The sequence below is a fragment of the Euprymna scolopes genome, chromosome 38, assembly GCF_053919585.1.
Source record: "Euprymna scolopes isolate OS-2025 chromosome 38, ASM5391958v1, whole genome shotgun sequence".
Classification (NCBI taxonomy): Eukaryota; Metazoa; Mollusca; class Cephalopoda; order Sepiida; family Sepiolidae; genus Euprymna; species Euprymna scolopes.
The window spans coordinates 90,424,878-90,569,056 of record NC_136519.1 but is presented as its reverse complement, the minus strand read 5'-3'; the positions used below and the strand labels follow the sequence as shown (position 1 = coordinate 90,569,056).

Here is a 144,179-nt window from a genome sequence, read left to right as displayed (position 1 = left end):
ATTTTTTAATAACATGGCCTTATGGCCACTTGCCAAATTTAGCCTTGTAAGATTCAGTTACATAAAGCCTTGGAAAAAGGCTTCCAGACATTATCTCATATTTGGAAAAAAAAGGTGATTTTAAAGGAGGTGGTTTTCCACACTAAACTGGCTTTGTGCCTAATCTTGCCGCTGTAGGAGATTCTAAACAAATCAAGTCTCTCGGTGTAGTGGCCAAGTGTATTACTCGGTGTCCAAAATGAAATCTGTACACTCATTTGCACGCATATCACTTGTGTAAACACTATCTTGAATGAAAATAATTATATTTTGAAAGCTACTGAATTATATTTTGGAAGCTACTGCAATCCCTAAAAAAAGCAGTATTTTTCCTCTAGAAGCCAGTCAAAAACCACTAACAAGCGTATTTGGTGACCCTTTGTTGAGCTTCAGGCACTCGCTTAAAAAGTATCAAACACACATGCACACACACACAATTCTCAAATTTCTTTATCGTCGCCTCCTCATCTAAAAGAATCACTAAAAGTCCTAACCTTACTCACAGAACTTACTTTCTAATATAAAACTGTTGTAAAAAGATGCATTTTTTCAGGTTCAATTACAACCCGTATGCCCTTAATGTTGTAAAGAGTTGTCTCACATCTGTCATATATTCATCAAACATACACCAGGTTGTCGTCAATGTATGATATGTCTCTTCCACATTAACTGTATCCAGTGCCTCAGCTACACATCCCAAGAATATGTGCCCTGCTGAGGTGAGGCTAAATGCAAGACGAGGGTATTGAAAACATTGATCGCCCAAAATGAAAGCTGTTTTATGTCTTTCGCATTTTGCTATTTCAGTTTTCCCACCATCTGCCAAATTGAAAATGCCTTAAAGAAATTTCAGAAGAGCAATAATGCATTTCTGGATATCCCTATTCACAAAAACTTTAAAAAATATAGAGATGTTGATGAACGAGTAAAAAGAATCATAATGGACGTTGAATCATTAAACGCTATTAATTTCCTGAAGAATGTTGCAAATAACTATGAAATAATTTACCTTAATAATGTTAAAAATCAATATTTCATTTACTGAATTAATTTGTAAAATATAAACAAAACGTTGACTATTACGACAAAGCACTGATTTTACATGAAATCGTCTTTGCCACCAAATTGGTCACATGCCGACTAGACTATGCCAGATCGGCAATTTGAAATGTAGCATCACTGAAAGTTTGTTGTTTTTAAGCTTAACAGAAATAACAAACAAAACTCAGAAAGTTACGTGTTCCAGGGTCACCAAATATATAAATGTGACAACAAGATGGAATGAGGTTGCGTGTTCATATCATGTTGGGTTTGCCAAAATATAGACATGAAAGAATGACGAAACGGAATGGTTGCATGTTTATATCACTTCGGGGTCACCATTTTAGTTAATAATGAAGACAATGAAAGGAAGTCTCATTTTAACATTTAATAAACTTTATTTGTCATTTTTCGTTAGTAGCGTTAGTAGAAGAGTACATGATAGAGACGGGTTAGTAGGCTGAAGTGTTCTTGTGTAGAGATAGAATGAATATCATCCTGGCTGGTTGAAGGAGAGAATAGTTCAGTCCACATGTGTTTATAGCTAGCAGTTGTCTCCAGGTGGAGGCCGTCGGCGTGAAGGTAGTTAAAAGAGAAAGAAAGGGCAAAGTCTTCAGTGTGTTGATGTGTTGTTGTGCGTGAGTGTGAGTTGTATGTTCTGTAGCATGACAAAGAATGTTCGTTTGGGTACAGCATGTGGAAATAAGTGGTAGTTAGAAGAAAGCAATAGCTAGCTTGTAGTACTCACGTTCTGCCGGGGACCAAAGCCCCCCCCCAGTGATGTTTGCTATTGGGCAGAGCAGCGAGAAAGAGGATTAATGATTACAGATTTTGCCTTTTATATGCTCTGTCACGTGATAGAGAGCTGGCTTGTTATTGGACAAGCCAGGGAGAAAATGGATTTCAAATCTCAAAGTTGTAAGAAGTAGTTCCTGCCTGTGATGTAGTGGGTGTCGGCTGCTACAAAGACGTCACAACACTAAGTGTAATGGCAGATTTATTAACCGGCTATCTTACAATTAGAAATATGTAGCAGCCGAAACTTGCTACAATCACAGGCAGGAGCTAATTCTCGCGGCTCGAGATTTGAAATATATTTTCCCCCTGGCTTATCCAATCACAAGCCAGCTGTCAATCACTTGACCAAGTATATAAAAGGCGAAATCTGAAACTCTTCTGGTCTTCCCTGGCTTCACCTGGCAGCAGATATTAGCTTGGAGCTTTGGCCGCAGGTTGAATGTGAGTACAAGCTAACATGGCTCTCCTCAAACTCACATTTGTTTCCATGTGTGCTACCGAAACAAACATGTTACAGAACTGCTCTCATCGATACACTGACACACACACCTACTACAACACTTAAATACACCGAAAACTTTGCTCTTTCTTTCTCCTTTAACAGGCCTCATTCGTCCCGATGACTACTAGCTATAAACACATGTAAACGGAACTATTCTCTCCTCAACAAGGGGGCAATATATTAAATCTATCTTTACACAAGAACACTTCCACTTACTAACCTGTTTCTCTCTTGTGCACGCTACTAAAGAAGATGACGAATAAAGTTGTTTATTAAATATTCAAATGAGACTTCCTTTCATTGTCTTCATTATTAACTAAGATAGGGACCCTGTCGTGATAAGAACACACAACCTTAGTCCATTTTGTCTTCATTATTAAATAAAAGTCTTCCTGTTTTTATAGGACAGTTATGTAGAAAGAGAGAGGGCTAGGTAGGGCAGTGGTGGAGATTTGGTTGTATTTCACATCACCCAAGCCAAAACAGCGATGCCAAATTTGCGAGGCCAATACGTTTTATTCCCCAAAAACTGGTGATCGCCTCTCTAAATGTTACATGGGTCAGAAAAGCGTAATCAAAACTTCTCCATTCAATTATATAAATTATATTTCATTATAAACTGTTAATAAGATTAAATGTTCATTGGTTTTATATTAAAAATTAAGTTCGGTTTGTATTTTAGTCATTGAGTTGTTGTAAATGAGCAGACAACAATGAAGGCATTCAAGAATGTGCATGTGTGTGTGTGCACGCGCACGCACGTGTGTGTGTGTGTGTGTGTGTGTGTGTGAGAGAGAGAGAGAAAGAGGAGACATTCTTTGTAAGGTTAAGTATACTTGCGTTGACATGGCAGCAAGCTCGATAAAGAGGCACCGAGACTGCTAGTCTATGAATTTTGACTCAGCTGGTTTATTGAAAAAAAATCTGGCTTTTTAAGGGATCGAAATAGCTCCCAGACAGACCATTTTAGAGAAATTCAAAAATGCTCTGATAGGTTCAAAATATAATTATTTGTTTTTATTCAACATAGTGTATGCACAAATGATGTGCTTGCAAAAGAGATTATGCATTTCAGTTTGGATGCCGAGGTGTAAACTTGGCCACTACACCTAAAGACTTGATTTGTTTAGAGTCCCCTACAGAGATATGATTAGGTACAAGGCCAGTTAAAAGTGGAGAAACCACCCCCTTTAAAATCACCTTTTTTTTTCAAATTTGAGCTAATGCCTGAGAGTATAGTTTCCTCAGACTGAACAGATACCACAATTAACAGATTTAAAAATAATACTACCTAGTTGTCTGCTTTAAGTTAATATCAATGTAATAAAGACAAAACCTGTCATCTATTTTGGTACTGTGGCATAATTTGATCTGGATTCTCGGGAATTTCCATCAAACATGGGTCGGGCGAGACCGCTAACCATCAGTTTCAGCCAAGCGTTGTTCAAAAATATTGAAACGCTAAATCGACTTTTTATTTATTTATTTATTTTATTTTTTTTTTACAAAGGCATCACCACATTATCAAGGCCCAGAGGCCACTCAAGGATAAGGGTTAAAGAGTGTACAGTAGAAATTGTTCAATATAGTAATCATTAGTAATGAAAATTTGGTAAATTTAATAACTTATATGGAACGGCTCATCAAGAACTTATTTACTTAAGACTTGAACACAACCATATTGTAGTCAGCCGGAAAGCAGGAAAACGGAAGACAATTCCACAGGCGTGCAGTTAAGAAAGAAGCTTTGTTCATGGAATCTACGTTTAGGTTTAGGCACAGATAAAGAGTGGGGGAAATTATTGATAGTGTTTACAGCTAGACGAGTGTTTCTTGTGAAAGTTTGGCGAGGGGGGACCATAGATTAAAGCTCAGTTGAACACTTTCCATGAAAATAACGATACATCAGAGACAAACTCGCAACATCTCTTCTGTGAGATAGAGGTTGCAAGGAGGAGAAAAGGACATCTCCTACGAGGCTACGAAGTCTATTTTGAACTCTATCAAGGCAGGACAAGTCCTTTCTAGCAGCTCCTGCCCAGATGTGGCAACAGTATTCCATCCTTGGACGTACCTGGCTCTTATATAGGTAGAGAATAGCATCAGCAGTGAGATATCTACTGGATCGATAGAAAGATCCCACCATTTTTCCAGCGGCCTTGGCAACAGATTTGATATACGTGTTCCATTTAAGATCAGGAGTAATGGTCAAGCCCAGAAGCTTGTCAAAACTTGAGGCCTCCTGAAGACAAGAGCCATTCATTTCAATTGATGCCAGATGTGAATTAGAATGTTGATGATTTATTTATTTATTTTTTTATTTTATGCAATGTTTTTAGTATTTTTTTAGTGATAATAGAGGAGTGGGTTTTTTTCTGATTATTTATTTTTTTTGTAGTTCATTGGCTGGGCGATTGATTAGCCAATGAAAAAAGCGCTATTGAAATGGAAGCAGACGAATTTCGAATTGTAACATTTGTAAACACAAATGCTTACTAAAAAAAAAGATTGTGTGTTAAGGATGGTTTGTCCTGGAGATGCACAAATGGACAGCGCAGACAATGGATTTCCTAGCGCAGGGGATCGTTTTTTGCGCACACCAAGTTGAAGATTCCAACAATAGTAAAAATTATTTATTTATGGGTGTTTAAAATGGCTACCCTTAAAAATATACGAAGACACTTACACATTTCCTCTACCCCATGTCCTCGCTCTTTTCCGTCAATGGCCGTTCAACAGTGGACCGAAATAAAAGATTGCTAAGGAAATATCCTCATCTCGAAAAAGTTCTTCTGCCGGCAATGAATAGCCATAAAAAAAGAAATAAATTAAATAAAAATATTAAGTTTTCTTGAAAAAAAATATAAATTTTTTCCTGTACTTTCATCTAACAATTTATGCTTTTCGTAAACATATTCTGGCAGATTTTCCGTTTAGTTGTACAAATAGCCTCAAATCCTGTTATCAAAAAAAAAGGGGCACGTTGAGTCGACACCAATGTAAATATGTTTATTTATATTTTCTATGATTATTGAAAATGTAATCATGTGATTAATATTTAATTAAAATTAACAACGTTGTTAAACAAATAAAAAAGAGAAATAATGCAAGATGAAGTTTTAAACAGAGTAAATGTGTTTTATTTTATAATTTAAAAATAAAAACATTGAACAATATAAATAAAATATTAGTTTTGTTCATGAAAAGAAATAATGAAAGATGAAGTTAAATATTGAATTCTTGTGGAGATACATCATCATCATATGCTTCTGAGAACAATATAAAATGTAAAATCAAACCAAAATCTTATTTGCATTGTTCAATGTTTTAAATTTTAAATTATAAAATAAAATTTTTTAATCTATATATATAAAAGCGAAAATGTATGTATGTATGTATGTTCGCTTTTTGTGTATGTCTGCAAAAGGCTTCTTTTGTCGGCTTTCTCGCTCGACTCGCTTCTTCTTAAAACTTTTTATATCACGTCTAAATGATGATGTCTACGACTTAAGAACGGGGGTCACATGTGTATTTAATTTGCCCGACTTTCATGCACTATTTTTCCAGATATTTCGATCGCCACATGTTTCTTTTGTGTTTCAGTATAAAACAAGCAAAAACTGGCTTGCAGCCGCGTCATGTTTCAAGGTCAAACATCACTCGACTTAAGTTTCTTGCACCTGTCAATTTCATTTTATAAACGTTAAATTAAGATGCTTTCTATTCCTTTTCTCTCATGTCCGAGATGGTTAGGTCCCAGAGTGTTTTTCCATTTCCATTTCGTTTCCACCTCCACGTCAAAGGTTTGGGGTTCAAGCCTACTTTCCTACTAAAACTTTTTTTCTTTTACACCTCCAAACACCCGGCCATTGTTTTTTTTAAACAGGCTTGATTTGATCACCACTCCAACACCCACACCCACAAACATCCGAGAACCATGCCGGGTACCCCCCCCCGCTAGTCTATATATATATAAAAGCGAAAATGTGTGTGTGTTTGTATGTCTCGCAAAAACTTTCGACACAGGCCACGTATTTTCGACAAATAGGTATCATTTTCAAGCGCGAACCTTCGCCCGACAAATATCGAAAAATTGACCCAAAACATTAATTCCTTCATCCTAAACTAGCATTTTGTACAGGGAGGGAGTAGCAAAAACCGTCCTCTCATGACAAGATGACTTCTACGCATGCGCAAATCACGTCAGAACATAATTTAGTTTAAATATTAAAAAAAGCCGACCCAATTTTGTCAACATTCTCTTAGCTCACTTGATTAGAAGTCGGCGTCATTATCTACAGGTTGTAAGTTCAAATTGTGGTGTGAGATGTCTTTTTTCTTTTTTTTTTCGATTTTTACAGTTTTAATATTGAAACAGAGTTATTTAGGCCATTTTTCACGTTCTATGTTTATTTTTTTTTATTTTTCAGATCTTTTAAAGAAGTTTTAACGTTCGTTTTTCTGTTTTTTTTTCCATCACATTCACGTTTTCTTTTTTTGTTTTTTGAATTTTCAGAAATTTTAACATCGTTCGTTTGCCTTACGTTAGTTTTTTTTTTCGATTTTTTAAGTTTTAACATTTTTTATATATAATATTTAAACAGGTGATTACGTCGCTTATTCTTTTGTTTTGATTTACCCCCCCCCTCCCAAGCACATACACTTCTAAACACCCGTGCAACGCCGGGTACCCCCGCTAGGTATTAAATTTTTTTTTAATTTTTTTTTTTATTTTATTACATTTTCACCCCAAACAAGGCAAATTGCCACTTTGGTGTAGGGGGCTACAATCAGGGGCAACAACTACTGGGGTACTATGTAGGGATTTGGGCAGCAAGGTGTCGGTTTACTTTACACTTGAACTTCTGCACGTCAGTACAGTTGGGGAAGCAGGGACCTGGAATGGAATTCCAGAGTCTTGCGGTTCTGGGGAAGAAACTATTGGAGTAAAAAGATCTGTTACATCTAGGGATCTCTACAGTGTGGGGGTGGGATTTAGTAGCCTGTCGGGTTTGTCGAGGGTGCTCGCGTCGTGGGGGCACAAGTGATTGCAGTTCGTCAGAGCATTCACCACTAAAATACTTGTAGAAAAGGCAGAGGGATGCAACATTTCGTCGATGGGACAGAGGCTGAAGCTTAGATGCCAGTTCAGGGCCTATCAGGTTTGCGACTCTCTTTTGAACCTTGTCAAGGAGCGAGAGACTAGTAGCAGATGCACCAGCCCAGATGTGGCAGCAATACTCCATACATGGGCGAATGGTGGCCTTATAGAGGTACAGGATACTTTCGGGTGTTAGTAGTTTTCTAGCACGGTAGAGAGAGCCTACCTTTCTTGCAGCGGCCCTGGCAATGCCTTCAATGTAATTGTTCCAACTCATGTTTCCTGTGAACGTTAGGCCAAGGAGTTTGAAAGATGGACTCTCAGATAAAGAGTCGTTGGCCATTGCTATGGGTGGTAGAGAGGGTTTCTTGTAATTATTGAATGAAACTAGTTTAGTCTTGGCAGCATTGAACGCGACCAACCACTTTTGTCCCCATTCCACTACAGATTGGAGGTCTTCCTCTAGTGTTTCTGCCATTTCTTTAGATATGTGTTCATTCGTCTTCCTGTCGTGTCTGCCATAGAGTGTAGTGTCATCAGCATATATACCCATCTCAGAGGCAATGTTGTCGGGGAGGTCATTTATGAATATCAGGAACAATAGAGGTCCAAGGATAGAACCCTAGGGCACTCCCGCATTTATATCATATTGTTTAGATGTGCGACCGTCGAGGACAACCTGGATTTTTCTCTTATCTAAGAAGGATTTAATTATGTTAAGTATTCTACCAGTGATACCGTATGATCTGATTTTACTGAGGAGACCCTCATGCCATACCCTGTCAAAAGCCTTAGATATATCTAGAGCTACCGCTCTGCCTTCCCCCGCTTTGTCCAGTGAATGGTATATACGTTCAGAGATCACAGTGAGGATGTCTGCTGTGGAACGGGCTTGTCTAAATCCATATTGTTTGTCAGTCAGTAGTTTAGCATCTGTAAGATGATGGACTAGAGCATGGTTAATTATGGTCTAAATATTTTGGCAAAAAGTGGGAGGAGGCTAATGGGGCGATAATTTGATGGGTCTGTCCTTTCGCCAGAATTCTTGAATACTGGTACAACAGAAGCAGTTTTCCAACAGCCCGGAAAGCAAGCTTCATTAAGACATTTGTTGTAGAGTTTGGAGAGAACTGGAGCTACTTCGGCTGAGCACTTTTTTAATAGCACAGCTGGGATAAGATCGGGTCCACATGCTTTTGAGGTGTCAAGGTTTTTTATGATAGCATGCACCTGAGCAGGGGTGGTTTTCAGATCGTCTAGTGTGGCGTCTGTCCGCATAGGAAAGTCAGGTAGGGGGTGGTTGGAAGGGTCCAGTGTGGAGTTTGAGGCAAACCGACTGGCAAGCATGTTAGCCTTGTCGGTTTAAAACTTCATTTTTCATTTCTTTTTTTTTAATTTGTTAAACGATGTATTATTTGTATTGTTTAATGTTTTAAATGTTTAATTATACAATGAAAATCTTAAATTATGAAATAAAACACATTTAATCCCATTATTATTTGTTAAATAATGCGGTTAATCTAAAACAAATTATACACAAACAAACTTCTGGATATGTACCGGTGACGACCCAATGTGTCCCTTTTTTTGATAACAGGCTTGGAGGCTATTTGTACAACTAAACGACAAATCTGCCCATATTTTTGTGTATTTTCTTTAAAACAAATATATATATATATATATATGCAAATTCTTTTAACTTTCTATATATATATATATATATATATATATATATATATTACATTTCTGTGGAACCCCCCCCCCAAAAAAAAAAAAAAACTGGACTAAACAAAATGTCTTGAGGAACAAAAAAACCTTGTACTTACACCTAACAATTAACGGTTGGAAAAAAGTAAAACTTTCATCTTTTGAAGCAAAGAATTTTTGTTAATGAATATTGTCATGAAGTACATAGCTGCGGCTACAATGAAGTACATAACTACTACTACAACCTCCTGTGAAAACGCGACTAGCTTTGCAGGCCACCATTATTGAGGAAATAAAGCTGCGGCATATTCTTAACTCAATATCGGTTTTGTGTTCTCTCTGCTTCTCGTTACTTAACATGGTATCAGTGGAATTTCTCTCTTCAGTATAACCTATATACACTCAGTGAACACTTCCAACACATGTTCGGCAAAAACCAATGCAGTATAATACTCTAAACTCTAGTCTTACGTTCACCCTAATCTCCGTACTGAAGAGACATTTATTGGACCACGTGGATTTAAACAAGCACAGAATTTTGACAAAACCTATCGATCAATAAACATGGCGTATGCAATTCCACCAGCAAAAAGGGAAATGGATGGCGATTTGCAAGAAAACTTGACGCTTTTTAAACTAACATGAGAGAACTGCACAGCCACAATGGAAATTGGGGAAAAAGCAGCAAACGTACTAATTGGCAAGGAATGTCTGCAAATATACGAAAAAACTAGCCAGAACGACATGCTGGTGAACTTGTTTCAGTAGTGCATTAATTTGCATGCCGTATGCTCCTGGGTCATCGCTCCTAATTTCCTTTCTGTAAGTAGTTAGGAGGCCGATGTTGGGGTGACGGCCTGAGATTGTGTAATGTGAAGAAACGCTCATGGCTTTGTTGGACCTGGCGTTCATAGACGAAATGACGGATTGAAGGATGTCCGTCCATTCGCAGTGCTTGTCCTCAAATAACATGTAGAGGGCGTTTTTCATTGTTCGGTGCTGTCTTTCTATGTTCCCCAGGCATTGTGGGCGCCATGGGCAATTGAGCCCCTGAGTGATGGACATCTGTTCACAGAATTGTTGGTAGACTTCTCCAGTGAAGTGCGTGCTGCGGTCGGACGAAACTATGTGCGGTATCTCTCTGCGCGGCAGGAAAAATTGATATAATCCATGGGCAGCATCAATAGCGCGGTCTCTTGCGCATGGTATGGACACGAAGTACTGGCTGAAGCTGTCCAATATTGTGAGTATGTAGCACTTTCCCTTAGAGTTGGGAATTGAGACAAAGTCTATGAAGACTAGGTCAAATGGTCTTTTGCCACGTTTACAGTGGCCCATGTGCCAGCGAGTACGTCTACGATAGTTTCCCTTGCACTTTGCACATATCATGTAAGAGTCAGCATAGGCTTGAACGTCACTATTTTTGGACTCCCACCAATAACTAGAAAGGAGTTCCTCCATCCAAGTTATTCCTGAGTGGTTGCTGGTGTCGTGTGCCTGGTATAAATATTTGGCTCGGTGCTTGTAAGGTACGACCAGCCTTGAGGAATGCTTTTAGTCCCGATTTCTTTGGCAGGGATGATGGCGTTGGTGTGGTAAGCAAAGAATGCATCACTGATACATTTCTGTGTGTGAACGTTCTGCGGTGAGTGGTGTTGGGAATGAGTTGTAGGCTGTTGATGTCACCAATGCACAATGATGAGATAAAAATGCGAAGGTTGGAGTCGTTTAACATGAACGTTTTCCCTGCCGGGTTGAGGTTGCTCAGAACCTTGGTTTTCTTCTTTCCGCAACCTCTGCAGAGCATATCATCCCATATGTTGGACTTGCCCTCCACATACTCTAAGACGAACTTATAACACGATATCTCCTCCTGCCATCTGCGTATTTTTGCATTATTAAATTCCATTAGTCCAGGTATGTGAATGATCTGTGGTTTGTGAAAACGATGAAGGTGCGGCTGCATAAAAAATAGTTAAATTTCAGTATCGCCCACTTCATGGCATATGCTTCACATTCTGTTGTGGACCAATTCTATTCGGTGGGGCTGAACGTATGAGACGCGACTGTGACAATGTTCTTCCTTCCGTTGTCGTTCTCCTGCATTAAAATTGCCCCACATGCAACTTCGCTGGCATCTGTAGTCAGTGTGAATGGTTTGGAGAAGTCAGAAAACGAGATGACCGGCGGAGAGGACAACTGGTCCTTGATTCTTCTAAAAGCCCTGTCAGCATTCTCTGTCCAGTGGAATGACCTGGCTTTGTTGAGTTCGTGTATGGGGGCCATGAGCTTCAAGAACATGCTCGATTTAACTTGTTCATGTAGGTGTGTCTCGAGAAATTGTCTAATCCATACCAGACGGCCGATGAGGCTTTGGAGTTCTTTTCTCGTAGTTGGAGGCTTCATTTCTCTAATGACCTGAACGTATCCTGGGTCAGATTTGAACCCCTCACTGGTTATCATACAGCCAAGAAATTTAGCCTCAGGTGTAAGGAATGAGCATTTCTCTGGGTTAAGCTTGAATCCAAACTTCCGGAGGGCGGTGAATATCTGTTCGAGCGCGAGGATGTAGTCGTCGAATGTCTTGGCGTGTACCAGGTTGTCGTCAATATATAACGAGATGTTGTTGCACGACGAGACTGTATCCAAGGCCTCTGCTACACAACGAGAAAAGATTTGTCCAGCTGAGGTAAGGCCAAATGCTAGGCGTGTGTATTGGTAGCAGCGGTCTTTCCAGGTGACCACTGTTTTATGCCTGTCCTGCTCGTCAATTTCGATCTGCCAGTATCCGCTGTGTAAATCAAGGGAGGCAAAATATCTGTTGCCTTTGCCGATTTTGTTAAATAGTTGATCGATCCTGGGTATTGGGTAGGGGTCCAGGTCGACTAGCACCTTGTTTAGTGTCCTCTAGACGTTGGCGACAAGGCAAATTAACCCATTCTTCTTGCGGATGGCAAATACTGGGCTGTTGAAGCTCTTGAGGTCACTGCAGGTTTCTATGACGCCCTCGTCGGCCATGCGACTGATCTCGGAGTCAACCTCCGCTTCCAGGGCTTGAGCGATTGGGTGCTGTTTTAGCTGCGTGACTGGCCGTTGGTCGGTATTCAGACAGGTTGAATGAATGTGCCCTTGTCATTTGTTTCATTGCCAATGATATCAGCATACCGGATCAATAGGCTAACAGTGGCATCTAACTTATCACAGTTTGGATGGTCTGGCAGCGAAAGACCTGTGTTGACTTAGCCATAAGGGCAAGTTGTGACAAAAAGGTCTAGTAGGCTTGCATACTGGCCGTCATTGTCGGGCACACGGGTGGGTTCCTGAACAATCTGAGTGAGGTCATAGGCAATGGAGAAATCATGACAGAACCTCCCCTCATCATCGGTCTTGTTTGAGTGGGTCAACCATTCAACGTTGTGAACATTGAAGTCTCCACATACGTGAATATTAGCTGAAGGATAAGCAGATAGGACTTGGTCAATTTTCTCAGATATGCTTTTAATGATAGTAACTCCGGTGTTGTGGGGGCAATAGAGAGTAAATATAAATGCAGTAGTGTGAGCTAAAGCAACCCGGAAGTCTTGCCATCATATTCACCACAGAACGTTTTGAACAATACATTCTCGGTAAAGAGAAAATCAAAGTATTCTTCGACCATAAACAATACTCGCAAAACCTATTCATGTGAACCTAAAGAGACTCCAGCAGATGCAGCTAAGGCTTCAAAAATACTCCTTAGACGTGAAATACAAGTCAGGACCCCAAATGTACATTAACGATATCCTGTCTCATGCGTCACTACCTACTCCTGAAGCCACAACAGAAGATAACTGCACCATATTCCAACTGGAAACTGCAAGAACAGGAACTCACAAGAGATTTGGAAAAAACATCAATATGGAAGACAGCCTCTTTGTTACAGACCACTGGCTCTTACAGATGTGAGAAGAGATCAGTCATGACAGAACACTACAGACACTAATAAAGATTACAAAAAAGGGCTAGCCTGAGGACAAAAAGGACAGCCTACTAAACATTAGAGAATACTGGCCATATCACAATGAACTGTGTTCTGAAAATGGTCTGGCATACTGAGGCACATGGCTTACCATTCCAACCAAACTCAGACCTGAGATGATCACCAGAGCACACAGATCTCACCTGGGCATTCAGTATACACTGAACACAGCCTGTGACATAATGTTCTGGCCATGAATGCATGCAGAGATCACTGAGGCAGTCCAAACGTGTGAAACTTGTCAACTGACCCAACCTCAACAACAGCGACAACCTCTGATGACCCACCCAATACCAGTACACCCTTGGCAATGTGTGGCCAGTGACTGCTTTGAATCTGACGGCAAATACTTTGTGGTATTGGTTGACATATAATTGGATTTTGTGGATGTCGGTGTGCTCCCAGACCTAAGTGGAACTGCCCTCGTCAATGTGCTCAAATCCATCTTCGCTGCACATGGCGCCCTAGCAGCAATGATAATTGACAACGCGACCAACTACATGAGCAGAGACTTCCATAGATTTCTGGAATGATTGGGCATTGAACATATAACTTCCAATCCTCACCACCATCAATCGATCGGACAGGCCGAAGCGGCAGTAAAATTGATGAAAGGCATGATAAAGAAATCAACAAAGGAAGGCACAGACACGTGGAAAGCCATACTGGTATGTACAGCTCACCAGCACAAAGATTCTTTTCCAGGCGCTCTCGCTCCATGCTACCCTGCAAAACCACAGATTACACACCACAAGTGCAAACAGAGGTACAAGATAGCCTCATAAAAGACATGACAAACGGCAAAAACATATTATGACCGTCATACCAAGCCACTACCCAATCTCACCATAGGACAGCCTGTAAGGGTGAAATGCCACCCACAAAGCCCTAACAGCAATTGGAAATCAGGCACAGTCATTAGTAAAGTAGCACCACGCAGTTATGGGGTCGAAGAAAACGGATGATGTTATAGAAGAAACAGAATCCACATCCGTCAACCAACCACTCTCCCAACTGGTGTGCACTCCATACCACAAAATGCCTCCACACCACAACCACCTGAGACAAAGAGCTCTCAGGCAAACCCAAGGCCGTAACGAACGATCCCCAACACATGAGAAACAACTTTGTAGGTCTAACCAGGTGATCAAACACCCTGCACGATTGAGAGACTACACACACCCACACACACACATCGACTATAACACACCACACACATCTGGTTCAGTCAAACCAAGAACCAATTGGGAAAAAAGGGGGATGTTATGCAGTACGTAGCTTACTGCTTCTCGCTACTTAACAAATATTTTGCAAAAAAAAAAAAATAAATAAATAATAAAATAAAATAAAATAAAAAATTTAAATAAATAAAAATATTTTGGTACTCATGCAGCGAGTGATCCGTGCTGAAATAATAACGTTATTATTTAAAAAGCCATTCTTAACATGGGGAGGGGAAGGTGTTTTGTACCTATTCTGTACTTTAATTGAATAAAAAAAACTTATCATAAAACTTTAATTAAACGTGGAAATACGATTTTTAAAAATAGCGCGGATGGATCACTCTCTGCATTAGCACCAATATTTTCAGTCCTTTAAAGGTAGGTTTTTGTTATTTTTAATTATTTTCATTCGTATTTTTTTTATTTTACTTTTTTCGGTTTATTTTTAGATTAGTCTGCGTCTGCTACAAAGATACTTACCGGTTTAAACCGATGATTTCCGGTTTCACTCAATCCATGCTTGACGGAAATTCCCGAGAATCCGGGTCAAATTATGTAAGAGTACCACTTTTTCCCCCCATGTTAAAATGTTGAGACAAATAAAATAATACTAATTTTAAACGTGATATTCACCAAATATATCTGCTCTATTTCAAAATAATTTCTTTTTTAATTTTCTTCTTCAATTTATTTCTGCGAACTTGTTCTTCAATTCGCCATCTTTAATTTCAGTTTGCAGAGTCATTTCACAGTTGAAAAAAATCGTGTCCTTTATAAAACAAAAAGTAAGTATTACTACATGAATTTTGTGTTTTTTTTTTTCCTTTTCTTTGTGCATTTGCAGAATACGTTAAAAATGTAACGGAGATAATTACATTTACTAAACGAATAATAATAATAATAAGGTCCAGATCCGCTACAACAGAATACCGACCACTCTAATTTTTTTTTTTTTTTTTTTTTTTAGGTAATTGAGGTCGCTGACAACGAATCTGATAGTCAAACTTTGGGGCAAATTTATCGTTTGCATGGTATTAACCCCTGAACCCACGAACTACTTTCCATCATTTTGCAGCTCCGTTTATGCTACGCGCGTGCGTTGCAGCATGAACGACGGCTTGCTTCTCACTTGGCGTACAAATCAAAAAATTACGGACTGACATTTTTTTAATGACTTACAGTTAAAGAAAAGTACAACAAATTGGGGGACCTTTTTTTTTTTTTTGTCTCACATAGTTTTTAATGCGGTTTACAAAAACATAAGCACCAAACATCTTTATGTTTTTCATTCTTTTTTTTGCGGGAGGGGGATTCAATTATAGAACTTATGTGGCTTAATAGGTGTGCTTCTGCAGTTTGGTTAACCGTTTTTCCGTAAGTAACGCACCGACATTTACCAATTAGAACACCATTTAACATTTTTTGAAGATTTTACTGTTTACATTGGGAGCGTGAGCGGGCCCCCCCCCGCTTTACTTTTTGAAAATTATAGGGGGGGGGGAAACAGATAAATTAACCCCCTCTCTCCCCAAAAGTGCTATAATGTATTTTTGAAAATTAGAAAATAAAAAAAATCCCCCCAACGTAGTTTACTTGGTGAAGCCGTTGTTTATGCTGCAGCGTGCATGCGCGTAGCGTAAAAGGGAACTGCAAAATGGTGGAAAGTAGTTTGTGGGTTCAGGAGTTAATATCATGCAAACGGTAAATTTGCCCCAAGTTTGACTATCAGATTCGTTGTCAGTGATCTCAGTTACCTATAGAAAAAAACAAATTAGAGTGGTCATTGTTCTGTTGTAGCGGATCTGGATATTTACCAATAATAATAATAATGATGAAAATATTGAAAAGTTGAAAACATACACAACTGATTTTTCGCAGATTTGCCGTAATCACTAAAAGGAACACGGTCGACACTGGTATCTAGCAGGAGGTTTTTTGTTTTTTTTACATGTTTGACAAAATTTAAATAGGTAAAATATAATCACATAATCATTTAATAATACATACGGACAAAAAAAAAAACGCTTTGGATAATTACAGATTTCAAGGTAGTTTTACTAAAATAGCCATATTTTTCAAACCAAAGCACTTCAAGTCTTCAAATTACTACTGTTTTGTTCGGAAATGAATATACTTTCAAATGAATTAATAAATATGAATGTACATTATATATTTTAAGAGTTTTAAGCAAATAAAGTGATAAAAATGTGAACGTCATAAAATGACGTTTTCGGTAAGGTTTTATAATGACCCTCCCTGTTTTCTAAAGGCCCGTACCTTGATTGTATGAAAAATTTCGTTATGAAATTTGGAAACCAATCAGAAGAGGTATTAATCTTAATACTGTCAAGTGTCCGAAATATTTTTTGACCATTTCTTTTTTTTGTTGTGTTAAAAATAAGATTTTAATATAACGAGTATCAAACATTTTGAAAAAAAATTTCATCGGACACCCGCTAGTAAATAAATCATTCTTTTTACTATCTTTATCAATTAAAAGTATTTATGTTGAGTAGGACCACGGTAAATTATAATAATTTAAAAGGACCTACCCGAAAAAAATTTTTATTTTTCGAGTTTGGTCAAATTAAGTTAGTATTAGTAGCAGCAGCACTAGTATTAGTCATAGCACAGTATAAACAACACACGTTCTTTTTTCTTTAATTTTTATTCACGAACGAATTAAGAAAAACATGAAAATATGAATATAAATGTTCTGATGTTTAATTTGAGCTATTTTGTTATCAGAATAACATTAGTTTAGAACTATTCGGTTTTCAGAATGTATAATAACAATCCCAACCAATTCGGCATTATGAATCCATTATGATTTCTCTCATTTCTGGTCAACTTTAAAAACATGGTTAAAAAAATAAAATAATCTTTTGTAGATATATAGCTTGCATGCACTTTTATTCATTGCATTAGTTTTGAACAGCGAATTAAAACAATGTTTTACTGCGAACAGCCACAAAAGTTTTGTTTTTTTCAAAATCAAAAGATGTATGAAAATCTCGTTTGCATAGATTTGAAAGAGGTGTCAAAAAGCAAGTATATAACAAATAAATGTTATCAAACGAAAGATAAGTTACTTTTCTACCTAACTGGATATGTTTTTTGTGTTTATATTTAATGTAACATGTTTATTCAGCTTGAAAAACATAGTGTTTACCGATGTATTCAAAAATTTAAAATGGCGGCCGACTCACTCTTTGAGGCAGTAAGTTTGGGAAAATGAGTTATAAATAAAAAAAAACAGACAAAATACTGTTAGAAACTTAATATATGTTACCGTGGCATAGGCGGATATATATTCGGCGGGTTTTTAACAGTATTTTGTCTAGTTTTTTTATTTTTACTCATTTTCTGAAACTTACCATGTGAAAGAGATAGTTGGCCGCCATTTTTAACTTTCCAATACATCGGTAAGCACTGTATGTTTTCCGAGCTAAAGAAACATGTTACATTAAATAAAAACATGCTTTGCATAACATTTATTTATTATAATTTTATTTTTTATTTTTTGGACAACTTTTCGTACCTCTATGGTAAGTAATGCAAATGCACAAATAGTGTTGACTGTTGAGCATTTGCTGAGAACAAGACAGATTTCAGTTAGTTGACACTTAAATATTTGAAGTCTTGATAATGACTTAAAAATAAATAGTAAAACAAAATACTGTTAGCAACCCACCTACTAAAGTTATATGTGGCAAGTCTCCTCCTAAAACACTCTTTAACCCTAACAATAACACTAAGTTCGAGTGGCCCCACCCCCCACAAAATACCTCTGTAAGCCACATACAAGCGTCTAAAACAAACAAACAAAAAATAGATCCTTCCTTAAAGAAAAATACACATAAAACATAAATGGTTTACTGTCCTAAAGTGTTGGAAATGGTAAATTATTTTATATTAAATTTTTGTGAAACAACCCCCCCCTCTAATATTGTTTTTGTTTCTGTCAAGTCTTCAGTATGTTCACACATAATTTTCCTTAGTCCTATAATTAATTCAAAGTCCGAATGGCAACCCTCCCCATATTCTTATTGCATAGAAACCCTCTTAAAACCATACATCAGAGATGCCCCATGGCAAAATATCTTTACTCTTCCAGCGGAACAGTGTGCAAATGAGACAACTGAATGGTTCAAAACTGCTATTGAAGCACATGTTCCCGCACGGAAATACTATAGCAAGCCCCACTCTCCCCAATGGTTTACTTCTGCTTGTGCAGCTGCCATTTGTCAAAGGCAGCATGCGTTCCGCAGATTCAACCGACATAAGTCCAGCTCAAATAAACAGAAGTTTATAGAAGCTAGAAATAATTGTAAGAGAGTGATAGACACAGCTAAGACAGATTACTCTGAAACCACCAGAAAGCGCATCGAAGCACAGAAATTAGGAACCCGGGATTTTTGGAAAATCTACAACAGCGTAGTTAATAATGGACAGTCAATTATTCCCCCACTAACAAACAATCATGAGTTTGCTTGCACGGCAACTGACAAGGCTAATCTGCTTTCCAGTCGGTTTGCCTCAAACTCCACACTGAACTCGGTACACCACTCACTCCCTGATTTTCCTCTGCGAACAGACGCCACACTTTTTGAAAATCACCCCTTCTCAGGTACATGCTATTATAAAAAACCTAGACACCTCAAAAGCATGTGGACCAGATCTCATCCCGGCTGTGCTATTAAAAAAATGCTCTGCCGAGGTTGCTCCAGTTCTGTCCAAACTTTACAATAAATGCCTTAATGAATCTTGTTTTCCTGACTGCTGGAAAACCGCCTCCGTGGTACCAGTCTTCAAGAATTCTGGTGAAAGAACTGACCCACTAAATTATCGCCCCATTAGCCTCCTCCCGCTTTTCGCCAAAATATTTGAGTCCTTAGTTAATCAAGCCCTAGTCCAGCACCTAACAGCTGCTAAACTCCTGACTGACAAACAATATGGATTCAGGCAAGCCCGTTCAACAGCAGATATCTTAACTGTAGTTTCTGAACGTATATACCGTTCATTGGATAAAACAGGGGAGGGTAGAGCGGTGGCCCTTGATATATCTAAGGCTTTTGACAGGGTATGGCACGATGGTCTTCTAAGGAAAATTAGATCATATGGAATCACTGGAAGAATTCATAATGTAATTAAATCCTTAAGTAATAGAAAAATCAAAGTTGTCCTCGACGGACATACATCCAAACAATATGACATAAATGTGGGAGTACCTCAGGGGTCTATCCTTGGACCTCTATTATTTCCTGATATTCATAAACGACCTCCCTGATATTGTTTCGGAGATGGGTATATTTGCCGATGACACCACTCTCTATAACAGATATGAGGGGAAAACAAATGAACACATATCCAAGGAAATGGCAGAAACACTAGAGGATAACCTCCAATCCGTAGTGGAATGGGGACAAAAATGGTTGGTCACATTCAATGCTGCTAAGACTAAGCTTGTTTCCTTCAATAACTACAAGAAACCTTCTCTACCACCAATAGCAATGGCCAAGAACACATTGCCTGAAAGTACTTCTTTTAGACTCCTCGGCCTAACGTTTACAGGGAATATGAACTGGAATAGATACATTGAGAGCATTGCCAAGGCTGCTGCAAGGAAGGTTGGCTCCCTCTACCGTGCTAGAAAACTACTTACGCCTGCCAGTATCCTATACCTCTATAAGGCAACCATTCGCCCATGTATGGAGTACTGTTGTCACATCTGGGCTGGTGCATCTGCTGCTTGTCTCTCGCTTCTGGACAGGGTTCAAAAAAGAGTCGCCAACCTGATAGGTCCTGAACTGTCATCTAGGCTTCAACCTCTGTCCCATCAACGAGATGTTGCATCCCTCTGCCTGTTCTACAAATACTTTAATGGTGAATGCTCTGACGAACTGCAAACACTTGTACCTCCCCGACGTAACTACCCCCGACAAACCTGACAAGCTACTAAGTCTCATCCCTTTACAGTAGAGATCCCTAGGTGCAAGAAAGCCTTTTACTCCAATAGTTTCTTCCCCAGAACTGCGGGTTTTTGGAACTCCCTTCCGGGATTCTGCTTTCCCAACTGCAATGATATGCAGAAGTTCAAGTGTAAGTTAACAAACATCTTTCTACTCTTCTCCCTTCATAATGACCCCACTAATTAATTCCCTAATAGTAGCCCCCTGCTTCAAAGTGGCACTGTGCCTTGTTTGAGGTGAAAATTGAATAAAAAAACAAAAAAAAAACATAATCGTCTTAAAAAAATAAAACAAAAAGCATACAGGATTTATCTCCTATAAAAAAAACCCCAGTTAATTGCCCTAAAATGCTAGAATGACCTGTAATGGAGAATTATTTTACATTAAATTCTAAAATAATTTGTTTATCTTTCATTAAAGTTTTTCATGGCAAGGTAGAATCACATTTTGGGGGGGGGGTCAGAAGGGGTTGGGTGGGGTTAAACAGACGGTGTTAATCTACAATAATACCAAAGAAATATTGCAATATATTCATTTTTAAATGGTCCTATATTTAGATTTAAGTTTTTTGTACATAAAGCACATTACAATTCAACTTTGAGTTCTCCAACTTCTTTTCTGTTTATGGATACATGGCATTTTTAAGGAATTGCAGCATATTTATGCACATTTACTGCAGATTATTTGGAAACCATGAACTTTTGGATATTTTCAGTCGCATATTCTGCTTTCTTGTACAAAAATACACTTATATGGTAAATTTCATTGCTTAGTCTTGTGTTTTAACAAAGATATGACATTTTTACTGAAAAAGTAGTGTAAAAAATATGACGAAACGCATATGGTCTTAAAGAGGAGAAAATATCCAAACGTGTGAGGCATAAAAATAGTCATAACTTCCTTAATTTTAATCAGATTTTTTAAATTTAAAAAGATTTTTTCTTAGCTCATCAAGCTCTTTCTATGTATACCAATATTGAAATATTTTAAGCTATTTCAATTTTTTCATGTGCATTGCTAAATTATTGAAAATGTAATCATCGTTATTAAAATTTAATTTAAATAAACCACAATGTTTAACAAATTTAAAAAATAATGTAAGATGAAGTTTAAAAATGATTAAATACATTTTATTTTATAATTTAACATTAAAAACATTAACTAATAAAAATGAAATTTTGGGTACTTATGCATTTTTTTTTACTGTGCTGACTGAAATAATAATGTTATTATTTTGAAAGCCATTCTTAACATGGGGATGATGTTTTGTAACTATTCTGTGCTTACACCTTACAGTTAAAAAAAAAGAAAAGATATTGTGAAACTTTAATTTAACCTGAAGAAATTGTGTAAAAATAGCGTGGTATCGAAAACGCATAAGCACCAAATTTTGGTTAAATTTTAGAGTAGATATTGTTCTCGGATGTATACGTGGCAGATGGTACCATGCTATTTTTATAGGCTTTTTCTTTCAGTTTAAATTCAAGTTTCATGATATCTTTTTATTTTTTTTTAATTGTAAGGTGGAAGCACAGAATAGTTATAAAATACCCTACTCTCCTCATTAAGAATGGTTTTCAAAACAATAACTTCATTATTTCTGCAAGGCACCAAAATACATAAGTACCCAACATTTCGTTTTTATTGGTCAATGTTTTTAATTTTAAATAAAATAAAACACATTTAATCATTTTAAAACTCTATCTTGCATTATATTTTTTTAATTTGTTAAACAATGTGGTTAATTTAAATTAAATTTTAATCACATGATCATATTTTCAATAATTATGTGCTTATATTTTACCCATTTAAAGTTTGTAAAACATGTAAACAAACTTTTGCTCGATACTGGTGTCGACCTTTAAGAGTCCCTTTTAGTGATTACCTGGTTTGAGGATATTTATACAACTAAATGGCCAATCTGCCTAATTTTTTTCTTTTAAGATTTTTAATTGTTGTGCGTGTGTGTGTGTGTGTGTGAGAGAGAGAGAGAGAGACACTTTGTAAGTGTAAGTATACTTGAGTTGACATGCCAGCAGGCTCAAAGCTCAATAAAGCAGTGCTGCAGCCGCTAGTCTGTGAATTACAACTCAACTGGTTAATTGAAGAAAAATCTGGCTATGTAAGGGATCAAAATAACTCCCAGACAGACCATTTTAGAGAAATTCAGAAAATTCTTTGATAGATTCAAAATATAATTATTAATTAGCACGTGTGCATAATTCAACAGGTCGGTCCTGGAATGAAATGAATGAAGAAGAAAGAAATAAAAATGGCTGCCTTATCTCTTTATATGCCTGCAATGTGACCACCCGATATGCAAATGAGATGCTCCTGGTTGGAGATAAAGAGGGTTGATTTTTTGGAGGGACGTTCATTTTTGAAGTTAGATTTCGAAGAAATAAGTTGAATTAGCAGAAGTCCGTTGGGATTTGAGAGAAGGTGTGTTACGTATACAGAAGTTTGGAAGTTTGGACAAAAGAGTTAACCTTATTCAAGAAATTATTGGTGTGACGGGCAGAAGAAATAACACTCAAGTTATTGAATTATAATACTAAATTCTACAAAATTAACTCATTACATTTAAAAAATTAATTCGTCTGGCCACTATTATGTTTGTTTTTAAATATTCTTATTCAGTCAACGTCACAAGAATCTGTCGCAACCAACAAGAAACGAGCACAATTGCTGTCTATGGAAGATGAACTTCTTGTGTGTCTGTCAATAACAAAGCCCAATCTTAAAGAGTTGTGCAAGAAACATCTAGCTCAAATTTTCCATTGAGTTTTTGATAAGAAATAATGTAATCTATTCAAATATGTACAAGTTGTTTTCAGTTCATGTACAACAAATATGTACAATTCTTTGAACATAAGTATTTTTATTTCATTTTATTTTTCAATGCTGCTTTTTTACATAAGAGAACTAAATTATTACATAGGAGTTCCATGCACCAGTTGGATGTTTCCACTGGTTTTCACTCCAACAAAAAAGGTCTGGTTTAAATTTTAAATTAGCTAAAACAAAAAAGCGATTAGAAAAAAACGATAATAAAATAACTGAAAAAAAGTAAAATATTTATCTAGGTATTTTTTCTGCCTATGTTTCAAAATAATCTTGTCAAAATTTGAAAAACGTTAAGCAGTGATTGGGAGTTATCTCTTCTGGCGCTTCCTCCTCATATGCAAAATCTTATTATAAATTTTCCTAAATCTGTCTGTGGATGTGTGTGTGTGTGTGTAAGACACGGTTTATCTCAGCCTGCAGGCAAACCACCCAGGCAAGTAAGGAACCGAAATGAAGCTTATGACCCAGCAGATGTTTTAGTGATATTTATATCTATGTTTGGTGTATGGAAATGCAAAAAAAAATAACGATTTACTAAACAACGTTTTATTTACTGGATACTTTTTCAGTATTCATCGGAAGTTCTTATCTCCCTGATAGTCCAGTCAATCTAGCTCCTTTAGTAAGTTCGATTTACTATGCATGTGTTTATGACACAATTTATCTCAGCATACTGGCAACCCACCCTGGCAAGTAAGGTACTGAAATGAAGCTTATGACCCAGCAGATGTTTTAGTGATATTTATGTCCATGTTTGGTGTATGGAAATAAAAAAAAAAAAATGCAAAAAATAATAACGACTTACTAAACAATATTTTATTTACTGGATATTTTTCCAGTACAAGGACTTAAGTTTGCCCAGCTGGGCAAGCTTGGCTTCTTGTAAACAAAATGGCCGCAACACGATCGATTTTATTGAAGTTTGATTTTCCTCTGTAAAAAAAATCTACTTGATCAAATAAAGTGATTTTTTGTCTGAAAACTTTATTACATACCGAGTATGAACAATATTTTCATTTTTTAATGTCTTAATGAAACTAAATGAGTACCATAAATTTCAAAGAAGAATCTAATAATTTTATGTACATTTTCTGCACTCCAAATTCTCTTCATTATTATGAGTATTTGCTTAGTAAATGTAATTTACTACATTGCATTTTTAATCATTTATACAAAAGTGCCTTTTGTATTTAATTATTTTTTAAGCATCCAAAATGCTCTTAATTATTATAAGTATTCTTTTTTTTACTAAAGAGCCACCATTTAAAAAGGGGTGGATTCCATTCAAGGATAAGTTTAAGTAGTGTATGATATTCAATGGGACAATATTGTAGTAATCATTAGTAGTGTCAATTTGGTAAATTGAATTACTTAAGGGGACAGCTCACTAAGAAGTTTTTTGTTGGACTTGTGGTGGATGTGATTTGGTATGATAACCGATTAATAATGGGGATCTATCAATTTTTAAGACCGTGATTGCAGGTGCAGGAATCTCTGGAAGTCAAAATTAGTTGAAGGCGGTTACAGATAAATTAAATGAAATCTCTGATTTACAAAAGGTTTCCACCAAATCACATCCTCACATACATAAAAAATAAAACGTGAATAACTCCAGAAAATAATGACACTTGACAAAGAAGTTGAGATTGGTGTATTGATATAAAATAACAATATTTATTTATATGCTAAAAAAAATGTTAATTCAATCATTTTAACATTAGTTTTTTTTTATCAAGTGTGGATCTGTTATGTATAAAATTGGGCTTCTAAAGCATAGGGTTATCTGCCAAAAAAAGCAAACCTTTAACTAATATCAGCATAGTCGAATTCGATGGCATTGTGTCGTTTTCTATTTTTGGTGCGCAAGTGGTCTGGTCCCCCACTCACCCAGTAATTCCTTGATCCCAGTTCATATACAGCAGGAGTTATGATTTATTGAATTTTTGCATCATTATTTATTCAGTAATTCTTATTTGAAATGTGTCTGAGTAGTCATCAGTTTCCAGATTCCTGTGTTGATTTGAAGACAAATAGTATGCCGGCTGCAAATCTGCGATTGTATTTCAACTAAGGGTCACCAATTGTGGTGGATGTGGTTTGGTCGGATAACCAATTCATAATCGGGATCTATCAATTTTTAAGACAGGTTGCAGTTTCATGAATCTTTAGAAGTTGAAAGTAGTAGAATATCCAAAAGACTGTTAAATCACATCCTCACATAAAAATACAACGGGAATTACTCTGGAAAATAATGACACTTGACAAAAAAGATGAGAGCGCTGTATTGATATAAAATAACATTAATTTACGTGTTAGAAAATTATTAATTCACATCGTTCCAACGGTATTTTTTTCTTGTAATGCGTGTTCATTATGCAAGCTTAGCTAAATGTATATCTCGTAAATGTGTCATGAAGTTTAAGATTACTGATTTTTATGAACAAAATGTCACAATAGATTTGAATGTGAGTATTTTCTAAGGGGAAAAACAGTCATTAAACCATACAATCAGAATGTGTGTGCCTGCGTGTGTGTCCATCACATAAGAAAACAGTAGTCCAATAAAACATAAAACTGTGAAGAATTTAAGGTTCATGTGCTTGGTGTGCAAATTCAAGACGGAGTTTTAACGCCTTCCAAGGTCGGAGTTATATTTAGATCCAGTCTCTTGGAAGATAAAAGAAGAAACTGGAACAAAACTAAACTGATTAGATTTGCACAGGCAAATCTTTATATATGAGTGTTCTCGGACATTCCAGCATATTTGCTGTATCACTGTGCATGGAACACAACATAGTTCCTTTATACCATGTGTGCAGAGGGTTAAATTACAATATTGTTTGCTTGCACATTCTCATTTACATAGATGTTGAAATGGTGATTGTTATGGAATGTTCCTGCTGAAGATTTGTTTCTAGCTGTGTGTAGATATTACTACAGATTTGAGACGACCATATTGTAGTTAGCTGGAAAGCAGTTTAAGGGAGGAGAGTTCCACAGGCAGAAGCTTTGTTTATGGAATCCACTTTAGGTTAAGGCACAGACAAATAGTGGAGGAAATTATTGGTAGTGGTTTCAGCTAGAAAAAAGAGATTCAACATGAATAAAATATTTTAACTAACTTCCGGTCATAACTGTGAATCTAATAATTTCTGTATGTTTTTAGTGTCCCAAATTCTCTTCATTATTATGCGTATTTGCTTATCTTCATTGCATTTTTAAATATTCATGTAAATATTCATGCCTTTTATTTTCAGTTATTTTTTTAGTCCACCTGTTTTTTATAAATTTTGTTATTCCAGATTCAATATCTTACGAGTCTGTTTTAATAATTTCTACTTTCTGACGGTTTTCTGTTAAATTCAGATCGTTTTCTAATTTTGTTAGAACACACCTTCCCATTTAAGCATCTCGATTTGATGTCAGTCCTTACACAAATACTAAACATATAAAATTGTCGGTACTGAGGTCTGATAGTTTAAATCAATGGCAATTTTTATTTACCCCTAGCCGCATATGTTACAAAGTCATCATTGTCGTTTTTTACTAGATTCGCGAATTTTGGGCTGAACAGTTCAGTAAGAGGCCCCAATATATCAGTGAAAGATAGCTTCAATGTGGCACAAAATTGTACTGAAAGAAAAAAAACCATGAATATCCGTATCTCTTATTTTCATACCAACTGCTGTTACTTTAACTGTAGTGAATGAAGAGAGAAAAGACCAAAAAAATTGTTTCTCACCTTTTGCAAGATATGGGATTTAATAGTGATGCCATGCTATACCAAAAGTATATGAAAGATGCTAGATGTTGTTTCCTTTTGATATTTTATCTCCTGTTGGAATCTGCAAAGATGATATGATTAAAAATGCAAAAGTTGTGTTGTAACAGTTATAAATAAAACACATGACTACCTTTATACATCTTTTAAAATGACATTCTCTATGGATGTTGGTAGTTTGTCTTTAGATTCTCTGGTCACTGTAAAACTGGAGTAATATTTTAATTTTTACATGGAGGTCATGACTTATCAAGGTTCAGAGGCCACTCAAGGATAAGGGTTATTGTGTATACAGTAATCAATGAGATAGTATTGTAGTAATCATTAGTATTGAAGATTTGATAGTGTCTTACTTGAGAGGGCAGTTTGTCAGGAATTTGTTTATGTTTGACTTGAAGACATCCAAGTTGTAGTCAGGTGGGAAACAGGCAAAAGGAAGAGTGTTCCACAGTTGTGCACTTCTGAGAAAGAAACTCTGCTCATGGAATCTACGTTTGGATTTAGGCAGAAATAAAGAGTGGGGAAAATAATTGACAGTAGTTTCAGCCAGACGGATGTTTTTTGTGAAAGATTAGTGAGGGGGGACCAGAGATTGAAGCTCAGATGAGCACTTGCCATGGAAATACTGATAAAACAAAGACGGGCTCACAACTTCTCTTCTGTGGGAGAGAGGCTCCAGTAAAGAATAAAGGGCATCCCCCACTAAGCTACGAAGTCTATTTTGTACTTTGTCAAGGCAGGATAGGCTGTTTTTAGCAGCTCCTGCCCAGATGTGGCAACAGTACTCCATCCTTGGACATACTTGGCTTTTATACAGATAGAGAATTGCATCAGTAGTGAGATATCTTCTGGAGCGGTAGAAGGATCCCACCATTTTCCCAGCATCCTTGGCAACAGACCTGTTGTACGTGTTCCATTTCAGATCAGGAGTAAAGGTCAAACTCAGAAGCTTGTCAAAACATGGAGCCTCCTCAAGACGAGAGCCATCCATTTCAATTGATGCCAGATGGGGATCAGAGCATTGATGATGTAAAGATAGAAGCTTGGTTTTGGATGCATTAAAAGTGACCAGCCATCTCTTCCCCCACTGTACCATGCGCTCAAGATCAGAGGAGAGAGAATTAAAGAGAACTTTGTCATTTACGGCCTTTGAAGTGTTGCCATAGATGGTGGTGTCATCAGCATAGATGTCAACGAATGATTAAAGTATGTGTTTAGGGAGATCATTAATGTAGATCAGGAAGAGAGTTGGGCCCAGGATGGATCCCTGAGAGACTCCAGCATTAATACTATGGGCTTCTGATTTCTACCCATAAACCACTACTCTTGTGAACCTATCAGATAGAAATGATTGAAAAAACATTTCCAGTGATACCGTAGCTGGAAATCTTGTGAAGTAGACCCTTATACCATACCTTATTGAAGGCCTTCGATATGTCAAGAGCAATTGCCCTAAAAAGGGAGCCTTTGTCAAGAGATTCACTAATCCTATGAGATATAACCGTTAGCACATCTGCTGTAGATCTTGCGGAGCGGAAACCATATTGCATGTCACTAAGAAGGTTGTTTCTGCGGAGGTGGTTGACTACTTCTTTAATATGGATTCCAACAACTTACTCATGGAACACAGGAGACTTATTGGTCTTTACTGAGAGGGAGATGACTTTTCCCCTTAATTCTTAAATACAGGGCATACTGATGAGATTTTCCAGGGTGTTGGGAAGCAATACTCCTTAAGACAATGCTGAAACAGTTTTGTCAGTATGGGGGCAAGTTCTGATTGAAGCTTTTACAACACTGTAATTTGAATGCCATCAGGGCCAGTTGCCTTACTGGAATCAATCTTCTTGATTAGCTTGGCGACCTCACGCACAGATATTTGTATGTTGCCTAGCGTGTTGTTTGTTATAGGAGGAAATACAGGGAGTTGATGACCTTTATTGCATATGGTAGAATTAGTTGCAAAGTTCTTGGCAAATAGTTTGGCCTTATCTGATGCTGACGAGATGACCTCAGGTCCATTCAGGTCCATTGATGATGGGTGGGATAGAATGCATGCTTCTGTTCAGGATCCTGTTTGCTATTTGGCAAAACTGGTGAGAACCAAGCTGCTGCTTAGCTACTTTGGATTTAAAGGACTGAGCATATAGCTCTCTTGCATTTTTTATTACTCTTTTACAGTGGTTGCTGGAAGTCCTGAAAGCAGCTTTAGTCTCCGTGCATCTATTACGTTGGTAGCGATGGAAAAAGTGATTTCTGTGCACGATGGCAGCAGCACATTCTGGGGAGAACCATGGCTGGCTGTTAGGTTTTTGTTGGAATTTTTAGGTGGTATGAATCGGTCTATGCCTACAATTAACCATTCGGTCAGGTCTGATACTATAGAGGACACCTCCTTTTTAAAGATGGAATGCAGAGGTAGATCAGATATGAATGTATGGAAGCTATCACAGTCAGCCATAGAGTATTGATATATAATATGGTGGAGAGGTACATCTCAAGACTTATTACATTTCATTTTTATCTTAACTGCTACAATGGAGTGGTCAGGGGATCTCAAAGGATATAGGACAGAACATGAACATAGCTCAGGGGAAGTTGTGAGGAAAAGGTCTAGAAGGCTTGCATACTGACCAGTAGTATTGTGCATATGGGTGAGTTTGTGAACTTATGGGACATGTGATGAATATCATTTGACAAATCAATCTGACCAGGAGGGAATTATAATGGCTCTCTACAATCAAGACTTCATGATTAATTCTTTTAAGAAGATGAGATGCCTCAGCAGTGACAACAAATTCAGATTCTGCCACACAGAATACAGTGTGTAAGCCAGCTGACATCCAGGTTTTAAATTCTACTAATAGATAACTAATATAAATTTAGTTGTTTTATTTATCATTAGTTGTGTTCGTTTATTCATTCAATTTATTCATCATTGTTTTCACTCACATTTTTGTTAATTCATTTTCAATCATATTTTATTCATTTTTTCAAGTAATTCATTGTTAACTTGTTTTCATTCATTTTTAGCTAATTCATTTTCATTAAGTTTTCATTCACATTTTCAATTTATTCACCAAGTTGTTTTCAATCATTTTTTAATTTATTAATGTTTCAATTTGTAATTCATTTTTCAATTTATTTATCATTAACTTGTTTTCATTGATTTTTACTTATTTTAAATCATTTTGCAATGTATTCATTGTTAACTTGTTTTCTTTCATTTTTTGTTTATTTATTTGCAATCATTTTTCTTTTTAATTTTCAAATTATTCATCTTTTAGTTGTTTTAATACACTTATTATTTATTCATTTTTCAATTTCAGTTTTTTTTATTAATTCACTATTAACTTGTTTTCATTTATTTTCTGTTTAATCATTTTTTAATCATTTTTTTAATTTAATCATCATTAAGTTGTTTCATTCATTTTTTGTTTATTCATTTTCAATGAATTTTCATTCATTTTTTTCAATAATTATTATGTTGTTTTCAATCAGTTTTCCTTCTATTTTTCCATCGCCTTTTTATTTATATTTATTCATTGTTAATCATAATTTATTTACTTTATTTTTAGTTTGACATTTTTTATTTATATAATCTTTTTTGTACACTTCTCTTATATTGCGTTGTTTTGGAGTAATGAAAATAGTAATATTGTATTACTGCTTTTAGTAATATATATTATGGCAGCAGTAAATAGTATAGTTGTGTTTATATAAAGCTGCTCTCGTGATGACAAATTTATAGGTTTTCATACATGTAAAAAAATATTTTCTTTGTCCCACATTCATGAAAATAATAATATAATATTCATATAGTTAAGTAGTATCTTTTGTCAAATATGTTCCACCCAATTGACAGAGAAGGTATATTTAAATTTCACATTTCACGGAATAAAAAGATTACAGTAATTCTTTATGACGTTTTATACTTTAAAAGTATTGGCTCTGTCTGGGAGTAAAAAAAAAAACATTAAGTTGAATCCAATAACAATATAAGCGTTGTTCAAGAGTTATAAAAGTAATACAATATTGCCACTGTTAAATATCCAATACATGAGATTAAGCTGGTATTTAAAAACTGCATAGTTTTTATAATATTGTATATAAGTAAAATGTATTTTTCGATGTTGAGGAGCCATAATTATAATAGAATATTACTTCTGATTGGTGCTATAGTGTAAAATGTCCATAATAAGCTGGGGTACATCATTATGGATTTACAAAAGTCATTTGTTCTATTTAGCATTGTATCTGATCAGAAATTTTATGATCTCAGGCTTACTTTGCTTTAGTGATAAATATAGATATATTAACACTCTTTGTAATATGGTCTTTGTCAATATTATACAACTCTCTTCATAAGAGTTTTTTTTTGTATTGTACAAAAGAGGAGAAAATGAATAAGATTTTCAGTTGTGTTTTCAGGGATTAATAATCATTATCAACATTATTGATAGTGTGATTTTAATAATACGTTTGTCAGCATGGCAAAGAACAACTTATTACAGTAGTATATTTGATAAGTGGGGTTTGGAGTAACTGTAACTTATACCAACATCGTCTTTTATTTTAACAATGGCAGTTTTGTGAAGCTATCCTTACTAAGAGTAACATATACACAGGTCAGATATGTAAGTCTAGCCAAATTTAAGCCAATCTTGCAAACAAAGGTGATAATTATAACTCTTTTTAAATGTAATAAACCATGTGTATTTTTATAAGTTATCAATAAACTTATTTCTCTTATATTACCCTACCAGGGGTACCTGGCATTGCCCAGGTGTGGTATAGTAAGGTAAATGAGCAACTCAGCACTAAAAAGTTTCAATCGAGTACTCATGCAAGCACAAAGAAAAAAAAATTAAGTAACCCACTAAAAAAATTAAAATAGCAGCAAAAACCCGTGTGAGCATAAAAAATTAGTTGCAGTAGCTAGCTTGAACCTGTAATGCTAAGAAAAAAAGAGGTGAAATAAGACATTAGCTATCGCTTCCACAGCAACTTGGAAAAATGGCTCAGTTGTTGAGCACATGATTTGTTTTGGGCCAAATTTTGCATATTTGTCATCAGAGTGACTGATCATTTTAATGATACCAATGTCCTCAGTGTTTGTTCAAAGTTTTCGTGAGACATACAAAATAATACATTCACACAATTACACATTTGAAATTTATATTAAATATTAAACAGTTATAACATTTTTATACTTATTTAGAATTTTAATGGTAAATATTGAAAAATGAAAATTCATTTTGTTAACAGACCAGTATTACGTAATTTACATTATACTTCAATTGTGCCACATAAAATGTATCTCTTGAAAATTATTTTCTATTTGCAGAATCTAAATTAACGAAAATAAATCTAAAAGAAAAAAAATTCATCTGTAATTAAGAAGGTCTGAAACTATATTGAAAGTTCTTCTGAAGTCTTATGAAACATTCGAACATATACGTAACACAGAGAAAATTCCTGTGCAGTCGCTGGCTATTATATAAATGGATAAAAAAGTCCATTGTTGTGAAGTATGTGGCTCTTCTTTTAAATTTAAGACATTTTTATTGCAGCATATACGAAAGCATACAGGAGAAAAACCATACTTTTGTGAAGTATGTGGTTCTTCGTTCAGACTAAAGTCACATTTGTTACTGCATATGCGAACACATACGGGAGAAAAACCATTTTCTTGTGAAGTATGTGGCTCATCTTTTGCCCAGAAATCAAATTTATTGCAGCATAGGAGGACACATACGGGAGAAAAATCATTGTCTTGTGAAGTCTGTGAGTCCTCTTTCAGATCAAAGTCAAACTTGGCAAATCATATGCGAACACATACGGGAGAAAAACCACACACTTGCGAATTATGTGGTTTGTCTTTTACAATTGTGTCAAACATGTCACGGCATATGCAAATACATACGGGAGTAAAACCACATTCTTGTGAAGTATGTGGTTTTTCTTGTGTACGAAAATATGATTTGAGGATTCATATGCGAACACATACAGGAGACAAACCATATGCTTGTAAAGTATGTGGTTCATCTTTTGCACTTAAGTCAACTTTGTCAGTGCATATGCGAACACATACAGGAGAAAAACCATTTTCATGTGAAGTATGTAATTTTTCATTTATAAATAAATCAAATTTATTGCAGCATATGCGAACACACACGGGAGAAAAACCATACTCCTGTAAAGTTTGTATGTCCTCTTTTACATGGAAAAAAACTTTGTTACAGCATATGCGAACCCATACTTAAGGGAACAGCGAGGATACTAAAAAGAGCTCTCTGTTTTTGTGATGAAAAGCGGGGCAATGTTGGCAGCTGGTTTGGCTGCCCAATACCCAGCATTACAATCTTTAAAGGAAGAAAAATAAAAACAAATATATGAATTGTAAAAATATTCAAGTAATCAAAAATCATATCTGCTAAACATATTTGTATACAGTTCTCTGCAAGATATATCCACTATACCGATTGTTATAGGGGTATTTGGCATGAAAAAACATTTTAAACAATACTTTGACACAATCACTGAAAATCCCAGCTGTAGCAAAGTCAAGTTAGCAGCCATAAAAAGAGAAGCGATTGCATTTAAAAAGGCCCTTGTATATGAATATGTAATTTTATGTATTCCAGGAAAACCAGGTGACAAGAGCTCTCAGTTTAAGTCAATAAAAGTCAGTGAATGTTGGCAGTTATTGTGGCTGCTCCATACCCAGCTATTACCTAGAAAAAATTATACAAAAATAAAGAGAAAACCATTTTTTTTGAAAGAGAACACAGCATTATTGCAGCATATGCGAATACATACAAGAGACACAATGCCCCAATAGATACAGACCAATATGCTCTTTATCAACAACCTACAATCTTTTCACTAGACTGGTAATCAACGATATATATGACCACCTATCTTCTGGAACCTACCTTTGTTGTATTGTCGTATCATAAAGGATTGAGTGTTTGATTATCTTATCAATATTTATGTCATTGTGTGTGTGACATGCATTTTGAACATACTTTTGCCATTTTGTTGGTCTATCTTGAACATCTCGTCTGGGAGGGAGACTGGTACCTATTTTTGGGGATGAAGATTTATTTCACTCCAAGACAAGAAATTTGTTCTATAGTTTTTTATTCACCTTCCAGATCGATCGCAGAAGAATGGAAAGGGAATTTAGCCTGTGTGGTTTCTTCTTTTAGGTCTCATTTCTACCACGTTAGCGTTCATACCCCCCACCCCCAGTGAAGGGGAGGAGACAATGGTAAAGCCGTCCGCTCTCTTCCAAGTCCCAACCAAATCCCCCCAATTCAGCTAACCTGATCACGTGACTCACACACAATCTAATCAGCTGATCTTGACTTCTGGTCTACGTGTCTAACTATATTATTTAAGCACCTCCCTCTCTCTCTTGGTCCATTCTCTAACATTCCATCAATCCTTATTTTCAAAAAATGTATGCATTTTAAAATTCTAGTACATTTTTTCTATATCTACACAACCCTTGGCTAAGAAAGATCAGGATAAAAAAAACATTTAGTCAGCCCTTTCCAACTGACTTCACAATTATTATTATTTATTTTATTTTGTTTATTTTTTTATTATTAGATCAGACCCTCTCTGATCCTCTTGGCATTTACTTTTTGGGTGTTGGGTATTCCTCCCCTGATCCACGTCAGCTGCTTTATCCAGCCACCCTTATGCCATAAACTAGAGGTCTCACTTTACCTCTTTCGAAATTGACGACTCTTTTCGTCCCAAAAGTACCCTGATCGTTTCTTTTGCCTGGTTGTTCTACTAATTATAGCTATCTTATCGTTTTGGGACTTACACAAAGCTCATTTACTTAAATCTTTGTGGTTGGCTTCTAAAGTTTAAGCTATACCTTTTTATCACACTGATTCACTTGGATTTCCTTGCTTTGACTCTTGGAACTTGATGAAGATCTAGAAAACATCAGCCTTAACTAACTAACACCTTTTGCGCCACAATATCTATTTGCACACTAAATTCTATCTAATGGCCCGATTTTTGTGATTTTTCTTTTCTCTCACCAGAGCTTCCAAGATCCAGCAGATATATCCCACATTCATACGTCTCTAAAAACAAATACAAGGTTATATCTTCTTGCGTACCTATGGTATATTTTGCTTTTTTCTCACCTCATTAAGCTATATGTGATTTGCCTACGGTATTATCTATAATAGGTCCCTGGTACCCTTAAGGATTCTCGTATCCTCTCCAATGCCTGTCTAATTAATTAAGCCAAGTTTTATCTCCTGCTTAGGATCGTCACGTGCGACCAGCTTTTTTTAAGCACTTAATTACCACAGGTTCCTATCTGTATTTTTCAAATTAGGGGCACTTCTAGTGCTTATCATCTCCCTACCAAGTTACTCTTCTTGGGAAAAATTTGATGGGAATCATAAAAAAAAACAAAAAAACAATTGTCAAAAAAAATATATATCTTTCTTTCGGCTTATCATATCTGAAAAAACTTCTCAAAAATACCCATTTACGTAATTGCTATTTTGGTCCCATCTCTAAAATTCTAATTTATTTTAAGCCAACCATATCCAGTATCATCTTATTTTTTCCTGAATCATTTCTTCTAATGTATATACCCAATAATGACTACGCATCCACAGAAAAATCCCACGAAAGAAAAAAACTGACACAAAAAAAAATTCTGTAACCATTTCGAAAATTAGAATACATATCAACTGAACCTTTGACTCTTCAAAACTTAAGAACTAGTTGACCCTTATTCAACCCAGTAGTGTGTCTTTTTTTCTTACACTGCTTAAGTCTTATTTCTTTCTCTTCCACATTTTTTATTATTATTACTATCATTATTACTTAATTAACAGTATGTAGTTACTTTTTATATTTTTCATTATTTCAATAAACCCACAAGGCAAAGATTCACTCCTCCATTCTGCAGAAAAAAAATACATGTTAGAACAAGAAAATCTTGCACAATACTGATTCGAGAAACATCAATCATATAAAACATAAAAATAAATTCTTATAAGCATTCAAAAAGTCTCATCTCACCAATAATAAAGCTCCAAATAACAAAACAGTTTTGTGGGAACCCATTTTTGTCCACATCATCAATTCTGAGGTTGGCTATATCACCTTTACCACCTCACAGAATATAAAAAAGATTTAAAAAATCAGTCGTTTACAAAAAAAAATCCATATCACCTTTACCACCTCACGGAATATAAAAAAAAATAAAAAAAGAAAAATAAAAAAAAATTACAGAAACGACTCACTTATAAACTTCAAGACAATCCTTCACAAAACAAAAGTTCAAATCGATGGAAACTAAAATTTTCCTCGTCATCAACACCACAGGGTTTTTTTAAAGAAAAAAAATCACATTTTACTAAAAAAACATACATTTTAACATTTCATTAAACAGTTTACATACAATGAATAACATTTTTCCACACCAGAAAAAAAATTCTTACAAACAAAACCGTACAATTAGAGAAAAAAATTCACATTAGCAGAAAATGTCCCTTGCTTCTTAAAAAAAAATACACATTGTTTTTTCTAAAAGTATGAAATGCTTTTACAATTTAACCATTGCAATATTTTAACTGTATATAATTGTTTAACCTATAAATTCATAACAAATATTTGATTGATGTGTTTCTCTGGTAATTGTGACAAGTCATTTCATTCACACTCTGTAACTAAAGTTTATATTTCTTTTCTATTTCTTTTTTCTTTCTGTTTTACACATTGACTGCATATTCAAAATCAACAATTTATTATCAGTATGTCGATTGATATATCTTACTTTTTCAATTTCCTCTGTTTATTTTTCTACACCGTAGCATAACATTTTTTTTCTTTCTGTGTTTTCATATTTAAAATCAACAATTCATTATCTGTATGATGATCGAGCTATCTGTTTTTTTCTTATTTCTCTTAATTTAGCATATAATATAACTATACATAATTTTAATGTGTCTTTTTTCCATTGCGTCTCTATATTTTTTAAAACCATGTTTTTTTTTAATGAACCCTACGTTGTTTATTTTCCTTTAATTTTCTTTATCTTTTCATTTTTTATGTGTAGTGTACAATATATAATATTTTTATGGTAACCACCAGGTTCGAGTTTTTTTTTCACACCCTTGTCTGAGTGTTTTGGTTCAAGAATGGTACCAAATGAGTGTTTGTTTTATTGTCATATCATAAAGGATTGTTATGTTGTCGTATCATAAAGGATTGAATGTTTGATTATCTTATCAGTGTTTTTGTCATTGTGTGTGACATGCATTTTGAACATACTTCTGCCATTTTGTTGGTCCATCTGGAACATCTCGTCTGGGAGGGAGACTGGTACCTGTTTTTGGGGACGAAGATTTATTTCACTCCAAGACAAGAAATTTGTTCTATAGTTTTTTATTCACCTTCCAGATCGATTGCAGAAGAATGGAAAGGGAATTTGGCCTGTGTGGTTTCTTCTTCTAGGTCTTATTTCTACCACGTCAGCGTTTGGCCCCCCCCCCCAGTGAAGGGGAAGAGACAACAGCAAAGCCGTTCGCTCTCTTCCAAGTCCCAACCAAATCCCCCCGATTCAGCTAACCTGATCACGTGACTCACATGCAATCCAATCAGCTGATCTTGACTTCCGGTCTACATGTCCAACTATATGATTTAAGCACCTCCCTCTCTCTCTCTCTCTTGGTTCATTCTCTAACATCTTGAAAAAAAGCAGACAGTGTGCAAGAAAAAATTCCTCGGTACCAAAGACCAGCTATTGATCAACAAGACAGGCAAAGAAACCTGAGCATGGCATGGATCGATTACCAGAAGGCATTTAATTGTGTCACATTCATGGGTACTTTGGTGGCTTAAGTTATACAAGATCCACCGGATAATTAAGCAAACACTGGCAGATCACCTCCAGATGTGGAAAACCACCATAACATTAGGTCACAATGGAAAAAAGACCATCATCCCTGAAGTAAAGATCAAGATGGGAATATTCCAAGGTGACAACTTGTATTCTTTATTCTTTTGTATGGCAATAGACCCTCTCAGCAAGCTCCTAAATAACAATTCAAGCACCTACAATTTGATTCAAGGAATCCATCGAAATCCAAGCAAGACAGTAAACAATCTGCTCTTCATGGATGATCTTAAGCTGTATGCCAGCTCTGACACCAATCTGTACCAGCTCTTGCAGGTAGTACATACCTTCTCCAATGACATCGGAATGAAGTTTGGCCTGGATAAATGTGCCAAGTGTACACTCATAGCTGGGAAGAAGACTCACATAGAAAAAATTCAGCTAAATGGAGACATCAACATCAGAGATCTTGCAAATCACAAACCTTATAAGTACCTTGGCATTGAAGAAAAATGCAACATGCCAAAATGAGGGAGAAGATTGGCAAAGAGTATTTATGCTATGTGAAGATCTGCAAAACACAGCTTACAAATAAGAATAAAATAACTGCCATCAACCAGCTTGCCCTGCCAGTAAAAAATATACATTTGGTATCATTGATTGGCCACAAAATACATCAACTGGCTAGATGTAAAAACACTAAAGCTACTAATGCTTCATAAAATAATATATAGAAATCAGTGTCTACCAAGACTGTATTTGCCCAGAGAAGAATGACTTGACCTCTCAGAGATAAACTACTTTCATAGTGCAACAATAGTAAGCATAGGCCAGTATCTGAGACACTCCCAGAACCACACCCTGTCAATAGTATATGAACATCAAGAGACTAGATCCAGCAGAACAACATCAGTCACCCAGCTTGCCAAACATTTTGGTCAGAGCTGTTTCACAGACGAGGCTGAAATACTAAACAAGACTACCATAGAGATAGAAAAAAAGAGCCGGCACAAATATACCAAGATCTTCCAAAGGAGGAACCTTTAAGAGTGGGACCAACACCAGCATGCAGCATACTTTCTAGCAGAACTCTCCCAGGAATACATAGACAAAGAAGATTCCTTGGACTCGCTCAAAAGAGGAGCCCTCCACCATGATCGGGAAAGTGTAAAATGGCTGTTCAGGATCAGGGATTGATGACCAATGCATTCAAAAAGATAGCAGGTCTCAGTAATGACAATAAATTCAGATTCTGCCACACAGAATTGGAAAGTGTGAGTCATCTAGTATAAAGCTGCAAGGTTCTTTTGGGAAATAGCTACTACACAGCGAGACATAATGGAGTATATAAGTACCTCCACAATACTTTTCAGTAGTAAAAAGTACATAAATTTATTTTTCCTTTTTATGACAATTGTAAAAAGTAAAAAAATATTTGTTCAGGAATATTACGAATACTCCTAAAGTCAGTATTAATGAAATCAATATAACTCAAAGAAAATTAACTTTGTGAACTAAGGATATTATTAAATTAAGGCTTGTTTATTTTATATTTTAACACAAAATATGTCTTTATTATTTTAGATTACATTTTTAGCGTAATTTGTATATGAAAGAATCTAATATTTTCCTTACCTGAATGAACATATAATCTCATGTGTAACATAATTTTTATATAATCTTGAAAAATAGAAATAATGAAAAAATTTTAAAGCATGAACACAGAAAAATAATTAAATTAAAAAATAGCTAAAGCTCTACGGATGCACGTCTGGGTATAAAAAGAAAACCAGTCAGCTTTGCACAACTACCTCCGATCAACCATCTGGCGTCATTTTCAAATAGCTTCTGACTTCCGTAGAACTCATGCTAGACGAATTTTATGTTTGGAGTGTGCTAAGCTAGAATCTCTTGTTTTTCAGGGCTAATTATGCTATTTTTCATACAAACATGGTGTGTTTTTTATTTAATTCAATATTTTGGAACATTACTAATTATCTTTAAAATAGTCCAATAAAACAAATATTTATCCTAAAAAATATTTTCACAATAAATTAATTTAATTTCAACACTTAACTGTCAATTTCCGAATGTCACTGTGAAAGTATTTTTCATTATAACATTTTTCCACCTATAAAATATTTTTTCCTTGTAGAAATAAACTATAGGCTTTTAATCATTCAAATACAATCAAAAAGTAATCATAAACCTACAAAAATATGAAAAACTAGCTTTTTATACTATGTCCGCTTATCAGTTTACTGCCATTAATGCACGTATCTACTATTTTTTTCTTTTGCCAAAACCAAAAAATAAAATGCCCCAAACATATAGTGAAAAAAGTTTTTATTTATTTAAATGAATTTCTTTTACATTATGTTTCTTAAAGGCTGCTTCTACATACAATCTCGAAATAAATTGGGAAAAGTCAAAGTTTTCACTTTGTTTTATTAATGTACATGGATATAAAATTTGTAATGAAACTCTTTTTTGTTATATTCCATTTTCACCTCAAACAAGGCACAGTGCCACTTTGATGTAGTGAGCTACTATTGGAGACATAAGTTGCAGAGATATTATGAAGAGAGATGATCAACAAGATGTCTGTTCACATTACATTTCAACTTCAGCATGTCAGTAGTTAGGAATGCAGGAACCCGGAAGGAAATTCTAGTGTAGCAGTTCTAGGAAAGAAAGTATTAGAGTAGAAGACTTTCTCTTCTGTGTAGGGATGGGATTTAGCTGCTTATCAAATTTGTCAGGAGTATTTACAAGTGCTTGTAGTTCGCTAAAGCATTTACTATTAAAATACTTGTAGAACACTCAGAGGGATGCAACATTTCGTAGATGGGACAAATGGTTAAGCTTAGATGACAGTTCAGGACCTATGAGCTTGACGACTTTCTTTTGAACCTTTTCTAGGAGAGAGAGATTAGCCAGCCCAAATGTGACAACAATACTCCATACATGGGCGAAAAATGGCCTTAGAGATGTACAGGATAATTTCAGGCATAAGTAGCTTTCTTCCATGGTCGAGAGAGCCCACCTTTTTTGCAGTTACCTTGGTAATGCTCTCAATGTATCTAATCCAGTTCACGTTCCCTGTAAATGTTAGGCCGAGAAGTTTTAAAGAAGTACATTCAGGTAATGTCTTTGGTCATTGCTATTGCTTGTAGAGAAGGTTTCGTGTAATTATAAAAGGAAATAATCTTAGTCTTGGTAGCATTGAATGTGACCATCCATTTATGTCCCCATTCCCCTACAGATTGGAGGTCATCCTCTAGTATTTCTGCAATTTCCTTAGATATGTGTTCATTTTCCCCTCGTTTCTGTTATAAAATGTGGTGTCATCAGTAAATATACCCATCTCCGAAACAATTTTATCAGGGAGGTCATTTATGAATATGAGGAATAATAAAGATCCGAGGATAGATCCCTGAAGTATTCCCATGTTTATATCATTGTTTTGATGTACGACCATTGAGTAGAACCTGGGGTCTTCTCTTATTTAAGGAGAATTTAATTATGTTAAGTATTTGTCCAATAATATCATATCTGATTTTCCTGAGAAAACCAATACCTTGTCAAAAACCTTAGATATATCTAGGGCTACTGCTCTACTCTCCACTGCTTTGTCCAGTGAATGGTATATACGTTTATAGATTATACTTAGGATATCTGTTGTTGAATGGGCTTGCCTAAACCCATATTATTGGTCACTCTGAAATTTAGCAGCTGTAACGTGATGGACTAGAGCTTGCTTATTTATGGATCAAATATTTTGGCAAAAGGTGGGAGGAGGCTAATGTGGTGGTAATTTAATGGGTCAGTTCTTTCGCCAGATTTCTTGAAAACTGGTACTGCATAAGCAGTTTTTCAGCAATCAGGAAAGCAAGATTCGTGAAGGCATTTGTTGTAAAGTTTGAAGAGAACTAGAAAAAAATCAGCAGAGCATTTTTTAATAGCACAGCCATAATGAGATCAGATCCACATGCTTTTGAAGTGTCATGGTTTTTTATTATATCATGCACCTGAGAAGTGGTGATTTTGTGATCATATATTGTGATGTGTGTCCACAAAGAAAAGTCAGGGAGGAAGTGGTTTACTGGGTCCAATGTTGAGTTTAAGGAAAACCGATTGGCAAGCATAATAGCCTTCTCGGATTCCATGAAAACAAACTCATGATACTGCTATTTCTTCCTTGGAGAAACTACAATCAATTCATAATTCTTTAATACATCCTGAAGTACCACGCTTTTGGCATTTTATAAAAATATGCCATATTCACTCAATGAAGTCTGGCACGTGACTTCTGAATGTCCTACTGTGCAAAAATAAAACCGCAATTCCTTAATTTCCCTAATCATATTCTTATCCGTTCTACTACCGCGTTTAACGTTTTTCTGTTGATTACAAAGGACCTCTTCCGGTATCCTTGTCAGATTGCTGTTGCATACTGTTGTCAACAAATATAGTTGATTTCCTTTCGCTTTCCATTATGGTAATTATTCTTCTCAAACTGTGATACAGTGCCCGAAGACTATTTTCTCTATCCTTGGACTTCTCTCATTTATCTATTCCACAATCTCAGTATCCTGGTCTGAGACTTCTGACTCTTCCAGTGGTGAACTGCCTCTGTCAGTTTAGAACTTGTAAACTACTCCAGCGGTATTATTTAGAAATAATAATCTCTGTTTCAAGTGGGTATAATGTAATAAATTTCTTATAACTTTCTCTTGCCTGATTATGCCCTTTACTTTTTCCTTATTTTCTTATTTAAATACTTTCTTTTTTTATTTTATTAACATGGATTTCTGGCCACTTTCTGCATTTATCGTTGTAAAATTCAGTTCAATAATGCTTTGGAAAAAGGTATTTCTGCTGGCACCTTCATTACATTTCATTACAGTACGACATGCTTCCAGACATTAGCTCATATTTGAAAAAAAGTGATTTAAATAGAGCAGGGTCCCACGCTAAACTTGCTTTGTGCTTAATCTTCTCACTGTGGAGGACTAAACAAATCAAGTCTTTAGGCGTAGTAAACAAGTTTACAACTCGGCATCCAAAATGATATCTGTACACTCGTTTGCGCACATATCATCTGTGCATACACTGTCTTGAATAAAATCAAATAATTATATTATGAACCTCGAAATGGTCTGTCTGGGAGCTACTCCAATCCCTTAAAAAGCAGGATTTTTCTTCAATAAACCAGTAAAGTTGAAATCCACAAACTAGCATACTCGACATCCCTCTGTTGAGCTTTGAGCACTCACATTTACAAAGCGTCACACACACACACACACATGCACGCACACAAACACACACAATTCTTGAATTTCTTAATTATTGCCTGCCATCTAAAAGAACTTAATTACTAAAATCGTTCTAACCTTACTCACTGAACTTACTTTCTAATATAAAACTGTTACAAAGATGCATTTCAGTTTCAACCCGCACGCCCTAAATGCTGTAAAGAGCTGTCTCATTGCTGTTATATATTCATAGAACATACACAAGGTTGTCGTCAATGTATGATATGTCTTCTTTCACGTTAACTGTGTCCAATGCCTCAGCTACTCATCGCTAGAATATGTGCCCTGCTGAGGTGAGGCCAACTGCAAGATGAGGATATTAAAAACATTGATCACCCTAAATGAAGGTGTTTTATGTCTTTTGCAGTTTTCTATTTTATTTTTCCAATATGCACTCTTTAATTCGTAACTGGCAAAATATTTATTAGCTTGTATTTTCGGAAAAAGATGGTCCATCCTCATTATTGAGGAGGGATCTAGGTCTTTTAAATCTGTATTCAGTATATGTTTTAAGGCCGCCACCACTCTGACCATGTTTTCGTTTCCTTACTACAAAGACAAGCTTGTTGAAACTCTATACCATTCGTTGGATTTAAGCATTGATGTCTACTTCCATAGCTTGTGCTATTGGGTATCCCACTGATCTGATGAATATGCCCTTTTCAGATAACTCTGTGCCTATGATATCCTGGTAGTCTATTAGCAAGTTTCAAACTCGGTCCAATTAATCCCTATTCGAGTGATGTGGCCACTGTACATTCATGTGCTCATGTAGCCATTCTAATTTCTAAGGTAAAGAATCAATATTTTTTACACTGATTACAGAGCTTATAGCAAAATGCTGATGAGGTATCTCTTTTGCCTTGTGCCTATTTACAATGCCTCCCCACTGGACAGAGACTCCAAGGTCGTTTTTTAATGTGGAGAAAAGGAACAAAAATAAAAATTGTCCCAGTCGTGAAGGATTTCTCCTCCGCTAACAGAGAACAAGAAATTAAAGTGTAGCATCTGAAGAACAGATACTACACTTTGATCTTGACCCAGCATAGCCTTGTAAGTAACCTCTCCTCCATCTGTTATGCGAGTGAATGTTATACTACTGTTCACATTGTCGATGCTGTTTTCCTTCACGGTTTTGTGGCTTTAAATACCCTGTCCAAGTAACAAGGGAATATTGTCTTAGACGATGAGAACTCTTATTCCCTTGGAACTCAGAGATCTGATCTCACCTACTGTAATGTCGCATAAAATTTCTGCGCTAGCATGTGTACTTCCCTATATACTTGCTATGTCCATGGATGTTGCGCTCATGTGTCTCCTTACGTCTCCTGGGATAAGGTGACTGGGTATAATCATAACAAATCACCCAGTGTCAATCAGAGCTATTGTTAAAATAGAAGTGTAAGCCATGTTTAGTTTCAGAACAGTTTCCAATGGTTCGTTGTTCTACACAAGTCCTGGGAGGTGACTGGTTCGCAGTATACAGTTCTTGAGTTGGAATCCACAGAACAAAAGATTCTACCTGTGTTAACACGAAGAAAACATGCGAAATTCCTACAGAAAAGGTTTAATTTTTATGGAGCAATTCTGGTTTCTGATTAGTTGGTAGCAGAATGTGAATTAATTCGATTCGTCAGTTCCTAGCAGCATCGTGTATAAATAGAATCTCCCGACTGTGAGGGATCATACCCCATTATACTGCAAAAATATTGTAACATCTCCCCTATCTTTTATAATGAGGGGTCCCTTTGATTCATTCTGTTCAAAAATAAATATATATATTATACATAACACAATTAGAAATCATTTATAAATAGAATCTCCTGACTGTGCGGGATCATACCCCATTACACAATAATAACGTTGTAACAGTATGTCCCTTAATATCAACGGTTATCCTTGTGAATGGAGAGTGTGGTCATCTTTCATGCTGAATATTGTGTATGTGATGATCTTTATACATCATAAGCGTGGATCATAGCATCACTTTTCGTCCATGTCATGGCTAAAATCCTCCTCTTCAGAATGGAGGCATGTGGCTTCCTGCTGATACTTTCTTACTTATGCAGTGTTGGCCTGAGCTGTTTATAGCGATCTACTCCTATTTGTTGGACTGGTCATTTTTCTTGGTTGTGTTGTATTGCCTGTTTGGGATATATTCTCGCTGATGTCCACCTCTCTCCAGCGGGTATTCTTGTCTTTTAACAGACTTAAATAACCTTCTCCAGGTTTCGGCTATCTTGGGTTTAGGCCTAACATATTCATTATTGGGCGTTTTGGATTATGTAGCCTTTGTGAGACGTACGCTACTGGTTTTGATATTGGAGACGAGTTCACTTAAATGCCTCTTCTATGTACTTTTGTGCATCATATGCAATGCTTCTGGTTTTATAGTGTCTATCCATAGTTTTTACTATGCGCGAGATAATGTGCCAACATTTAAGCTTTTTCACTCATCAGACGGCACCTATTAAGGAAAAGACTTCAAAATCAGTTAGCCTTTCACCTTACGCTGTAGGTCTCATTCAAAGCTCAAATGTTGAAAATTGGATATGTGGCTACCATGCGCAGATAATAGATCGTAACTGCCGGCAGCTATCGTTCTAAGAAGTGAATCTGTTACCATGACTATAAAATGAACGTCTTGTTTCAAAAGGAAAGGGAAAGCCCTCTTTGTATTTCCTCAGATTATTGTTCACATTTTATTTTATTTTTCCTTCTTCATTGGAACTGTGGTTATAGATGAGTTTGAACAATTTGTGTGTTTGAATTGAATGGTTATGTGATCGACCTATTTCTGTGGGATCAGTATAAAGATGAGAAGACTGTAAAGAAGTCCCGAGTTTTTAATTGTACATGGCCAGCAGGCGAATTATGGTGTTGTGGTGTATCTGCAAACAAAATGAAGGGCTTACTGTTGCTCCATGTGAAAGAAAAGAGACAAAATAGCCGATTCATTTATGCACTTGGAGTGCATGATGGGAAAGGCATTTCTCTTTTGTGAAGTAAGGCATAAAAGAGAGTGAGCAGGTAATTTAAGGCAGATTGGAGAAAGGAGAGATGTGTGCCTTTGCGTTGGGTGAGCACTTTTAACCCTAACCCTACTCTTCCATAGAGCACGATCCTTATTTTTGTGATTATTGTTAATAAGTAATGAGAGAATTTCACTCATGGTGTTTCATGTATTTTGCTTGAAATTCGTTGCTTCCCTTCAATCGTCATTTAATCTCTTATTGTCTGTGTCTGTTTTCTTTCGTTATGCAATTTTCACGGTGTAATAATGATGCTAAGCTGTAAAATAAAAATTCATTAAAGCATTTGTATGAAAGCCTTAAGCCTTGTCATTCCAACGACCGGGTGCAGTTATAGGCATTCAACCACTGTTTTTCCACTTTCAGGAATTCTGCCTCCAATTTAGAATAAGACTCTCCCTCTGGTCGCACATAAATTGTATATGCCTTGTTCAAATCTGTTATGAATTTATTTACGTCAGCACCAGGCTGGAATGAACGAATTCTTTGCATAGCGTCACGTAAAGATTGTTGCTTTATGAGCAAGCCATAGTCTGCTAAAGTGTTCAGCAGCAGTATTGACGGAGTTGCTGATTTCATGGCTATTAGCAAATTGTATAGATCATCTGTCAGTTCCCACATTATGGCTTCTGACGTCTGTGCCGGCTCTTGTTTGAGCCTGAACATTGTGGCCATTTGGCTCTTAATAAGGCTCAATATATATCCTTCTCTAAGTCTAGAGTAATCCATTCCATTACTGATGTAATTGTACCTATTTACTATGCCTCCCCACGGGACAGAGTTAGACACCAGGGTCGTTTTTTAACGTGGAGAAAAGGTACAAAAATAAAAATTGTCTCAGTCGTGAAGGATTTCTCCTCCACTGAAAGAGAACAAGAAATGGAAGTGCAACATCTGAAGAACAGATACTACACTTTGATCTTGTTTATATATTTTATTGAGAAAGAAAAAATTGAACATAAAAAACGTACAAAAAATTCAATTCAACAAAATTAGGCACAAGGCCCTACAAGAAATTGGGAGGGGGAGGGTACAGGGTCTTTTTGACTATGTAACAGATGAGACTTTGAAGTCTTACTCTTGACTGGCAACATTTACCAAAATACCTCAATCACTCTGTGGATCCTAATCTAACTAATAACCCCAGCGTTCAATGTAAAATTTAACTATGTACAATTTGTATATTCATTTCTGTATGTTGTGTGTGCATTTTTTTTTTTTTTTTTTTTTTTTTGTGTGTGTATGTGTGAGAAAATAAAGTTCGATTTCATTAGAAAGAGTTCTTGAATTAATTGGCATAAAATGTTCGTGGAGTGGGAAAAAACTAATGAAAATGTTCATTTCAAAAATAAGGAAAAAACTACTAATGTGTTGTTAGTAAGACCCCCCTGTACTATTCTATGTGGCTAGATCCCCCACTGTTTTCCGGGGAACCGAAAACAAGCAGAGCATCCCTAATGGGGTTTGGGGAAGTCGCCTTAATGGAGGTGGGAGAAAATAAAGCAACGGATGAAGGGGGTAGGAAGGTGACCTCTGAGTAGGGGGATGACCGGGGGCATCAGAAAATAAAGATGAGGAGCAGGGGGGTTGGGCAGACTCAGAGGTTCTCTAATACCAAAAAATAAAATCAGGAACAGGATCTCATTTGTACCACCAGTCAAGAGTTACTTTACTGAACTTATAATGCTAACCTAGGCGGGATGGGTTCCGTAGGACCCAGCACCGCCCATGCCATGCCTAAGGAGGGAAAACGTATTGAAACTTGGCTCCTCGACGGATGCACAAACTAGTGCTGTGCACCCACCTCTTGTCAAATTCCACTCTAGGCAACCTCTTCCAATCGCATCTGATCTTTACTTTAAGCAAATGTTTAAAGTAAACGATCAGATCCCGATCAGGAACAGATGTCCCTTCGTGGACCAACTTGAGGCACGCGATCCAAATGGTCATGCGCGCTACTGCTAGGATCGCCAGGAAAACCAAACTTTCCTCCCTGGGGAACGGCGGCTCCATGTTGTACACAAAAGTTCCTACGTCGAGATCGAGCAGACACTCGGCATCGATGCGAGCTGTTACCCCCTCGACGTACCTTAATAGGGGCTGTATCCGGCTGCAACTAAAAAACGCGTGCTCGATTGTTTCGGGCTCGCGTTCGTCACAGCACGGACAGAAGTGACTGGTATGTTCTTTATACCGGAAAAGTACGTCGAAGAGGGGCAGCACATTTCGGACCAGTCGCCAAGTCAGGGAGAATTCCGAGTTATTCAGAACCTCCCGTCCCGGCGCCCAACACCATTGAGAACGGACAACCTCCATCGACCATCCCATCCGCCTACAAAGTGGATCCTTCGCGGTCCCCTCCACTAAATCCCGATACAGTTTCTTCCTTGGCTGATCGAGGACATTGGTCCCCGGCAAAGCTCTAAGAGCGGTTCGGCATTCGGAGAAGAACTTGGACTCCCCCTTCGGTCTACGACGACCTTCTACCGAAGGGTTGGGTTTGAGATTGGGAAACGAGTTCTCAACCACAGGGACCCAAGGAGCGTCTCCTTCAAGTGAACGACTCAGGAAAGCCAATCTCTCGGCGTTTCTATGACACAAGAGACTGGGCTGACCCAGGCCTCCCTCGCTCGGATTTTGAACACAGACCTCTCTGCAGACATAATGCTTACCCTCGTTCCACAAAAGTGAATCGAGGCGCCCTTGTAAGCGGGTTAGTCGTTCTGCAGGGAGAGGAAGTACAGACAAACGGTAAAGGATGAGCGGAAAGACGTATGTAGCACACGCCTCCGCCCGACCCTTCAAGGACAATTTCCTTCCAATCCAAGTCTTTACTGACGATTTGACCTTAGACTGTACTTCCGACCAATTCTTTTCCAGCTGAAGTCCCGGTCCAAACCAGACACCGAGAATGCGGACCGGTCCATCGGTCTAGCTGAAAATACCTGGAAGCGAGTTTACCCCGGTCCAGGCCCCCAACCGCAGGCCAACAGACTTGCTACGGTTGAAGATGGCCCCTGTTACTTCTTCGTATCGAGCGAGCGCCTCGACCACCGCTTGAACGTCCGTGAGGCAAGACACGAACACGGTGACGTCATCGGCGAACGCGGAAACCCTGGCTTGTGTGCCTCCAGGGAGAGCTATTCCGCGCAGGACTGGTGTAGCCGCCTCGTCCCTTAACTTGCGAAGGAGGGGTTCCAACGCCAGGACATACAACAGAGGCGACAGCGGACAACCCTGTCGCACCGACCGAGAGACAGCGAATGACTCCGACAGCTTACCGTTGATCTGCACCGCTACCGTCGGCCTGTCATACAGAACAAAGATCCACTTGCGGAAGTCCGGATTAAATCCGGCGGCCTCTAGCACAGATCCTAGGAACCGATGGTCGACCCTATCGAATGCCTTGGACTGATCCAAACTGATCAGCGCGGCTTCGGCGTCGTCTTCTGTCCCCTCTATGATCGAGCGTATCAAGTGCAAATTGTCTTGAATCGATCTCCCCTTCACAGCATAAGTCTGGTCCGGTTCGATCAAGTCAGTGATGACAACCTGCAAGCGATTCGCAAGAATCTTTGCCAAAATCTTTAACTCTGTGTTTAGCAGAGTCAAGGGCCTAAAATCATCAAAGTTTTCCCTCCCACCATGCCGTTGACCTTTCCTCAGCAATGTGATCACACCCTTGGTCACCTGTCCAGGGATGGAACCCTGGGCAAACCAATGGTTGAACATATCCTTCAGAATAGGGACCAACATGGGTGACAGCCTCAAGTAAAACTCGTAGGGTAAACCATCAAGCCCCGGGGATTTGTTATAGCCGACCTGCTTCAACGCAGTAATGACCTCATGTTCAGTAATAAGACCATCACAGCTAGCCGCCCGAGCCGCCGTGAGGCGGGGCGAGTCAGCCAAATAGCTGCCAAACTCATCAACCCTGAGTCCGGGTAGTTGGGTGAAGCGCACCGATAGATGCTCCCGAAACCCCTCGCAGATCTCCCGAGTCGATACTAAGGGGTGTCCTTCCAGGTTATGTACTTTACGAATGTACCCATCCGAACCGCGCCTTAAAGCAGCCTTACGCTCAACAGCGTCAACATTCACAGCCTCGTTAGAAACTTTGTTTAACCTAGCCCTAACTACTTGACCTTCATACCGCTCGCTAGCCAAGCGGTTGAGATCTTGTTTAGCTAGTGCTAACTCTAGGGGGTCCCCCCACTCCACCGCCCGGGTCAGCTTATCCTCTAAACGCTTCTTTGCCTTAGCATTATCTATCGCGAGGCGTTGGCTATACTGGACAGAGAAGCGCCTAATTTTGGCCTTGAGACTAACCCACCACTTACTCCCTGTAACCGCCCCCACTAAAGCCCGCTGAATTAGCTCAGTGACCTTCAACCGGTAGTCCTCCAGCTCCAACAAGGTGCTGTTGAACTTCCAGTATCCGGCAAGTTTAGGCCTAGCACTTAAGTTCAAACGGGCCATAACAAGTTTATGGTCCGAGTGTCCTAACAAGTGGAACGTGGGGCAAGATAGGAAGTCTACATCGCCTCTTCTAACTAACATCCGATCCAAGTAAGTGCTTGGATGGGAAGGCACTACAGGATGCCACGTCCACATCTCCCGCCCCGGATGATCCAGACGAAATCTGTCGACGAGATCGCACGAGGCCATCAGGTCAGACAGACTGCTGTCACACCACACCGACCCGCTAGTCCCCCCGACCTTATCTATTTTGGGATCAAGGATTGCATTCCAATCCCCCATTAAAACTAACCGTTCCGGATCCACTAAGAAGCCCTCCAACCGTCGAAAAAAGGTTGCCCTCTCTACAGCAGCATTGGGAGCATAAACAGCAACAATCCGAAAAACACTACAATTAACCGCAACATCAACAACAAGCGCCCGCCCGTCCTCGCCTGCGTGAACAACATTCACCGACGCTGACAGGGTGCGACTCACTAGCAAGGAGATTCCACGACTATAGGTATTGCCATATGCTGAGTAGACATCGTAATCGTTTACCAGCACCTGACAATCCGCGTCACAAACAAAGTGGGTCTCCTGGATAGCGGCAATATCTACCTTGAGGGACACCAAGTCTCTCACAACGCGCGTGGCCTTGCTTCGACACCTGATGCCCCTCACATTCAATGTAGCCAAGTTCAAAGACATGATCACTTACCTCAAGCACTGTCACAGACGGGTCTGAAATCCTGGGCAGTGAGGACATGGCAGGCCTGGCCAAGGCTGCCGGTAAGTAAATCCGATGAAGGTGATCCATCCTTGGCCACGCCCCCCACGTCCAGGGGGAAGGTTAGTTTGAGTGCCCTGTATAGCGATGGGTGTACATACATGGGGATTCTACCCTCACATTTAAAGAAAATGTTGGTCAGTGAAGGATGGTCCCTATCCACCAGCTGCTGGCCTGGGATCGCATTCTTCGCTGCCTTAATCATTGCCCACATTCCTCCAGTCCTACCGTCCTTGTTGACCCTAACGAAAGTGGTCAACAAGGGAGCGTCCTTGAATTTAGTGGGGTCTGTTACTAGGTCTCCACCGACTTTTTCAAAGTTTTTGAGTTTATTGTACCGGACCTTCTGTTGTCCTTTAAGGTCCGGAGTCGGTTGGAGAGGGTCTGTTTCACAAATCCTGCTTCCTGGCAGGAAGGGGAGCTTTTTGGTCCGTTCAGTGCGGACTTTGGGAGTGGGGGAGGGGACCTCTTTTGGTTGATGGGGAGGCTGAGCGCTTGGGGAGGGGGTAGCCTGCTCGTTTTCTTCTTTTTGGCTCCTGTCACGGGATGAGGGGCGGGAAGAGTTTCTTGGGGCCTTTATAGGAGAGGGGGAAGGTTGTTCGGGTTGCTGGGGTGTTGGGATCACAGGGGGCTCATCCTGTGTTGTTGTTGCGAGGGAGTCCTTCTCAGTCTCAGTGGGGGTAGGAGGGTTTGCGCGTGTCTTGCGGCTTTTCCTCCTCCTGGCCCTCCTGATCTCTGTTGCACTCAGGGCCATAGAGACTGTTGTTGTCTCTTCCTCTGCCTCTGACGCGGCCTCCTCCTCAGATTCTGGTAGTTTCCTCTTGTTTGAGGAGGAGGGTGTCTGTGTGTCCATTTTCTCCGTCTCGCTCTTCAGTTGTTCTTGGTCTTGGGTGACTGTCTGCAAGGATGGCTGTTTGTTGATCTTGCCTTTCTTTACGACCGTCACCCAGCCTGTCGGTGCCTCTGGAGGATTTGCGGCCGGCGCGGGAGCAGCGGCTTGATTTGTTGTCACGCTTGTTCCCGCCGCTTTTGTGGGCTTCTTCCCTCCATTCCTCTTTGGACAGTCCTTCGCCATATGCCCTTGTTGTGTGCACAGCCATCAATGAGGCCTCCTCCCTTCCACTATAAGGGAGAGTGTCCACTCTCTGAACTTGAGTGTGGCTGGGATGGCGTAGAATCCAGCCTTGTCCAGGACCATCTATACTTTGTAGTCCCCGGTCATGATGTTTCTTAATCCGCGGACCGGGGTGACTTCCTCTACGTCTCCATACTGGCTTAGGATAGCCCCCAGTTGTTTGGCCTCCATATAGCAGGGGACGTTTAGAGCAGAAACATTTGCTCTCCTCTTGTTCATATAGATGGGTTGGAGCTTTATGTTCCTGCTCTGATGGCAGGTCCTGGACAGCCTGACTGCGTCTTCGGAGGTGGGGAGCAGAACATCCCACTGTGCGTAACTCCTTCTACAGATGTAGTTGGCGGGAATGTTCTGCTCCAGCAACACGTTCATCATGGTGTCCTTGTTGACGCCCGTCAGACCCCTTGTCTTGGTGTCTGAAGTTATCAGCGAGAGCACTCTTTTCTCCAGAACTTCCACTTGACCCGGGAGGGGTTGGATGTTGTTCCCCTGGGTATACTCCTTGTAAGTGGAGTCGAAGAGTGCTCTGTAGTCTTCGGGCGTCAACTTCCCTTGCTGCTCTTTGGAGCCCCATGCCGGTCCTCCATCCTGGTGGGTGTCAGCTGGACTCGGGTTGGGGGGCGTAGCTGGTGTTGTGGGGCTCTCTCTTGTTATGGGCATTTTTGGTTTCGGAACTGGGCCGTTACCAGGCAAAGTAGGCCATTGTGTCTTTGGCGTTGTTTCGTCCTGGCTTGGTTGGCTTTCCGGGCCGCTCCCCTTTCTTATTTTCTTCCTTTGCTGGGTGGCTGTCCCCTTAGGGGATGGAGGTGTCTCCCCTTCTGGTGCCGTGTTCCCAGCTGGAGCCTTGGTGGGTACTGTCAAGGGTGTCTCTCGTTCCAGCTTGCTTTTGTTACCACTGGCCGGAGAGTCACCCCTTTTCCGTATTTGGTCCTCTTGGGGAGTGTTGGGGGGCCAATCACTGTCTTCCCCGCCGAATAGTGAGCAGATGGAGGCTATTACATCTTCATCCAGCACCTCGGTTTGGTCCGCGGTGCTGTTTTCCTCCTTGTCTGTTGGGGAGTCGCCCTTTGATGGGTTCCCCGGTCTTCCTCCCTTGGTTCTGCCGTCCTGGGGTGCAGCTGGTTGGCTGGGTTCTGCACTTTCCCCAGCTAGTGACTTAACGGCAGCTTTTTCCGCTGGGTTGCCCTCGTGGGGAGTGGTTGCCGGTGCTTTTCGGGGGGTCGCCGCGGGCTGCGGCCCTACCCTCCCGCTTTCTTCCAAGGTCGCCGCGCGCCGGGGCCCTACCTTGTTTCCTGGCGCCGTCTCGCCGGGAGATGCATCAGCTCCCTCACATAGGGAGTCGTTCGCAGTTGAGATGCTGCGCATTTGGGGTGACGTACCCCTCCTGCCTGGCATCGTGGCGGTTGCACTGGCCGCTGGCGCGGACCAAAGTGTAGTGGGGGAAAAGAAAACCCAGGGGAATGGAGGGGGAGGAGCGGACTTTGAAGAAATTAGAGTTTTTGACTTCCCCTCACGGGGATGTCGGGTTAGCAGCTCAGATCCCCCCGCGAGGGGGGAGAGCAGAGAAGAAAGACGCAGTGGGTGCTAGCGGGTCAGAGTGCCGCGTCGCAATTAAGAGAGAGAGGGGATAGGCATCCCTGCCCACAGAGGGGAGCAGAAACGAAGCACCCGCCCTACCCCACGTCACCCTACCCACTAACTTACCCCAACGGAAGCGAGAAAGAGAACCCTGTCTGCTCGATCCACTGGGAGAGCAGCGAAGATAGACAAAGTTTGGGCCTGGCAGGTCAGAGTGCTGCTCAGGCAATTAAGTGTGGAGAAATTAGACCATCCCAGTCTCGAGAAGTGAGACCGAAACGAAGAAAAAACAACATGCAAAAACAACAAATGAAAAAAAAAAAAAAAAAGGTCTCAACTACCAGCGATAGTGGTGTTGGTCCCGAGATTCCAGTCTCCCAAAAGAGGGGATCGGTTTCCGGGTCCAAGCTCCCACAAATGTGGAGTCGGTCCTCTAGGTCCTGACTCCCCAAAGGAGGGGGTCGGTCCTTGCTAACAAAAGTTAGTAAGAAAAAACACCTTAACCTAGCCCGAAAGCCCGGTGGTGGGTCAAGTTTAGTAACTGAGGGAACAGATACTACACTTTGATCCTGACCAAAAGGCCAATCAAGTGTCGTAGTTATTGATTTATTTTATTTTATTTTAATCGTCGGTTGACGAAGCTTAGCAAACATGCGTATCTGATTGTGTATGAAATCCTTCGCAACTGAGGCAATTATTGATATTTTATTTTTAGTTTTATTTATTTATTTATTTAATTTTTTGCTGTCCAATGTCTTAACCTTTTTTAAAAATTGTTTATATATATATATATATTTTTTATGAAAGCACAAAGAATAAAATATTAATGAGGGAAGCGTTTTCCTTCTTATTGCTAATGTTATTAAAACTGGAACGTAGCTTACGTAATTTTCAGTTAAGGGTGGCTCGTTTTTGACACATATAGTTGGGTTGAATTTATAAAGGAAAAAAAAGAACTCCCCATTTGAGGCTTCAGTTTCTGCAATTCGTTTTTCACCGAAAGAAATAACTTTTAATTAATTTTGCCCTTCCTACGAATTTATTATTATTCTAATCGATACAAATCGCTCTCCCAACAGCACGTTTCTGCCCTTTTCTTTTTCAATCGACCACACCTGGCCTCTCGCCACCGATGTCACACCGCACAATCTGAACATCAACAATACGAAATTCTTTTCAAGAGAAGATGTTCACGACTCTTTTCTTTTCCCAGCTTTTATATCCTCCTATCTAGAAAAAACAGGAAGAGACAGGGGAAAAAAAGTAGCTTCTTCCATTAGACCCTGCCTTTCAAAGATGCCTTTCGTGTATATAAATGAGCTAGCCATCCTTTTCTTCTTCTTTTCTAGGCACCGCCAAAAATGGCCGAAAAATCAAGTTGTTGTTGTTTTTTAAAACGAAATTACATTTATTAAAATCCATTATTTCTGAGTAACTTTTTTTTTTCCAGAAAGATAAAACCCTGAATTTTATCATATAGAAAACAGAATAATGTAAAACTTTTTCTACTATTTTTAATTAAATTTTAAATGTTAAATTTTCCCAAAAAGTTAACAATTGACATTTTTTGTCTTGCACAAAAAACGTACATAAATATTTTTTTAAAAAGGTTTTTTAAATAATTAATTTATTTATTTGTTGTCTAACTAAGATTTAGGATGATTTTCTATGAGAATATGCAAAAATATTATAATATAAGTACCTGGATTTCAAATAATTCCACTTATTCATATAGGCAACCAGTTACTTTGCGTCGATCTAGAGTCTAGATCGACACTGTTTACGTTTGTATTCGATAAAAAGCAAACTATGGAAGACCAAACAGGGCAAAAAAACTTATTTTTCAGTAACGAAAATTTCAATGTATTATTAACGCTGAGGCTGGCCAGTACCAGATGGGTGACCATTTGTATGAGTTTGGTTTTTAATGTGTATGTGTGTGGAATCCAGGCTCCACAAAATGGGGGAGGGGCAATTAAAAGCAGAATAAAAAAAAAAATTATTTCAGCACGTTTGGTCCACCGTAGTCGAAAGGCGGCAAACGTTTTCAAACGGGATCGAAAAAATGATGCCATTTTTAACACAAAAGGAACAATATTTATCGATTTTTTTTTTGTATCGATTCTTCAAAGCATGCCCTGTTTAATAATGGTCATGCATTATTCGGCTCGCTAAAAAAAAAAATCGTTAATTTATTTATCAAAGATTTTAAAATGGCTTTTTTCGTATAAATATTCAAAAAAATTTTTTTTGTTTTGCTTAACTTAAATTAATTATTTTACTTAACATATTCACCGAATTTCACACTTCAAAACTCAAAAGCGGGATAATTAAACACAATCGAAGTTCTGATATTCAGACGTCAAAATAAGGTATGCAAACAATTTTTTTTAAGTCTATATTTCTGTCCCTTACAACAACACAATATGTTGTTGTTCAGTTTCAGATGATTATTTTAAGCATATTTGTACCACCTCAAAACAAGGGGTGGGGTTGTAAGTAAAATAAAATATATATATAAATATCGTTTATGAAAAATAAGTAGACTGTTATAAAGTTCATTCTTCTCTTAATAATCGCTGAAAATTTCGTATTGATCGGATAATTATCTGATTTTTGGTAGATTTTTAAAAAGACGGTCCGTCAAAAAGTACTTACCTGCCCGCCCCCAGTTTTGGCGGTGCCTATTCTTTTCCAAAGAGCGATGCAGATACGCCCAGTACGTTTTCTTTGTTTTCTAACCATATACCCCACACGCCCCCCCCCTGATCTTCGAGATCAATAAGACACTTCATAATCCTTTATCCAAGCAGGCCTCCTCCTCTCACGTTGAGGCCTCTGGGGGACAACTTTTTGGGGGTTGACGTTTTTAGATTCACTACAAACATTCTCGTCCAGTTGTAAAGAACCATAATGTGGGGCTAAGTCGAATTGGGGTGCATCGTTAGCTTCTTGGTGGATCTCGACTTCCTCCTCTTCACTGCCATCAATGCTCACCGGCAGGGTTACATGACGCAGGTCTAGGATATGCCGGGGAACACCATTAACCATCACGTTGTTCTTCGACTGCATTCCTGTTACGACCCCTGTCCCCCAGCGAGTGGTACATTTTGCATTGGGGGGGGCTTCACCTGTCATAATATAGGCTAATAGACTATTAGTCGCCTAGAGTTATGCCCCTTGGCCCGTGACGTATGAATCTCGTCCGCCATTGTTTCGCAGTGCAACGTTTACTACTAGACAATAAAGAACGCATTTTACACCACCTTCGAGTCTGTTTATCAATGCTTCCAAAGTATGTATTATCACGACATGGTGTCTGAAGTGGGATCCTCTAAAGAATCAAAGGAATAGTAACAATATTACTCTAAAAAAAAACAAAAAAAAAAAAACAACGAACATTTTCGGGATCTAAAAAAAAATTAATACAAAAACGCACGTGGTGTCGGTATTTTTCTCGCAATCGACGATGAATACATATTCGCAACTACCACCTCCAACAATCGATTGGAACACTTCAAATTTGGCCAAATCAATGGACCGATTTATCAGGCAAGTTCATTTATATTTCGACGGCCCAATGAAAGACGTAGATTCAGACACAAAGTTAAATTACTTGCTAATATGGTCTGGTATCGAGGGTCAGGAAATAAGTGACACTTTTCCCTTTCGACAGGGAGAAGAAAGGAAATTGGATAAATATATCCAATTTTTTAAGGAATATGCGAATCCGCGATCGAACTTTCGTGTAGCTAGACACAACCTACTAAAATGTAAACAAAACGCGGATGAATCGGCACACGCATTTCTAAGTCGGCTGCGTCAGTCAGCCAAACAGTGTGAATACGGTCGGACGGTGGAAGAGACCATTGTGTTGGACCTATTCATATTCGGTATTTATTTACAGTCTGCACAAAAGTCCCTAATAAGAGAAGGAAGCGATCTCACGATCGAGAAAGCACTCGGAATCGTCGAGACAGAAGAAGCCACGTGTAAACAAATGGAAGCATTACGTACAACAGCAGTAGAAGACAGCTCTACACTCGCAGTTAGAGCCAGACAGCCCAGTGGACCTACCACATGTGGTAATTGTGGCACAAAACACCATCAATATAAATGCCCAGCTAAAGGCAAATACTGCCTAAAATGCAATAAAAAGGGACACTTTGCTAAAGTTTGCCACTCTAAAATGGGAGACGAGGGGCACACACGCAGACAGTCATTCCAGCCACAGAGGAAATATAATAAGAATAAAATCCACATGGCAGCAGCACATATGGGTAGCAACGACGACAGTTCCACAGAGGAGCTGTACTTTCACACAGTAAAGGAATTACCATTAGCAACCACAGAAGCTTTCACAAAACTGAAGATAGGCAACAGCAAAGCCCAAATAGAGGTTGACGCGAAAATCGACACAGGTGCAATGAGCAAACTGTTACCTAAACAGGTATTCAAGGAACTGAAAGGAGTACCACTGGAAAAATCAGCTATAAGGCTAATTGCGTTTGGAGGCTCAACGATAGACCAAGAAGGGACCTGTCGTTTAGGGGTCAGATCCCGCGACAAGTTCGTTAAAGCGACCTTTCACGTGGTGAAATCAGGAGACCCTATACTAATAGGACTCCAAACATCAAGAGAATTAGGGCTAGTCACCCTTAACTTGGCTATAAAAACGGACACAACTCATGTGACGGACAAAGCATCCCGGCCTACTCCCCCGCACGACATGAAACCGGTCCCCGTGCAGGAACCATGTACGATGGGAAACCTTGGAGAAAGGAGGAAAATCATTGAGGAATTTCCAGACGTATTCGACTCCATTGGTTGTCTGCCAGGTGAACACACCATCCATTTAAACCCCGAAGTACCACCAGTTGTCCACCCACCACGTCGAGTCCCAATATCCCTAAAAGGAAAGTTGAAATTGGAGTTGGACTCCTTAGAGGCCCAGGGAATAATTTCCCCTGTAAAGGACCCAACGCCCTGGGTAAACTCATTCGTCTGTACCACTAAAAGGAACGGATCGGTCAGGCTATGCCTCGACCCCCAAGACTTAAATAAAGCAGTGCACAGACCACACTATGCGACTCCGACATTCGAAGACATCACTGCGGAACTAGACAACGCTAGATGGTTCACAAAAGTCGATATCAAGTCCGGCTACTGGCATTTGAAACTGGACGAAAAGTCGAGACGTCTCACAACATTCATTACCCCACATGGCAGATACATGTACAACAGGTACCCCATGGGAGTCAAATCTGCCCAAGATGAGTTCCAAAGAGCCATGCAGGAAAACTTCGGAGACCTCGAAAATGTCCTATCCATATGCGACGACATAGTAGTGTACGGATTCGAGGAAGACGGCAGTGACCATGACAAGGCACTGAGGCAGCTAATGTTTAGAGCAAGGGAAAGAAACTGCAGGTTTAATTCAGAGAAATTTGTGGTGAAAACCTCCGAAATCCTTTTCTACGGCCACATAATCTCAAGAGACGGTGTCAAGCCAGATCCCCGGAAAATAGAGGCGATCACACAGATGCAACCCCCCGAGGATGCAAAGCAGCTCACCAGCTTCCTAGGCCTGGTGAACTACTTGAACAAATTCTCTCCACGACTCGCGACACTGACAAAACCCCTACGTGAGTTAACATTGAAGAAGAATGACTTCACATGGTCTTCACAGGAGCAACAGGCATTCGAAGAAATCAAAAAAGAGATCGGAAATCATACGACACTCCGATACTTCGACCCTAAAGAACCAATAGTGCTACAGGTAGATGCGTCTTCAATGGGTATAGGCGCGGCTCTGCTACAAAACGACAGACCAGTAGCATTCGCGAGCAAGGCACTTTCCGGACCAGAAACACGCTACTCAAACATAGAGAGGGAGATGTTGGCTATCGTCTTTGGCCTGGAGAAATTTCACAGTTACGTTTGGGGCCACAAAACGACAATTCATACGGATCACAAGCCATTGGAGTCGATAGCATTGAAAAATCTAGCACAAGCACCCCCAAGACTGGCTAGAATGTTATTGAAGGTCGAGGGATATGATTTTACTGTAAAATATACCCCAGGAAAAACAGTTCCAATTGCAGACTGCTTGTCACGAGTAGCACCCAGACCCAGTGGGCACATTGAAGGGATCGATCTCAACGTCCATAGCATGATCTCATACCTCAACTTTGCGCCGACGAGAGTTGAAGATATAAGAGTGGAAACATCCCAGGATCCACTCCTAAAGCAACTTGTAAGCATGGTATTGACCGGCTGGCCTTCCAACCGGGCTGACTGCCCAGGAATTCTCCTGCCATTCTGGAATTTCAGAGATGAGATTGGGGTCCAGGATGGAATTCTACTCAAGAGCCAGAGAATCATTATCCCAGCCTCGTTGCAAAGAGGCATACTGGAAGAGCTGCATGCTTCACACCAAGGAGTAGAGAGAACGAGGTTACGAGCACGTTCAGCGGTGTACTGGATAGGGTTAAATAAGGACATAGAAGATATAGTCCGAGAGTGCCACACATGCCAGAAATACCAAGCCAGTATCCCGCCCGAATCAATACTCCAGCACGAAACCCCTACGTACCCCTGGCAGTACGTCAGCACAGACTTGTTCACATTGGCAGGGAAAGAATATCTGCTTGTGGCAGCCGAAACCCCTTCGTACGACGCCTTCCGTCCGCCTCATCAATATCCGTTATTAGAAGTATTAAGACGATATTTGAGGAACAAGGAGTGCCGGAAATCTTGTACTCGGACAATGGTCCACAATTTACAAGTAAAGATTTCAAGGATTTCGCCAGGACGTACAGCTTCCAACACAGGACATCGTCCCCACATTACCCCAAGTCTAACGGATTCGCCGAAAGAATGGTGGGAACATGCAAGAAAATTTTGACGAAGGCAGGGGAAACTGGTCAAGACAGCTACCTAGCAATGATGGCTTACAGAGCCACGCCACTGTCATCAGACATTAAGTCCCCGGCAGAGTTACTCAACGGACGAAAAATACGGACACCCCTAGTATCCAAGCAACAACTTGGCGATGAGCAGACTAGGACAGCCATACAGAAACAGAAAGATCATTCTAAGGTCTGCTATGACAGGAAACATAACAGACACCACTCCCACCTACATGCAGGACAGAATGTCTATGTCCAGCAGGAAAAAGCAAAGATATGAGAGCCTGGAAAAATTCAGCGCTCCAGCGTGACACCCAGATCCTACATAGTTGAATCTAAGAACGGTAACACCTATAGAAGGAACAGGCAGTTCCTCAGACCAGCTGGGAGGAGATCAACAACCGCAAATAGATCCAACCAACCTCGCCCCAGCGACTCTCCACCGGATCCCACCCAGAAGGAAGGTCCCCCCCCTAAACAAATCGAACAGCCGACCACCGAACAACACTCCAGCGGCACGCCTCACACCCGAACTGAGAAACTCACCCCCGAATTAAGAAGATCTCAGAGACGAGTGAATGCTCCTCAGAAACTGAACTTATAGGTTACACTATCCTAAAAAAAAGAGACAATACCATTACCCTAGAACAATGGAGACAAGCTAAATAATATATTAGAGACTATGTTATCCCTTAATCAGATAAAGGCTAAATATCGCCCTTGGACTATATACATATATATGGAAGGGAAGGGATGTCATAATATAGGCTAATAGACTATTAGTCGCCTAGAGTTATGCCCCTTGGCCCATGACGTATGAATCTCGTCCGCCATTGTTTCGCAGTGCAACGTTTACTACTAGACAATAAAGAACGCATTTTACACCACCTTCGAGTCTGTTTATCAATGCTTCCAAAGTATGTATTATCACGACATGGTGTCTGAAGTGGGATCCCCCACTTTAATGGTAGCTTCTTCACCCTCAATTCCTACCGTTTTGTTGCACGGATGCCGCCACTTATATGTGAAGATGGCTCTATGAGGCACAGTTGTCTCATCTTGTCTGGTTTTCGGTTAGATGTTGTACCAAAACACTGCTTCCATAGGTGAAATGTTGCTTTTTTCCGCAGCAGCCTTAATGGTGTCATGATTGCTCTCCACTATCCCATTGCCACTCAGCCAATATGCTACCCTAAAAAATTGCCTCACTCCCCACCTATCACACACCTCTTTAAAGGCTTCTGATCGGAAAACGGGGCCATTGTCCATTAACAGTTCCTCAACCAGCCCTCTCTCTAAAAAATATTTCTTCGATGACTCCTCTGATCGCCCATGCAGCTTCTGCCCTGATCTCTCTCCATATGGCAAACTTCCCTGGTCCAAAGTTGACCATCGACAGATACAGCTTATGGCGATAATGGGTCAGATCAATGGCTAATCGCTTCCAGTCCTCTGCAATGTGTAACTCTCCTGCTTCGTGTCTGGATGGTGGTCGAGGGTCTATTGATTGGCACTCCTGACAGTGCGTCGCTACCTTCCTGGTGGTTTCCGGATAACCCTTTCTTGCCAGGAATAACGTCTGTTCTTGACCAAAGTGGTGCATTTCATGTAACTTTTTAACTTCCTTTCCTGCACAGCATACTGAGGAAACCTCCTTTCTCTCTTGCAGCCAGACCTTATTTACCCATGTCATCGAATCCGCCTTGTTCTTTTCTGATGGGACCCGCATTACAGATACCTTCAACTAGAATTCCGCTATCAAATGTGCAAGTGCTCTAAGCCTGCGCTTGATCGGTATTTCTGCAGCACCTCTGGTCCTAACTCTCTTATCGCCAGTCACTGCCCACCTGATCCATGAAACTACCATTGCCGAATCGGATTTGATTTCAATCGGTTTCAATCCACACTTTCAGGCCAAATTGATTCCTTTCATAGCGGCCTCCAGTTCATCTACATTGATATGGGAATAGTCGTTTTTCTTTCTTAGTCACGCCGCATCTTCCACAGTTACACCTCCCATCTCTAATACAACACCCAATGCCAGACTGCTGGCATCACACCAAAACAACCCGTATCTCCGCCACTGACATACCATTCCCTCTTTACTGGGTGTTATTTCGTCACTCTCATGATGATTTCTTGTAGCATGTTCGTGACCTCGTTTGTCACACAGCTCTCCCAGACATCAGTGCCCGTTTGTCATTTAATAAAGCTGCACGCTATCCTGAGCCAGCCGACGATTGGATAGTGTCCTGCCATTCCTACTGGCCCCCTCTCAATATAACGCCCCAAGTTGGTTGATCGCACTTACACCTAAAACCACATCAATATCACCAACCAGACGATCCAACACCAAAGCTCGTAGTCCAATAGGGACACCTTGCACCAGTATTTTCACTGTTGTCTCTCCTAGTCATTTCACCTCCCTGCCATCTACAGTCTTAATACTCTTGGCTCCGCTCCATGATTTAGTGACATTCTTCGTTATCAATGCCCCCTCTCAATGTAGCGCCCCCAGTTGGTTGATCGCATTTACACCTAAAACCACATCAACATCACCAACCAGACGATCCAACACCAAAGCTCATAGTCCAATAGGCGCACCTTGCACCAGTACTTTCACTGTTGTCTCTCCTAGGCATTTCACCTCCCTGCCATCCATGGTTTAGCGACATTCTTTGTTACCAATGCTGTGGTGCAGCCTGAGTCAACAAGGGCCATGGCTATCTTCCCATTGACTACTACCGGTAACTGTGGCAACATTTCGTTGTGTGCCATTTCCACATAGAAGGGGGAATCACTGGCGCAATGGCTCTCCGTCACTCGTTTTCCTGGTCCCATGTAGCAACGCAATAGCGGCTGATGTGTCCACTCGTCCACATTGGTAGCAGTTGACCCCCCCCCCAGTCTCGGCTCTTTGCAGTCCTTGAGCAGGTGAGGACCCTGGCACCGGAAGCACTTGATGACAGGTTTCTCCTCCTGTCCCCTCACTGCCTGTCTCTCGTCATTCAAGTGGGGCCTCATGCACTTATTTCCACTCTCAGCTGCAGCCACAATTGGGCCCTTGACATTCTTGACTAGGACTCTGGCGTGAACCAAGAGATCGTCCACTTCCATCGTATTGATCTCAGTGATTCTCTGCATGCTCACGGAAATTTCTTCTGGGAAGCTGTTCACTAGGAATAGCTTTACCGTCATCTCCAGGCTCCTCCCCACGTAACCAGCCAATCCTGCCAGTCTCTCAGCAAAAGCCAATTTCAGTCTTTGCTCCACTGAGGCAAGGTCTCCCTTATCTTCATCGCGCATCTGCTGGTAAATAGTGAGGGCTTCGCTCTCTAAGTAGAGCAGTAGTTGGCTGACCACGTCTTCGAGTTTTTGCAACTTGCCACCATCTTTAATTTTTCCAGCCATTTAATTAGGTCACCCTCCCCAGTGAAGGGTCTCAACATCTGAGTTGAGAGTCTCCAGTCAGCCATGTTAACCTGCTTGACACGCCGAAATAGCTGTGGTGTTTCTCACTGAGAACGCAAACGCCGAGTTTGTTTTAAGACTTTATTGAGCTGAGAGCCGACCGCAAGTATCTACATGCTGTCTCCTTTTTTGCACCGCCCGTTTGCCGGTGTTCCCCCTGTTAGTGTCCCCTGTGTACCTACGTACATTACATCTCCCCAACAAAAAAGAAAGGTCCATTTATCATGGAAAAAGGTCAGGATAGACTGCCCTTGTGACCCTTTTGTGGTCGAGTATTATTCTGCCTCAACATGTGACCATTTAAATCCCCCCTTTTTTTTAAGTTAAGAAAAAATAAAAGGTAATTGTTCAATCTTTAGTCAATCCAGACTAAAACGATTCGGTGGTCTTATTGTACGGCCCGATCGTCGTGGCAGGGCTAGTGGGGTATGCTCACTCACTTCTCTATCTGGCTGCTCATAATCGGGCGAATTCTCATGTGTCAATGGAGTCTGTGGATGTGTGTTATTTTCTGTTGCCATATCTGGAGGCATGTTTAGTTCCGTGAAAATGCGTTCTGGATTGTTTTCACTTGGGGATTGAGGTGCTGGCTCGGTGATACAACGGCGAGACCTGATGGGATCCTGACGACGACGAACCAACCGGTCATCCTGCAATCTGATTAGAAGGAGATACTCTTTCCAGAATGTGACCAGCCAACCACATGGATCCGGAACCAAAGTTCTGTGCAAATACTGCTTGGTCTTCATCAAATGAACGCATCTGGGCAGATTTGTCATGGTGAAACTTTTGACATTCTTGGTTGTTATATACAACACTTGAGGTGGCGGGCTTCACACGATCCAGATTGGTGCGCAATCTTCGCTTCATCAACAACTCTGCCGGGGTAGATCCCGTTGTTGTGTGAGGCGTTGTCCAGTATGTCAGCAGAAAACGGGATATCTTTGTTTCCAAAGTTCCTCCCGACATTTTTTAATACCGTTTTTAACCAGCCCAACTGAGCGTTCGGCTAGACCATTTGATGCCTGATGATGTGGACTGACAAATTTGTGTCTGATACCATTCCGTTTCATGAACTCTGCAAATTCTGAACTGGTGAAGCATGGGCCATTATCACTGACAACCATGTGCGGGAGACCATGAGTAGCAAAACAGCGCCTCAACCTTTCAATTGTAGTGGCTGAAGTAGCTGCACTTGTGGTATAGACATCAACCCATTTTGAGTGTGCATCCGTAATGACAAGCTGGTATTGGCCATTGTAATTGGCATAATCAATGTGAACCCGCTGCCAAGGTTCAGCTGGTCATTCCCAGGGGTGTAGTGGTGCCTTAGCAGGTAGGCTTCTGGAGCACTGACAAGGGTAACAGTTGTTCACCTTTTTTTCGACGTCAGCATCTATCCCAGGCCACCATACATAGGTCCGGGCAAGGGCCTTCATCTTGACTATGCCAGGGTGGCATTGGTAAAGCTCGTCCAACACTCTCTGCCTGAGATGGTGGGGAATTACCACTCGTGAACCCCACAGCAGGCACCCCCTTTCAACACTTAGTTCGTTTTTACGAGCGTGAAATGGTAAATACGGAGCATTATGTGGGAGATTGCACCCTCCATGTTGTGTGGCTTGAACAACCTTAGAGAGGATGGGATCTTTGCGTGTATGAGCACAAATGTCAGTCGAGTCAACGGTGAATTGTCCAGGTGATCCATGAGATGTATAATGCAGCCTGGTGTTGGGACATCTAACACTTCATGCAGGGGGAGACGACTCATTGCGTCGGCAGTGACGATGTGTGAACCAGGCCTATATTCTATCGTGTAATCGTAAGCACTCATCAACAGTGACCAACGTATTATTCTTGGTGTCAGGGTGTCCAATGTTGGCTTTGTTGGGCTAAAGAGGCTGATAAGTTGCTTATGATCCGTAATGATACGGAATGCACGTCCAAATAAGTAGTGATGAAACAATCAGTAGACATAATCCCCAACAAACTAACCCAGTAACACTAACAACGCGGGGTCGCAGAAATACCTGGATTAGAACCTAGGCGCGGAGAAAACCCTCTCAGGGCTGACGGACCCAGTAGATCTTCCCAGATCATCCGTCTAGGAGAAGGAAAACTCTGAAACTAAACCAAAGGGGAGAGAGGCCTCTTCAGTCTTGGATGACAACCTTCCTAGAGCTGGTGACTCAAACAAATTCACCGGTTTGCAAACCTAAATTGCTTAAGGAGTAGATAGGCTCTGTCTATCGCCCGGCTTCCATACTCCTTCTTTGCCTATTAGACAAGCGCAGAGACACTATCTCAGTGATTCGACAGAAACACCCAGCGGTAGATCTTGTTTCCTGGCTAGGGCAATGAACGCCGTTCTTCCCCATTCCCAGCATGCCCCACCCCTAAAACTGAACATTTGGGAGTGCTTGAGTATAAGATATGCCTGAGCAGTTAGATTGGGTTGACCTTCTCCTAAAGGGTTGAGGGTACCGGATTGACAGTTCCTGGCTGCTGTTCCCGACTGGTAGTACAGGAGCCCTAACTCTTTGGTAGCGCTTAGAGCGGCTGCTCCATCAACAGTTGAATAATATCGGGTTGTTTGCAGTGCCATGACGCGCATGGAAAGGGACCCTGCACTCATCCCCGGTGGGCTTTCCTGAGGCCACAATCCTAATTGGAGAAAGGTCAGCTGATGGTCTACTTGTGATGCATGTCTGAAGCTCCGCATAACCTCTTGCTTAGCTCCCCCTTACCGAAACTCTTAAAAAAAAATATGACGACAGTACAATCTAAAAATAAGCTTAAACCAGGATTAGGGACAAACAAATTCAACTTGCCTCCTCCCTTGAGGCTCTCATTCACAAATATCCGTGGGCTTAGAACTAACTTAGCTGATGTTGAAGCATTTCTCTTAACAAATACCCCGGATATCTTAGCACTAAGTGAGACTAACCTACACTCCTCCATTCCCTCTAACCACTTTAACATGCCTGGATATCTCCCACTCTGCCGTAAGGACTCTGACAGACATATGCACGGACTTGGAGTTTACATTCGTAATACCCTTCCCTTGACTAGAGAAACAAACCTAGAAACAGATGATCAAGCCTTTATGTGCTTTAGACTAAACGTGCAACACAGTATTAGCTACTATTATTTTCTCTACCGCTCTCCCTCGACTCAGGACTGCTCCATAATAAACAAAGTATCTGACAGCATAGACACGGCACTGTCCCTCGACACTAGCGCACAAATACATGTGTTTGGTGACTTTAATGTCCACCACAAAAACTGGCTTGGATTCTCTGCTCACACAGATGCAGCGGGCAGCACAACCCATAGCTTCGCTATATCTCACTCCCTATCACAAATTGTTACGTTTCCAACCCGTTTCCCTGACCAGGAAGAACAACACGCATCACTTCTAGATCTGTTTTTGACCACAGTTCCCGATGACTGCATAGCGAAGGCCCACAGCCCACTCGGGAACGCTGATCATGCAGTGATAATGGTTGAAATCGCCCTAAACTCTAGACCCAAAACTGAAGAGCCAGTGCTCAAAACAACGAGATATTATAATAAGGCTGACTGGGAAGCCATCAGGGAACTAATTAGAGATGCTCCATGGAAAAATATTTTCTCTCTCCCTGCTGAACAGTGTGCAAACGAGACCACTGACTGGTTCAAAACTGCAATCGAAGCGCATGTTCCCATGCGGAAATTTTATAGTAAGCCCCACTCTCCCCAATGGTTTACGTCGACTTGTGCAACTGCCATTACTCAAAAGCAGCATGCATACCGTAGGTTTAACCGACATAAGTCCAGTTCAAACAGACTGAAGTATATAGAAGCTAGAAATAACGTTAAGAAAGAAATAGCGACAGCTAAGAGAGAATTTACGGAAACCACTAAAAAGCGCATCGAAGCACAAAAACTAGGAACTCGAGACTTCTGGAAAATCTACAACAGTGTAGTAAATAATGGGCAATCGACAATTCCCCCACTAACCAACAATCACGAGGTTGTCTCCTCAGCAACCGACAAGGCTAACATGCTTGCCAGTCGGTTTGCCTCAAACTCCACACTGGACCCTTCCAACCACCCCCTACCTGACTTTCCTATGCGGACAGACGCCACACTAGACGATCTGAAAACCACCCCTGCTCAGGTGCATGCTATCATAAAAAACCTTGACACCTCAAAAGCATGTGGACCCGATCTTATCCCAGCTGTGCTATTAAAAAAGTGCTCAGCCGAAGTAGCTCCAGTTCTCTCCAAACTCTACAACAAATGTCTTAATGAAGCTTGCTTTCCGGGCTGTTGGAAAACTGCTTCTGTTGTACCAGTATTCAAGAATTCTGGTGAAAGGACAGACCCATCAAATTATCGCCCCATTAGCCTCCTTCCACTTTTTGCCAAAATATTTGAGACCATAATTAACCACGCTCTAATCCATCATCTTACAGATGCTAAACTACTGACTGACAAACAATATGGATTTAGACAAGCCCGTTCCACAGCAGACATCCTCACCGTGATCTCTGAACGTATATACCAATCACTGGACAAAGCGGGGGAAGGCAGAGCGGTAGCTCTAGATATATCTAAGGCTTTTGACAGGGTATGGCATGAGGGTCTCCTCAGTAAAATCAGATCATACGGTATCACTGGTAGAATACTTAACATAATTAAATCCTTCTTAGATAAGAGAAAAATCCAGGTAGTCCTCGACGGTCGCACATCTAAACAATATGATATAAATGCGGGAGTGCCCCAGGGTTCTATCCTTGGACCTCTATTGTTCCTGATATTCATAAATGACCTCCCCGACAACATTGCCTCTGAGATGGGTATATATGCTGATGACACTACACTCTATGGCAGACACGACAGGAAGACGAATGAACACATTTCTAAAGAAATGGCAGAAACACTAGAGGAAGACCTCCAATCTGTAGTGGAATGGGGACAAAAGTGGTTGGTCGCGTTCAATGCTGCCAAGACTAAACTAGTTTCATTCAATAATTACAAGAAACCCTCTCTACCACCAATAGCAATGGCCAACGACTCTTTATCTGAGAGTCCATCTTTCAAACTCCTTGGCCTAACGTTCACAGGAAACATGAGTTGGAACAATTACATTGAAGGCATTGCCAGGGCCGCTGCAAGAAAGGTGGGCTCTCTCTACCGTGCTAGAAAACTACTAACACCCGAAAGTATCCTGTACCTCTATAAGGCCACCATTCGCCCATGTATGGAGTATTGCTGCCACATCTGGGCTGGTGCATCTGCTACTAGTCTCTCGCTCCTTGACAAGGTTCAAAAGAGAGTCGCAAATCTGATAGGCCCTGAACTGGCATCTAAGCTTCAGCCTCTGTCCCATCGACGAAATGTTGCATCCCTCTGCCTGTTCTACAAGTATTTTAGTGGTGAATGCTCTGATGAACTGCAATCACTTGTGCCCCCACGACGCGAGCACCCTCGACAAACCCGACAGGCTACTAGATCCCACCCCCACACTGTAGAGGTCCCTAGATGTAAAAGATCTTTTTACTCCAATAGTTTCTTCCCCAGAACCGCAAGACTCTGGAATTCCATTCCAGGTCCCTGCTTCCCCAACAGTACTGACGTGCAGAAGTTCAAGTGTAACGTGAACCGACACCTTGCTGCCCAAATCCCTACATAGTACCCCAGTAGTTGTTGCCCCTGATAGTAGCCCCCTACACCAAAGTGGCAATTTGCCTTGTTTGGGGTGAAAATGTAATAAAAAAAAAAAAAAAAAAAAAAAAGATAATACTCAGTCCCTCCTTGTCCAACTGACTATAATTTTCCCAGCCGGTGATATTGTTCTTGAAGCAAAAGCAACAGGTTTCTCTGAACCGTCGGCAAAGATGTGCGACAAAACAGCTCCGACACCATATTGACTGGCGTCACAGGTCAGTACCAGTTCCTTCTTCGGGTCATAGTGAACCAGGATATTTGTGGTCTGCAATGCATCTTTGGCTTGCTGAAAAGCTGTTAATTGGGGGGTGCCCCACGTCCAAGAGACACCTTTCCGCAGTAGATAATAGAGGGGGCCCAACTTATCTGCAACGTTGGGGACGTACCTAGCGTAGAACTGGAATAAGCCCAAGAAAGCCTTAAGTTTGGTCACATTGCGTGGGGCTGGTGCATCCCGGATGGCACGGATCTTTTCTGCTGTAGGGTGAAGGCCTTCGGTGTCAATCCAATGACCCAAGTAGGTTACGGAGGGTGCCATGAACTTGCACTTGTCCAGACAAACGCAAAGACCAGAGTCTGAGAGTTTCCCTAACACTCGCTCAAGGGTGCTCAAGTGTTCTGTGTCTGATGATCCTGTAATTAGTATGTCGTCCTGATAGCATACGACATGTGGTTCATTTGCCAACAAATTGTCCATACAGTGTTGATAGATACCAGGAGCTGATTTTACTCCAAAACTGAGGCGGTTGAACCTGTAGAGACCCCGTGGTGTATTGATCGTAAGGTACTACTTTGAGTTTTCCTCTAACGGAACCCGCAGGAACACTGATCTCAAGTCAAGCTTGGTGAATTTCTTTCCCTGCACCAATTTTGCATACAAATCATCAATCCTGGGGATAGGGTACTGGTCGAGATTTGAACATTTGTTTATTGTAGTTTTATAGTCTCCACACAACCGTATTGTTTGGTCAGTTTTTACAACTGCTACTATAGGGGCAGCTCATTCTGAGTATTGCACTGGTTCGATAATACCCAGAGACTCTAGTCGATCCAGCTCCGTGTCAACCTTTTCACGCAATGCAAAGGGCACGTGTCGAGCCTTGCAGAATATGACCTTTGTTTTCGGGTCAACACAAAGTTTTGCTGTGAAACCCTTCAGTGGGCCCAATTCATCCTTGAAAACATCGGGGTATTTTGCAATAATGTCTTCAATTGCAGGTGTAGCATTTACTGCTTTCAGCTGATGGATGCATTTCCAGCTGAGTTGCACTACTCGTAACCAGTTTCTACCAAGAAGTGCAGGGCCAGAACCAGGAACAATCACTAATGGCAGACGAAACTGTCGGCCATCATAGTCTACCGACACTTGACACGTACCACACGCCGTGATACTTTCTCCCGTGTAGGTTGCTAGTTTCTGTGACATAGGCTTAAGTACCGGCTTATCAGGTTCACACCATAGTTTTTCAAATGCATTGCGGCTGATCAATGAAACAGCAGCTCCGGTGTCGACCTCCATATCGACATTGCGACCATTTATGCCCACCAACACCATCAGGGGCTCGGTTTTGCTATTTGCTGGCAGGTTAAACAGCCTATGCACCGAGGCGCAGTCGCTGCCTGTATCTTCATCTACTGGTTCTTCACTGGTGACCTTGTGGGTTTTACGATTTCCAGCTCTGTCGTTGTACTTCCGGGTCAAACAGGCTGGCGATATGTGACCGGTTTTGTGACAAAAATTACATGTTGCCTCTTTGAAACGACAGGAGTCGGGGTAATGTTTACCGTTACATCGGAAACATGGTCTTTGTTTTTGTCTCCGTAGTGGAGTAGGCCGTTTAACCTGGTTAACTTTCGTCTGTATTGTAAAATTTGACGTTGAACAGGCTGCCATGTCACTTTCCATGGCAAGAGCTATCTGTCGAGCATAAGGAAATGTTAGTTTCCTCTCGGAAAGCAGTCACCGATGGATTCGGTCATCCATCAATCCAACGATGAGCAAATCTCTCAACATCTCTTCTATCGTATTTCCAAACTCACAAAACATTGTAATTTTTTTAAAATGAGCAATAAAATCCGAAATGGACTGACCTGGTTGTTGGCGGCACATGTAAAAGTTGAATCGCTCAAAATTACGGACGGTGTTGGGTTGCAGTGCTCTTTTAACGAGAGCGAGAGTTCCTCATAACTTTTGTCTCTTAAGCTGTGCGGCGTAACGAGATCCTTCAGCAGAGAAAATGCTTCACCACCACAAACAGAAAGAAGGACGGCCTTTTTCTTTCCTGGATCTTGTATTCCGTTAGCCTCGAAATAATACTCCAATCTTTCTGAGTATGTGTCCCAATCATCTCCACTCGGCGAGAATTTGTCGATTTTACCATAAGACGTCATGTTTTTAAAATCCGTGTGTGCAGGTAGAAATATGTCGCTATTTAATTTCTATTAAACGCGATGTTTTTCGGAGAAAACGTTTAAATAACTTTCCCCTTTATGAGAAATGATCTCATCCTCATCGCCATGTGGTGTTTCTCACTGAGAACGCAAACGCCGAGTTTGTTTTAAGACTTTATTCAGCTAAGAGCCGACCGACCGCAAGTATCTACATGCTGTCTTCTTTTTTGCACCGCCCGTTTGCCGGTGTTCCCCCTGTTAGCGTCCCCTGTGTACCTACGTACATTACAATAGCTTCTAATCGATATGAATCGTTCTCCCAACAGCATGTTTCTGCCCTCATCTTTTCCAATCGACCACACCTGGCCTCTTGCCACACAATCTGAACGTCAGCAACATGAAATTCTTTTCAAGAGAAAATGTTCACGACTCTTTTCTTTCTGCTTCTCCAGGGAATTTTTCCCAGCTTTTATATCCTCCTATCTAGAAAAAAAAGGAAGACACAGGAAAAAAATAGCTTCTCCCATCATGCCCTGCTTTCCCAAGATGTCCTTCGTGTATATAAATGAGCTAGCCATTCTTTCCCAAAGAGCGATGCAGATATGCCCGGTAAATTTTTTTGTTTGTTTCTTTTTCTAACCATATACCCCACAATTATTATTATTATTATTATTATTATTATTATTATTATTATTATTATTATTATTATTGGCTCACAAGAAGCTTTCACACAGGTCATCAAAGATCTCTCCTTGAAAACAACCTATGATGTTATCTGGAAGTTGAGTGTCAATAAGTCCCCCCAGATTTCCAGTACTCTCCACCTCTTTCGATAACATTTGCAAATAAATTTGCATTATCGCAACAGCCGTTTACTATTGATTTCTCGCTGGCAGCGGCCATTGATCTCCACTGGAATTTGAGTGGCTTTAAGCCTCCCCAAAGTTCAAGTTCTCTTGGCACTTGACCAGCGGAAATTTGGTCAGCACTTTCTCCTTAGTCTTTCCATCCTGCTTGACCCTTCCTGACTATTTGGCATCACCCTTTTGGGGGGATGATGGGACAATGAAAGAGTGAGGGGATAGAGAACTTGTAGATATGCAGCTTCAATGTTTTGGGTTCCATATAACGCTTTTTCATGTTTTGCTTCTGCAGCAGTTTGTCTGGCCCGCGCATGTGGCTCATGTGTATTAGTCTCCGTATTCAAGGGGTTTACTTAATATTGCAGCTGTTTTCATTATCGTTATTTCGTTGTATCTTTGCAGCCATTCCTCTGATTCCAAATTCTTCCATTCTTTTTTAAAAGTTTTTTTGGAATTGTTCGTACTGCTTCTATTGTTGTTGTTGTTGTTGCTGCTGCTGCTGCTGCTGCTTGCTTGCTTGCTGCGGTAGAAGTGGGATACCCGCTTCTTAGTGAGAAGAAGTTATCACAATACTGAACTAATATAACGGATTTTAATTCTTTTTATAAAGACAAAAAGATATATTTTATATCTAAAAATAAAATATGATTGCCTCAGACGGAGACTTCAAACTGTCGGAATTTATCCTGCTTCCAGATAAATTCGACGCTAAAGTAACTAAGCTGAAAAAAAAGCATGAAACAAAAGAGGGGGAGGGGGTAAAGAATAAAATATAAATGTCTTGTTTTGAAACGAAGAAGAAACTTTATTTACAATAAGTTGCAAATTTTTCCCTTTGCGGGCATTAAACTTAAACGCCAACGTAGCATATGAAAAAAGTAACATGTAATGAAAAAATAACAACACTGCTGGTTCTTATAAAGAAGTTGTATGTATCCATTAACGAATACAACAAGAATATACAAAATAGTAGTATCTCCCAATCACACTCGCATATGAAATTAATTTTAGGAGCGTACTCACAATTGAAAGCCTATTAGGCACGTGCCTTTTTCTTTTTTTTGTTTAAAGTTCTTTTAGAATTTTCCTTGCACGAAAACCATAGACACACATGTATTACAGGAGCAAGACCTCGTCGCTTGTCCGGATAGGAAATTCCATAATACCTTGTCACGTAAAAGGTATTTTCTTTAAATTCCACTCCTTGTAAAATAATAATAAAATAAATATGTGCAAAACCGCAGCCACGTAGTTAATTTGCAGAAGCCTGTCTCGTCACAGCCGGGTATTAATTTCTTGCCGGGTGTGATGAATAGGACAGGAGAACTGAGTAAGCTTAAAGTAAGCTTTATTTCACTAAGAACAACGCGGAGAAGCGAGTCCACGTGTTCTACATTTCATACATAGGATAAAACTAAAGGGAAATAATTTGCTTCCGGTAAGGGAAGCAATTTGCTTCCGGAAGGCATAGGAGAGAGTTCTTCTTTTGTCAGCACACTGGGTTTGCTTCTTTGAAGGAGGGCTCGTCAAAATTCCATTTTCAGCGCCTGGCAATGAACACGCTCACTCTCCACGACAGCAGAATTTCAAAAGAGCCCGAAATATGCACTGAGCTCGTGACGTCATTACAGAGCTAGCATTTCTCCTTTCTCCAAATTAAAGAGAGTTTCGTACAAACCGAAAATATACGAAACTAAAAATCATAATGGATACAAAATACAAAAAAAATCATATATAAGAACCAGATAAACAATAATAAATAAATGTAAACAGGGGGGATGCACCATTATTGGTACAAAAAAAATTCCAACAAAACATTGGAGTTGCATAATGTGGTCCGCACACTGGTTTATTTAAGTCCCGAGGGTCAAGGCATAGTCTGAACAAACAGTTGTTTTTGGTCAGTGTTGTATTGTGTTTCGTGTGGATATGAAACGTCCCAATAGAATTTTCCCTGACGAAGCGCTAGCTCTGTATACTACTCCAGTAGTGTCCTCCATGTTATTTTATAGTGTTGACGTTGGACCTGACGTATCGTTCTTTTGTGCTAATAAAAAACTTATTTAAAGGGTATTCGGTATTTGTTTTACTTACACAAGAGGGCAAAAAAAAGTAAAAGATTTTAATATGGATTGTGCCCTGAGGCCTTCTCGATTGGGCGTAAACCCTAATTCATCTAATGCCGAGCGAGAGTTTAAGCACTGGCTTGCGACGCTCAAATATTTTTTAGCGGCATTACTTCAGGAAAATCTCAACAAGTTGTCGGCCCTGATAAATTTTATTTCACCGGATATTTTCGAATATGTCAGCGATTGCGGAAATTATGAAGAAGCCTGTGGCAAACTGGAGGAACTCTTTATCAAACCAAAAAAAACGAGATATACGCACAGCATCTACTCGCCACGAGGCGTCAGCAACCGGGAGAAAGTCTGGACGAGTATCTTCAGGCATTACGAGTCCTTAGCAAGGACTGCAATTTTAGGGATGTCAGCACAGCGATATACGCTGATGAATCGATTCGGGATGCCTTTATTACCGGAATTCAGTTCCATACCATTTGCCGGCGTTTTTTTTTTTTTTTTTTTTTTACATAGACGTCACAAATTATCACGACCGAGAGGCCACTCAAGGATAAGGGTTAAAGAGTGTACAGTAGTCAAAATGACAATATAGTAATCATTAGTAATGAAAATTTGGTAAATTTGATAACTTATATGGAACGGCTCATCAAGAACTTATTTATGTTAGACTTGAACACAACCATATTGTAGTCAGCCGAAAAACAGGAAAACGGAAGACAATTCCACACGCATGCAGTTCTAAGAAAGAAGCTTTGTTCATGGAATCTACATTTAGGTTTAGGCACAGATAAAGAGTGGGGGGAATTATTGATAGTGTTTTCAGCTAGACGAGTGTTTCTTGTGAAAGTTTGGCGAGGGGGGACCATAGACTGAAGCTCAGTCGAACACTTTCCATGAAAATAACGATACATCAGACACAAACTCGCAACATCTCTTCTGTGAGATAGAGGTTGCAAGGAGGAGAAAAGGATATCTCCTACGAGGCTACAAAGTCTGTTTTGAACTCTATCAAAGCAGGACAAGTCCTTTCTAGCAGCTCCTGCCCAGATGTGGCAAGAGTATTCCATCCTTGGATGTACCTGGCTCTTATATAGATAGAGAATTGCATCAGCAGAGATATCTACTGGATCGATAGAAGGATCGGACCATTTTTCCAGCTGGCTTGGCAACAGATTTGATGTACGTATTTCATTTAAGATCAGGAGTAAAGGTCAAGCCAAGAAGCTTGTCAAAACTTGTGGCCTCCCCAAGATGAGAGCCATTCATTTAAATTGATGCCAGATGGGGATCAGAACGTTGGTTTTAGATGCATTAAAACAGCCACTCCTTTCCCCATTGTACAACATGATTAAGATCAGAGGAGAGAGAATCGGAGATAACTTGGTCATTTACTGTCTTAGATGTGCTACTATAGATGGTAGAGTCGTCAGCAAAAATGTCTACGAATGATATAAGGATGTGATTTGGAAGATCATTAATGTAGATCAGGAAAAGAGTTGGCCCCAGGATGGACCCCTGAGGGACTCCAGCATTAATACTGTGAGATTCTGATTTTTGCCCCTCAACTACTACTATTATGAACATATCAGAGAGAAATGATTTAATAATTGAGAAGACATTTTCAGCTATACCATAGCTGGAAATCTTGTGAAGTAAACCTTTATGCCATACCCTATCAAAGGCCTTTGATATATTAAGAGCAATTGCCCTAGAAAGGTTGCCTCTGTCGAGAGATTCGCTAATCCTATGAGATATTACTGCAAGCACATCTTTTGTAGATCTAGCAGAACAAAAACCATATTGAGTGTCACTAAGAAGGTTATTTTTGCTGAGATGGTTGATTACTTCTCTATTTAACACAGATTCCAGCAACTTACTCATGACACACAGGAGATTTATTGGCTTGTACTGAGAGGGGGATGTACGATCACATGAATTCTTAAATACAGTGCATACTGATGAGATTTTCCAGGGTGATGGGAAGCAATTCTCCTTAAGACAACGTTTAAACAGTTTTGTCAAGCCCGAGCGCTGGACAATGCAATGAGGAATATGGAATAGTATTAACCAGCACGATACCGGGAACCAACCGCTGCAGCCCTCGGGAAGGAAGAGACATCGGACTTGGATTTTAATCAAATACACCTAAATGCTGCTAAATCAGAAATTAAATGTTGGAACTGTAGGAATTATAAACACCCAAAATCACGATGTCCAGCGAAATCGAGTGTTTGGCATCGATGCAAACGGATCGGGCATTTTGCAAAATGCTGCAAATCAAATAATACTACTTAATCAACTTCTGCCTCGGTCAATTATCCCACCTTAGCCTCTATAAGTTCGAGTTCGGCAGTTCTATTGTCCCTACAGAGATCTACCGTAGAAATCCACATTTTGGGTCGGCCATTAAGAGCACTAAGGGACGGTGGTAGCTCTGACAGCTTTATTCATACCAAAGTAGGTTAGGATCTGGATTTAAAAAGCAGATTCAGACTTGAGAGTTTCGATGGCATCGTCTGACCTCTCATCCAAAGTGGTAGGTGCTTGTTTTCCTAACGTACTTTTTAACAAACGTATGTAGTCCAACCAGAAACGGTCAGTTTTAAATAACCCATGTTGTGATGTGATTCTCGGGCTGGATTTTCAAAGTAAACATGAAACATTATCTTCAAGTACGGTGGGAGTTCAACTCCTATTGAGATTTGTGGACTTGCTGTGGGTTCGGTGGAAGCGCCTGAACTTTTTGCTAATATAAATAAGAACTGCAAACCGGTTGCCACCAAGTCTAAACGTTATAGCTCAAGTGATAGCAAGTTTATTGACTCACAGGTTAAGCGCCTTTTAAAGGAGAGGATCATCGAAACCTCAAACTCCTCTTGGAGGGCACAAGTGGTCGTGGTTAAATCCGATAATCAGAAAAAGAGAATGGTCATTGATTATTCTGAGACTGTGAATAAGTACACAAGCCTTGATGCCTACCCCCTGCCCCGGCTGGATGACGTAGTGAATAAGATTGCTCAGTATAATGTATTCAGCACAATAGACCTGAAAAATGCGTATCACCAGATCCCCATCAATGAGAATGACAAACCCTTCACTGCTTTTGAAGCTAATTCCGGTTTGTATCAGTTCACCCGAATACTCTTTGGGGTTACAAACGGAGTTGCTTGTTTTCAGCGAATTGTCGATGAATTATTAGTTCTGAGGACTTACACGACACCTTTGGATAACTGGACAATATTTTCATCTGTGAAAAGGATCAGGAGCAACACAATGAGAATCTGGCAAAATTTATCAAAGTAACAGAAAAACAGAAAATTACGTACAATAAAGAAAAGTGTGTGTTTTCTGTGAATGAACTGAGCTCCATGGGTTATATCATTGGACTCAACGGTCAAATTAAACCCGGCCCCGAGAGGTTGAAGCCTTTAAAAGAACTCTCTTATTCAACTGACGGCAAAACACTCAAGCGAGCCCTAGGTTTTTTCTCGTATTATTCAAAGTGGATCCATAGGTATTTTGATAAGATTCAGCCTCTTATTAAGACCAATTTATTTCCCCTTAATCAGGAAGCTCGAAATACATTTGACAGTCTAAGGCTAGATATTGAATCAGCTTTAATTAAAAACTATCGACGAGAATGTTCTTCTTGAGTTGGAGACTGATGCCTCTGATTGTGCTCTTTCTGGAGTCCTCAACCAAAATGGTAGACCAGTTAGTTTTTTTTTTCTCACGAACTCTATATGGCTCAACCATCAAGCTGTTGAAAAGGAAGCGGCTGCCATTATAGAAGCAGTTAGATATTGGCGCCATTACCTCTTGGTTGTTTGGTTGGTTGTTTTGTTTTACGGCATATCAACCTTTTCAGGTTATTTAATGCCGAATCTGGTGATTTTGAAGAACGATTTTTTTTAATATAGTATATTTGTTTTTTAAGTCGTATTCTATTTAACCCATAGTTGAGACCCTAACAGGTGCTACCACTCCGGGTCAGAGTGGACCTGGGAGCAATGGCAATTAAAGGGTTGCTCCACACTCCCTAAGGCCTGCAAGCTGGGGCCCTCACCATCGGATATAGTTTAAGGTCATATCCAGGACCGATTACCTCTTGGGGAAGCACTTCAAACTTATTACTGATCAGAAATCAGTAAAATTTGTTCACTACCAAAATCACCATAGTCGAATAATAAACGCTAAATTGCTCCGTTGGAGATTGGAGCTTTCATGCTTCAATTTCGACATTATTTATCGCCCTCCCTGGTGAGAATAATCTTGTAGCTGACGCATTGACACGTGCTTCTTGCGCTACTGTTAATAGTAAGAACCAAGATTTTTCCGCTCTGTTGATGGGCATTTAATCAAATCAACTCAACCTTTCGAGAGGTTAAATTTCGATTTTAAAGGACCCCTATCTTCATCTACCCCAAATAAGTATATGTTGGTATTAGTTGATTAATACAGCCGCTTCCCATTCGTATACCCTTGTAGAGACACACGTACCCAGAGTGTACTACAATCTTTTTCCCATCTGCTTTCTATATTTGGCAAGTCCATTCAGATAAAGGGAGTTGTTTTAAGAGTGCTGAGTATAAGAATTATATGTACGGCAAAGGGATCTCCACCAACTACAGCACTCCATATCACCCGCAGGGGAATGGTCAAGTGGAGCGAATGAATGGAACAGTGTGGAAAACTATTACATTAGCATTGGAAGACAAAAGTTTGCCAACTGAACACTGGGAAGAGGTTTTAGCAGACTCTCGCCATTCCATTCGGTCTTTAATATCCACAGCCACAAATGAGACACCTCACGAGCGCCTGTTTAAACACTCAAGAAGATCAGTGTCTGGGGGAGCAGTACCGTCTTGGATGACCGAATCTGGTTTTGTTTTAATGCAGAGACACAACTGGTTAACAACTGGTTGATAAGGTTAAACTTCTAGATGCTAACCCCCATCATGCCTTTGTTTGATCTAACGAGGGTAGGCAGATGACTGTATCTACACGTGACTTGGCCCCATTGAAAGACGTGGTGGTGTACAACTGGCGGTACTTCGCCATCCACGTGAATAGTGTATTCACCAGGTAAAAAAACTAGTAGCGTCAAATACGTCAGGGAATTCCTAAATGATTGTTTTCTTCCATGTAAATCCCCTTTCCAACTCGATTTTGGCATTGGAACGAGCGTTTTACTTTTTGTAATGCTTGGTCATCGTTTGCTTGCACCTGATATTTTGAACTGTGTGTATCAACTGACTTCACATCTAACTTTAGGGTCATAGCTCTAACTCCCATGATGTCTTTAGTCCTCTAAATATGAGCCCTTTTGAATTCAAAAAATGAAATGTTGCATCGATAAATTTGTTGCGAAATCTTACCCCCAGCCTGCATGTTCTTTGTTGGTCAATCATTGTTCCACCGAAAAGCAATTAACCATATCGGTGTTGCTGTGTGGTGCTCCATGTAGTTTTTTGTATATTTCCTTGGGTAAAAGGCTGCTCCTAGCATCTATATCAACCTTCGCATCGATGTCTATTTGCCTCTGACTATTACCAATTTTTAATTTAGCATATGGCTCGGTAGTGACTGATGACAACTGCTGAATGGAATGGAAATAAATGTCTTCTCTTGAACCACTTGTAACAGTAGGATAAATCTGTAAATTATAAGAGTTACCTCCCTTGTATTGAGTTGTAGAGGTAGTTGTAGTACCTCCAAGATGGCCGAATAAAGCAGTTACTCGTAACCTCGTGCCTTAAGTGTATTCATTACAATTATATACGTAACGTCGTATTACACCACTGATGTTACTTTCGGCTTGCGTCGCCAGGTGGATTCGCCTGTTTTTATGCCACTGTGACTGTGTCGTTCTTTTCTGGACTTGTTTTTTTTTTAATCTCCCATCTTGGAGCTGAAAACGTTGACAAAGTGTCTTTTTGCTGTTGCATATTATGCACGATTTTCCTTTTGCTGCGCACTCTCTTCAAGGATGTCCTTTGTCACAATATCCACACTGTGTCGGCTTTTTACTATTCCTAGCCTTAATTGCATGTGTACTGCTCTCTTCCACAAGGGTGCGTTGTAGCAGACACAAATGGACCCCTTTTCTTCTCGCGCATTCGCTTCCTCTGAGTGAGTGATGAGGCGCTAGACTGTCCAATCTGAGGACTTGCGCACGAATACAAATTGACCCCTAGGGACCAGACAGCTTCCGGTCCCAGAAGAAAACTCTCTCTTACGCTACCAGCCTTCGTCGGTGCTAGACGCCTGTTCTCTTCGCTGCTCTTACTAAAGGTATTGACGACAGCCGCGGGTTGTAACTACCTCGTAAGGCAGTGGAGACCCGACTCTACTTTCTTCCTTCAGTACGCTTTGCAAATAAACCTTTCCCTTGTTAAGTTGAAGAAGTTGTTTGTCATTGTTCATAGAATTGTGTTATTTTATTTTATTAGGGAAATTCCCTAAAAATGGTGACTCCGTCGTGATAACACATTTCCGAACAGACACTTCTTTCGCTTTTTAACAGGGTAAGGCGCGCATTTTAAAAACCAGCACATGGTTTCCAACCACACTCATAAACAGACAACGGATTCGGGAGAGCACATTTAAAACTTAAAAAAAAAAAAGACGTTATTTCCCTCTCTTCCTTATCGTTTTTTTCCCGTTATATATATATATATATATATATATATATATATATATATATATATATATATTATAAACTAAGGAGCATAAAAAAAAAAAAAAAAAAACAAAGAAAAAACACCCTTTTCTTTCACAACGGCGGGCTACACATAAAAAAAAGAACGCCAACCTACAAAAAGAGGTGACACTTTCTTGGTGTACGAAAAAGAAAAAACTCGACAACAAAAAAAAAAAAAAAAAAAAAAAAAAAAAGAACTTTCACGAAGTTTTTCCGCATTAGCACTCTTCGGCCAAAATGTAAGTACTTAAAGAGTTCATTTATCTTCAGGTTCACACACATTTATAAAAAAAAAAAAAAAAAAAAAAAAAAACCCATATTGTCCACATTTTTTTTTGCTTCACGGCTCTTCCTGATATAATTTTGTTTTAGCTTTATTTCATGGTAATTTTGTTTCTTTCTTCTCCTCCCCCATTAGCCTGTTAAATTTTTTTTTTTTGTATTGTCTCTGTTTAAAGATTTTCTCCATATTTCTCCTTTCTTCTCCACGTGGTCCATATTCGGCGTCCTTTCAGATTTCGGATACATTATATATATATATTTTTTTTAAAAATGTTTGGTATCTACTTTCGGTAGTGACGATGACAACGTTGCCTGCCTTCGCTGGGGACGTCCGGGTCTGGTTTGCTCAACTCGAGTCTTATTTTGCGGCGAACAACGTGTCAGAGCAAACGAAGCTGCACATTTTATTCAGTGCCTTCCCCGCGTCATTGACTCCTGCGGTCAAGGACTTAATAACGGACACCCCGTTAAACTCCACTTACGATAGCATAAAACGGGAGGTGCTACTACGGACGTCCGTGTCGGCGGAAAAGCGTTTCCAAACGCTGGTCCATGACGAGCACTTAGGTGACCGCAGGCCGACGGAACTACTCCGTAGAATGAGGGAACTGGCAGAGGACGTCCCTCCTGACAGTGCCTTAATTAAGCAGCTCTTTTTCTCAAGGCTGCCGGCGCAGGTAAAGGCCATACTTGCGCCAATGTTTGAAAAACACACCGTCGATGTAGTAGCAGCATCGGCGGACAAGGTCATGGACTTTGTGAGGGGGCCTACCACCGCGGCGATTCCACAACAGCCTGCTGAGGTACCCGCAGGCACCGCAAATGTAAGACAGGATGCTACATCGGTGGCTATACTAACGGCCATCGAACGCCTCACTAGAGAGGTGAGCAAGCTCAATATGGGCAGGTCGCACTCACCCAGACGCCGCTACAAAAGCCGCTCATCTTCCCCGCACCACCGTCGCCGTGCAAACATGCCGGGACTATGTTTTTATCATAGTCGCTATGGCGCTGAAGCACGGAATTGTAAAATGCCCTGCACTTTTAACAACCAGGGAAACTAAATTGTGGAAAGACGAGCACGGCAAACTTTCTACAAAATGCAAATAACCGTGCCTATTTCGTCACTGACGTAAAATCTCAAGCACGTTGCTTGGTAGACACTGGCGCTGTTTGTAGTATATGGCCACTTAGGCTACTTAAAGAAAGGCCACCAGTGTCATTGATAACACTGCAAGCGGTGAACCATTCACCTATCCCCACGTACGGTCAAATTTCACGGTCTCTGGACTTGAATTTACGGAGAGACTTTACGTGGGTTTTCACTGTAGCAGATCTACCGTACCCCATACTAGGCGCGGATTTCTTGCATAATTTTAATTTAATGGTCGACATGCGCAGACGCCGGCTGATAGACGCTAGCACGGAACTTTCCGTCCCTGGCTCGTTATCTAATGCCCCATCTATCAGTCCGGTATTTTTCATTGCCGCTGCAAATGACCCATACCATGAGGTGCTACACTCCTACCCGGAGTTAACCAATTTAAATTTTGTGGTGAGCAAACCCACGCACACCACAAAACATCATATTGAGACCACAGGTGCTCCTGTGTTCTCACGCCCTCGTCGCCTTCCTGTGGATGAACTTAAAGCAGCGAAGGCAGAATTTAATCATATGCTACAGTTGGGAATTATACGCCCCTCGTCCAGTCCTTGGGCTTCCCCTCTGCATATGGTTCCAAAACGAGACGGAGATTGGCGTCCAACTGGGGACTATAGACGACTCAATGCCATGACGGTACCTGATCGTTACCCAATCCCGCATATTCAGGACTTCGCTTCCTCTCTGCATGGCTGTAAGACTTTCTCTAAGCTAGATCTGGTTAAGGCTTACCATCAGATCCCGGTGAATCCGGCCGACATACCCAAGACTGCGGTTACAACCCCATTTGGAGCGTTTGAATTTCTTACTATGCCTTTCGGCCTACGTAACGCTGCCAGTACTTTTCAGCGCTTTATGGATGAAGTAGTGCGTGATTTAGATTTCGTCTATAACTATATAGATGACATTCTCGTGGCTAGTGCCTCACCTGAGGAACACGTCACTCACCTCCGCCTACTTTTTGAACGGTTTCAGCAATACCAAGTGAGGATTAACCCTGGTAAGTGCGTTTTCGGTGTTACGTCACTAGTTTTCCTGGGCCACATTATCAGCCCAGACGGTATATCTCCGTTGCCGGAAAAGGTGAAGGCTCTACAAGACCTTCAACCGCCCACTTCACTTCGCCAACTTAGGCACTTCCTTGGTCTGTTGAATTACTACAGACACTTTATCCCACGCTGTGCGGATCTCTTAGCTCCTCTTTCCGACCTGTTACGTAACAGGAAGAAGAAAAACGAGCAGATCTCACTTAATGAGATCCAACTTAGAGCATTTGCTGAAGTGAAAAATAAACTAGCGACGACATCTTTGCTGGCACATCCTGTACCCGATGCCCAGTTTTCACTGGTCGTTGATGCATCGGGCACAGCTGTAGGTGCAGTGCTGCAACAGCAGCACCAACAACAGTTACAACCTCTAGCATACTTTTCGCGACAGCTGAAACCGGCCGAACAACGTTACAGCACGTTTGGCCGCGAACTACTGGCAATGTACCTCGCAGTGAAACACTTCCAACATTCACTCGAGGGCCGACAATTTGTGATCTACACCGATCACCGTCCGCTTACATACGCACTGCGTGCTAAGCCGGACAAATATTCTCCCCGCGAAACACGTCATTTGGACTTTGTTTCGCAGTTTACTAGTGATATCCGACATATCGCGGGTGAGCAGAACGCAGCAGCAGACGCATTGTCTCGCCTGCCCATCAATTCTCTGTCCTCACCATCGGATATCGATTTGCAACAGATGGCCTTGGACCAGCCAAGTCTGGACACGTTGGATCCATCGTCACCTGAATTCGGGACTTGCAAATTCGCATATCTGCCCGTGCCTACTTCTGACACGCAGATCATCTGTGACACCTCAACGGATTCACCTCGACCATTCGTTCCAACGACCCACCGTAGAGTTGTTTTCGACACTCTACACAACCTGGCACACCCCGGACGCAAAGCCACAGTAAAGCTGATTACAGCTAGATTTTTCTGGCCTAACATGAGGCGTGACATCATTGCTTGGTCACGTTCCTGTGTATCCTGCCAAAAATCAAAGGTGCACGAGCATATCCGCGCACCCCTTGGAACATTCAGCACCCCAGACGCTCGGTTTAGCCATGTTCACATTGACTTGGTTGGACCATGGCCGGTCAGTCAGGGATTCACTTATCTCCTGACCTGCATAGACCGTTTCACACGGTGGCCAGAAGCCATCCCACTTAGTGACATTTCGGCTGAATCTGTAGCGCGAGCCCTTATATCAGGCTGGATATCGCGCTACGGAGTTCCCACTACAATCACCACTGATCGTGGTGCACAATTCGAATCCCACCTATTCCGGGAACTGTCCAAGATCCTCGGGATCACTCGCATTCGGACAACAAGCTATCACCCTGCTTCAAATGGGATGATAGAACGCTTCCATCGCCAATTGAAAGCTGCATTACGCGCTTACCCTGATCAACAGCGATGGAGCGAGTACATACCGGTCATCCTTCTTGGCTGTCGGGCATCAATCAAGGAGGACCTGGGATATTCCGCAGCCGAACTGGTCTATGGAGCACCTCTATCGTTGCCAGGTCAGATGCTGACCCCGATAGAGGATATATCAACTGACACAGCTCTATATGTCAACAGACTACGAGCTTATCTCAGTAAGCTACCGCCGATGCACCCTAGGGAACAGACCATTAAATCTTTGGTTCCGAAGGACATAGCGACATGGACTCACGTGTTCCTTAGAAAGGACGCAGTAAAAGCCCCCCTAACTCCACCTTACACTGGCCCTTATCGCGTGCTTTCACGCACTGATAAAACTTTTATCCTAGACATTAGTGGTAAAAAAGAGACAGTATCGGTAGATAGGGTAAAAAGAGCCTTTCTGGACACATTAACACCTGAGCCACACATTCCTCCAACATACACACAGCATAATCATACACCTGAGGTAAATGTTCCACGTGAGAACAATTATGTGACCACTACACGTAGTGGTCGACGGGTACATTGGCCGAAGAGACTTTGCAAAACAGTGTATTTCTGTTGAAAAGTAAGAACATTTTTTTTTTCTGCAAGAAAATAACCTAAAGAGACGGACATTTCTTATTGTATTTTTCTTTCTGCTATTTGTTATGCTACCTTTCTCTCTGTCGGCTTTCAGCCTAAGCAGGGGGTTATGTAGCAGACACAAATGGACCCCTTTTCTTCTCGCGCATTCGCTTCCTCTGAGTGAGTGATGAGGCGCTAGACTGTCCAATCTGAGGACTTGCGCACGAATACAAATTGACCCCTAGGGACCAGACAGCTTCCGGTCCCAGAAGAAAACTCTCTCTTACGCTACCAGCCTTCGTCGGTGCTAGACGCCTGTTCTCTTCGCTGCTCCTACTAAAGGTATTGACGACAGCCGCGGGTTGTAACTACCTCGTAAGGCAGTGGAGACCCGACTCTACTTTCTTCCTTCAGTACGCTTTGCAAATAAACCTTTCCCTTGTTAAGTTGAAGAAGTTGTTTGTCATTGTTCATAGAATTGTGTTATTTTATTTTATTAGGGAAATTCCCTAAAGCGTCGCTTCAACTTGCTTACAAGTTGGCCCTTCTGTCTCGACTATGTGTAACACTCTCGTTATAGTCGGATCATTACTTTCTTTTATTAAGAATTACTGCACTAACTAGATGAATTCTGAACATGAAGAGATCGACTACAAGCGTATCCTCCACTATTTGTTCGTATTCACACTGTTTAGCTATATGACGGAACTGCTTCAAAAATGAGTGCCGATTCATCTGAATTTTGTCTGCACTGTAGCAGTTCGTGTTTTGCCACATGAAAATTCGACTTTGGTTCGCATACTGTCTAAAGTATTTAATGTAGTTTTCGGCTGTCCTTTCTTCTTCATGCCGAAAGACGAATGTGTCACTTATTTTTTGTCCTGCGACACCAGCCCATAACAAAATATATCTAATCTTGATATCGACATTAACCTTATGCATTGAACCTTCAAAATGAAGCCTGACTTGCCCAATAAATTTGTCCATCAATTTGGCGAGGTTTATAGTTGAACTTGTGATAAAGCTGCCATGCTAAATAATATCGATTTTAGTGCTTTGCTTAGCAGCTATTCACTCGGTCGACGTTTTTTTTTTTTTAAAAACTCGTGTGGAAAAACAAATGTCACTGCTTATTCATTATTTCCAATTCGATTCATATTGGTAAAACCTATGTCCTTGTCATCCAGCTTCTGACACCATGTCATATTGGGGGGGGGTACGTTTTAAGTTTTTCATCCTTAAATTTAATTAGAAAAAATTAACCAAAAAGAGTTATGCAAAAACATAATTTTTCTTAAAAACCGTTAAAGTGATAGGTTTTACTTTTTTTAAAGTTATAAAATCCTTATAAAAACGCTAACCCGCATAGTCAACGCCGAATTGTCCTTCCATCGAATCAACCACGCTATCGAATCGTCTGTCAGGTCCATATGTTCGTATCAGAATGAAGACGACACAGCACTAAGTGCAATGGTATCTTTATTGATCGCACATCTTACAATGAGAAATCCCTCTCCTTTTATAGGAGAGTTATGTAAAAACGGTGGAGGGCTAGGGAAGTGGTGTGAGTTTGGTTATACATTATATCTTCCCTTCGTCAAGGAGGGTGTTTGTCCATTTTGTTTTCTTCTTAGATGGAAGGGGTAGGAAGAGGGGGTTGAATGGTATCATGGGAGAGGATGGATTGTTCATTCGTTGTTGTGTGTAGGTTTTTAGATAATGCGTCCTGAACGTGTAGTCAACTGTTGGTTATCATTCCTTTGATAAATGCTTTCTTCAATCGACTCGTTTTCCTGTACAAGCCTTTCTCTTTATAGTATGGGTTGGGTTTGTTAGGCTGAATTTAGTACTTAGGATGAGCATCAGCTGCGCGTGTATTCTGTTCTGGGAAGGAGTGTTGTAACGGACCAGGGTATAATACCCTAGCTCGCCACAACAAAATAATGAAACGAATGGAATTGAAGGAAACAAAAACTCAATTGATGGATAAGATAAACGTCGTTTATTTGCTGTTGAAAGAATTAACGTTTTAGTCATAACATGTGTTCATGTCCGCGTGTGTGAACCAATGTTCGTTGCGGGGTTGGTGTTGAAGAAGAATAGGAAATGTGTGTTCATCTCACTATTGTTTGTTCGCGCGTGGGAAGAGAAATGAGTGTTGTAGTGGAAATGAGAATGATAGTCCAGCGTGTAGACAAAGAAGAGGATATGAGAGTTGACGTCAGTTAGCAGTCAGCTACGCGAGGGTGTTCTCATGGAACAGTAGTAGATAGAGAGAGAAAGAGTGTGAATGTGTACATACGGTCTGTTAGCTCGTGCCCCATACATAGTAGTAAGTGGGCGTGAGGTACGCGTGTGCGCGCGCCAAAACGGCGGCGGCTAGCACGCCGACCAGCCACCTAGTAGGCTAGTCTCGAAAAAGGAAGAAGCCGGTTGTTGCTCTTTGTTTTATACTTGTTTCCGGTGATCATTTGCGCGTGTGTATAATTCCTTAGAAAGCGGAAATAACATCGTCCATGTGTGCGTGTGTGAGTACATATGTGTGTGTTAGCGTGTGTGTGTGTGTATATACACGTGAATGTGAGTGTATGTACGCGAATGTGAATATGTGTACATGTGTGGACGTGGGCGCGTGTTTGTGTGCGCGTATGTATATGACTTAGCTTGAAATGTTAATGTGTGTTTTTGTGTGAGGCTTGAAAAAGGCTCGTACAGTGGTTTGATCCAAGCCTTTTGCACAGGAATCGCCTGTTTCGGCGGTATAGTTGTCCGTCCCTTCATAGACCCTATCAGTCATTCGTTTTCGGACGGTTTCTTTCCTCTACTCTCTTGTGTAGGGGTTGGATGCCTGGACTCGATCATTGTCACCGACGTTAAGGCCCTTCAGCTCTTTTCCCGTCTCATGGTGTCTAAGCCTCTTTTCTTGTTTTCTCCATGCTTCGTCAATTGAGTGTGGGTAGAGTGGCTTAAGTTTTAATTCAACATCTGACGCTCCTTCTACCAAAGAATCTTTGTGCTTGGCTGGTGCTTAGTCCTTCGGTTGGCGTGTTGCGTAGGTTCAACAACCATGAGAATGGATCTTCTTCTGATGCTTTGCATTTATGCAAGAGACGTTTAGTGATTTTTACTGCTGCTTTGGCATCACCATTTGCCTGGTGATATTATTTCGTGTTTGAACACACATTTTCTTGCAAATTTTCTGAACGTGTATGATGAAAACTGAGGACCATTGTCGGATGTCAGTAAATCTGGAATTCCATGGCGTATGAAATTCGCTTTCATGCATTCAATCATAGCTTCTGATGTGGGTATGTCCAGTTTGCCAATTTAAAAGAAATTTCAATGTCGCTCAGATAGCTGTTCCCACCCCATATAGTTATATTACTGGGTCCGTAGCAGGAGGTTCTATAGCCGTTTTGTTGCCTGTGATAGGGCCTTTATGCTGATGAGAGGAGAAGCTTGTAGTCAGTCAAAACTACCACTTTTCTTCTAGTGGTTAATTTTTTCTAGGCCATATACAACTGCCAGCATTCCCTTCTCAATTTGTGCATATCTTTGATCAGCATCTAATAGGGATCTACTTGCAAATGCAACTGGTTTATCAACCTGTGTTAGAGCTGTTCCTAACCCATGCATCATTCTCGAGAGTCAGTTATTTGTTGGGGTTATAGTACGTAAAAATGAGCGAGTTTGTGTTTGTATTTTTTACAGTATTGAAAGCTGCTTGTTGGAAATCTGGCCATGCTCACGGAACATCTTTTTTTTATCTTGTTCGGGGGGGGGGTATCGTTGCAAAATTTAGAATAAATTTCCCTATGTAGTTTGTTATGCCTAGGAATCTGCAGGGAGCTCCAATGTTTTATGGTGCTGGCGTATCAAGGATGACCCTCACGTTTTCTGGGTCGACTCCAATACCATCTTTGGTGGGATGGTGCTCCATGAAAGTGATCGTGTTAAATCCGGTCTCCAGTTTTTCTGAGTTGTTTTACTCCTATTGTTTCGCATTTCTGAAATAGTTTGTGGAACCACCTGTCATGTTCTTCTTGTCTTTCCCATAAATGACCAGATCATCTACAATAATGACAACTCCCTGAATGTTCTGAAATTGTTAATTCAGGTTCTTTGGAATATATCTGCTGAGGAGTTCAGGAAAAATGGTAACCGACAACAACATCAGCCAAAGCATGTCAGAAAGGTTGTCAGGTCATTGGATACATTATCGAGCTCAGCATGCCCATATCCTGATGAAAGGTTGACTTTTGTGAACATTTTAGCATCTCTCATGTCATGAAGAATACCCCCCCCAAGTTGGTATGGTGTAGTGCTCTCGCATGAGTGCTTTGCTGAGTTCGTGATGATCTAGGCATATTCTCATTGTCCCATTTTTCTTTCTTATGATGACAAGTTGGCTAACCCACGGAATGGGGTTTTCTGCTGGTTTAATTAATTTTAATTTGGTTAGTTGACTTAACTCCTTTTTCAGTTCAGAACGTATGGTTATAGGCATTCTACGATTGGGCATTACAACTGGTATTAGTATCTGTTCTTCAGATGCTGCACTTCTATTTCTTGTTCTCTTTCGGTGGAGGAGAAATCCTTCACGACTGAGACAATTTTTATTTTTGTACCTTTTCTCCACGTTAAAAAACGACCCTGGTGTCTAACTCTGTCTCGTGGGGAGGCATAGTAAATAGGTACAACTGGTATTGTATCAGGCTTGAGCTGGAGAGTGGCAACACCCGGAATTTTACTGAGTTGATCATCAAACATGTCCTTATAGTTTTTCTCTATACCGACTGCTCGACACGGTGGAAGTTCTGTGTTATCTCCACAAGTCCCATTTGTATGCTCGCCCGCAGGCCAAGCAATGGTTGGCAATCATCTTTGTCTTTGAATATTACAAATTCTACTGAGTAGGTTTGTTGTGTTTTGGCTTTGTAAAAAATTTTCCTCAGCATACAACAAGTGGTTTTATCAGAGATTTGTTCCACATAGATAAGACCCCTTTATAGGGTTTAATCCTCTTGGATTTTCAGGGAGAGCATTAATAGATGCCCCTGCATCAATATGAAAAACAACTTTTTTATTCACAGTCATAAGGTATGTGGCCTGTTTTGCCTGTTTTATCATTGGGGTTTTATCGCATTTGTTCGAACATCTTTTCCCTTACATACACACACCCACATGTACGCATGCACATATGCACACACACGCACGCACGCATATACACAGCCTCACACACACACTCACATTCATGCGCACACACACACACACCCGAGCTGTGACGTCACTTCCTTTTAAGTGAAAACCAGACATGTGCACCCAGAACACTAACTCCAGTATAAAAGTCAACAAAACCTGTTAACTTCCCTTTTTTGTTCCAACGTCACTTTCCCTGCTACTGTAATGTGGAGCAAGCGCACGCACACTTAATATGCTTCCTCTCTCCATGAAATGGATTGACTTTTCTTACTCTATCTCCCTTTCACTTTGGCCCATTGACAGACATGTGTGCACGTTCTACTGAGCTTAACCCTTTCTTTCTACAGACGGCTTGCCACTTCGCGTTTCTCTATTGCATTCCCTTTCCTTCCACGCGCGTAGTCGTCAACGGCTGAATGAACACGTATACACCGAAGACTTTCATTTCTCAACAGAAAATAAACGACATGTTTATTTTATGCCAGCATTTGAGTTCTTTGTTTTCTTCATTCAATTCGTTTCATTATTTTTTCTTGTAGCGAGTTAGGGTATTTCATATCCTGGTCTGCAACACATTCACGCAGTGGGTGTACTCTTCATCCTCCTCTGATCATGATGTGGCTAGTTGATGCACTCATGGTGGAGTGCAACACACTTCTTGCTTTCATTTATTCGTGTGTTGTATCTCAGTTTTCACGTTGTTCTGTCATTGTTGGGACACTTAGACTCAAAGTGTCCCTTCTCGTTGCATGCATGGTACAGTTTGCCATAGGCGGTGCATTTGCTACGTTTTGGTGCATGTGTGTAATCACAAAAGAAGGCACTCTCTTTTGTAGACTAGTTCCTTCACTTGACTGATTTCACATACCCTCATCACCTGGGCTGTATCTAGTCCGCTCCTTTACGGTGGGTTGAGGCCATTTCAGTGGCTCTGCATAATTCTATACTCTTCTGTTCTCTATTTGTAGCAGATCCTGTTTGGTTAACTTGTCACGGACACCTTCTACAATCTAGTCCTGCAGAAGTGAATCACTGCATCGAGCACAGAAATAGCACGTCTTCAACAGTACTCTTAGATCATTGTGGAACTTATCAAAGGCCTTTCCCACACTGTTTCCTGTGATGGAATGCAAATCTCCAATAAGTTTCGTTAAGAATTCCGACGGAATACTCCTCTAGTGCTTTAGTATGTCCTCCACAGTGCGCCCATTCTCTGAAGTGTCAAACTACATGCCCTGGTATATTTTCATGGCGTCCTCGCCCAGGCAGTTCTCAAGTATGGCAACCTGAATTTCTCGTGGTTTATGGTCCAGGCCTGTCAATAACGAGTAGTTGGACCATCGTTTATAGACTATTGTTCAGGAGTCTTCCTTATTACCACTAAATATGAGTCGTTCTGGAGCTTTGATGTGTAAGCTTGACATATCGTCAGTCAAGGAGACGGTATTAGTTGCAGTAGTCATATTCTCTTCGGTGGACATCGCCGTGAAACAGACGTGTTCTGTTTTGGAAATTAATGCAGAGATGAAAAACGTTTAGGCAAGAACCACTTGTGAGAGCAACTCAATAATAATAATAAGAAGAAGAAGAAGAAGAAGAAGAAGAACAAGAACAACAACAACAACAGCAACAGACTGTAGAGGTCAGCAGGAACCATGAGGTGAGGGTATGCCATTAATACATTCACGTGGGAGCGACCGAGGGATTAAAAAAACATAACAGAAGTTAAAACCGAAATGAATACTGCTTACACGTTATTTGGCGACCTGTATTTCCCCTTGGATTGTACAAAATCCGTAAACGTCCTGCCACCATGTTACGTTCATGGGTTAGTATTAAAATGAAGTCGTCACAACACTAAGTGTAATGGCAGCTTTATTGATCGGCCATCTTACAACGAGAAGTATCCTCTTTTTACGGGAGAGTTCCGTAAAAAGTAGGGAGGGCAGCAGTGGAGGTTTGGTTGTACGTAACATCGTCCAAGCAAAAACGGCGATGCCAAATTGGCCACGCCGAAACGTCCTACTCCCTAAAACTGGTGATCACCCCCTTAAAAGTTACATGGTCCAGGAAATCATAATCAAATTTTCTCCATTCCATTATATAAATTATATTTCATTAAAAGTTGCTAATAATAGTAAATCTTAATCGGTTTTATATTAGAAAGTAAGTTCAGTGAGTGAGGTTAGATCTATTTTAGTGATAAGGTTATTTTGAATAAGCAGACGAAAATGGAGGGATTCAATAATTGTGTGTGTGTGTGTGTGTGTGTGTGTGTGTGCGTGTGCGCACGCGCGTGTGTGTGACACTTTGTAAGTGTCAGTATACTTGTGTTGACATGCCAGCAGGCTCGAAGCTCAACAGAGGGGCGCCGAGGCCGCCAGTCTGTGAATTTAGACTCAACTGGTTTATTGAAGAAATATCTGGCTTTTTAAAGAATCAAAATAGCTCACAGACAGACCATTTTAGAGAAATTCAGAAAGTTCTTTGATAGGTTCAAAATATAATTATGTTTTTTTTTATTCAAGATAGTGTATGCACAAACGATGTGCGAAAGAGAATACGCATTTCATTTTAGACGCCGAGGTGTAAACTTGGCTGCTACATCTAAAAACTTGATTTGTTTAGAGTCTCCCACAGAGATGATTAGGCCCAAGACCAGTTTACAGTGGGAAACCACCTCCTTTAAAATCACTTTTTTTTCTTTTTTTTTTTTTTGTGTAAATATGAGACCAAACAAATATCGCAATTAACAGATCTAAAAATAGTAATACCTAGTTGTCGTCTGCTTCAAGTCAATAAGTAATTTAATGAAGGTGAAACCGGTAATCTTTTCCCTCTCATGTAAATATTAAAATATTGAGATAAATAAAATAATACTAATATTATATGTGATATTTACTGAAGAAATTAGTTCCTTTTGCAAAATAATTTCCTTTTTAATTTTCCTCTTCAATCGTTTTCTGCGAACTTGTTCTTTCCGTTCGCCATCTTGAATTTAATTTCACTTTGCAAAGTCATTCACATGTGAAAAATCGGTTCCTTTAAAGAAGCAGTTAAAGTCAGTCGAAAGCAGATTATAAAACAAAAAGTAAGTATTACTACACAAATTTAGTATATATTTTTGTGCATTTGCAGAATACGTTAAAAATGTAAGGGAGATAATTACATTTACTAAACGAATAATCATAATGAAAATACTGAAAAGTTGAAACCTACACAACTGTTTTTTTTTTTTTCTTTTTAGATTTTAAACTGCCGATTGTGCTTAATATTTTTATTTTATTTTTAATAATGATTAAACAAAATTAGGAAAAGAACAACTATTTTCTCGTTTACCTTAAAAATATTTAAAATGTTTAAATGACGTAAGATTTCTCACTGTTAATGATTTAAACTAATTTTTTAATAGTAAAAAAAACAAAAATATCAACGGCTTCAAATCTTAAAATAAATAAATAAAAACATAATTTACATCTTCCCGAATTCTTTTTTTAGAGCAAAACAAACTCATCAATAGTGGAAGAAAAAAAAATTCAAAATAAATAAAAGAATTATTTTTAATAGGTGCGGGCAAAATAAATGCCGATACTCGAAATGTATAAACATTTTGGTATTATTTTACTTTAAGACCCGGCTCACGTCCGTATATAATAAAATATATTTTTTTGTAGATTTTGGTGTGCTAAAAACGAATCTTAAAGCCGTTTCCGTCACAAAAAAAATAGTTTTCATGATATGAAGAAATAACTTTTTCGAAAAGTGGGTGATCACTTTTCCATGTAAATTTAACTTAAAATGAGCACTCACTTTCTGGCCACCTGAGAGAGGATGTATTTTTGCGTGGTTATTGGCTAAAAAGATTTTTTTGTTTGATTTCTTTTACATGGTATTAACCCCTGAACTCTGGGACTATTTTCCATTTCACAGCCTAACCTTCGTTTACACTATGCGCGAGCATAAATGAAGGCTGTTAAATGTGCACTCGTGTACAAAACTGTCTTGTCACAGTGTAGTATAAGCAAAAAATTAAAATTAGACGAAAAACAAGTAGTTTTCCAAATATTAAACCATGTAATTCTATATGTTATCACGGGTGGCCAGGTTAATTTTTTTGTAACGAGTGTTCATTATGCTAAAATGAGTATCTCGAGAAAATGTCATGAAGTGTAAGATTACTGATTAAATACAAAGTGTCACATAAAAAGCTATCAATAAACCATGTAAGTGGACTGCATGTGTGTGTTTATCACATTAGAAAACAGTAGTCCAAAAGAAGATTGAAATTCTCATTCCATGTAGTAATTTTCCAGGTAATGAATTTAAGGTTTATGTTAGTGGCATGCAAATTCAAGATACGATTGTATTAGTTAAGATAAAAATGAAATGCAAGTCTTTAGACGTATCTCTCCACCGTACAGTATATTGATACTCTATGGTTGACTGGGATAACTTCCGTACTTTTATATCTGATCTACCTCTGCATTCCATGTTTAAAAAGGATGTGTCCTCGATAGTATCAGATTTGATCGAATAGTTAATTGTAGGTATAGACCAATTCATACCATCCAAAAAATTCCAACAAAAACCTAACAGCCAGCCATGGTTCTCCCCAGAATGTGCTGCTGCCATCACGCACAGAAATCACTTTTTTCATAGCTACCAATGTAATAGATGTGCTGAGACTTAAGCTGCTTTCAGGACTGCCAGCAACCACTGTAAAAGACTAATAAAAAATGCAAGAGAGCTATATGCTCAGTCCCTTAAATCCAAAGTAGCTGAGCAGCGGCTTGGTTCCCATCAGTTTTGCCAAATAGCAAACAGGATCCTGAACAGAAGCATGTGCTCTATCCCAACCATCATCAATGGACCTGAGGCCATCTCGTCAGCATCAGACAAAGCCAAACTATTTGCCAAGAACTTTGCAACTAATTTTCCCGTATGCCACCAAGGCCATCAACTCTCCGTATTTCCTCCTATAACAGACAACACGCTATTCAACATACAAATATCTATGTATGATGTCGCCAAGCATATCAAGAACGTTGATTCCATTAAAGCAACTGGCCCTGATGGCATTCCAATTACAGTGTTGAAAAAGTTTCAACCAGAACTTGCCCGCATACTGACAAAACTGTTTAAGCATTGTCTTAAGGAGAATTGCTTCATCAGTATACCCTGTATTTAAGAATTCAGGTGAAAAGTCATCTCCCTCTCCGTACAGACCAATGTCTCATGTATGCCATGAGTAAGTGCTGGAATCCATGTTAAATAAAGAAGAAGTCAACCACCTCAGCAGAAATAACCTTCTTAGTGACATGCAATATGGTTTCCGTTCTGCTAGATATACAGCAGATGTGCTAACAGTTATATCTCATAGGATTAGTGAATCTCTTGACAAAGGCTTCCTTCTAGGGCAATTGCTCTTAACATATCAAAGGCCTTTGATAAAGTATGGCATAAAGGCCTATTCTACAAAATTTCCAGCTATGGTATAACTGGAAATGTTTTCTCAATTATTAAATAATTTCTCTTTGATAAGTTCACAAAAGTAGTGGTTGATGGGCAGAAATCAGATGCCTACAATATTAATGCTAGTGTCCCTCAAGGGTCCATCCTAGGCCAAACTCTCTTCCTGATCTACATCAATGATCTCCTAAAACACATACTTTAATCGTTCGTTGACATCTATGCTAACACGTCAAAGCCCGTAAATGACAAAGTTCTCTCTAATTCTCTCTCCTCTGATCTTTAGCGTGTGATACAATGGGGAAAGAGGTGACTGGTTACTTTTAATGCATCTAAAATCAAGCTTCTATCTTTACATCAACGCTCTGATCACCATCTGGCATCAATTGAAATGGATGGCTCTCCTCTTGGGGAGGCTCCATGTTTTGACAAGCTTCTGGGATTGACCTTTACTCCTGATCTGAAATGGAACATGTACATCAAATTTGTTGCCAAGGTAGCTGGAAAAATGGTGAGATCCTTCTACTGCCCCAGTAGATATCTCACTGCTAATGCAATTCTCTATCTATATAAAAGCCAAGTAAATCCAAGGATAGAGTATTGCTTCCATATCTGGGCAGGAGCTCCTAAAAACAGCCTATCCTGCCTTCACAGTGTACAAAATATACTTTGTAGCCTAGTGGGGGATGCCCTTTTCTTTTCCCTGCAACCTCTCTTCCACAGCAGGGACGTTGCAAACCTGTCTTTGTTTTATTGATGTTTCCATGGGAAGTGCTCATCTGAGTTCAATCTGTGGTTCCCCCTCACCAATCTTTCACGAAAAACACCTGTCTAGCTGAAACCACTGTCAGTAATTTCCCTCACTCTTTATCTGTGCCTAAATTAAAATGTAGATTCCATGAACAAAGCTTCTTTCTTAGAAGTACACACCTGTGGAACTCTCTTCCGTTTGCCTGTTTCCAACCTGACTACAACTTGGATGTCTTCAAGTTCAACATAAACAAGTTCTTGATGAACTGCCCCCTTAAGTAAGACACTTTATCAGATCTCCAGTACTAGCGATTACTACAATATTATCCCATTGATAACTGTGCATGCAATAACCCTATTCCCAAGTGGCCTCTGGGCCTTGATAAGTGGTGACTTCCTTGTAAAAAAAAAAAAGCATGTAAACCATCTTTGAAAGCATTCATTAATGAATGGATTTAGACAAAATCTAAGCCTCAATCTCAAACCATTTACCTCCACCATTGCAGCAGTGTTTGCATACAAGAGGCAAATCCCAAAGCGAAACTAAAAACCAAATCTGGTTGGGGAAAAGACAGCCTTTAAGTATCAACGTTCGACCCCATCGAACATTGTTAACTGATCTAAATTTATCAGGGTAACTTCAATATTGTTTTTATCTATGATAAGGTGTATCATGTGCAAATTGTCTTGGATTATTCTACTATGAACACCACAAGTCTGTTCAGGACTTATTAAGCTATACAAGACAAGTTGCAGATTATAAGCGAAGATCTTGGCCAAGATCTTTAGTTCTGTATCTAACATCGTTAAGGGCCAGAAATTATCTATCCTATCCTCACCATTTTTATTCTAATGAAGCAATTAAATAATACCCTGCCGTCAGGCCAAAATACAGTTTGTAAGGCAGACTATCTATCCTGGGAGACCTATCTAGCCCGACCTGTTTTTAAGCCTCCAGAACTTCTTCCTTGTTCATAGACCCTTCACACCTAGCTGCTTCAGTCACCTCAACATAAGAAAAGTTGACTAATTAGCTGTTAAACTGCATCATTGTCAGACTGAGCACTCAGGTGAAAAGTTTCTGAAAGTAAAAGTGAAAACTCTCCAAAATCCTGTTGTTTGTGGTCACAGTATGTTTGCTTTACATTATAACACTGATGACATGTTGATCAGTGGACCATTGGTGTGCTTTTGAAGACAGTGAACCATATATTGCCTTGTTTGGCACTCTTTTTAACCTAGCCCTAACTAAAACTCCCTAGTTCTCCCTGTTTTCCTAAAAGTTTGGTTCAGTCTTAACTATAGTACATTTATTTCTATCCCCCCTCTTTCACTGCCTGCTCTAATCTAGTATTTAGTCGTAGTTGTTGTCTTAGAATTAAAGTTTAATCATCTGCTATAATCGGTAGTGAAGGACCTAATCATTTTCATAAGGGAACACTACCACTTATTTCCAATTATTGCCTCTGTCAGTTCCTGCTGTATGGTTAGTAAAAGTTTTTTTCCAGAAGTCTGCCAACCTGAATAACAAGGTGTTTTGCTTTCAGTACCTAGCCAGGTATTTGACTACCTGCACCGAGACTAGCCTATGACCTGAGTAAACTATATTATAAAACTTGGACAATCTAAAACCCTACGTTGACACTTCTAATTAAGAACCAATTGAAGTAGCTCAAGAGTTGTATCAAATCGGAGCCACAGCTATGCATGCCCGGTCATACTATGTCAGTTTCTTTTTTTCTGGAATTTATTGACAAACTTTTTGGTAAAATCTTGAAATGGTTTATCACCTGCTCTCATGTTAAAAAAAAATAAGAGTTTATCTCACAATGTAAATCGGAATTCAGGACCATGTTCCAATTTTTTGCTAGAATAATCTGATGAAATGTATTCATGAAGCGCATGATCGTTGAAAGAAGGCAACCTTCTCAGTTCAGTCATTTGGTCAGTAAACCCTAATAAGTTGAAATGACACTTCCTTTTCAGTAATATTCAACATGCACAGATTTCCTTCTTGATCTGCAAATACCTGCTCACATGATGCAGCATTAAAAGTGTACTTTATTAGCCAGGAATCCCCTCTTGAGCAAGCATCAAAATATGCTGAGTAGAGATGAAAGTCTCTCGACAGCACACCCTGATAATCACTTAGAATAAAGTGTGTCTTCTGTAAACAACAAATATCCATGCCAAGGCACTGAAGGTCATGTGCAACTTAAAATTTATGAGCAGTGTTGCTCAACCTTCTGCCATTCAGACTAGCTAATCTGAGTGCCATCATGGTATCTTAGAATTGTATATCTGAAACAAATATGGCCGTTTAAATAAACTGCTGGCAGTCCCCAGAGGACCATGCCCCATTTCAGTAATAATAAAACTGTCAGGTTTCATGCCCCCCGATGTCTAAGGGGAATGTTAATTTGATAGCTCCGTAAAGGAAAGGTGTATCCTGACTGGGACCTTCCAAAATCGTTATTTCCCTATATTTTAAAAAGAAAGCAGCTTTATATTCGTCAGGTACTACCCCCGGCACTTCAAAAGCAGAACCCATCATTCTTCATCATCCCATGTATTTCATTTATAATAGAAAGTTTTTAGTGATTATTATTCATTTTGATAATTCCTTAAAATCTTCCGTTTTAAATAGTCCATTCTAGGTATTAGAACTTTGCATTTGGTTAAGCGTTCTGGTCTATAGTTTGTTGTACTAATAAGTCTTATAACTTATTCTTTCATTGATTCTCTATGATTATTCCTGTATCAGTAATAAATTTTGGACACACTTGTGCTTTTTGCATAAATTTGTTGACAGTTATTTTAACTGTCAGTGGTTTTCTCTATTCTGTTTTTGCAAAAATCATGGTCCTTTTAATCTTTTCTTTTTCAGTGGACTTACTGTTATCCACTGCCATAGCTGGGTTTAAAAATAATAGAATTCACCAATCAAAAAGCCAATAAAAATAATTCAACAATGAAAGCAATTAAAAATTTAACAAAGAATAAAAACAAACTTACAAGTAGAAAATATGTGATTGACATTGAGGTAATCGATATCATTTCCCTCGTTATGACATTGTCTTTTGGTATTTATTGTGTCGAGATCAGTTCATTATAGGTGCCACAGATAATTCCACCCCCCCCATCTCAAGTTAATTACTCCAAAAAGTGTATCAGGAGTGGATCTGTGATATTTTTTCTTTTGAGAAAATACGTTTTATTGCCATTTTCTCACATATTAATCACGAGAATTTGATTAAAAAATTGATTACCTGTGTGACTAGACTCAGCCACAAATAAGGGTCAGTGAGCCCACCTAATAACCCATGTCTAATAATCCATCAGACAAGGGGTGATACTGCTGCAGTGGATTTATACTAGTGCTGCTAACACAATGTACTGTCTATTTTGAAGCAATGCCTGGTAAAGTGGTCTCACAATTCTTTTGTATTGTAGAAAAAAACATTTGTGTAGTATTAATTTGCTGCACATAATATCCCTGAGTGATGTTGACTATAGGTAGATAATGTTCTAATATCGGGAAAATAGAGTTGTGACTGGTACTTGTTGCAGTGTATCTGAACTTTTTGTATCTGGATTAAATCACCTGAAGTCTCATGTTTACTTACAACTGGCTTGGTTGGTGAGGGCCCTATTACTTTAGGGTTAGAAATAGAGTGCCTTGCCTGTTTTTGGTTCCTTGGTTTGTGGTCAGGCACTGTTCTCATTAGGGAAGGGCTATTTTGATTGGTCTATAACAAAATTAATTTTCACTTTCTGTTTGGCTTTTAGTGACCCAGAACGGGAAGTTTTCTTCAAATTTATTACCAGTTTTGAGCATTCATTGTCAATTTTTCTGGATTTTTTTTTTTTTTGTTTTTCCAAAAATATTGATTGGCTGGTTCCATATTAAAATTCATGAATCCAGTCCAAACTCAGTAGGTTGGTAACATTCCTTATTATATAGACGTTTAGTTTTTTTAGTTTTTCCAAATAGTGTGAAGTTGGTCAAAATTTCAAAGTTAACTTATGTACCTTAACAGCCTTTGCTGTTTTGTGTGATCTCAACATTTTGGGTCGATTCTTTTTCTTGTGCATTTAAATTTACTATTGAAAGGTCTGAACTTGAGTCTAACTGCATTTTTATTTCTTTATCCAGAATTTTTACCATCACATACTTGCTTGAGCATTCTTGTTTTTGGTTTCCATTAAATGCCTTTATTTTCTTGTAATTGGAACTTTCGTGTCCTATTTTTTATATACGAAAATATATGAAAAGTAGTAATACACACGTACAAAAAAAACGCTTTGGATAATTACAGATTTCAAGGTAGTTCTACTAAAATAGCCATATTTTTAAAACCAAAGCACTTCAAGTCTCCAAATTACTACTGTTTTGTTCAGAAATGAATATACTTTCAAATGAACTAATAAATATGAATGTACATTATATATTTCAGAGTTTTAAGCAAATAAAGTGATAAAAATGTGAACGTCATAAAATGGCGTTTTCAGTAAGGTTTTATAATGACCCTCCCTGTTTTCTAAAGGCCCATACCATGATTTTATGAAGAATTTCGTTATGAAATTTGGAAACCAATCAGAAAAGGTGTTAATGTTAATACTTTCAAGTGTCCGAAATATTTTTGACCATTTCTTTTTTTGTTGTGTTAAAAATAAGACTTTAATATGACGAGTATTGAATATTTTGAAAAACAATTTCATCGGACACCCACTAGTAAGTAAATCATTCTTTTTACTATCTTTATCAATTAAAAGTATTATTCTATGTTGAGTAGGACCGTGGTAATTGATAAAAATTTAAAAGGATCTACCCGAAAATTTTTTTTATTTTTCGAGTTTGGTCAAATTAAGTTAGTATTAGTAGCAGCAGCACTGCAACAGTTGTAGTATTAGTCATAGCACAATTTAAACAACACACGTTCTTTAATTTTTATTCATGAACGAATTAAGAAAAAATGAAAATATAAATATTCTATGTTTAATTAGAGCTATTTTGTTATCAGAATAACATTAGTTTAGAACTGTTCGGTTTTCAGAATGTATAATAACAATCCCAGCCAATTCGGCATTATGAATCCATTATAATTTCTCACATTTCTGGTCAAATTTAAAAACATGGTTAAAAAAAACAAAGTAAACTTTTGTAGATATATAGCTTGCATGCACTTTTATTCATTGCATTAGTTTTGAACAGCGAATTAAAACAATGTTTTACTGCGAACAGCCACAAATGTTTTTTCAAAATCAAAAGATGTATGAAAATCTTATTTGTATTACTATACACAAAGATTTTGAAAAAGTTGTCAAAAAACAAATATATAACAAATAAATGTTATCAAAGGCAAGATAAGTTACTTTTCTACCTAACTGGATATGTTTTTAGTGTTTATATTTAATGTAACATGTTTATTCAGCTCGAAAAACAGTGTTTACCGATGTATGCGAAAATTTTAAATGGTGGCTAACTCTCTCTTGTAGGGGGTAAGTTTGGGAAAATGAGGTATAAATAAAAAACCAGACAAAATACTGTTAGAAACTCACTCAATATATGTTACCGTCACATAGGCGGATATATATTTGGCGGGTTTTTAACAGTATTTTGTCTAGATTTTTATTTTTAACTCATTTTCCCAAACTTACCATGTGAAAGAGATAGTTGACCGCCATTTTTAACTTTCCAATACATCGGTAAGCACTGTATGTTTTCCGAGCTGAATAAACATGTTACATTAAATAAAAACATGCTTTGCATAACATTTATTTGTTATAATTTTATTTTTTTTATTTTTTATTTTTTGGACAACTTTTTCGTACCTCTATGGCAAGTAATACAAACGCACAAATAGTGTTGACTGTTGAGTATTTCCTGAGAACAAGACAAATGTCAGTTAGTTGACACTTAAATATTTGAAGTCTTGATAATGACTTAAAAATAAATAGTAAAACAAAATACTGTTAGCAACCCACCTACTAAAGTTATGTGTGGCAAGTCTCCTCCTAAAACACTCTTTAGCCCTAACACTAAGTTCAAGTGACCCCCCCAACAAAATACCTCTGTAAGCCACATACAAGCGTCTAAAACAAACAAAAAATAGATCCTTCCTTAAAGAAAAATGCACATAAAAAATAAATTGGTTTACTGTCCTAAAATGCTGTAAACGGTGAATTATTTTACATTAAATTTTTGTGAAACTAAACGCCCCCCCCTCTAATATTGTTTTTGTTTCTGTCAAGTCTTCAGTATGTTCACACATAATTTTCCTTAGCCCTACAATTAATTCAAAGTCCGAATGGCAACCCTCCCCATATTCTCATTGCATAGAAACCCTCTTAAAACTACACATAATCGTCTTAAAAAAAATAAAAAGCATACAGGAGTTATCTCCCATAAAAAAAAAAACAGTTAATTGCCCTAAAACGCTAGAATGACTTGTAATGGGGAATTATTTTACATTAGATTCTAAAATAATTTGTTTATCTTTCATTAAAGTTTTTCACAGCATTTCATACATAATTGCCTAAAAAGGTAGAATCACATTTTGGAGAGGTGGTCAGAAGCGGTTGGGTGGGGTTAAACAGACGGTGTTAATCTACAATAATACCAAAGAAATATTGCAATATATTCATTTTTAAATGGTCCTATATTTAGATTTAAGTTTTTTGTACATAAAGCACATTACAATTCAACTATGAGTTCTCCAACTTCTTTTCTGTTTATGGATACATAGCATTTTTAAGGAATTGCAGCATATTTATGCACATTTACTGCAGATTATTTGGAAACCATGGACTTTTGGATATTTTCAGTCACATATTCTGATTCCTTGTACAAAAATACACTTATATGGTAAATTTCATTGCTTAGTCTTGTGTTTTAACAAAGATATGACAGTTTTACTGAAAAAGTAGTGTAAAAAATGTGACGAAATGCATATGGTCTTAAAGAGGGGAAAATATCCAAACCTATGAAGCACAAAAATAGTAATAACTTCCTTAATTTTAATCAGATTTTTAAAATTTAAAAAGATTCTTTCTTAACTTATCAAACTCTTTCTATGTATACCAATATTGAAATATTTTAAGCTATTTCAATTTTTTCATGCGCATTGCTATGAAAAGATGTCCACATTGATTAAAAAAGGATGGAATTTTTCTTTCTGAAAATACTTTTTTAGAAGTGTGCACATATACATGGCCATATTCCTTAGCCAGTGTTTTATTTGTTTTGTGCCTTTTAGGTTCAGCTACGTTTTTAAATTTTGTTATTCCAGATTCAATATGTAACCCCTCACTCGAGAAGGTGGTTAAGGACCCCTTTTTATCTAGAAATCTCGGCTCGTGTAGTCTAGTCCTTTCAGCTTCCAAACGCGCACTACACTCCAGGGTGTTATAATATTTCCACAATCCTTTCTCGGGTTAATTGGAAGTTGTAGGCGCAATGGTAATTTCTGCCTTATATCTTCTAACACATTTCGCAGCTGATCCGGACTTATTACACTAGGTGACAAATGTCCTAATGGTAGGGCGTCCAATTGAGCCCCTATATGAGTAGTCCACTCAACCAATGACTGTTCGGTGCATTGTAACTGTCGCAGCATGTGCATTAACTGTAAATATCTATGTAAAAAGGCTTCTCCTCTCGAAAACTCAGTCTCAATTCGACTAGACACATTCCACAATTCTTCATGCAAAATTTCTAATTGACTGATTATACCGTTAAGACCTTCCCTATTATCCTGCACTTCTACTCTCGTAATATTTAGTATTGATAATCTCTCCTTGGTAACTTGTATTAACGTTTTCTGCCCTCACTCTATCTGCTCTATTTGAGTCCTTATTAACTCGAGATGCTCTTCTGTAACCACTCCAAATAATGCTTCTAAGGCTTTGTCTATTATTGGTATAACCGCTCTCTTAGGCCTGGGTTCCAGGTTCGTTGATAATGGTTCCTTTGATAGGTCCACCTTCGCCTCAAAATGCGCGACTCATCCTCCAAGGGACCCAATATCTGCATATATTGCCCCACCTGTCCATAGGTACTAACTAATTTCTTCCTTAATATATCGAATTGCTCAATCCCTCTTCTATGGGTGCTAATCAATTTCTTATAAGGCCGCAAATCATTCACTAGAGTTACCAATCGGTTCAACCGGGTGATTATTACCTCGCTAGTTTTTTCTGAAAATGACACCCCTTCTCACAAGCAGCCCAGTAGATGTCCACAGCAGTCCTAACAAGAGCAATGCCACAATTGTTCTCATCCCTACAATGGCAGGAAGAAATGGATCGATCAGCGACTCAATCATCCACTGATGCATCAAGAACAACATATGATGCCGGGTGCATTAACAACTGTGGTGGCTGCCCAACAAAAGGCAGTGAAAGAAACACGACCATGCCCAATCAATGACACATCAAAAATGGAACGATGAGACAAAATTGAAAGCACAATTAAATCACCAGGGACCCTCTTCCCATAGTAACACCGTGTGTGGATACTCCACCTAATAAAGAAGGCAACCATGGTCGGCCAATAACATCAACAAGAATGAAAATAATTTCCCAAGGTTCATTCCTCGGTTGTGCCGTATATTGTCAAGGTACCGATACAAGAATAAACATGCTACATCAATAGCAACGCACATAGAATCAGACATGTCAACAAGTTGTTGTACAAAGATCACTGACAAAAAAAAATATGTTCATTCCAATAACTACTCGTAGGTGACTCAAAGAATTAAAGAATAACAGCAGCCGACCAACGTCGTCATGGGTCAAGCAAAACAATTTCTCAAGGGCTAAGAAACCCTTCATCCTCGTCGATTTCTCAGATCATGCAAATTAGGCATCATCGATTAGAGCACTTCGTCCCCAGTCACCACACCCAACAAAAGAACTAGATTGAGTCGTCACCATTTTTCCTCATCCCTAATTTACCACAGGGATCTGAAGATTGGAGGTGCCATCCTTCCGCCTCCAAGAATACACGATTCCTCGATCTACTGAACCTGGTTCGATAATTCAAACTCATTCACAACTATAAAAATTATAAAATATTAACCACGCCCCCAGCGCCTCACCCAAAGAATGTGCCCGAGCAGGCCCTGCCCAGACACACTGAGTAACACGAAGGCTGGTCAACCATAATCACTACTTATCTTAACAGCCCAGTTGAAATGTTCCGGATCCATTCCAACTAATTATAAAAAAATCAATTACTAAAATGTGTAATATCAACTGTCCTCGCAGGTCGCGCCCCTCAAGTAGACTCAGTCAATGCCTCACTATCGCACGAGAAATGCTATCTTTTTTTTTTTCAATTATATCTCCAGGTGCGAGCATCATACACCTGATTTACTCACAATGGAAAAATCCATCTAAAAAATTATAAATTGCTTTTCGCGCACAAATTGGGTGCACTTAATTTAGTTATCACTTCACTCATTGATTTTAATAATTAATCCCAAGTAATTCATGCTAAAAGTGCGGCCTCTTGACTCATATCTCACAAATATGAAATCCTTCCTGACTGAGGCAAAATTTTAATTCCTCCAAAAGTCAATTCAATCGCCGAAATTAATGCCTTTAATTATCCTCGACCGAACTCTCACTAACTCTGTTCAGTTTTAATAAGCCTTTCCTTCTAGACTGGGGTAACAGAAACATTTTTTTTTTTCAAAAAATTAATTCAACTCTCAAAAATTTATATCTCCAATTATTCTCGTTTAATGCATAAAAACAATTCTCAGAAGTTTGAAATTCTTCACAACTGATTAAATCAATATCCTCGCATTCCATTTAAAAAATAATATGTTACTTAATATTCCTAATGCTTAATATTAAATCCGATCACGCGGTATGTACACCTAAGGGAGAGAAAGAAGAAAAAAAACAAAAGGAAGAGGAGAAGAAACAATAGTTTGCCATACTTCTTCCCTTCTAATATGCGCGAGGTGAGTGGCGGTTGTCAGGGTATGACTGTCAAGTACGATCACCCCCCCACTTTCCCTCTCGCTGACACCAACCGAGCCAGCCGATGTGACTCTATACAGACCCCCACTCCGTCTCTCACACAGCGGAGGCTGACTGACTCTCTCTCATCTCCTCCCCGCATCAACACACAAGGGATCATGAACATTGTTTTCTTTCTCTTCCCTTCTTTCCTTGTTAAAATTATGCAATATTTTAAAATCACAAAAATCTTTGTTTTTTACTGCATTTTCTTTCTGCAAAATTAAATTATGCTATTCGTCGTCGACAGAAAACAACCTGTACAATTTTTTGAGAGGTGCTCAGCTAAGCTATAAATATCTCAGTATCATTATTATTCTCTCTATTCTCTCTTTTTCTTTTTCTCTTTTAACGCCTATTGCCGGATCAGCTAATCATCTTCTCACACTTGGACGAGCTTTAGTTATCGCCATCAAATGGGCTTTCCTTCTCATGGATGCCCACGTTATCCAAGAGAAACTTTGGTTCGGACGCCTTACGACTGGTGTCTTCCATTCATCCAGCCTTGATCAAAGGGACCATCACCGGTGGAGTGGTCAAAGTGGGCGGCCCAAAGCTAACCTTCACCCCCTGGCTTTGCAACCAGTCATTGCCGAGTGTTAACTCTCTTTGTAAATTCCTCGCGACATACACCTTCATTTGTCCACTTCGGTCACCTAGTTTGAAAGGTATATTGATCATCCCCTCAAGTTTAATGTCTGTAACATCCGCTTGAGTCAACTCCACAGCCTCAGGCTGCAAAGGTTCCCTATCACGCAGCCTCTCATAAGCATTCATCCCCATCAATGACACAGTTGCTCCTGTGTCAACCAGAGCTGTCAACGTTTCTTCTCTCATCTCCACAGAGCAGGTCAAACCCCCTTTTTTCATCAGAAGTTGACGCACCTTAAGTGGTGTCTTTTTTCTTCTCGACCAGCCCTGTATGGGTGCTGGCAATAGCCACTCTTTGCCCATCAACACTCTGTCCGTCCAGACTTTAGTGGCCTCTGTGGGGTGGCGTCCTCTCTTCTGCCCTGGAAATCTCGTTCTTTCTCAAGAACATTCCGTCCTTCTGTGACCAGTGTTCCCACAAGTCCAGCAGCGCAGTCTCGGACAGCTTCTAGCCATATAGCCGGCTCGTCCACATGTCCAGCAGCCTGAGGGCCTTGATATGTACGGGGTCGCCGACACCCTCACATCTTGGCCGACTCACTGGCGTTTCCCGAAACTGGCATAAAGATGGTTTGCACGCAAGCAACTCACTCACTCATCTTTTGAGGCGGAGCCTCCCGTCTTGATCTACCCTCAGGTGGAGGTCGTCACTCTGGCCGAACATAACGGCTCCTCCCTAAACAACCATCACCCGCTTTGGCACACCATTTAGTCTCCTGTCCATGTCGGTTACAATGGCGGCAATATGGCTGCAAGTCCCACGGGTTACCTCCCCATCGGGTCGGACAATCCGCCGCCCGATGTCTGTCATAGTTACACATAAAACACACCAATCCTAACCTCCCAGGCACGGGTTTATAGTGACCATATCGAATAACCCACTCCAAGAAATTTGGGTCAGCCTCCTTCTCCCAATCCTCCCCGACTATCTCCCGGGGTGGTTTAATTTAATCTCTCTTGCCTGCTTTGACCTCGGCGTCCTCACAGGGGAAGAGTTTCCCCTACCTTCATGCAATAATCTTGAATTCTTAATACGCCCCCAAACACGATCACTGGTTTGCGCGAGCTTCACTGCCTCACTTAATTTAATGGGGTTACCCTTCAACACGTCGGCTCGTATATCTCTGTCAAGAAGAGCCTCGCCCATCACATTAGCCAACAGAACCTGAATCGATCCACCTTCCTGGACTGACTGGTCCGGAAAAGCCCTTATCGCTAATTCGAACACCCTTTCAGCCAAACTATTAATTTCCTCTCCAGCCCGTTGTCGGGGCCTGAATAATTCTTGGACAGCGTCAATGGCCGTCCTTTTGCTGCCGAATTCCTTGACCAATGCTAACCTTAGCTGCGGCCAGGTCAGCTGAGGGTTCTCCTGGACCTGTCTTCCAATAAATCTGGACATGCTTCCAGAAACTAATTCATAGGCCAGAAGTACCATTTCTGGATCCCCCAGCCCGTAAATAACCTGCTTCTTCCCCACTGCCTGGAGCTAATCATCCAATTCACATGCATCCCCTCAGAAACTCGGGACTCTTAAATTTCCTAATATAATACTCAAATATTCAAATATATACAATCTGAATTACTTCACAAGAGAGAAAATTACAAACACCAACAGAATAATAATAAAGAACAATTATTCAATCACCAACAAAAACTTCAAGCAAAAGCAATAAAAACTTTTTCCACTTTCTCTCTTTTTTTTTCAAGCTTTTAATTCAATAACGGAAAAAAAGTATATAACTCAATCCCAGAAGGAAAACTTCCACGCCACAGTGATTGGTCCATTTTTTTAAACAACTTTTGCTTGTACCTGCAAAAAAATAACCCCTTCCTTTCATTAATTCACTGCTATGGGATTGGAAACAGTTAATTTCACAGCGACAGCAAAAAAATATGCTATCTTACGGTCTCTCTCTCTCTCTCTCTCTCTCTCTCTATGATCCTTCTTTCTCTCTCTCTCTCTAGGCTAAATTGCACAGACAACAGAAAGGAAAAGGAAAAGGTTTGCTTACCTGCCTGTGTTGTTCTTCTCTTTCTATCTATTTCTCTCTTGTCGCTTTGCAACGCGCACTTGTTGAAGGCTGTCAAAAGTGTCTCTTTCTTTCTCTCTTCCCATCGCTTCACCACGCGCACTTGTTGAAGTTGTCAGAAGTGTCTCTTTCCTCCTTTTTCTCTCTGTTTTCCTTTTCTTTTTTAAAATTTTCAAACGTTTTTTCTTTTTTTTCTTTTCCAACCGGCGTTTTCTTTTTTTCTCTCTGTTCTTTCTTCTTTTTTTCCAAATGTTCAAACGTTTTTTTTCAAAAGCAAAATGTCCTTTTCATGCGTGCAAATACTTTTTCCAGCTCAAAGTCTTTCTTTAGGCGCTGTTTTTCTTTTTTTTCTTCTTCGGGCATCTCTTTATCGATTTCCTTTTCTGTCTCTCCTTCCTTTGTTTTCAGATATCCCCGTCTGTCTGTCTGTCTCTTTCTTAGGATGTCTTTTCTTCTGCCACCAATAATGTAAGATTATAACGCAATCCCAACTCCGTTTTTTTTTCCGTGGTAACAAAAAATGAGAAATATTAAGTCTCACCTTTTTTTTTCGGGTCGATTATCCTGGTCGCGGCACCAACTGTAGCCCCCTCACTCAAGAAGGTGGTTAAGGGCCCCTTTTTGTCTAGAAATCTCGGCTCATGTGGTCTAGTCCTCTCTAAGGTTGTTACATGAAATCTGGTATGCTGAAAGCAAATATCTAAGCAGTAGGCAGGAAGAAAGACAAACTCATGTAGTCTATCTATAGAAGCTTAATTTCGCAGAATTATGTACAAATGTTTTTACAGATCTCATTCAGTTTTTGTAAGTCTTTTTCACAGGTCTTAAATCTCTTCACAGACAGCGACAGATGGTTGGATGAGGAAGGTGGAGGGGTCACGTCTCTTCTGGGATTCAACAAGCAATCTGCTTCACCTTCCAACTCTACTAAACTGACTAATTTTCGCACGACAGTCATATATATATAGTAAGGTATGTGGATGGGGTGGAAATTCTCCCCAGCCAATAAGATGTTGCCACAAAATCTCCAGGAAATTCTAAGCCCAAGGTCCCTGGATGGGCACCATTCCCATACCTGAAATCTGAATTACTCATTCTCACGATTTCCAAGGTCAGATGTCAATTCTGACATCCGATCTGGAGTTCATTTAAGGCCAGACAATGTTATAAGTGAAATTTTCTGTCATCAACTTTTAGTCGTAAAAATATTTTTCTGGTTTCAAACAATATCTATTTTGACATGAAATAAAATATATATATATTTATCTTCTCTATCTTAAATCCTTGGGTTATCTGGCGTCACCCAGGAATACAACGCTACCTCAGCGTAGTTTTAACGCTCCTCAATGGGGGATTATGTTACAAATATTTTATGAGTCTTTTTTAATAATTTCTATTTTCTGACATTATTCTGTTAATTTTTATAGAGTTAAACTCAGTTCGTATTCTAATTTTGTTAAAACACGCCTTCTCATTTTAGCATCTCGATTTGATGTCAGTCTTTACACAAATACTAGACATAAAATTGTTGGCACTGAGGTCTGATAGTTAAAATTAATAGCAATTTTTATTAACCACAGCCACATATGTTACAAAGTCATCATGGTCGTTTTTTCTAGAGTTGTGCATTTCAATCGTTTACAGAATAAGGATTTTTGGGGGTTGAAGTTGTAAGAAGCTCCAATGTATCAGCAAAAGATAGTTCCAATAGGGCACAGAATTGTACTGAAAGAAAAAAAACATGAATATCCATATTTCTTTTATTTTTATATAAGCTGCTAACTGTTACTCCAACTGTAGTGAATGAAGAGAGAAAAAGGAAAAAAAAATTATTTCTCACCTTTTGCAAGATATGGGATTTGATAGTGATGCCCTGGTATACCAAGGGTATATGAAAGATTCTAGAGCAGACAAATGATGTTTCCTTTTGGTTTTTTATCTCCTGTTGGAATCTGCAAAGATGATATTATTAAAAACCAAAAAGTTTTGTTGAGACAGTTATAAATAAAACATATGAATATTTTTACACATCTTTAAAATTACATTCCCTATGGAAATTGGTGGTCTATCCTAGGATTATCTACTCACTGTTAAGCTGGCTTTATATTCTATGGGGCACGTGATGAATAACCTTTAGCAACTCAATCTGATCAGGAGCAAAACCAGCAAAATAACATCATAAACTTGCTGAACATTTTGGACATTTTGGAAGAAAAGTTTACTTTGGAAATTTCAACAAAAATAGACGAAGCCACTTCATTACAAAAGACTGTAAGAATGGGCTAACCAAATGCATGCCAATTTTTCTTTTTAGATGAATTCACACAGAACCATATAGATAATAAAGGCACTATAGACTGGGTAAAAAGAGGGTCGCTTCAATCTGATCAGGAGAGAGTTATTAACGGCTCTCCACAATCAAGACTTGATGACCAATTCTTTTTAGAAGATGAGTAGTTTCAGCAATAACAAGAAATGCAGATTCTGCCAGAGAATATTGTGTGTGAACAACCTGACTTTCAGATCTAAAGTTCTGATGGTAGCTGATTAATATACAATGAAGCACAATGGTGTGTGTAAACATCTCCACTGGGTTATCTGTTAAAAGTTGAATATCGAATGCAGAAGCAAGTCCTGGGAACATATGCTAGAAAGAACTGTTTGAAATAACTCGTACACCATCTACTATTACTATGCAATCCCTACAGCTACATACCTAGAAAATGGGCTATTAACCCTTACATAGTTATGAGACAAGAACAAGAAAGAAATAAGCTTACCAGTTAATAGTGTCTCTAATGTTGCTGAGCTAAACAGAGTTGAGAGAGAAAATATAACAAAATACGTCTTATGTATGATATGAAAATTAATATTACTATAATCTTATGAAGATCTCCATCATTCCAAGGAGCAACCGGCCCCATGAAAGGAGAATTTCAAAAACTACCTCTTACTTTGTTCTTTTCCTTCTATTGACATTTGTTTTTATTTCATTCTTTCTCCTTTGTTTTCCTCTTTTTTTCTTTAATTTTACATTGTTCATTTATTTTTTCGGTGATTTTTTTATTCATTTTTTTCAATTTATTTTTCATTACATTGTTTTTATTCATTTTTTTATTTATTCTTTTTTAAAATTTATTCATCATTAATTTTTTTTATTATCAATCACTTTTCATTCGCTTTTTAATTTATTTGTTATTAAATTGTTTTTATTCATTTATTTAGTTTATTTTCAATCATTTTTTCATTCTTTTTTAATTTAATCTTTGTTTTAATTAATTTATCACTAAATTGTTTTCATTTATTTTTGTTTAATTATGTTTCATTCATTTTTTTACTTTATCAGCATTAAAGTGTTTTTATTCATTTTTACTCATTTTCTATCTTTTTTATTCATTTTTTTTCAATTTATAAATTAGGTTGTTTTCAATCATTTTTCATTTATTTTCAATTATTCATAATTAATTCATTTTCATTCATTCTTTGTTTATTTATTTTCAATCAATTTTTATCTTTTTTGTTTATGATTATGTTGTTTTTCTCCATTTTTCCATCACCTTTTTATTTATTTTTATTCATTGTTCATCATTATTTACTTTATTTTTAATTCATGCATTGTTTTCCTCCTTATTTTTTTTCTTTTTTGTGTGCTTCTCTTTTTATTTCATTGTTTGGAAGTAATGAAAATAGGAAGATGATATTAGTACTTCAATATGATAAATAGTATAGTTGTGTTTATACACAGCTGCGGGATGACGTCACCCCCCCCCATTATAATGGTCTCCCTTAGGAATCTCTCTAAGTCTAGGATTGAAATAGAAGAGAATAGTGAGTAAAAAGTATCTCAACCTAGAAAATCTCAGGCCGCTGGAGGTGCCTCCTCTAATTTCCTTAGAATCTGTAATAGAAGTTGTCATAATCTAACTTAGAAAACGATTCTCAGGCGAAGATATAACTTTTGCTTATATATATATATATATATATATATATATATATATATATATATATATAATATATATGTATATATAATATATTATAATAATTTTAATATAATCTTAATCTCAGGCTGAGAAATATTTTCTAATGTTTAGTTTTTGATCCATGCGTATCATGCAAATCATGCCAATAATAACATCACGCTTTGATTTAGTTTCCAATGTTTATTTGAGTTCAGTTAAATAAATTACATGTTGTTGTTAACCACCCTTTCCCATGTACTGTACATAATTGACTATCTTCGTTCGTGTCTAATTTACATGTCTCTTCTATGAAAGGATCATTCATAAGGGAGCTGACGAAGTTTGGTGTTAAGTGTTCATTCGGTTGCGGTTGATCGATGTTCAATGATGCTGGTAGTAAAGTGAAGTTTGCTGGTGATTGTGGACTGTTTGGTTGTTCTGGTGTGAGTGTTATCTCACTGTCTGTTGCGTCCGTTGCAAATTTAAATCTTTTATGTGGACTTAGAGTGTCTATCGCTGTTTGTGTGTAAGTGGCCAATCTTTTTGGTTTTCGTGTGATTATGAGACTTTTTTGTATGTATTGTTAATTAGTGAGTGTATATGTTCTCTCCAGATGGTTAACCACATTAGCAGGTTTATCTTGCATATTCCCCATTCTTTCAGTATGTCCATTTTTCGTGTCGTTTTATATATGACCATACGGTGTCATAGCGGTTGTTCCTCGTTCGGCACTACGTTCCAAACGTCTGTTGCTTGTTGATAATGATGGTGTGCGTTCTATGAGTCTTTCATTTTGGTGCTTGACGTTCACTAGTACTCTCGTACCTTCTAGCACGCATTTAGCCTGCTCCACATTTTCTTTTGTGAACCATAGTTCATCTGTGTAAATGATTGATTTGTCTGCGCAGCTTCCGAAGCAGAAGCTGTCTGATTTTTCCGTCCTTATGGTTCCGCTATTCATTAGCCCTTCTACCACTGATTTTAGGATGTATGATTTACCGCTGGTAGTCGGTCCCTGTAGGTGGAACTCGTTAATTTTGGGCATTATCTTGTGGCAGACATTGAAGAGGTCTTTTCCGAATTGTTTGGCATCAATTTTGTGGAACGAGCACCATTCGTCGTATATGTCTAATGACGTGTTTACGTCCCAGTACGTTGTCCCTGTTTCTGCTGTTAAGTGTTTTTTTTTTCCGATATTTGCTGCCATATAGGTGTGATTCTTGTTTCGGAGTTTATCTCTGCTGCCACGTCGTTCATGAGTGATTTTATGTTTGGTGTACTCCTATATGTGACTGACCATTCTTTCTTTATCTTCGCGTCCGGTTGTTGGTAGACGTACTTCATAATTTTCCCTTGGTCTGTCGCTCCCGCTGCTTTCATCAGAAATTTTATGAATGCGAATTTGTTTTGTCGCACTGTGTCGGATGCCACGTTTATTTTGTAATGTTCGTCGGTTTGCTGTTGTACTGAAAAGTCCGTGTCCGTTAACCTGTCCATGAACATTTTTTGAGATGGTGTTGTTAGATTGTTTGTGCATAGCAACTGTCTGTGTATTTGTCCTTTTTTGAAATAGTCTATCAAACCGTCTGGTTTGAAGACCGTTGGACATGTCATGTCGTAATTTCGTGTAACTCTTTCCGATTTTAGATAATCTTTCAGTTTCCCGAATGTGTAGTTGCTGGTCGGGTGTTGGCGTGCCCATATTACTATGTGGAAGTGTGGTGTATCCTGGCAATTTTTGTTGCTTGCGTAGCTCCTCGTGGAAGATGCATATTCACGGGAGCTGGCACAGTATTTTCACTAAGTATTTTAGGTGTTCGTCTGTACCGTGCTGTAGTATTACCGATGGATGACTGTATTGGCCTGCCTCAGTCCAGGTGAAGTCGTCCTCTTTTTGAAATCTGTAAATGAATGTGTATGCTGTCAGTCCGTGGTTATTTTTTTGTTCGAAGAAGTTTCGGTTGAATTCCGAGTTTGAGTCTTGCTTTCTTATTGTCGTCTCAGCCATCCTCTCGGGTCGGTCTCAGCCTTGCAAATGTGAATATCATGTAAAGGGAGATTATATACTGTTCATCTGTTTCTTGTTTTCTCTACTGAACAATGGTTATTGTAGTCAAGTACGTACTTGTTTGGCCTACCGGATGCAGATGTTTTTCAAGTGGGTTTCAAGTATTTTGTTTACGCGTTACCGTATTCCGATGTGTGCCAACGGAATGGGTCTCCACTGTATATCATCGAGGTCGTTCTAGAGTGTAGGCATTGTTTTACAGCGTTTCTGTGTAAGTGTCGGCCGGGTTGGGTGATTGTGTGTTGTTCCCATTTTGTGTCGCCTGATAATGAAGTGGCCGCGTCCTTGCATTGTGTTATTATTTGTTGCGGATGTTTGTATTGGTCGTAGTATGCTGTGACCGTTGTGTCGTAGTCGATTTTAAATTCTGCGTATACGTGATCGTTTTTGTCGTTTGGTCTATTCAACATGGGCAGGTTGATGTACACGTTCTTTGGCGGGTCGTCCGTGGTGTGCAGTTGATAATTCAATAAAGTTCTGTTTGCCACGCAGTAGCTTCCTGCTATTTGGAACCATGGGTTATCTGCCGTTTCCTCGCCTAGAGTTTCGTATCTAGTGACGGGTGTGTAGTTCGTGTTTATGTTACTAACTTCAAGCATATTGTAGTCTTCTGCCTCATCAGTGTGTATGACCTTGCGTTTATCTCCTCTTGGCCATATTTTTAGTATTTCACTATTGCTAGGTGTGTCGAAGTTTGGCATTGTGCATACGTTTAAACTGCCGTCTGTCATGTTCCTGTGGTCGTGGTTGTCCTCGTTTGCGTACGATGAGTTGTTGAATATGCTTCCGCAGATTGTAGTCTTTCCTGCTATGGTTACGTTTGTTATAGGCATCCTGAACAACGATGGGTTTTGTCAACCGTGGTTGAATTCCATACCTGCCATCAGGAAGATTTTGTTTGTGTTTTTGTCTCGCCAGTCGTGTAAGGCTGTAGCTGGTACCTGTGCTTTGTCTCCTTCATCTCCCATGTGTTATCCTAGCGTTGATAAGTGGTAGTGGTTCATGTTGTATTTGTATGTGTACTTTGGTAGTTCTCCCTCGCTGAATTTGGTGGGATTAGCTTTCATCCACCCCTTATTTGGTAAGTGAGATATGCTATCCAGGTTTCCGAGACCAATGTAGTTTCCTGGATCTATGTACAATTCCAATACTAATGTGTCATTCTTTATGAATCTCTCTTCTCCGTTCACTGTTACCCATTTGTATATTTTTAGATCGTACAATTTGAATCCGATGGATTCAACTCTGTAGTGTGTAGCGTTTTGGAACATTACTTCTTGTTGTGTGTTTTGTATCCAACTTAGCGTGTGGTATGGTAGTATGTAATCTTGGCTAATACCGATACCCTCTGCCATCGTGTATGTCCCCAAGTTTAGCAGTCTCATTTTTTTGGTTGTTGAGAAGTTACCTGCTTTCGGTCTTACTTTGGCCTCTCGTTGTTTCATTCGTTGGAAATTAATTACACCTTCGTCCATGTTTGTTCCTTTCACAAAGTTATGGAACGTCCTCGTGAAAGTGGTTGTGACCGGCGGTTTTGGTGTTGTGGTCGGTCTCGCTTTTCCCACGACTGTAAACATCGTTCCATTTCCACCTCCAGGTTGCCTGCATTCTGCGTCGCTCCCGCAGCACTTGAATTACCTTCTTCAGACATACCGATGCTATCACCAATGTTATGTACCCGGTGAGAAGTATCGGCACCACCTGGCGAGTCAACACTTTGTGGACCTCTTGGTCTAAATGTGTCGTCAAGACCGAGCTTGTGTTTAGCTTCAATAGCAGCTGCAGCGGCGACTCCGAGAATTCCAGTTTTAACTGCCTTTTCTTGGAATTTTTTGTCTGCTGTTCTTGTGTCAACTTCCTCGTGCGGTTTTTAGTAGTCTAGATCGTGTTCTTTCGCTATTGCATCTAGTTCGCTTCTGGGTACATGGAATCGTTTAGTGTCTAGGTCTGATCCAGATCCTAGAAAGTCATGCCCTGGTAATGTCCAGTCTGTAGGTGGTTTTGGGAATTGTTTTTCATATACTTCTTCTAGATCGCTTTCGCTTGGTTTAGGTAACTGCTTTTCGTAATCTACTGCTAGTGATTTCTCCTCTGTCTCTTTGTTTTTTCTGTTGTCTAGGAATGACTGTATGTGACTTTCAGGTATCCATGGGTGTTTTTCTTTTAGATCCCTGATTAATTTTAAGTCCGAGTATATACTTTTCGGGATGTATTCGCCTTTATAGTATACTTTGTCGTCAAATTCTTCGCAGACCTTGTTTTCTGCAGCTGTTCGGTCTGCCTTCTTATCTGCACAATATATTGGTGGCATTTGACTGACGATTGTTGGTTTCCACCTATTTATAGAATGATTCAATTGGAAAACATGAGTATTGATTTCTAAGCCTTAGAAGAGAAAAATATATAATAACGGGGCACCTCTTTTCGCCTGACACTTTAAAGGCTGACATTAGTAAAAAAAACTTTATAGTTGTTTTGATACATGTAAAAAAAAGTATTGTCGTTTTCTCAGACTCAAGAAAATAATTATATAGTATTAATAAAGTTAAATAGTATTGTTTTTATCATATATGTTCAACCAAATTGATAGAGAAGGTATATTTAAATTTCGCATTCCGCAGAATAAAAAGTTTTCTTTAGGATTACATTAAAGGTATTGGCGCTGTCTGGGAGTAAAAAATCATTTTTAAGTTAAGTACAATAACAATATTTGCGTTGTTCAGAAGTTATAAAAATAATACTATATTGTCACTGTTAAATGTCCAATAAAATAGATTAAGCTGGTATTTAAAAACTGCACAGTTTTTATAATAATAGTGTATACAAGTAAAATGTTTTTTTTTCGATATTAGGGAGCCATAATTATAATAGTGTATGACTTCTGATTGGTGATATATCTTAAAATATTCATATTACCTGAGTGTACATCGTTATGGATTTACAAGGATCATTTGTTTTATTCAGTGTTGTATGCAATCAGAAATTTTATGATAAGTCTTAATATTCTTAACTGACAAATATATATTAAACCTCCTTATAATATTTATGAGTATTATACATCAGTCTTCATAAGAGTTTCTTTGTATTGTGCAATAGAAGGAGAAGTGGATAAGTATTACTCGAATATTGTTTCTACTTGTGTTTTTTCAGTTGTATTTTCAGGAATTAATAATCATTATAAGCATTTTATTGATAGTTTTATTTTTAAAATACGTTTTTCAGCATTGTGAAAAGCAACTTATTATTACAGTAGTTTATTTGATAAGTGGGGTTTGGAGTAACCGTTACTTTTCTTATACCAACATCGTTTGGCAGCAATATAATAGTCATTATTAACGTTATTTCTCTTAATACTTTTATGTTACTGCTATGTTTGGCAGTTTTGTGAAGCTCTCCTTACTAACATTAACTTAGTACATACAGGTCAGATATGTTAGTCTAGCCAATGAGTTAAAATAATATAAGAGAGCAATAGAAAGATTTGCAGAGCTTACTTATTATTTTAAGTCAATCTTGCAAACAAAAGTGATAATTATAAGTCTTTTTAAATGTACCAAACTATGTGTATATTTATAAAATATTGATAAAAGTTATTTCTTTTATATTACCCTAGCAGGGGTACCCGGCATTGCCCAGGTGTGGAGAGGTGGTATAGTTAGGAAAATTAGCAACCCAACCCTAAAAAGTTTTAATCAGACTACCTGCAAGCACAAAGAAACAAAAAAATTAAGCAACCTCCTTAAAAAATAAAAATAGCAGCGAGTACTATAAGAAAAATTAGTTGCAATAGCTAGGCTTGAACCTGTAATGCTAAGAGGAAAAGGAGGTGAAAAAGTCACGTCCACAGCGACTAAGAAAAAATGGCCCAGCTAGCAAGCACAGAATTTATATATTTAGCCAATTTTTGGATATTTGTCATCGGAGTGACTGATCTTTCTAATGATACAAATTTTCTTAGTGTTCGTCATATTTGTGAAAAGTTTAAGCAAGACAATACAAACTTACGTACATTCACCTCACACACACAAACCGACGTTTGAGGTTTTAATTATAGATTAATAGATTTATCACATTTTTAAGTTTATTTAGAATTGTATTTGTAAACACTTTAAAAAAAGAAAAATAATTTTCTTATCAGACCAGTATTGCATAAAAATATTAAATGGAATTTGATCAATAACGAATTTGTTGACTTTTTAATAATCATCTACATAATACTTCAAGTGTTCCTCATAAAATGTATCTTTTAATTTTATTTTCTATTTACAGAATCTAAATTAATGAAAAGAAATCCAGTATTTGATCTGAAGGAATCATTTCATCTGTAATTAACGTCTGAAACTATATGGAAAGTTCTTCTGAAGGCTTATGAGACACATGACTTTTTTGGTATATTTGAACATATATGTGAGACAGATAAAATCCTTGTGAAGTATCTAGTTATTTTCTTATATAAGTTAAGTGTGTTGCATTATATGCAAAAAGACATGGATAAAAAAGTGCATTGTTGTGAAGTATGTGGCTCTTCTTTTAAATATAAGTCATTTTTATTGCAGCATATTCGAAAACATACAGGAGAAAAACCACATTCTTGTGAAGTATGTGGTTCTTCTTTTAGACTGAAGTCACATATGTTGCTGCATATGCGAACACATACGGGAGAAAAACCATTTTCTTGTGAATTATGTCCTTCATCTTTTGCCCAGAAATCAAATTTATTGCAGCATAGGAGGACACATACAGGAGAAAAACCATATGTTTGTGAAATCTGTGATTCTTCTTTCAGATTGAAGTCAACGTTGTCAAATCATATGCGAACCCATACGGGAGAAAAACCATATGCTTGTGAATTATGTAGTTTGTCTTTTACGTTTGAGTCAAACTTGTCACGGCATATGCAAATACATACAGGAGTAAAACCATATTCTTGTGAAGTATGTGGTTTTTCTTGTACAAGAAAATATGATTTGTCGATGCATGTGCGAACACATACAGGAGAAAAACCACATGCTTGTAAAGTATGTGGTTCGTCTTTCACATTTAAGTCAACATTGACGGTGCATATGCGATCCCATACAGGAGAAAAACCATTTTCATGTGAAGTATGTAACTTTTCTGTTGTAACAAAATCCAAATTATTGCGGCATATGAGAACACATACAGGAGAAAAACCATATGCTTGTGAATTCTGTTGTTCCTCTTTCTCATGTAAGTCAGGTTTGTCACACCATTTGCAAACACATACACAAGAAAAACCACATTCCTGTGAAGTATGTGGTTCTTCTTTTGCACGGAAATCAAATTTATTGCTGCATGTAAGAATACATACAGGAGAAAGACCATATTCCTGTGATATGTGTGGTTCTTCTTTTGCACGGAAGAAGACTTTGTTGCTGCATATGCGAACACATACGGGAGAAAAACCATACTCTTGTGAAGTTTGTGGGTCCTCTTTTACATGGAAAAAAACTTTGTTACAGCATATGCGAACCCATACAGAAAACGAAAGTATGTGATAAAAATATTCTAGTAATAACAAATTTGCTCAACATATTTGTATACATTTCTCTGCAAGATATATACATTATACTAATTGTTAACTTGAATGAGAAAATCTCTCAAACAATACTTGAAAATTCAAGCTGTGGCAAAGTACAGTTAGCAGACATAAAAAGAAAAGTGATTGCTTTTAAAAGCCCTCATGTATAAATATGTATTTTTATATATTCCTGGTAAACCAAGTGCAAGAGAGATCTAGGCAGTTACATTTAAGAAGAAAATAAGGATCTTTAAAAGAGCTCTTGGTTGAAGTCAATAAAAGTGGGTAAATGTTGACAGCTGGTGTTGTCTTTTCTATTAACTAAAAAAATAACACAAAAAAGGATGGAAAACCACATTGTTGTGAACTATGTGTTTTTTACACAGAATGCAACATTATCGCAGTATATGCAAATACATATAGGAGAATAACCACATTCTTTTGAAATATGTTGGAAAAAAAACTTTGTTCCAGCTTATACAAACCCATATAGAAAACAAAAGTATAAGAATTATAAAAATTTTCTAGTACATGCTAATCGTCTTTTGTCCAACATATTTGTATACATGCAATTGTATCTAATTAAGTTAAAATATATGTTAACTTTCCAGACTCACCCCACCTTTTTTCTGGCCTTGTACCACATATGTTTTGCTTTTTTTACATGAATAAATATTGAGTCGATATCCAATGGACCAAGTAAGATTGTCAACTTTTTTTAATGACGGTTCTTGGTTGGTTAATTTTTATATAATCGTGAAAAATAAAAATAATGAAATAATTTTAAAGCATGAACACGGAAAATTAAGTTAAAATATGACAAAAATTTTACAAAAGTTCAAAAGAGGAATGTACAGATGCACGTCTGGAAAAAAAAGAAAACCATTTGATCAACCACCCGATGACATTTTCAGATTGTCTTTTGACTTCCTGACATTTTGGGCTTCCTAGAACTCTTGCTAGATGAATTTTGTGTTTTGATTGTGCAAAGCCAGAATCTCTCACTTTTAGGGGCTAATTATTCTATTTTTTGTACAAACATAGTGTGTTTTTGTATTCAATATCTTAGAACATTACTAATTATCTTTGAAATAGTTCCATAAAACTAATATTTATCTTTTAAGGTATGTTTACAATGAAATGATTTAATTTAAACATTTAGTTGAACTTGTCAATTTCTAAATGTCAATGTGGAAGCATTTTTCATTATAACATTTTTCCACCAATAAAATATTTTTTCTTTTAATAAATTACCTTTAGGCTTGTAATCATTCAAATGCGATCAAAAAGTAATTGTAAACCTACAAAACAATTATGATAATCTGGCTTTTTATACTATGTTTGCCTATTAGTTTTCTGTCTTTCGTGCATATACCTATTATTTTTTCTCTTGCCAAAGCTATAGACCAAAACATAAATGCCTGAAAAATATAGCGAAAAAAGTTTTAATTTTAAACAAATTTCTTTTATGTTTTGTTCCTTAAAGCTTTTGCTTTGACTGTGAGTGTGTCTTAACGGCTGCTTCTACATACAACCTCGAAATATACCAGGAAAAAAGTTTTCACTTCGTTCTATTAATGTACTTGATATAAAATTTGTAATGGAACTCTTCAACCCGATTCTGAGCACTTAAGACCTGTCTTTCAAATGCCTCCCCCTTCTGACTCAAAATCGTTAAAAAAGTGTCTTGGTATGTTTGCCTACTATGCAAAATTGGATACCTAAATTACTATCTAAAATTCACCCACTTGTTGAAAATAAACAATTCCTGATTTCTTTCATGGTTGTAAACTCCTTTGATGAGCTCAAGAAAGACATTGCTAAATCTTCTGTAAATTGTAGTTTGTTATTGAAACTGATGCCTCAGAACAAGCTATTTGAGGCACACATTTACAAGCTGGAAGACATGTAGTGTACTTTTCCCGGTTGTTAAACCCCTCTGAAACACGACATTATATAGTAAAAAAAGAAGCCATAATAGAATGTGTTCATCAATGGAGACCTCATTACTGGGCAACATTTCACTATATGTTACAGATCAGTGAGCCATATCTTTTAAACTTTCTGTTTAAACTTGCGTATCCTGTAAATATTGCAAACAATGATATGTTACATTATCACAAACATGTGGTACTGCTATTTCTCCATAATTCTTTTACACATCCTGGAGTACAATGCTTTTGGCATTTTGTAAGATCATAAAATATACCATATTCACTCGATGAAGTCCAGCACATGACTTTTGGATGTCCTACTTGTGCCAAAATAAAACCTCAATTCCTTAATTCATGTAATCATATTCTTATCCATTCTCCTGCCTGTTTCAACATCTTTCTGTTGATTACAAATGACTTCTTCTGGTATCCTCATCAAGTTGACGTTACATACTTACTGTTGTTGACAAATATAGTCCATTTCCTTTCACTTTCCCTTGTTGTGATTGCTCTTCTCAAACTGCAGTACAGTGACTGAAGATTTTTTTCTCTATCCTCATTTATCCATTCTGATCAGCGACTTTGTTTTTGTTGGGAGAATTTAAGCATATTCTGCTACAACTTGAGATTAGATCCAGTCACACTACTGCTTATAACCCAAGAGGTAACAGTCAAGGTCAGCGCTATAATGGATTTATATGGAACACCATCATATTAGCTTTTGAATCACAACAGTTACCCATTAACGCTTGACAGGACATTCTACAGGATGTTTTACATGCTATTCGCTCCTACTATGCACAACCACTAATGTCACCTCTCACATGTTCGGTTTTGAAAGGCACTCTTCAATTGCATTGCCTGTTTGGCTCATTGAACCTGGAAAAGTCTTATTAAAACGATTTGGTGGCAGGAGCAATTATGACCCTAATATTGATGTAGTGAAACTCCACAAAGCCAATGCTACACACGCGAGAATTCGACATTGTGATGGTTCAAAGTATTCGGTGACATTAAGAACTTTGGTATGTTTTCCACAACCTCAGGATCATTGAGACTTCTGACTCTTCTAGTGGTGTGCTGCTCTCTGTCCCTCTAGCAGGACTTGTAAACCAGTCTATCAGCTAGATTTATAAATAATAATCTCTGTTTCAAATGGAGCCAGAGTGTTATAAATTTCTTATAGTAACTTTCTCTTTATTTGCATATCTCCTCTCAGGTGATTATGCTGTTTGTTATTACTTTATTTGCTTATTTGAATACTTTTTTATTTTTATTTTATTAATATGAGTTTCTGGCCACTTGCCGCATTTATCGTAAAATTTAGTTAAATAAAGCTTTGGAAAAAGGTATTTCTGCTTGCATCTTCATTACATTACAATAAGTTAAGGGATGGCATGCTTCCATGTATTAGCTCGTATTGGAAAAAAGGTTATTTTACAAGGAGGGGGTCCCACTCTAAACATGCCTTGTGCTTAATCTTGTCACTATGGGGGACTGTAAACAAATTAAGTCTTTAGGTGTAGCATTCAAAATGAAATCCATACATTCGTTTGCACGTATATCGTCTGTGCATACATTATCTTGAATAAAATAAAATAATAATATTATGAACCGAAAAATGGTCTGTCTGGAAGCTACTCCAATCTCTTAAAACGCAAGATTTTTCTTCAATAAAGCAGTTAAGTTGAAATCCCCAAACTAGCGTACTTGGCATCCCTCTTTTGAGCTTTGCACACTCACACTTGCATAGTGTCACACACACACGTGCATGAACACACACAAACACACTCAATTCTTGAATTTCTTCATTATCGCTTGCTCTCTAATAGAATTTATTCACTAAAATAATACTGAACTTACTTTCTAATATAAAACTGCTCTAAAGATGCATTTTTGGGGGTTCAATTTCAAATCGTACACCCTAAATGCTGTAAAGAGCTGTCTCATTGCTGTTATATATTCATAGAACATACACCAGGTTGTAAATGTATGATATGTCTTTGCTCACGTTAACTGTACCAGTGTATCAGCTACGCAAAATGTGTGGCCTGTGAAAATGTGTGGCCTGCTGAGGTAAGGCACGGGTGTATTGAAAACATTGCTCGCCCCAAGTGAAGGCTGTTTTATGGCTGTCACATTTTCCTATTACATTTTGTCAATATCCACTCTTTAATTCTTAACTGGAAAAATATTCCCTTCTCTTATTTTGTGAAAAAGCTGGTCCACCTGGAGTATTGAGGCGGGATCCTGGTCTTTCAAAACTGTATTCAGTGTATGTTTAAAGTTTGCCACCACTGTGACTGTTTTTTTTTTCTTATTGCAAAATCAGGGCTGTTAAAACCATTTGGATCTTTGCACTGTTGAATAATACCTTCTAATAGCATTAGATGGATTTAAGCATTGATGTCTGCTTCGATTGCTCGTGCTATCGGGTATTGGTTTTGTGTTTTGGAGGCTCCAGTCGTGGGTATCTGCACTTGTCTGATGAATGTACCCTTTGCAGACAATTATGTGCCTATAATATCCCGGTAGCCTATTAGCAAGTTTCCAACTTGGTCGAGTTTATCCCTATTCAAAGCTGCATGTTCATGTGCTCATGTAGGCATTTCAATTTCTGAAGTAAGGACTCAATATTTCCCGCACTGATTACAGAGCTTAAAGCAATATGCTGGTGGGTTATCTCTTCTGCCTTGTTAAAGATTAGTGCAGCCTTGTGTAACCTCCCCTACATCTGTTATGCGGTTGAATGTTCACATTGTGGATGCTGTATTCCTTCACATATTTGTGGTTTTAAATGTTCTGTCCAAGTAACAAGGGGATATTTTCTGAGACAACAAGAACGCTTATTTCCTTGAAACTCGGAGATTCGATCTCACCCATTGTGATGTCATGCAAAATTTCTATGCTAGCATATATACTTCCCTGTATACCTGCTATATCCACAGATGTTGCGCACATGTGCTTCCTTAAGTCTCTTAGGATAAGGTGACTGTATAATCGTAACTGAGTACCCAGTGTCGATCATAGCTCGTGCTAAAATCATATGCCCTTTAATATCAATGGATATCCTTGTGAATGGAGAGTGTGGTCCGCTTTCATGCTGAATATTATGTACATGATAATCTTTATGCTTCATGACCAGGTATTATAACATCACTCCTTTTCCATACCATGCCGAAAATCCTCTTTTGAGTGGCTCTCTGCTGAGTTTCGGTTTGTAGCAATTACAAAGAACTATTTTCTCTTGTGAATCAATACTCTCTCGCTGAATTTTTCGGCCACACGCTGACCTATCAGCTAACAGGGCACATTGATTCACCTGCTCCCCAAAGACTTGAGGGATCGTCAGCCAGTCAGGACCGGACCTTCACCCAAGCAACATCTCTCCTCTCTTGTATCTTCTCAACTGGACATCTTCCTCTAGCATTGACGGTCTCCATTGGAGACAGCTGTTATTAGCTGGGGATGTCACAGGAAACATACTGATTGACCGACACAGAGGACAAAAAGAACCTTCTTTTCCTTCTATCACGGTTCGACCTTCAACTTCCTGCTGCAAATAAATACCCTTTTTCGTTATTCTTGTTAAAAAGAAGTTTGTTGTTCATTTCGTGCAGTGTTCTTAATTAAACATATTTTATTAGGGGTAAAACATTTACCTTCCTAAAAATGGTGACCTTGACGAACACAAACTTTTTGACATAAAAGAATAAAACAACACACTGAACAAACCTTAGAGACATATGGGAAAAAAACAACATAGAATAAACAGACCACACAAAAGAGAAAAAGGACGTCAAAAAAGAAAGAAATGCAGCGCTAGCTGTGTCAGAAATTTCGTGAAAATAGTGAATAATTCCACCTCATCTTTACCAGCTTATAACTCCTCGAAACATGTAATTCAAGCCCTAATTATTTTTTTCAATTAAAGGAGCAAGGACCAAGGTTTCATTAAAAAAAACAAAAAAAAACGTGTTTTTTTTTAAAGGTTTTAAACTTAAAAAGGTTTTAAATTTCTAAAAAACTACCTTTTTTATTTTAAATTTGAATATATTATTTATTGACCTTTTCTCTTCAATTTGTGAGTAAATTAATTATTTACTTTTCGGTGAGTAAATTAATCATTTACTTTTTAATAGACACTTGAAAATGGAGGGGGCGTGAATTTAAAAAAAAAACGTTTGTCTAAAATATTATATTCGGTTTATTGAAAAGAACATAAAATTTCACATTGACCCTGAAAATATCGTAAAAATAGAATCAATAAAAAAAGTTTGATAGATTTTTAAAGTTTAAAAATTGAAAAATATTGAGTTCGGAAAATTCATTACTGTTTTAAAAAAATATATTTCTATTACTTTTTATACAACTTTAATAGTTTATTTTGGAAGTATAATCCATAAAGAAAATAAACAACCCAGTTTTAACAGAGAAATTACGAGATGTTTATATTTTATTCGCAGTTTCGTATTAGGGGTGTCAAAAATTCCTACAAAATTTCTGATACACCTATTGCAGCGCACTTAGAACGAACTCAACAATTAAAAAGGAACTTCCCAGCCTCACAAACTAAAGAAAAATATTTGTATATTTTATGAACAGGAACAGAACTCGTCTTTCTTTCATAACAAAAGAAGGTAAGGGATACATTTTTAGTGCCCTCCTGCCAAAAAACATGTGCACGCACACAAACATGGCAACAAGCTGTCTCTTGACAACATTTGCTTTTTCATGAGAGAGACTAACTTCTAAATATTCTATTTTGCTAAGTTTTACCCAAAAAAGGAGACATTCTAAAATTGAAACATTTTTAAGTATTTTTTTTTAATTACTAGACTTGGAGGAGTCACCATATTCCCGCGTCCCACCCATACCATTCAAGTGACATTTAATTTCTAGTCGTCACGGAGAAACAGAACAGAAAAGAGAACTTTCCCATAAAAACTTTTTTACAAATATTTTTCTTCTTTGGCCAGCAAAAAATACTCACTTCACTTTTAAAAGAGAACAAACAAACACACACACACACACACACACACACACACACACACACACACACACACACACACACACTTATCGTTTAATATTTTGCTACTGTTCTTTTAAAAGTATGTTTTACTATTTTATTTTATTTTATTTGTAAATTTGTTTGCCTTTTCTTAGGTATTTTCTCTCATTTTTGTCTATTTTCCTTTTTCCCTGCATGGTCTTTCGAAAATACCCTATATATATATATATATATATATATATATATATATATATATATATATATATATATATAGTTTTAAACAGACCAAAAAAGCATCTATCAGAAAGGCAGAAAGGGTATATATATATATATATATATATATAAAGTTGCTGCAAGCCTTTGTAATGGTGTCACAGCCTAAAGACATCTTGCTTCTGCTTCCGGAGGCAACCCAACCGCTCGTGAATATTGTCATAATATAGGCTAAGAGACTATTAGTCGCCTAGAGTTATGCCCCTTGGCCCGTGACGTATGAATCTCGTCCGCCATTGTTTCTCAGTGCAACGTTTACTGCTAGACAATAAAGAACGCATTTTACACCACCTTCGAGTCTGTTTATCAATGCTTCCAAAGTATGTATTATCACGACATGGTGTCAGAAGTGGGATCCTCTAAAGAATCAAAGAAATAGTAACAATATTACCCTAAAAAAAAAAAAAAAAAAAAAAAAAAAAACGAACATTTTCGGGATCTAAAAAAAAATTAATACAAAAACACACGTGGTGTCGGTATTTTTCTCGCAATCGACGATGAATACATATTCGCAACTACCACCTCCAACAATCGATTGGAACACTTCAAATTTGGCCAAATCAATGGACCGATTTATCAGGCAAGTTCATTTATATTTCGACGGCCCAATGAAAGACGTAGATTCAGACACAAAGTTAAATTACTTGCTAATATGGTCTGGTATCGAGGGACAGGAAATAAGTGACACTTTTCCCTTTCGACAGGGAGAAGAAAGGACATTGGATAAATATATCCAATTTTTTAAGGAATATGCGAATCCGCGATCGAACTTTCGTGTAGCTAGACACAACCTACTAAAATGTAAACAAAACGCGGATGAATCGGCACACGCATTTCTAAGTCGGCTGCGTCAGATAGCCAAACAGTGTGAATACGGTCGGACGGTGGAAGAGACCATTGTGTTGGACCTATTCATATTCGGTATTTATTTACAGTCTGCACAAAAGTCCCTAATAAGAGAAGGAAGCGATCTCACGATCGAGAAAGCACTCGGAATCGTCGAGACAGAAGAAGCCACGTGTAAACAAATGGAAGCATTACGTACAACAGCAGTAGAAGACAGCTCTACACTCGCAGTTAGAGCCAGACAGCCCAGTGGACCTACCACATGTGGTAATCGTGGCACAAAACACCATCAATATAAATGCCCAGCTAAAGGCAAATACTGCCTAAAATGCAATAAAAAGGGACACTTTGCTAAAGTTTGCCACTCTAAAATGGGAGACGAGGGGCACACACGCAGACAGTCATTCCAGCCACAGAGGAAATATAATAAGAATAAAATCCACATGGCAGCAGCACATATGGGTAGCAACGACGACAGTTCCACAGAGGAGCTGTACTTTCACACAGTAAAGGAATTACCGTTAGCGACCACAGAAGCTTTCACAAACCTGAAGATAGGCAACAGCAAAGCCCAAATAGAGGTTGACGCGAAAATCGACACAGGGGCAATGAGCAACCTGTTACCTAAACAGGTATTCAAGGAACTGAAAGGAGTACCACTGGAAAAATCAGCTATAAAGCTAATTGCGTTTGGAAGCTCAACGATAGACCAAGAAGGGACCTGTCGTTTAGGGGTCAGATCCCGCGACAAGTTCGTTAAAGCGACCTTTCACGTGGTGAAATCAAGAGACCCTATACTAATAGGACTCCAAACATCAAGAGAATTAGGGCTAGTCACCCTTAACTTGGCTATAAAAACGGACACAACTCATGTGACGGACAACGCATCCCGGCTTACTCCCCCGCACGACATGAAACCGGTCCCCGTGCAGGAACCATGTACGATGGGAAACCTTGGAGAAAGGAGGAAAATCATTGAGGAATTTCCAGACGTATTCGACTCCATTGGTTGTCTGCCAGGTGAACACACCATCCATTTAAACCCCGAAGTACCACCAGTTGTCCATCCACCACGTCGAGTCCCAATATCCCTAAAAGGAAAGTTGAAATTGGAGTTGGACTCCTTAGAGGCCCAGGGAATAATTTCCCCTGTAAAGGACCCAACGCCCTGGGTAAACTCATTCGTCTGTACCACTAAAAGGAACGGATCGGTCAGGCTATGCCTCGACCCCCGAGACTTAAATAAAGCAGTGCACAGACCACACTATGCGACTCCGACATTCGAAGACATCACTGCGGAACTAGACAACGCTAGATGGTTCACAAAAGTCGATATCAAGTCCGGCTACTGGCATTTGAAACTGGACGAAAAGTCGAGACGTCTCACAACATTCATTACCCCACATGGCAGATACATGTACAACAGGTACCCCATGGGAGTCAAATCTGCCCAAGATGAGTTCCAAAGAGCCATGCAGGAAAACTTCGGAGACCTCGAAAATGTCCTATCCATATGCGACGACATAGTAGTGTACGGATTCGAGGAAGACGGCAGTGACCATGACAAGGCACTGAGGCAGCTAATGTTTAGAGCAAGGGAAAGAAACTGCAGGTTTAATTCAGAGAAATATGTGGTGAAAACCTCCAAAATCCCTTTCTACGGCCACATAATCTCAAGAGACGGTGTCAAGCCAGATCCCCGGAAAATAGAGGCGATCACACAGATGCAACCCCCCGAGGATGCAAAGCAGCTCACCAGCTTCCTAGGCCTGGTGAACTACTTGAACAAATTCTCTCCACGACTCGCGACACTGACAAAACCCCTACGTGAGTTAACATCGAAGAAGAATGACTTCACATGGTCTTCACAGGAGCAACAGGCATTCGAAGAAATCAAAAAAGAGATCGGAAATCATACGACACTCCGATACTTCGACCCTAGAGAACCAATAGTGCTACAGGTAGATGCGTCTTCAATGGGTATAGGCGCGGCTCTGCTACAAAACGACAGACCAGTAGCATTCGCGAGCAAAGCACTTTCCGGACCAGAAACACGCTACTCAAACATAGAGAGGGAGATGTTGGCTATCGTCTTTGGCCTGGAGAAATTTCACAGTTACGTTTGGGGCCACAAAACGACAATTCATACGGATCACAAGCCATTGGAGTCGATAGCATTGAAAAATCTAGCACAAGCACCCCCAAGACTGGCTAGAATGTTATTGAAGGTCGAGGGATATGATTTTACTGTAAAATATACCCCAGGAAAAACAGTTCCAATTGCAGACTGCTTGTCACGAGTAGCACCCAGACCCAGTGGGCACATTGAAGGGATCGATCTCAACGTCCATAGCATGATCTCATACCTCAACTTTGCGCCGACGAGAGTTGAAGATATAAGAGTGGAAACATCCCAGGATCCACTCCTAAAGCAACTTGTAAGCATGGTATTGACCGGCTGGCCTTCCAACCGGGCTGACTGCCCAGGAATTCTCCTGCCATTCTGGAATTTCAGAGATGAGATTGGGGTCCAGGATGGAATTCTACTCAAGAGCCAGAGAATCATTATCCCAGCCTCGTTGCAAAGAGGCATACTGGAAGAGCTGCATGCTTCACACCAAGGAGTAGAGAGAACGAGGTTACGAGCGCGTTCAGCAGTGTACTGGATAGGGTTAAATAAGGACATAGAAGATATAGTCCGAGAGTGCCACACATGCCAGAAATACCAAGCCAGTATCCCGCCCGAATCAATACTCCAGCACGAAACCCCTACGTACCCCTGGCAGTACGTCAGCACAGACTTGTTCACATTGGCAGGGAAAGAATATCTGCTTGTGGCAGATCAGTACAGCCGAAACCCCTTCGTACGACGCCTTCTGTCCGCCTCATCAATATCCGTTATTAGAAGTATTAAGACGATATTTGAGGAACAAGGAGTGCCGGAAATCTTGTACTCGGACAATGGTCCACAATTTACAAGTAAAGATTTCAAGGATTTTGCCAGGACGTACAGCTTCCAACACAGGACATCGTCCCCACATTACCCCAAGTCTAACGGATTCGCCGAAAGAATGGTGGGAACATGCAAGAAAATTTTGACGAAGGCATGGGAAACTGGTCAAGACAGCTACCTAGCAATGATGGCTTACAGAGCCACGCCACTGTCATCAGACATTAAGTCCCCGGCAGAGTTACTCAACGGACGAAAAATACGGACACCCCTAGTATCCAAGCAACAACTTGGCGATGAGCAGACTAGGACAGCCATACAGAAACAGAAAGATCATTCTAAGGTCTGCTATGACAGGAAACATAACAGACACCACTCCCACCTACATGCAGGACAGAATGTCTATGTCCAGCAGGAAAAAGCAAAGATATGGGAGCATGGAAAAATTCAGGGCTCCAGCGTGACACCCAGATCCTACATAGTTGAATCTGAGAACGGTAACACCTATAGAAGGAACAGGCAGTTCCTCAGACCAGCTGGGAGGAGATCAACAACCGCAAATAGATCCGACCAACCTCGCCCCAGCGACTCTCCACCGGATCCCACCCAGAAGGAAGGCACCCCCCTAAACAAATCGAACAGCCGACCACCGAACAACACTCCAGCGGCACGCCTCACACCCGAACTGAGAAACTCACCCCCGAATTAAGAAGATCTCAGAGACGAGTGAATGCTCCTCAGAAACTGAACTTATAGGTTACACTATCCTAAAAAAAAAAGAGACAATACCATTACCCTAGAACAATGGAGACAAGCTAAATAATATATTAGAGACTATGTTATCCCTTAATCAGATAAAGGCTAAATATCGCCCTTGGACTATATACATATATATGGAAGGGAAGGGATGTCATAATGTAGGCTAAGAGACTATTAGTCGCCTAGAGTTATGCCCCTTGGCCCGTGACGTATGAATCTCGTCCGCCATTGTTTCTCAGTGCAATGTTTACTACTAGACAATAAAGAACGCATTTTACACCACCTTCGTGTCTGTTTATCAATGCTTCCAAAGTATGTATTATCACGACAAATATGGCTATTTTAAAAGCCATTGAGAGCTTCACTCACGAGGTAAAAAAAACTTGGCAAGCTGAAGCTGCAATCGCACAGGCGCCAACTCCAGGTTAACTCCTTATCTGCACGCCACGCCGCTACTGCCGCTACTGCCGCCACTCAAACAAGCCAAAACTGTGCTCTTACCACAGTCGTTTTCGTGCAGAGGCACGAAGGTATAAAATGGCCTGTTCATTCACAAACCAGAAAAACTAAGATTGGAGAGTTTAGCACGGCAAGCTCTCCATGGGATATTTACAACAAGCATACCTTTTTATCACAGGCTCCCAATCATAAGCACGTTGCTTGGCTGATATGGGAGCAGTTTGCAATATATGGCCACTGAAACTCCTTAGCGCAAAGCCACCAGTGTCACCTATCAAACTACAAGTGGTAATCACTCCCCTATTCCAATGTATGGTCAAATTTCTCATTCTGTAGACTTGGAATTACATAGAGATTTTATGTGGGTCTTTACTGTAGCCGATTTATTATTATTATTATTTTTATTAGTAATAATAGTAGTAGTAGTAGTAGTAGTAGTAGTATGGGTGCGTCAGTAGTGGGATACCCGCTTCTTAGTGAGAATCGGAATTCTCTGCGAAGCGGAATTCTCTCAGAAGCAGGAATTTCACCTCTGTGTCCACTCGTTGTCCTGCTATAAAAAAAATTAAAATAACATTGCCGCATTTTATTTGTTTTCATTTTTTCACTTCCTCCTCTCCTAATGACTCTTCCTCCTAACAGCAGGTTTCTTTTAATTTGATTAGTCGTTGTTGTTAGGTGTCGCCTGCATCTGTGAGAGGCGCGTTTCTTTGTTTAATGCGGTAAATGTAAACTCTCGCACCAAACGTGAATAATACCAGAAATTCTGCAGAAATAAGCAGGTTCCTCATTGGTCGGTTTGGGCCTATCAAATTGGTTGTTCTTACTAATTGCTGAGCCGTATTTTGGTGCTATTTTTATGTTTAAGATCGCCTCAGCTTTCACAAAGACAACAGGTCAAGTGGATGTAAGAAAACTCACTCGAGGCATGTAGCCTCAAAACCCCTTTGTTTCATTGAGACGTATTAATACTTTAATGTGGTGTGAAATGGTATTATCATTTTGCAAACACAATGTGCTTATGTTGTGCGAAATATTACATTCATCGCACATTGCTGTGCTCTACGATCGATTGACTTTCTTCATTACTTATAAAATGTATCTCGGAGATGAATTAAAGGTCTTCAGTTTGGCCTGCCCTTTGTCCACCATTTAGACAGTTATTTACAGTGAACTCCATGATGACTACTGGATTTGCAGCATTCATCCTTGGAAGGCATAACTTAAAGCATCGACTTGTTGCAACTATTCTTTAAACAGTGTGGAGTCTTGAATCCTGCAAATGCAAAGATAAACCATCAACTACTACCGTTACGGGTGCTACCAGCTCTGTTTCGGATTGTACGAGCCTTTTTCAAGTCTCACACAAAAACACATTCGTATTTCAAGCTATGTCATATACATACGCGCACACAAACATACACGCCCACGTCCACACACATACACACATTCACGTTTGCGTACATACACTCACAGTTACGTGTATAGACACATGCGCACATGAACGCACACATGGATGACGTCACTTCCGCTTTCTAGGGAAATATACACATGCGCAAAACACCACCGGAAACGAGTATAAAACAAAGAGACAAGCTGTTTCTAACCCTTTTAGGACCAACTCTCGACCAGGTAGGTTGGGCTAACCAGCTGCCTCCCTTTTGGGAGGCGCACACTCGCGCGCGTCACGCCCACTTACTACTATGTATGAGGCACGAGCTAACAGACTGTATGTACACATTCCCACCCTTTCTCTCTCTATCTACTACTGGTCCCTGAGAACACCTTCGCGTAGCTGACTACTAACTGATGTCAACTCTCATATCCTCTTCTTTGTCTACACGCTGGACTATCATTCTCATTTCCACTACAACACTCATTTCTTTTCCCACGCGCGAACAAACGATAGTGAGATGAACACACATTTCATATTCTTCTGCAACACCAACCCCGCAACGAACATTGGTTACACACGCACGGACATGAACAAATGTTATAACTAAAACGTTCATTCTTTCAACAGCAAATAAACGACGTTTATCTTATCCATCAATTGAGTCTTTGTATCCTTCAATTCCATTCGTTTCATTATTTTCTTGTGGCGAGCTAGGGTATTATACCCTGGTCCGCTACAGGATATAGGCGTTTGCAATTTGGATCTTTTTACTTTAATAAAATTTACGTTGAAGTTTAAAGGTGAGTCTGCTGTGATTTTTGTTTGCTTTCTTTCATTCTGCCAAGCGCAAAACCGACGTGAAATAATATCTCACAATAAACGAGACTTTAGAAGTCAACCATCTTGGTTTAAATGATGATTCGTTTTGTCCTGTTTTTTCCCGATAAAAAACTAACAAAACATGGTGTCAGATCAAAAGAGTTACGAACGAATGTGAGCGAAATATGGGGAAGGTGTCAAACTAAATACCGAGCAATAAAATAACGGAAAAATAAAATAAAGTGAAATTCCATAAAAAAAAAACCCAGTATGAACAGCTACTCGAGCCCACCAGAACCCTTTTCCATTCAATCAACCCGAGTTATGGGGAAAATGGATCCAACGATTCAGCCATTTCTGGACAGTGTCCAGCTCTGATGAGAAGCCAAGTCTTTGTCAGATGGCCACCTTGATATACAGTATGGGCGATAAAGCGGAAGACATTTTTTGCCACATGTAAATATCCACCCAAGGAAGCCCAAAACTTTGATATAGTGGTAGAAAAGTTATACTTTACTTCAAACAAAACAGCGAATAAAATATAAAAAACTCGAAATTTCTCTTTTAAAAGTGGGTTGTTTATTTTCTTTATGGAATACACTTCCAAAATAAACTATTAAAGTTGTTTAAAAAATAATAGAAATATTATTTTTTATTTTTTAAAAAACAGTGTTTACAAAGTGCCGGTGCGCCTTCATGTAGCCATTTTTTACGTAATGAGATCGATTGAATTTTACGAGTTAATTTTTTTTCAATTTTTCAACTTTAAAAATCTATCAAAATTTTTCTATTGGTTAAATTTTTACGACATTTTCAGGGTCAATGCGAAATTTTATGCTCTTTCCAAAAAACCGATTATAATATTTTAGAAAAACTTTTTTTTTATTCAACCCTCGCCATTTTGAAATTTCTATTAAAATGTTAATAATTAATTTACTCACCGAAGTTTTATATATCACACATTTAAGATAAAAGATCAATAAATAATATATTGTAAAGTAAAACAAAAAAAGAGAAGTGGCTTTTGGAAAACCTTTCTTTTTAAGAACAACGTAGATTTCTTTTTTAAATTGGAAGCCTATGTTCTGCTTATATTGTCCAGTAAATATTGGACGCTGACGACAATTTTTCTATTTCATTCAATGTTTTCTTTTTTGCTAGATTTTTTTTTTAAATTCACTCGAGAAAGAAGAATGAAAAGTTTATATACTTCTTTGAGAAAAGAAAAAAAATTCCTCGACTTTTTTTAAGGCAAAAACTTATAAGTAAAATTTGACTATTTTTAACCTATGGGAACACATATTTCTTCACGCACAAGGTTAGACGGCTAACACGAATGTGTGGTTTTTACTTCCTTCTGTCCATCCATAGTTCTAAACAAGAACAAACCAGTACTTCCGGTTTTTCGATAAGAATGTAAAAATGCTTATGTAATGGGCCTTTTTCAAATAGTCGTTTAAAAAATTCTTTTATTCAAAAAAATAAATGGAATTTAAAATATAAATATGGATAAACTCTTAACAATGAAGAATGGAACTACACAATGAATAATATTTTATGGGCAAGTGATTTTTTAAAATTTATATCGATTTTTTTTATAATCGAAGTAAGTAAAATTTCGTTGATTTTCTTTTTCTTTAAAGAAAACCGATTTAAAAAACACAAATATTGCCTAACTTGCTATTAAACCTGTTATTTTTTTTTTGAATTTGATCTTTGCTCATTTAATTGAAAAAAAGTTCGGGGTTGGATTACATTTTTCAAGTAGTTATAAGCTTGTAAAGATAGGAGGTCGAATTATTTAATTTTTTTCACACACTCTTAAGGTCGGTTTCTGACACTGCTAGTTCTGCGCAACATCCATTATTCCAACATAACCTCCTATTCTATCCAAGGTTCTATTCATGCGTTGGGTATGGTCTTAATTGCATAGAGTTTGTGTTACTCACACGTGATCATTAAGTATAAAAGCAACTGTGAGTCGCCATTAAATATTTTTTCTTGTCAAACGACCGAACCCTACAAAGCAGCCCCCCTCCACACTATCATGATAAATTACGATTTTCCCTAAAGGTCGATTTAGAGTAAGAACCCATTTCTCTTAAAATTAATCCCTTTTAAAATGTGACATAATGCCTGGGAGCATGGTTTCACCAGGGTGAACAAATACCACAAATATCAGGTCTTGAACTGTCGTCTGCTTTTTAATTGATATCAATTTAATGAAGATGAAAACTGTAATCTTTTCCCCTCATGTAAATATTAAAATATTGAGATAATAACACAATGCTAATTTTATCCGTGATATTCACCAAAGATATCACTTCTATTTCGAAATACTTTCCTTTTTAATTTTCCCCTTTAATTTATTTCTGCGAACTTGTTCTTCCGTTCGCCATCTTGAATTTTTATTTCAGTTTGCAAAGTCATTCACATTTGAAAAATCGTTTCCTTTATAAAAGCAGTTAAAGTCAGTCGCAAGCAGGTTATTAAAGAAAAAGTAAGTATTACTTCATGAATTTAGTATCTATTTTTGTGCTTTGCAGAATACGTTAAAAATGTAAGGGAGATAATTACATTTACTAAATGAATAATCATAATTAAAATACTGAAAACCTAAAAAAAAAAACTGTTTTTTTCTTGTAGATTTTTAGTTGTCGATTGTGTTTAATGTTTTTATTTTGTTTTTAATAATGATTTTTACAAAATTGGGAAAACAACAACTATTTTATCGTTTACCTAAAAATATTTAAATTTTTAAAATGAAGTAAAGAGATTTCTCACTGTTTATGATTTAAAGTAATTCATCTCACGTTTTAGGTGTATCAGAATTTTGGGGGAATTTTTGACACCCCTAATATGAAACTGCGAATAAAATATTAAAAAAAAAACTCGTAATTTCTCTTTTAAAAGTGGGTTGTTTATTTTCTTTATGGATTATATTTCCAAAATAAACTATTAAAGTTGTATAAAAAGTAATAGAATTATTATTTTTCATAAAACAGCAATGAAATCAATTGAATTTTACGAGTGAAGTATTTTCAATTTTTAAACTTTAAAAATCTACCAGAATTTTTCTGTTGATTCAATTTTTACGATATTTTCAGGGTCAACGTGAAATTTTATGCTCTTTCCAATAAACCGAATATAATATTTTAGACAAACGTTTTTTTTTTAAATTCACGCCCTCGTTTTGAAATGTCTATTAAAAAGTAAATAATTAATTTACTCACCAAAGTTTTATATATCACAAATAGAAGATAAAAGATCAATAAATAATATATTCAAATTTAAAACAAAAAAGGAGAACAGTTTTTTAGAACTTTACCAGTAAAGTCTGAAATTTAAAAACTTTTTTTTTTAAAGCCACGTTGTTTTTTTTGTTTTTTTTAAAATGAAACCTTGGTCCTTGCTCATTTAATTGAAAAAATACAAATATTAGGGGTTGAATTACATTTTTTGAGTAGTAATAAGCTTGGAAAGACAGGGGGTCGAATTAATTCATGCCCCCCTTTTGAAATGTCTATTAAAAAGTAAATAATTATTTACTTACCAAAGTTTTATATATCTCAAATTGAAGATAAAAGATCAATAAATAATATATTCAAATTTAAAACAAAAAAGTGTTTTTTAGAAATTTACCTATAAAGTCCGAAGTTTAAAATCTTTTTTTTAACCACGTTGTTTTTTTTTTGTTTTGTTTTTTTGTTTATTGTTTTTTTTTTAATGAAACCTTGGTTCTTGCTCCTTTAATTGAAAAAAAAAATTAGGGGTTGAATTACATTTTTCAAGTAATTATAAGTTTGGAAAGACAGGGGGTCGAATTATTCAATATATTTCACGCATTCATAAGGTCAGTTTCTGGCACACCTAATTCTTCATTGTTAAGAATTTATCCATATTTATATTTTAAAATCCATTTATTTTTTAAATAAAAGAATTTTTAAATGCCTATTTGAAAAACCCACCATGATGCAAACATTTTACGTTTTTATTTAAAACCGGAAGTAGTCTTTTTATTGCTTTGAATTACGGGTCGACAGAAGGAAGTAAAAGCCACATGTTCACATTAGCCGTCTACCTTTACGTGTAAAGAAATTTGTGCCTCCATACCAGAAAATTAGTCACATTTTACTTATAATTTTTTGCCTTAAAAAAAAAAAAAAACAGTTCAAGAATTTTTTTTTTCTCAAAAAGTTCACGAGTTTTTGATTTAATATATTTAATTTTCACTTTATGGAGTGAATTTTTTTTTCATATCTAAAAAAAAAAAAATGGAATGAAATAGAAATAATTTTCGTAATAAAACGGAACTTTCTGTGCTTTGTGTAAAAAGATTATAAGGTTTCATTTACAAAAAAACAACATATTTTTTAAAGCTTCGGACTTTTTTAAGCTTCGGACTTTTCAGGTAAATTTCTAAAAAACACTTCTTTTTTTTGTTTTAAATTTGAATATATTATTTATTGATCTTTTATCTTAAATTTGTAATATATAAAACTTTGGTGCATAAATTCATTATTAAAGTTTTAATAGACATTTCAAAATGGGGGAGGATTTAAAAAAAACGTTTGTCTAAAATATTCTATTCGTTTTTTTTTTTTTTTGGAAAGAGCATAAAATTTCACATTGACCCTGAAAATATCGTAAAAATTTAACCAATAGAAAAATTTTGATAGATTTTTAAATTTGAAAAATTAAAAATATATTAACTCATAAAATTCAATTGATTTCATTACGTAAAAAAAAAAATGGCTGCATGAAGGCACGCCAGCACTTTGTAAACACTGTTTTTAAAAAATAAAAAATAATATTTCTATTATTTTTTAAACAACTTTAATAGTTTATTTTGGAAGTATATTCTATAAAGAAAATAAGCAACCCACTTTTAAAAGAGAAATTACGAGTTTTTCATATTTTATTCGCAGTTTCATATTAGGGCTGTCAAAAATTCCTCCAAAATTCTGATACGTTCGAGTGTCACCAATTTTGTAGTGGGGGTCAGAAATTTAAGTGAGATTAAATTTCCTCACCCCAAACAAATAAAAAAAAGAAATGAGAATGAAACGAACGACACCTCCTTCTGATTTAAATGCACAGCATTTATTTTTTAAACAACAACAATAAGGTAATTACACAAAGGTAAATAAATGAACAGAAAAGGTTGTTTTCTTTGTGAATGGTGACTGAGGTAATTAAATGTTTTGTATGTAAAGAAGAAAACTGTTCTTTTTCATGCTTACTTAGCGAAGAGATATACAAGGGTAAAAAGAGTCCGTCAGGGTAACAAGTCCATCTCCACATGGAGGAATTAATTGTTGGGCGTACGCGTGTTTAACATCCAACGCAGACGGGTCGACATTGATGTTTACGCCATGCTCAAAAGGTCAACTGACTCGTTTGGGCGCAAAAATGTTCTTTTTATAGATCCAGGCCGGCTCCAGACAGTATTAAATTCTGCTGATATTTTGGCGTTTTGGAAATTCGTTAAAAAGATTATATTCTTAATTTTCTCATTGGCTGGTTGTGTCACGTGATGTAGCTTCCAACTACATCCGCCAAAAATATGTTATTTTTACTTTTGTTATTTTGAGCAAAGTGTGTGGGCGTATTTGAATTCGTGCCATTGCTGAGAGATTTTTTTTTCTAAAAATGCACAGAGAAAAATTGCAATGAATAATGGCTCATTATTTTTGTGTGTGTTTGTACAGATTTCAACTCAGAATACAACAATTCTTCCCCCTTTGGCAGAAACATTACAAATGGAATGTGAGAACTAAAGTACAAAATAAGGAAAGCAGAAGTTACAAGGCTACTGAAAGTAAAATCAATGTTCAATTTATTATCTATAATCACTGTGTATATTATATGCTGAAAGGACTAATGATTTTTTATATAGTTATTTAGAACTGATGTTGCATAAAAAATTACATATTTTCAATGATTGCAAATAGCAAACATATAACATAACAGCATTTATAATGTGATACATCGCTCTTATTGCCATGAGTGCGGCTTGTGGCTCAGTGGTAGAGCACTTTGTAGCAGTTACTGGTCCTGTTTTCTCTTTCTTCATTCATAATTTTTTTCAAGTGTTGAGACCCTTACTGAAATTTATTTCCCACTATGGGTTTTAAAGAATGTTTAAAGGGCACAGTGGTTATTTTACTTTTTATATAAAAGTAACTCATTATTACTTTTGGTTGAACTTGCATTGTATTTTTGATTATTTCTTCTTTTTATTATTGGCCCACAAGGGGCTTTCACACAGGTCATCAAAGATCTCTCCTTGAAAACAGCCTGTGCTGTTCCGTGGACGCTGAGTACAATAAGTCTCCTCAGATTTCTGGTGCTCTCCACCTCTTTCAATAAAATTTGCAAATAAATTTGCATTATTGCAACAGCTGTTTGCCATTGATTTCTTGTTGCAGCGATTATTGGTCTTCACTGGAATTTGAGTGGCAATAAGGCTCCCCAAGGTCCCAGTTCTCTTTACACTTATCCAGCTTGATCTTGGATGTAGTGCACTGGCACAATGTTATGCCCAAGGACAGCAAGAATGCATCTAATGCACTTGAAAATCTAAGAACAACTATAGGATCCATGTTAAAGGTACCAATGAATTGGTGGCGTTTGACAATGCAGGTGCTAGTCCGTATAATGAGGTAGATTCTATTTATGTGAAGAATGTACAGTGTAGATATACGACGTAGTTCAGCATTCATACAGTGATGAAAATAAATAATCCACACTCAGTTTCAATTCATGGACTACCACGCCACATAAAAAATGTGCATCCAGCTTGCTGAAATGATTGTTCTGTTTATGATGATATTGCCATTTTACATGGCAAAATCCCACTGCTGTACAAACGACCACATGAAGAAATCTCTATAGATCACTATCTATGCACTATCTATGCACTGAAGGATTTAGGGCAGGAGAAGATCGATGATGTGACAAACAAAATCACCAATGTGGAACTTCTTTGGACTACACTGTTAAGAGGAAGATGAGTTCGTCCAAAGGCGAGTAAAAGATGATGTCAGAGATTTTCAGTGACTAACTGCCAGTGTTGCTCTGGCACTGTGTTAAGTTATATCGATTGAATTGTTAACAGTATAAGTTCTGTCGACTAAGTAGTTCTAGGTGGTATCTGTCCATCAATTTGTTCA

At 38.8% G+C, this 144,179-nt stretch overlaps 1 protein-coding gene and 1 long non-coding RNA gene across 2 annotated transcripts; both read left to right on the top strand.

Moving 5' to 3' along the window:
* Positions 1–80,259: 80,259 nt before the first annotated feature.
* On the top strand, positions 80,260–80,586 carry LOC145263303 (uncharacterized). The gene has a single exon (XM_080120384.1). The coding sequence runs from the start codon at positions 80,260–80,262 to the stop codon at positions 80,584–80,586; it is 327 nt and encodes a 108-aa protein (XP_079976510.1).
* Positions 80,587–95,047: 14,461 nt separating this feature from the next.
* LOC145263242 (uncharacterized) lies at positions 95,048–124,333 on the top strand. The gene is made up of 2 exons (XR_013864506.1): positions 95,048–95,147; positions 121,288–124,333. It is a non-coding gene; the product is annotated as an uncharacterized LOC145263242 (long non-coding RNA).
* The last annotated feature ends 19,846 nt before the right edge of the window (positions 124,334–144,179 follow it).

Excerpts from the sequence above, each read along its gene's own strand:
- LOC145263303 (XM_080120384.1), top strand. The coding sequence starts at position 80,260 with ATGTACGGCAAAGGGATCTCCACCAACTACAGCACTCCATATCACCCG.